The following is a 144,179-nucleotide window of genomic DNA, read 5'->3' as shown; positions in this document are numbered from 1 at the left end:
ATTCACATCCTGGGGTAAATACTTACTTCACCAACATTATTTTATTTCCAAATTCCAGGGTAGACACTAATGCTGCTGCAGAGGCAGTAAGGCTTCTTAGGTTTTTTCTGAGCTATTCTGTCATTGTTAAATAATATCTAGGGTTTGGTTTGTTTTTCTGTTTTTTTTTTTTCTTTTTAAGAGCAGGAATTCTGGATTATTACAGCTAAATTTCTGAATCCTGAACTATTTCAAGAAGTCATTAGTTCAAGAGTCCGGAGATATTTCATCTCTATGTTGTGTTTTGGATCATGAATAAGATGACTTGCAATTTGATGGGAATGCTTGCTCTCTTCAAAGATGGTTTTGAGGATGTTAATACTTGGAGTGGCAGAAAAATCAAATTTGTCACTGAAGTCAAGTTATGATTACACTGAACTTTGGAAAACAACGGGGCTTATTTTCTGCCTGTTGTGTTCAGTGTGGAGCAGCAGCACAGCAAAAAATGTGGGGGCTAACAGCTTGTGCTACTCTCTGTGCATTAAGTCTTCCAGTTTTGAGAAGAAAATCAAGTCTAGCTGTTCTCCAGACAAATAACCTTTCACAGTTTTTACTTTTATAATCAGCAGTTGTGCGTAGGGCGGAATATGAATAAAAAATAAGTTAATTTAGTCACATGTTTGTATTTTGCGCAAAGGCAGAACAGTGTCCATGTAATATAGATCCGTTAAATATCCAAGGGAAGTTGCATCATGTCAGTTTTGAGCCAGAGTTTAGATATTTAGCCTGTAAAATCCCCAGGATAAGGGGTTTTCAAGATTTTCTTTCAAATTCTGTTTAAATAGTTTATTTCAAAATGTTCCCTCTAAGTATTTACAACACAAGAACTGCAATGTAGGTTTGCTGCCTGACAACAGAACTGACTGAAGTACAAATGAAACTGTCACCATTCAAGTTGAGCAAAACATAAAAAGGAAGCAAATGACACAAATGAGGAAAACTAGCTTAGCTTTTAAAGAAGTTCCATTCTCTTTAATCTAAGATGCTGTTAATGCAGGCAGTTTACAGCACTTTGCATTCTTCATCTTTCTGTACGTATTTGGTTTCTTTTCTTTAAAATCCTTGTTTCAAGGATCATCTTTTTGCATTTACATAGCACCCTGTGCAGCTGAGTCCTGGTCCAGGTCTGATGCTATTGCAAATTGTAGTGACGTATCTAACAATAATAATTACTCATACAAGAAATGGTGGGAAACATGTTCTCATATGCCTTTTCTAAAAAAACCCTTTTATCCTCAATCAGCTTATAATAGTACTTGTGAAAACCATTCACAGAGAAGATAGCAATGAGGTAATTTTACTGATGAATCCCTTCAAAGGCAATGGATTTTAAGGTAGGAAATAAAAAGAGAAACACGGCACATATGAGCCCATTACAAAAAGGGGTATAAAACCAGAATGAAAGAGGAAAAAGTCATTGCTAACTAGCAACCAAAGACACATTGAAGAAAGCTGTCTTAGCGACAGGGGTTACAAGATGAAAACAGGGCATGCAGGCAAGCGGGAGCAACACTGCATAGAGCATTTGCTCCTAAACTTACTTTGGTTTGATGCTGTTGGAAGTAGTAATGGTGACAACAGCAACAACTCCGAAGTTTTACTTCGTGGTGTACCAGGGGAGGCATTCTTGCTCTTCAGGCAGTGCTTGCAGCTGAATGAACTCTGGCAACCATCACACATACATGAACTACAGTTTGGTAAAGCTTGATGCTTTAATTTTGGGAATAACATGCCAATCTAAGTGAAGGGGGATGAAGGACTAGAGAAGGGATATGAGAAGTACTTGTTACAGTCCTGGGAGCAGCTGAGGCACACAGAAAAAGTGATCTAGGTAACTACAGAGCTGCTACTCTTACCTTACAGTATACAGGGGCTGTGTATTATGATAGCATATACAGTCTTCGGGGAATTATGATTAAAAGCTTCAACTTCTGAGCTACGAACTAGAGAACACATTACTAGCAAAGACACAGCTTAGTTATTACTGAATAGCAGAGTTATTCACCAATGTGACTTTGATCCGACAAAAGGGAATGCAATTTCTGTGTTTGCTTTCAGTGAGCAGTGAGGACACGACAGAGAAGCTCTTTTTGCTGAACCAACAAGCCTTGATATCAACTGGGGAAAGGAACTCAAAGACTTCAGCATGGAGGAGACTTGGAGTTTCCTTACATCAACAACTGTCTTGAGAAAAACGTTTGAGAGGATCCATGTCATACTTCTGAAGGGTAGAGAGAAAGGGCACAAGGAGTCCTGATGAGCTCCCTGCCCTCAGTGCAGGCAGAAGTGATTTTTCCAGTCACAGTGTGGTAGAGATGGTAGTTGCAGCCATGAAGCTGGTTTGATGAATCTGTCCAGGCAGTTTTTCTACCAAGTCACTGGAAAAGAGCTGAAGCCCTTACTCTTAGGAGAGACTGGAAGTCTCTTTGAAGTGGGGCTGCAAAGGGCCTGCAGCCCTACTCCAGCGGGAGCTCTACTGTTTTTCTTTCCTAAACCTCACCCTTACCCCCACCCTCACCTAGATTACTATGAGTATGCTACTCTGACTTCAGGGTATGCAAGGATTTAAAAGACATTTTGAAGGAAGAATTTAAACCAAGGGATGAAAGCAAATTCTAAAGGGATGAAATTCAGTGTGTGAGACAGGGACAAACTTAGCTTGATAACCTTTGCTAGGTAGGGCAGTACTTAGCCCCTATTGCCTGCACTGATGCCTTTGACACAGGACCACAGGAGAAGTCATTTCAGTTGGAGAAAAGGGCTGAAGGACCAGCTACAGGGAGACAACTGTGGGCTGTGTTGGAAGGGTCCCTGTTAGACTGGGAAGAAGTCATGATTGTAGCTTTGGCTCCGGTCCTGTTTTATGTGTTCATTAATGACCTTGTCACAGAGAGTACTTGTTTGCTAATGGAATTTGCTGACAACATGGTTTTAGGACAGAGAGCATTCCTACAAGAAAAAAGGGGATGACTGTGATAAATAATGGGGTAACAGAAATAGGATTAGATTTAATGCTACGAAGTGCACACTCATGTTTAGGGAAGAATAACAGCAGTTTCTTGCAATATGACAGGAGTTCATCTGTTGAAAATTAAAGAGAAAAAAAAGTCAGAAGCATTTGTAGTAGTAATGGAGAAAAAAATCACTTAAGATACCAAAATATATCAAATGTTTCACTTCCAGCAGAGATTTCCATAGGGAGTAGCTCCACAGGGATAAATTCCACTATACACACCCCTCTGTCAGGCACTGGTGAGACCTCTACTGCAGACTGGGTGTTGTCCTGGTCACGCATAATCAAGTATTATGAACTCACATTATAATACTTGCAGAAAACAATATTACCATGGCATCAATAATGTTTTAGAACATTCTAAAAACATGTTACTTTGCCCAGCAAAATTAATTACTTTCTAGGAATGCCTCAAGGGTACAACGGCCAGGGAGGGAAGGAATTACTTAAACTAAAGAGCAATGCTGACATTGCAATAAATGCATATATAGAGCAGAAAGAAGCTCCTAACAGATAAATGACGATTCAAATCTTCTAGTCAGAGTAGCAGGGCCAAAAATCCTACCCCTTCCTCCTCAATAGCAGTGTTTGACAGAAATGGGCAAAGAGCTGCAATGATTAAAAAGCAGGCTAAGATGCACAGAATAAAAATTTAGTCACAAAATATCAAACACAATTTCATTACAATTCTATTGCAATAGCTGCCCTGCCAGTTCATGGCTGGTTTTGCCACTGAAATACCACCCGGATGGGATGTCTCAGTGAGGTCTAAGAAGGATGCTGTTCTACGATCCACTGGAATATCATGGCGAGAATGGGGACAGGAGTGACGTTCATGTGCCAAAAACTCAAATGCAGTGCCCAATTACATCAACAAGTGATGTAACTGGACACATTTCCATTGAGATGATGGAGCTACAACCACTTAAACCAGCTGGGAACTTCTGTTAGCTGTTAGCAGCGTAAGGCCCAGCACACAGAGCATACCGGATATGATTCTGTGTAGTAAAAGGCAATGGTGAAGATAGATACACAGCACACCTAGCCTCAGAGAAGTGTTATCAGTAGTATCTTGCTGGAAACTGAGGCATGAGTTATTAGCCATCTTCAAGGTTTCAACAGGATACAGTTTTTTAATCTAGCCAGCTTGTCTCCTCTTCACTAAGAAAACAAGCAGAAAGGATCTCTTCATCGTGTCCAAGGCTGGACCCCTCCAGACATCCTGCCTGTCTTAAAATAACTCTTGTTGTACCTTGGTTAAGGAAGTTTATCTTCTCCAGATCCTGTCACACATGGTGCTGGTGTAACTCAAAGCACAAACCTGTATTATCCTTTATTTTTGTGTATGCACCTGAGTGTGAGTGTGTGTGTGCACATACCAGACTTTTTAACAATTTTGATTAATTTAGAAAGTATTTACTAGCAATTAATTATGTAAATGATATAACAGTAGCTGAAATCAGCCAAATAAGCAGGTTTGAGAAAACGATGGAAAGGTAGAAAAGCCATACACTCAGATGTCTTTTGGCTCAATGGATTCACTGAATTCCTCATTTCTGGCCAAAAAATATACTAATCTACCTACTAATGGACATACTGCCTTCACTTCTAACCAGGGTCTTTTAGGGAACAGCAGAAACAAATACCTATTTCAATACTGATCAGTTTTCCTGGGGTCAGACATAGAGTTACCAATGTGACTGAAGGAGTACATGCATGGTGTGTTGTTGTGTGTGGGAAGGGAAAGGGAAGTTATTGTGGTGCAGAAATGTTTCTGTTTTGGATTGTCTTGAGGTTTGGCTGGCACGAGTTATGAACTGAGGTACTTCTTACAAGTGGTGTCCTCAATATATTTTTCTTACATTTTTATTTTGATAGAAAAAGTTTAAGCAACTTTACCTTCATGAAGAATGCCACCTGGGAGAAGTAATGGAAATACTTTTAATTTTGGAAATTATTATGAATTTACATGAACTTACAGGTACATAGTTAATTTAACAGTTTAGGATGAATAATTATTATTCTGATTAATTTAGATATTAAAATGAACTCATACAAGATAGATGGCATTATTAATTACTAGATCAAAAGCTTTGGGAAAGATTAATTTATATAGTCCATTGGCACAGATTTACTGGATGATTCTTGAAGTCTTTTAAGGACTCTGTGTTAGTGTTTCAACTTATAAAGCTGTTATATTTAGGAGCTATGTCTTATGGAAGTACTGCAAGACAATGTTTACAAGGTATTGTGTGCTTTTTTTTTTTTACAGAGAAGTTGATCTGGAAGTGAAAAACAAAATAATAAATCCAATTATAAGCTTTTTGAAATTACAGGTTTTCTTTTAAGGCTTGTTCACTGCCTTTTGTTTTCTTTTCTTTTCCTTGTCTCTTCTTTTATATTTTATAGTAAAAAAAGAATTTTAAAAACTTAAATAGAGTGAAAGAAGATATATAGCAATTTCATTCAATTATTACACTTTTGCCCAGGACCAAAGGGTAAAAAATTGTACTGAGAAATGTCATATTTACTAAAATTATTAGCTCTAAATTCTTTATTTGCCTCAGCTGTTAACTCATGATTACTGAAGGGGTGACTTTGTAAATACAGTTTACTCTATCTACCACCGTGTAATAACACTCAATCTGTTTCACAGTTCCTAGCTAAGAAGTCACTAATAAAAACATGCAGCTGCCTCAAATTTTACTATTTTCAAATAGCAAATTTAGCTCTCAGAGTTTTTCCAAACAAACAGAAGGCGTATCTATTATAAGGGAATCAACAGCCTAATACTAATGCATTTGAAAATGCTTTACATCTGAATAGCTGTGTGTGTTTGCCATTTTCAGTGATTCAGGGAATAAAACTTCTTTCACAGAGCTGCGATGCTGCGTGCTGGTCACTCACTATATGTTACCACTTGTAGCTGTGCTGCCTGAGAACGGGAGAAGAATTCTCCTCGTTTTATACACTATACATCCCTTGCTTATTTAGCCTAAAGTACCCTTCCTTCCCATCTGGGAGGCTGCATATGCCTAAGGTCAGTTAAGGGAATTCTGTTCCTTATTAATGAAAGCTGTTTTAAAATAAACCCACCGTGCGTAAAAAAAGGAGAGTTAAGCAAGGCTATAAAATCTCAAAATTGATATTTGTCCTTTTTTTCTACCCTAGAGGGAAAAAATGTTTTGTAAAAAGGGTTTTTCCTTCCTGGGACTTTGTTGCTCACATCATAAAGCCCAAATTAAGATTGCACTTTGCTGTATAGGTGAAAAGCTGTATCTTCAAATGACGTAGATTATGGAGCAACTCAGCACTCTCCAGATTTAATTCTGACAGGCAGGAGCAGGTGGATGCCATGCAGCGTAACCTTGGAAAGATGACCCCACATGACTATTAATTTACATTTGATAGTTGTAAGATAAAGTAAGGGTTAATTAAGGAACTTCTCGAAGGGGCACAGGATGTTCAGGTGAAAGGCGGAGCAAGGAATGTGCTGACCCAGAAATAGGCCAGCTGGTTTATGTTATTATTTTATTCTTTCCTAAGACCTTCAAGTGATGGTAAAGCTCTACAGTAAAATGTGCTCTGTGATAACCTAAGTATAATGTGTCTTTCAAACCCTTGAGTGGCTGCAGCACTGGTTTGCCATAGCATGCTGTGTATTGGAGTATTGGAGAGTATTGGAGGCTAGGATGGTACCATGTAGATGGAGTGCAAAGCAGGTACACTTTGCTGCATTTTTGTTTTATGAAACTTTGACAAAAATGCTTTTCACTGCAGGCAACCTTGAAAAATGGGCAGGACCAAAAAGCCTTTAATAACACTTTTTTTTGCATTTCTTTTCTGCCATTTTTTTTTTCTGCCAGGGGTTGTCCATGTTTCTCAGTACCAGGGTAAAGAAGAATGAACATTCTTGCTCTTAGTAAGAATCCTGCTGTTGCAATTTGTCTCCTGTACATCATATCTGCTCATCTATTTTGCTGTTAGCAGTAATAATGCGTGCAGATGAGCTATTACTTCACCAGCCAAAGAGCCTATAGTAGGAAAGGAAGAACGAATTTTCTTTGCTTTGACCCCGTCTATTTTTTTTGGCTAATGAATCATTAATTTAGTAAGAATGTAAAAAAGCAGTAAGCTCTGTTGCAGAGGAGACATTTCTGTTTGCAGTGTTTTGTGGCTGTGTGGTGTTATTTTGTTCTGTTAAGAATCCAAAATAACTGCAGCTTCCCAGGATTTGGGGAAGACTGTTCTCATTAGCCAGTGAGTGGGATGGCTCTTTTATTGAGAACAAGCCTTGGATCTGCTAGGCTGTGGTTTCCTCCTTTCTGATAAATATCTCCTTCCCTTTCTCGTTTGTTCTCAGGCATTGCAGCCTTCCACACTGCACCATCTGCACTGCATACGCTGATTCACGTCATTGGAAGTAAGAGACACTGTTGCTGTTACAGGGAGAACTATATTTTATAGCTCTTTTGGTCATCTCTGAGTGCATCTCTCAGGTGACATCTCTGCTCCTCTGTTCCACCTCTCTGGTAGAAGTTCATAATCCATCCAGTAAGACCGACTCACTGGTTGGTTCCGTTGTGATTTTCTACCTGTGGTATGGTAACAGGCACAGCGCAGCTTTGCACTTGAAAATCTTCTTTACCTGGGGATTTTTGAAGGTGCTGGGAGTGGCTCAAACCCACCTGAACCACAAAGGGAAGCTTATAATTGTACTTCCTCTGTTTTAAATCTTCATCTTTCCACACAGGCTTTATTAAGAAAGCCAGACCCGTTACCTCCACCTCTGGGCCAGAAGCAGCACACTTCTCTACTGCATTTCTTCCTTCCCATTTCTTCTCCTGGGGGACCACTGATTGCCACTGTATTTACTCCCAGCCTGGTGACAGTTCACCTACCTTGGTCACTCACACGCCTCTTCAAAGCTCTTTGCAATAATTAATGAAACATGGTAATGCTTATGAGGTAGGGAATGTACTTAACTTTTCCTGTCCCCTTGCTCTCTCTTTGTCAGACTGTTGATTTTGTGTTGTTAAAGTTTGGTGCCAAAACTAAATTCAAGTATTTATGTGCATGTTTTCAGTGTCTCCATGTCTCTGATACTCAGGCAGTTGGGCAGGTACTATGAGTTATTGTCTCCCAGGCACCGAGACCAGATGTTGTCGTGCCCCGTGCTTCCAAGGCATTTGAGGGAGCAGGAACATCAGCACTTCCTCATTTCCCAGGTTATCCGGATTTTCTTCTCTAGGACATGGGGGCCAAAGACATTCACCTCACTTATGCTGAGTACTGAAGGAAAAACATTGCATTGGCATCAGACTGACCCAATGTTTCTCTACGTCATCGTCCTCCACAGCAAATAGTATTTAGTACTGAAGCATTATGGATCTCCAACAACTCATGTATGAAACATTTGATGTATATTGGACTTTTTCAGTCCTTTGGTATCTCCACATTTGCTGTTATAAAGTAACTAACTGGGAAACTACACTGAAGTACAATTTGTCATGTAAGTGACTGAACTTCCCTACCTGCCAATAATGCAGCATTATATAGGACTAAATTTTTCTAGCATTCTTTTGTCATCCTTAACTCATGAGTGACAAACACCTTTGTTACAAAGTGACACAGTTCAGTAAAGTTCCTTAATGGCAGGTCTGTCTTCCTACCCACAAAGAGTTCCCATAGTATCAGACTTAAATATTCAGGCCTGTTTATTAATTCAGGGCCTGGATCTAGTGGATGCCTTTGCATCAGCGACTGGTACAAGGTTACACTCTTATTTTGTGTTTGGTTGTTTTGGAATTATTAAAAGATTTAAAGATAGCTTCCTTAATATTTTTATAAATAATAAATAAAAAAAATCTGTGTACCAAAACTGTAGGCTTGAAACTAGATGACTCCTAAATGTTGGAGAAGTGGTGTTCTGGAATAGTCTTCTAAATAGAGTCTGGGGACAGAAATATGAATTCCCTCATGGGAGTTCCTCAGCTGATGAAAGGGATTATGTGATGTGGTTGCCTGTGACACCCTGGGACTGAAGAGATCCCTTCTAGTCTTGTGCTTAGCAAACAGGAAAAGGAAAAATGCCTTTAGATGCAGTTAACCATCATATCTAGACACCTTCATCAGGAGTTTATTTTATGCAGGAAGATGCAGTGATAGATTTTGAAACATCAATCCATAAAATCCCAGTTTCATATACCACAACCCAAGGCATGGGAGCTCAGTTAGGTCAGGCTAGAATTGCCTCTATAGAAATGAACGAAACACAAGGGCACTTCGTTGGCTTGAGGAACCCCTTGGCATCCAGGTGAGCAAAGCCCAGAGGGTCTCTGTGCCAGGGCTCGTAGATGAAAATAAGCAATTCTGCAGTGACAGATCTTCCCCCTGTGCCCCAGCTGCGAGGTCTTCCTGGGGGCAGAGCGGATGGGTAACACGTCCTACTATGCGGGTGTGTAAGACGCTCCGGCTTCAGCCCTCACCTCCCCAGAAGACCCCCAAGCGCAGGACAGGAGAGCACAGGGGCCTCCATGCCCACCGCCCTCTGCCAAGCTAGGGGGAATTTTCCTGATATGGGTTTTTTGGGACAGAACTCTTTTCCTCATCTGCGTACCACATCTTACCCTTTGGCATGAAATCCAAGGAAGCCTCAGGAATGAAACGTAAGCCTTTGCTAGACCCTGTGGAGGGAGGGGTAGGACCAGGACTGCAATTTCCAACTGTCCTAGCATCAGTATTGTACAAATGAGCATTTGCATGGTGTATTTTTAGCCAGTATTGAAAAATCTCAGAACTTTTGATACCATATGGAGTCAGTGATTGCCTCCAATTCTAGAAAAATAAATCAGCTTTTTCGGTCTTTGAAATAATTTTCTTTTTCTTACTTCTTGGGGCTTTTTTTGGTTTGTTTTTTATGTTTGTTTGTTTGTTTTTAAACACACCTAGGGTCTTTAATCTTTAGATCTTCAATCCTTTGTTAATAGGATTATTAAACCTGATAAACTGTTAAGGCTGGTGATAAGTTTCTAGGTTTTCTTAAGCACAACCAGAGAAATAAATCCAATGGTAAAGCAGAATTTGACCTAAGACTCTGAGAATGTAAATGCACGAAGTAATTGGCCTGCAGACAACTTAAAACAATACTGCCTGGGTGTATGAAATTCACCTTGCAGTGGATGAACTGCAGTAAATCCAAGAAGAGATAGAGGCAATATTAATATTTTGCTAGCAATATGTATATAGATGAACTCTAGCTGTATGAAAAAAGCAATGTATTTTCAGGAAGAAGAAAAGATACCAGCACTATATCTTTTAGCTTTAGAAAGAGTATTTTTAATTACCAGCTGTTAAATTTGAAGTACATTTGAATTTGAGTATACTGGAAGTAATTTAAGTTACCAGTTAGATTATCAATGCTTTTCACTATTTCAGAGTTAGTCTTATAATTCCTAAAATTCCAATAATTGTTAACAATCTTTTAAAAAATAAAAAAAAAATATAATCAGATAACAAAAATCTTTGAAATATCTCAAAATTCCTGGAAAGATGTGGAATAATACAATAATTGAGGAAGAGATTGTTTGTAGTCTTCGTAATCCAGACAAGGCATAGAATGGTCCTCCTTTTTGATCTCAAGTTAACAAAGAATTTAAGCGTGTATGAAAAGGATTAAGCTGAGTATAAAATGAATACACGAATATAAACATAAATATACTTGTATAAATACAAAATTATAAATGTGCAAATATAGACTTTACGCACTGGAAAAAATCCGAAAGTGAAAAAGTTATTTCAATAAGGATAAAAACTATAGTAATCTGAACATGCAGGGAAACATCCAAAGAAATAAAGATTTAATTTAATAAAGGCTAAAAATAGCCTCATAAATTATTGTCGTGATCCTGGAGAAATATAAAAATGTTTAACAATTATATTTATCAAAACGTTACATCATAGAATCAAGGTACTTAGTGCTAGATTTTTGCTTGAAAAATATCTCTAAAGTGTATGGAAGAGCAAGAGCTTAAATTCAGTGACAAGTGAATTAGGAAAGCCTTGGCATGCTATTTGTTTGAGGAATATCAATAGTGTAAGCTAGACGTGGGCAAACAGTGCAACAAGAAAAAGTGACTCAAGGGAGATGAGATGTTTGTCTTTGATGGGAAAAGAAAAAGGAAAAAGAGATTTTGATGCATAATAGAGAAAGGAGAGCTTTTAAAAGCCTGCCTGGGAAGCAAACTCAGTCTTCCATTTTCTCTGTAACTTTGTCAGATATGTGAAAGGCTTGATACCTTGAGAGGCTGAAAGTCCTGCTGTTGAGCCCAGGGAATTTGGTGGCCCCCTGTGCATTCCTTAATATCAGGTCACAGATGAAGGTAATTGAAATAACATGGATTTATGTGATGGGAGAAAGTAATGGAGGCAGCAATATATGCTACTGCATGAGGCATGGATTCCTTCAAAGCATCTTCGGAGAAGCCAGAGAGAGCTGGTGCCAGTGGTTATTGATTCAGGGATAGGATATCTCAAGGACAGGGCTTGTCATGTGGGAACCACAATGGGATAGCAAAATGCACTACCCAGCCCTGACAAAATGGGCTTAGCTAGACAGATCAGCATGCTTAAACAAGCTTTTTGCTGCTTGATATTACTCTCTGTGGTGCTGTCCCCTGCAGTCCTTTAGTTGTCTATAACACTATTTTCCTTTCTAAAGTAAATGATGGTCTTACTGAGATGCCTTCTCCAGCTGAGCAGGCCATCTATTGCCCCAGCACCAGCATCTCCGCCTGTCCACACCTTCCACATGGACACATCCGCAGACTAACCTGGCTCACAGGGAGTCACACAAGATTTATGTGGGAAGCTACACAGAGATGGTCATTGTGTAAGAGACCTGGATTACTTGGGTTTCCTTCTCTTTAAAGTAGATTTAATCTGGCCAGTCTAAGGCAGAATCAGTGGAAAACAGCCTTTGCAATCTTTCATGACTTTGCATGTATATTTTTTTGAAATCCAGTTATTACCATGACTACTACCACCCAGCTAGGACAAGCCAAAATGCAATGAGTGATGTTTTGTGAATGAAACAGAAGCCCAGTGCAGGAGTGACTGCCAGCAGGCTGCCAGAGCCCCTTTCCAACGATGCACAGAGGAGCCAAAACAGAGGATCCCCCATACCCTGGCAGCTCCCTGGGCTTTGTGGGGACCTGCAGGCTGGCCTCGTCATGGGGAGGAGGGTGCCTGGTGTGTGGGCTCTGTTGCAGAGGGTCTCGGAGTCAGGCACCCCCACTGAAGGGAATGTTGATAAAAGTGCTCCAGAGACTCTCCTCCAAATTCCTCTTTGTTGCAGCTCATCCTGCCATTTTGTCCTGCTCAGCTGAGTGAAAATTTGCCATTCTTGGTAAATAAGCTGTTTAGGTACCGGTCGTCATGTGTCCATTTTCAGGAGTTAAGAATGGACCTGATAACCACCTGAAGGACCTGGACCTTAGCTAGAGAAATGGCTTTGCAGGGAAGGCAGGCAATTGTTTCTATACTTACTTATAAGACCAGCAGTTGATAATTTGCAGCATTGCTACTGAGCTACAGATAGAGAAAGTTTTGAGCAGAAGACCTGAGCAATGTGATTTAGTGAGGTCTTAGACTTCCACATTCATAGACTTGAGCAAGGCATGGAAAGAAAGCCCTTTTTTGTTTTTTTTGTCCAGCTTTCTTTGAACAGAGCTGCTGGTAATGACTCTGCAGCTGGAGATGGTGGAAGAGAGCATTCATGAGGAGTGCTGCAAATTCATCCCCTTTAGCTTTACAGAGGGGATAAAGTATCAGTAAGATGAGCTTTCAAATTGCAAGCCCGCAGTTTTTCACGCTGTCAGTATTATGATACTACAACTCCCCGAAGCACATGGAGGTTTGGGTGAGGAGTTTCAAAAGCTAGGCTGGGTATCGCTGAGTGTCCTGAGAGTGCCAGGGCTCCTGCGCACAAGAGAGAGGTGCTGGATGAGCGTGTCAAAGCTTTCTGGCTTGCCCACTGCAGGCAGCTACTTTATTTGCTTACAGATATTCAAAAGATGTTATTTTTATACAAAGTAAATACGACCATATTTCTTGACGTGCTGTGAGGGCAAATGTATTGTTTCTGTTATTGACCAGGAGCTGCAGCTCTGGGGCAGGCCTGGGCTGTGCTGGGCACTGTACACCAGACAGGAGGGGAGTTTCCACCGCGTCCAGATGATGAGGGAATGGGCAGAGAGGTGGAGGAGGATGAGGAAGCTCAGAGTCAGTGATGGGCAGCTATGGTCTGAGTGTATCTGTGATTTTTCCCTACATTATATTCTTACTCTCCCTATCCAGTGAATGAAAAATGGAGGGTTTGGATGACATTTAAGCCAGCATCTTAACCATCCACTCAAATAAAAACTTCCTGTATTTCCATGGGAAGTGTCAGTGTACTGCTCTGATTCATTTAATTTGTCATCATTAAAATGTAAACAAAGGTAATACAGCAAGCATAATGTAACATGACAGAAATAGGAAATAAGGCAAAACAGATCATATTAATCTCAACCCATGTGATCCCTCTGTGCCATGCGTCAGATGGATGGCAACGGTTCATTAATTGTGTGAGGGGATGTGGCCTGGAGAAAGATGACCAACAGGCACATTCTTGTCCTGGCAGTCCCTTTGTTTGGACATGGAGTTTTGGGAATATATATGATTACTGAGTAAAATCATGGTTGTTTAGAAATGTTAGTGCTATAGGAATTGCCTTCTTCTTCCACTAAAATCAGTGCAGGAAATATGCCTAAGAATTTGCACGGTAGTGATGAGTGATCTAGCACCATTATGGGTGAATTAATGTGGTTTCGATACTACTTAATGGATGTCTTGGCTGCTCATCCTACCCTTCTCCATGTTTGGAGACTTACCCTACAGCAGGCAGCCTCAGTCTGTGGTCCATGGCTGGTCTTCCTCCAAGAAGTCAGCCAAAGGCAACTGTCAGAAGTGAGGCTATTGGGGGTAGGCTTAAATTCGTGAGACTGGAAACCATAACCAAACCACTGGGCACATATTACCATCTTGCAAATCAAAACAGCTTGAGCATTGCTGCTGCGAGTCTAAACAACCACTCAGAGAGGTACAAGAACGAGCCTTAAGCACAGATTCCAGCTGTGTTTTGATACAGTCAAGGCTCTGCTTCTCAGATTTTGTCCTCCTGTGCTATCTGTACATTGGTCTCACTTCTTTGAAGCTGCAAATATAAATATATACTTTATCTATCTATATATATAGATATATAAATATGTATTTTATAAATATATATTCCAGGGAGACCTTATAGCAGCCTTCCAGTACTTAAAGGGAGCCTACAGGAAAGATGGGGAGGGACCCTTTCTCAGGGAGTGTAGTGATAGGACAAGGGGCAATGCCTATAAACTGAAAGAGGGTAGATTTAGATGAGATATAAAGAAGAAATTCTTCGCTATGAGGGTGGTGAGGCACTGGAACAGGTTGCCCAGAGAAGCTGTGGATGCCCCCTCCCTGGAAGTGTTCAAGGCCAGGTTGGATGGGGCTTTGAGCAACCTGGTCTAGTGGAAGGTGTCCCTGCCCATGGCAGGGAGGTTGGAACTAGGTGATCTTTAAATGTCCCTGCCAACCTAAACCATACTGTGATTCTGTACAACAGAAATTACTATAAACTTGGGGATTTTTACCCCTCCTTTTTTCCCTCCTCCTTGCCCAGTGCTGTTTGTAGGTTCCCTGCTTCCGTTGCCTGTGTTTTTCTGGCTGTTGTTAACTTAGTTGTCCACGCTTCTTCCAAATCCATGGCAGGATGTAAACCTGTCAAAATTTAAGTGCTTTGAATTAATCTCAGAATACTTTATATACAGGTTTTAAAGTATTTCCTTTGATACATATAGACAAGCACATACACTTTGGCACTGATAAGGTGATCCTCTCACAGAATAGACAAACAGTGCTACTGACTTGGAAGAGGAGACAGACATCCTCTTGCTAGATCTCATTACTCGGTTAAAACCCAAAAAACTCCCACCAGAAAAAAACGCATGTTTTGTCTTTGTTGTCACTCTGTACTTATTCTGAAACCCCTGTTAGTAATCTGTTTTAATTTTACTGTTTAAGATTAGTGCTATAATAAACCCTGATTTATAATACAGCACAATTTTCCTTATCTTAAATTTAAATACAGTTAAGAACAAATGTTAGTGTCTGGTGTAAGTTAGAAGTTACAGTAATGGGTGTTAACTAACACCTGCTAAAGCATGACCAGCCTTCGCAGTGTGACCACATCCACCCCAGTGAAAAAGTTGTGATATTGGAAATAACAGGCTTTGAAATGAAAACTATATGAGAAGCATGGGCCTGAGCAAGGTGGGGAAACCAATGAGCTCAGGAACTGGCTTTAGAAGCTCTGTGCTCTGGGAAGCTCTCAAAATGGTCCAGCTGCGAGCTTTTAAACATAAAAGCTGCAAAATTTACTTTTGGAAAAGGCACTTCTTAGAAAATATGCATGGATCTTGTCCTCACTGCTCTCTCCCCTTCTCTTTTTTGGCAAAAAAAAAAAAGAAAGAAAACCCACAACTTTTTAAAACGTCAATTTTAAAGTATCAGGCAGAAAGTTTTAAGCTGTTCTCCTTATAGTCTTCTAAGAAATAGTTTTCAAAATCATGAAGTGAATAAAAAAAAATCTCCACTTCTCATAATCAAATTTTTATGCTTGCCTTTCAGATTTAGAAACTGGCCCTTGATGTGTCTGTGATTTGCAGGCTAAAGCTTGATGGCTGCAGTTCCAGAGGAAAAAGTCTCTTCTACGAAAAAAAGAAAACCCTACTGACTATGGTCCTGCCTGTCAGTCACCTATAATTTCTTTTGTTGGCAAACTAAAGAGATAAGAGCGGAGCAGCCTCAGCCCAGCAACTGTTCCCCAGCAAAAGCTGGGCTATGGGAAGAGGTTTGTTGTGACTAATGCAAACTGATAGTCCTTGCAAGGGGATGGCAGCGCCTGGGGGCCCTTCGCCACCTCTCGTTTCAAGGGAGCCTGTGGAAAGCAGCCTGGCTCAGGAGGAGCTGTTAATGCTCCCTCTCTGGAAGAGCAAATGTGTGCTGGTGTTGTTAATGAGAATGAAAAAATTCTGTGATCGTGTCCCTGTGTATTTCAAAGGCATAGATCAGGGTTGAAAGTAATCTTTGCTTTTTTTTTTTTTCTTTTGGAATTTAAGGCAGCTAAACAATAAACAAATAAACAGACATGCCAGACATAAGAGCTTTTGTATTAGGAGGTACAGGGGGCTTTCAGTGACACTGCTTGCTAGAAGGAGCTAAAATAGGGAGAACTTCCCTTTTAGTGTATGTATGTGTCATATTTTTTAAGATCTTTTTTTATCATCCCTTATTTCCCTAGGTTTTCCTGTGATGGGCTCTTGATGTCCCTTCTAACGTATTTTTTTTATTCTCTCTTCATATTGTTTCTCAGTAATAAATTATAATGCCACAAATAAACCATTACCAAATGTATTACCTTCTTCTGAATTAAACAACCCCTTCATCAGATGCTGCCCACAGTCTTTGGGCCCTTTGTCCTGCTTCATTTTGAACCCCATCCTGAGATTCCCAGCTGGGAAGAGAAGATGGAGCTTTTCCTTTGCTTTCTCTCCAGCCCACTCCTCCTTCTCCAGTTGTCAAATGTCAGATGTGATTACGCTGTCCTAAGGAGAGAGCTCCTTGCTCTGGCACCATGAGAAACCATGTAATTGGCAGTCGTGTGGGGGTGGTGGAAACCGGATCGGCCAGACTTGGGCATGAGCGATAATCTGGCCTAGTTTTACATGCCCAGAGCCCTGGCCAGGCTCACAGTTTAAACTGCAAATGATGACGGTAAGAGGATGATAATAATAATAATAAGACGTCACCGTGGGTGATGCCATTCCTGCCACCAGGAAATTGGCGGTGCTCCTCGAGGGCCGGGGTGACCTCAGGTGCCCTTCCTCAGCAAGATGCTTTGATGGCAATGCAAAGCTGACTCTTTATTAGCCTGCCAGCACAATTTAGAGAAAAGGCGGATGTGTGATGTTGAGGAGGGAAGGGAGGAAGCTGCAGAGAATGTTTCGGGTTCCTTTTAATGAGGTTTTGCAGGAATAATTATGAATAAGAACGGTTAATAAAAACATGATACACAGTGTGGGTTTTCAGCAGAGTGGGGAAACTATAGAGTACTGAAATATTTCTGCTGTGTTTCTACAACAAATTGGTAATAAACATGCAGTTACCTAGAGAAAACCTTTATGGAGCCATAATAGGAAACTCACCTCCACTTAAAACCTCAGCATGATGGACAGCAAATCCTTGTGCAAAAAGGGGAATCATAGGTTCAAACACTTTTCCCGTCATACATCAAAGCAGCTGGACGAGGAAAGGTAAAAGTGGGTACAGTGGGTTATTGCCAGGTCAGACACCATGGCCAGATGGAAAATGTGGCGTCCTGGCAGCAGCTGGGGTAGCTGGCACTGCCCAGGGCTTGACAACAATTGGGAGCAGCCTGTGAAACGAAGCCTTGGAGAAGTGGGAGACATGGGACCCTGTGTCCTCCCACCACTGTTCTGCAAGGGGACTTGTGTCGCTGCTGCTTTGCACTTGCTACTGCTATTTCTGTTCAAGTACACAAGCATCTGTGGACAAAGCAGTCTGGGAATTCAGGCTGTGTTGAAATGGCCATGCTGAAATGGCTGAAATGGCTGAGAGGGCTCTTAAACGGAGGCTTTGGAATTTAGTCATCCAAATGCTTTTATTTAAATGTAAATAAGAAGAAAATACACATTAAATCTGCAGCCAAAATGGTGGCTGTTTGGAAAATGCTATGTAAAACCAATAAATTAACTCTCTCATAAATCAAACAAGTATCTTTTCATATCCTCGATTCCTTCAATGTATAATCTAGTTTTCACAGAATCAAAGAATCATAGAAGAGTTTGGGTTGGAAGGGACCTTTAAAAGTCATTGAATCTAACCGCCCCTGCAATGAGCAGGGACATCTTCAACTAGATCAGGTTGCCCAGAGCCCCGTCCAACCTGTCCTTGAATGTTTCCAGGATGGGGCATCTACCACCTCTCTGGACAGCCTGTTCCAGTGTATCACCACCCTTATTGTAAAAAATTTCTTCCTTATATCTAGTCTGAATCTACCCTCTTTTAGTTTCAAACCATTACCCCTTGTCCTATCGCTACAGGCCCTACTAAAAAGTCTGTCCTCATCTTTCTTATAAGCCTCTTTGAAGTATTGAAAGGCTGCAATAAGGTCTTCCTGGAGCCTTCTCTTCTCCAGGCTGAACAACCCCAACTCTCTTGGCCTTTCTTCATAGGAGAGGTGCTCCAGCCCTCTGATCATCTTCATGGCCCTCCTCTGGGCTCGTTCCAACAGGTCCATGTCCTTCTTATGTTGGGGGCCCCTGAGCTGGATGCAGTACTCCGGGTAGGGTCTCACCAGAGCAGAGGGGCAGAATCACCTACCTCGGACCTGCTGGCCATGCTGCTTTTGATGCAGCCCAGGATGTGGTTGGCCTTCTGGGCTGCGAGCATGCATTGCTGGCTCATATTCAGTTTTTCATCCACCAATACCCTCAAGTCCTTCTTCACAGGGCTGCTCTCAATCCACTCATTGCCCAGTCTGTATTGATACTGGGGATTGCCCCGACCCAGGTGCAGGACCTTGCACTTGGCCTTGTTGAATCTCATGACATTCACATGGGCCCACTTCTCAAGCTTGTCCAGGTACCTCTGGATGGCATCCTGTCCCTCAGGCGTGTCAACTGCACCAGTCAGCTTGGTGTCGTCTGCAAACTTGCTGAGGGCACACTTGATCCCACTGTCTACGTCATTGATGAAGATACTAAACAATACTGGTCCCAATACAGACCCCTGAGGGACACCACTTGTCAGTGATCTCCATCTGGACATTGAGCTGTTGACCACTACCCTCTGGATACAACCATCCAACCAATTCCTTATCCACCAAACAGTTCATCCATCAAATCCATCTCTCTCTAATTTAGAGAGAAGGATATTGTGGGGGACTGTGTCAAAGGCATTACAGAAGTCCAGGTAGATGACATCTGTAGCTCTTCCCTTGTCCACTGATGCAGTCAGTCCATCATAGAAGGCCACTAGGTTGGTCAGGAAGGACTTGCCCTTGGTGAAGCCATGCTGGCTGTCTCAAATCACCTCCCTGTCCTCCATGTGCCTTAGCATAGCTTCTAGAAGGATCTGTTGCATGATCTTCCCAGGCACAGAGGTGAGGCTGACAGGTCGGTAGTTCCCAGGGTCCTCCTTTCTACCCTTTTTAAAAATGGGTGCAATGTTTTCCTTTTTTCAGTCACCAGGGACTTCACCTGACTGCCGTGACTTTTCAGATATCATGGTGAGTGGCTTGGCAACTACATCAGCCAATTCCCTCAGGACTCTGGGATGCATCTCATCGGGTCCCATAGACTTATGTATGTTCAAGTTCCTCAGGTGGTCATGAACCTGATCTCTTACAGCAGGAGGGACTTTCGTCCTCCAGTCCCTGCCTTGTGGTCCATCCACTCAAGAGGTGTGGGAAGAGAGGTTGCCAGTGAAGACTGAGGCAAAATATTGTTGAGTACCTCAGCCTTCTCCTCATCTGTTGTTACCAGTTTGCCAGTTGTGTTCATCAAGGGGGGGTACACTTTCTTTGGTCTTTCTGGCTGACATACCTATAGAAGCCCTTATTATTCTTTGCATTCCTGGCCAAGTTCAGCTCCAGCCGCACTTTGGCCTTCCTGACCCCATCTCTAAACAACTGGACAGCATCCCTATACTCTTCCCAGGATACCTGTCCCTGCTTCCACTGCCTGTGCATTTCCTTCTTGCCCTTTAGTTGGATCAGCAAGTCTCAACTCATCCATGCTGGTCTCTTGTCTTCCCTTCCTGATTTTTTACATCTGGGGGTCGAGAGCTCTTGCACTCTATGGAAAGCGTCTTTAAAGACCTGCCAGCTCTTTTCTGCTCCCTTGTCCCTGACGGCAGCTTCCCAGGAGGTCCTACTGACTAACTCCTTGAACAGCTGGAAGTTTGCTTTCCTAAAATTCAGGGTCCTGACTTTACTCTTCACCTGACCTGCATCCCTCAGAACTGTGAACTCCACCAGTGCATAATCACTGCAGCCCAGAGTGCCTCCAATCCTAACGTCACCTATTAGCTCACTTGCGTTGGTGACCATCAGGTCCACTATCACATGCCCTCTGATGGGATTGTCTATTACCTGGCTTAAGAAATTCTCCTCAATGCATTCCAGGAGTCTCCTGGATTGCCTACAGCTCACCACGCTACTTTTCCAGCAGATGCTGGGGTGGTTGAAGTCCCCCAGCACGATGAGAGCCTGTGAGCATGATGCCTCCTCTAGCTGGAGTAACAAGGCTTCATCAGCAGGCTCCCCTTGATTGGGTGGCCTGTAGTGGACACCAACCACAAGGTTCCCTTTGTTGCCTTGGTCTCTAATTCTTACCCATAAGCTTTCAGCCTGCTCGTGGCTCTTCTTCAGAGACAGCTCTTCACACTCTATCCATTTCTTGACGTAGAGGGCAACCCCTCTACCCTGCCTTCTTCGCCTGTCCCTTCTGAACAGCCTGTAGCCATCGATAGCCCTGCTCCAGTCATGGGATTCATCCCACCAAGTTGCCACTAATGGCAACTAGGTCGGGGCTTTGTAGCAGCACAGTGACTTCCAACTCCTGTTTGCTGGCCGTGCTGCTCCAAAAAGTTTTCTCATGAGTTTTGGTAAAATCAGTGGAAGAGAGAGGTACTCAGTGCTTTTGGAAATAGATCTGTAGGGCTATAAAAAAAAGTAAGTTCAGTGACTATTGATGATTTACATCCTTTGTCATCTTCCTGAGTACCTTTGCTGTTCAGAAGTCTCTGTTGTTTTGCTTGAAGTGAGCAACCCCAAGTCCCATGGGCCTTCATCTCTGCAAGACAAGTTGAGTTGGTAATATGAAAAGCCTGAAATCATAGAATAATGGCATGATAGTATGTGGTCAGGGGATAACTAATGTAGGAGATAAATGTACAGATGGAATAACCTAAGTTAGAATGATTTGCGTATGTAAAAAGAGGACTTCTATAGAGATCTTAGAAAAAGAATTTATCAATTACAATTACTGGGCAGGGCTAGCTAATCCTTGGCTTTGTTTTAAATTAATTTACTAAATTAGTGACCACATTGTTTGAAAGAAGGACTTTATAAATGACTGGAAAAAAGATTGTAGATTAAAGAATTTGGGCTAGAGAAAGGTATGTAACTGATATTAGTTGAGTGTTTAAAACACGGGAATAGCAATAGCTGTTTTATATGAGTGTCTTTAAAAATCTTTCTTTGGTAAAGGACTGCAGAGAAAAGCAGTGCTTTTCAGAAACATGTATCTGAAATTGTCAGTGGAAAAGTTAGTGTCTTAGGCAAAAAAAAGAAAAAAAGAGAGAGAACCTAAAATTTAGAGCTTCAGATAAAGAGAAGATCTGGCAACACTGCGATGATACTACTATCATGGCAGACCCATCATCTCTGCGATGAATCACTGGCTTCCTGTATTTTCTTTGAAGAAAAGTTTTGCCACTTATTTTTGAATCATGTATACTGATTTTTTATATATATATATAGATAGATAGATATTTCGGTAAAGAAGTACTTACCAGTTATTTATCAAAAGTGTTTTGGTAAGACTGTATATGTTACAAATGCTAAAAATAAAAATAATTCAAGTTGATCAAATTATAGAATTATTGTTGCCATACTGTAAATGTCATTGTGACAGAATAACAAATTTTAAAATACTGAGCCATAGACTTCTGTTAGTTTCTGAACTGTTACCAGTATTTTACTGCAGTGAATATGATTCTTATTTTTCTGTACCATTTTTAGGTTGTTTTTGTGCCATATGGGCATCTTTTGATGTTTGGGAAAAACTTAGAATAGAGTCACTTTGATGTACAAAACCCGAATTTGAATGAATTCTTTGTTCTCCCTTTATTCCTAATTTGCATGGAGTATGGTCCACGCATGCAGAGGGAAGACAGAAACTGAGCAGTGCCTTTGTTTGTGCTATATAAGGCACTGACTTCTGTTGTACCCTTGTGAAATTGTTTAATACCTCCCTCCAAATTTCGTTTGCAAAATGTCAATACTGTTGCCTTTAGATGGAATAGAGACTGTCTTTTAGTACCAGGTCATGGTCCCTCCTGCAGATTGCCTACTGCTCCTTCAACAGAGGACAGCAAAGAAATTCCACAAAATAATCAAGAATCTCTGCCACTGTTGCAGCAGCATGAGCAGGACTTTCTCTGTGCTGTACTGTTTGAGGAGTGCTCTTCACCTCCTCTTATTGACGTCTCCAGCGCCTAGCAGCACACCAGCACTGGTTTAAATAATGTCTCTACTCCTGGTGCCATGAAGTGATGAATACAAAAAGCTCCTTCTTTCCTGACTGATAGAAAATGTTAGACAAGATGCTCTGAGCCAGATCCTGGGCTGGTATTAGTCACCACATACATCAGCTGAGCTCTTCTTGTCCTCAGCAGTTAACTCTTCTTATGGAAATATCCTACCATAAATAAAAATGGTTGATTTATTCTAACCTCTGCCATGAAAGAATCAGCAGAGGTTGTCTGTGGGATGAAGGAGAGAGGGTTCCTGACCCCCGAGGTGTCCCCCGCACACCAGCTCCTCCTGGTGTCAGCCCATTTGAACAAGGGGCATCAAACTTTGGGGACTGGTGTCATGGGGATTCCCACTGGTCGCCGGACTCTTGCGAGGAAGTCCAGCCAACAGCCTGGCAGACACCTGTGCTGGGCATTGGTCCTGCTGGGGTCGGAGGGCAGGGGTAGGACTCGTGCACATGGCGGTGCCCAAAACCAGCTCCGGCCCCTCACTAGCAGGTCTCAGCTTTTCTGCCCTGCTGTACACTTGTTGTGCATGTCGCTCATGTCAGGCTTAAAGTTGGACTGCCGTGATAAGTGGTGCATGAGCCACATCATCTAATAACTGCTAAATTACAGTGTTTTCTTTGGAAAACAGTGGTAATGTTCAGGAGTGACTGAAAGGCCATTTTATCTGTTCTTCTAAATACTCAGTGCAACTCTGGTTAAATCTAGTTTGTTTTTCTCAAATTTATAGTGTTAAATTCTCAGGAAGACATTTTCTCCTATATTTTAAGCCTGAGTAGAGAGGACTGGCTTATTTTTTCACACAGAAATGTGCTTGTTAGAATGCTAATTTAATACACTCAGTTCATCAATGATTTCCAGTTCTCTGATTCATGTGATGGCATCAAATTCTACTGGAGTAAGTGAACTGCAAAGCACAGCCTTCTTCCTACAACATGTATCTCCAGACATTAGAAATGTACTGATACTGAAACAAAAATAAATGTAAGAAAGACCCCGTTGTGAACGGGGAAGAAGCCAAGCATGTTTTTGCTCAACTGACAAGCTTGGGAAGTCAAGAGACAACTTAATTGAACAATTGGTTCATCGACTGGATGAAGTCTTAAGTTACATGAGTGACAAAACTATCAATTATTTTTGAAAAAATACATGGTAATTCTTGCAGCAGAAACAGCATGTAGTAATTAGGGGTTGGGTTTTCTTGCTTTCACAGCTCAAGAGAAGGGCTAGACTCCAATTCCAATTGACACAGCATGAATTAATTGTACTTTCTCATAATGTAGCTTTAGAAATCGTTTGTATCTTACATGTCACTTTATATTTTTCATAGGTGATAAAGAACAATTTCAAAAGAATAGCTGTCTTACACCAGACAGAAAAAATATCTTAGTCTTCCCCTCCATCCCCCCTTTCCTCCTTATAGTTATTTTTCTTCTTTGCTTGGTTTTCTCTGTGGCTGGTAGGCAGGTTGCTGGTGAACAGACCAGGTAAGTCCCCAGCAGAGTTAGCAGGTAGCAGCTGAAGCCCAGCAATGGGTTGTTATAAGAGTGATGTCTCCTGGGTTCCTATGTGCTGCCTTGAAAAACAAGACTCCCAGACTTTGCAGAAAAACCCAGGAACCGAAGAATTAGGAAGGTACTGAGGGGGAGACTGGAAGCATGACCTCTGCTCTCAGCTCTGCCACTGACCCTCTGAGCTTCTGCAAGTTACTGCAAAGCTCTGTCCCTCCCGTGTGTTTACTTGTTCCTAGTACTTCTAATACTTCAAGCAGCGTAACCCCAGAGTTGAGTCTTAAGCAAAATGAGAACTTTTCTTCCAATCCACAGGTTTCTCCTTATCTACTCTCTATCTACCCAGTGCTACCACTAGCTATTTCTAAGGGTGAATAGAAATCCTAGCCCTTTATTCTGCCTGTCTTCTGATTTATGCTGTACAAGGACCTCCCAATAGGTCTATTATATTTAGATTTATATCCCCTTGAAATTTCCCAGTGTTGGGTCAGACTCCATAGAGTAAACTCTACTGAAAATAATCCTTCCAGACCCCTTGGCAGCAGCCTTTGAGCTCCTAGGTGTTGGTGACAGCAAGTTAAAAAAAACAATTATGTGCAGTGAGCTCTTGGGCTTGTAAATGCTATGAGCCCCATGGTAAAGGAAATTCCAACATCTTTCTCTTTAAATCTTGCCATAAATCCAAAGAAAGAGAGCTCGCTCTCGTCTCTCAGCATACTCTCTATTCTGGTGATAATATTTAAACAGAAGCATTTGCAAGTTTGTGAACAGAAATGAGACAGAGCAGAAAAGTATTTTTTTGTGAACAGGAAAAATCTCGACATTTACAGCAGCACCCCCCATCTGCTTCCTGGTCTTATATTCTTCTCAGTTTCAAAACTTCACCTGTTATCATGGATGTGGGGAATAGACAGACAGACCAAAGAGTGCACCACAACTTTATCAGTTCACTAGCAAGTAACTTCTGATCCTTTCTTTGGTAAAACAAAACAAAACAAAACAAGACAAAACAAAACAAAACAAAACAAAACATTTTAAATTTGGGATGCAGAGACTATGTACACAACCAGTTTATACAGTGAAGGCAGCTCACTGGTGGGACATCAGTAGGACCTCAATATATTCTTAAATTTATGAGCAAATGAAGAGAATAGCAGTGCTAATGGTTACAAAAGATACAAAATTATCCAGAACATTGTAAAAAATTGTTTATGAAGAGCCACAGCAAGATCTCACAGTAACAAGTCAAAAAAGGCAGATGAAATTCGGTGCTGACAAGAGCACAACATGCACATGGGGAAAAGGAAGTTCAGCTATACCCATGCATCAGACTTGCGTAACCTACTAGAAAGAGATTTTTGGGGAACTGCTGTGATCTTTCAAAGTGTCAGCTCAGGGCTCAGTAGTGATGCAAAAGATACACAGATTATCAGGGATCTTGGAAGCATTATTGAGAGACAGGCTCATTTTCATTATATTATTCTTATTATTAAGTTGCAGAACTCTCTTCTGTAATGCTGGGGATGAAAATAAAGTGCAGGACATTTGTGTATTCTGAAGCTCAGGAGTTCTAAAATGAGAAGACCAAAGTAAAGCATTATTTTCTTTGCCCTTTGAACTGTTATTAGAAATCTGATTTTGTTAACATATTGACTCTGAAGTCTCCAGATTAAATACAAATTTATTTTAATGCTTTGGGAAATTGTAATATGGGGAAAAAAAGTCTCTTTTTGGAATAAAGAGGTAGGGTCTTTTGGTATTTGAAATGAATCATAATCTTTCTCGAGAAAGATTGCAGTCCTTGCAAAAAAAAAAAAAAAAAGGGAGAGGGGGATTTAAACACTTAAGCCCAGTTGTAAAACCACTGTGGTTTTTTGTTGTTCTTACTGACATCTGTGGGAGTTCTACTTCAGCCTTGAAAACAATAAGCCAGTGGGATTAAGGAATGAATACAGTATTTGGCATTTTAATTAGTGGTAGGAAGTTATGAGACATGAACATAATGCATTAAGAAGTGAAAGCTGAATTCAGGATGTAGTCCTCGCAGTTTATGTCAGAGTTGCACTGGTCTGACAGCAAAATATGAACTGAGACACTGTTTCCACATTTTTTTAAGAAACACATTAAGTGTTCTTTTTAGCTGATTAAATTGCTTTCCTTTCAGACGTACAGTTTGTGAGCTAAAAGTCTGTATTTTTATTATAGAATTGCCATCTCTAGACTTTAAAAACGCATGAATCAGAACATTAAAATCATGACATTTCATAATACACTAAAATCCTGGATTTTTTTTTGCTTCCTGGATTTTAAGCTTGAAAATACCATGTTTTCTGTCTTTTCTTTGTAATCACAAGAGACAAACAACTTTTTTTTTTTTTTTTTAATGCAATTGAGTGGCTTCAGGAGTTGAAGTCTCACTGTCTAGTGTCTAGTCCTAGCAGATATGGATGAAATAGCTGTGAATATGAAATATCGCAGGACTTGCAATAGGAAAATGCGAGCTGACAGCTGGATGGCTGACATATAGGTAGTGTAAAAAGAAGGCTGGAGCCCAAAGCCTTACTCTTAGGTTTGTGCCTGTGAGGTTGACATGGGGTTTGATGGCTGGACTTCTCCAGCTATCTCCAGGCAAGGCGCAGGGTACCAGGCTCCCAAAGACACGGTGCTGATTGCTCCATTAGTGGCCATGACCCCAGCATGCTGCCTAGCCATTTGATAAGCTTCCTAAAAGTTCATATTTAACTCCAGAAAATTGTGCATACAATAGTAATCTAGGATGTGGATTTGTATCCTAAATCATAGAATCATAGAACCTCTGTGGTCAGGAGAAACCCATGGTTTACATTTTGCTGTGGATGGACACTTCCAGAGAGATTAACTGTGTTTAAGCGCAAAGTTATGGGAGAGATGCATCCAGAGAGTGTTTCACCCCATCCTGAGAAAGCTGTTTTGAATTCTTAGAATGAGTTGCCTCATGGAGAGTCCTCTCTCTTCTCCTTCATGTCTACGGAAGGACCACTGACACCTCACTTGGCTGTGACTCCTTGGGCCGTGGTGCTGCAGACAGCTGACTGGACCTGGAGAGGGGAGGAACTGCTTTCCCCCCTTAATTTTCCTACTTTTCCCTGAGCCTAAACTCAAAACCTAAAAAAGCTGGTTCCACTTTTCTCTAGTTCTTGGGATTCAAAGATGAACACATTGTGCTTTCACTGGGAGATCCTGCCTTTTGGAATTAACTTGAGAAAAGCTCCCATTTCTGTTGAACTGTTCCTATTAGTTTCCAGAAAACCAGTAATGTAAAGACTTTCGTAGAAAGCTGGCAGTGTGCACGTAGAAATCAATCAGACATTGATTTACTTTGCCAAACAACATTTACTCTCTATTCTTTTTTGCTTGGTGGGCATTATCTTTGGGTTATTTCAAGAGAGTTATGAAAATCCCATTACATGATCCTGCCAGACCCCACCTATCAGCCAACGATCATGTCCCAGAGCACTGAAGTGACCTGTAAGTCTGATCACAGCGCTATAAAGCCAGAGCATGCTTATAGGCTGTCCCACTCAGATTGTTAATTTGGTTCAGCAATGCGGCTTTCAAAGTGACTATGGAAGGGGCTGTGGTAAAATGGGTTGTTTAATAGTTGTGTTCACACTCACCTGCCCAGGGTGTGTCTGCATTTTCTCTAGGATGTCTGCCTAGTAGATGTGATTTTGGTAGAGGCTTCTATTGTAGACGTAGAGGTAAATTTCTGTTTTAAAACACAGCATTTTCAAAGGAGACTAGGAATATATAGCTCTGAAGAACTGCTTTATTTTGATGCACTGTGTCTTACTAAAAGAACTGTATTGCCAAAGACAGGACTAGAAAAGGGTTCAATATAAATAGTCAGCACAAGTCTCTCAAAGAGCTAGTTTTCTGATGCCAGTTAGCAATGCTGGCATTGAACTAATATCTCTGGTGCTGTTTTGAGCATGAAAGCACGAGCCTGGCAATACTGAGATTTTGATTCCTCTTGGTTCAGTGATCAATTGCTTGTGCCCCCAGGTGTGCTGCTGAACAAGGACAACAAGTTTTCATCTAGGCCAGTTGTAAAGAGCGTAACAACGTGCTGCACCTTGTGGGAAGAGCGTGCCTGTGATTTGGGTGTACAAAAAGATTCACACTGGGCATGCAGCACTGCCCAGTTATGAGACCGATTTATTCAGATTTAAGCCTTTATTTGTCTATACCTTATGCCTATCACTTAAATACACCCACTTCCAGAAAGAAATGCATCAACAGATTGAAAGCTCACAGCATCCTACGTAACAGTCTCTGTCAGAAAGTATCGAATATCATATTAAGTTGAAACTGCTGCAAGAGTGTCACTAATGTTACATACAGAAAAATTCTGGCTAACATGTTTACCCTCCATTTTGGGAGCAGCGTCATGAGATCTATATTGATGACAACTGTCAGACTTCAGCTAGGAGTGATTGAGACTTTGTATCTTCAGCATCTGTTCCCCTTTCTTCCTACACAGTATTTTCATTTAAAATAAGGCATGAAGATCTGAAATATTTTATTAAGTAGCTCGCTTTTTGCATTATATAGAATAACTCAAGAAATATAGAAAGAACATGTTAAGAAGCTAAACTCCTTAGGGGAAAGTAAATTTCTCAAAGCACAAGCCCAGAATAAATCTGGATCAACATTTTGCCAAATTTCTTTATAAGGAGCTCTGTCACAAGGTACAGAAGAGATAATACATGTGACCTTTTGACGAGAACCATCTTTTCACAGTGCCGTGCAACTTGCGGGAAAAGCATCATCCCAAGACAGGTCTTTTTCTACCTGTCTTTAGCACAGGCCTGCTTATGAGAATGTATCTAAACCACCTTTCATCTTGGACTAGTCCTGGATTTTCTGAAACTTTTTCTGCTTGAGTGTTCACTCCAATGAATTTGAAGTAAATCTCATCTGAAATGCGTGAACATTCATGCATTTAGACATTACAAACATTTTTTTCCCATGTAGGACTTTCTCAGCAGGCTGCCTAATGAGGTAAGGGAATATGCATCCCTGGAGAGGTTTAGGACCAGGCTGAGCAGAAGCCCTAAAAGCAGCATAGGTGCTGCTGGTGTAGCTACGAGAAAGGGGCATGAACCCCTTGAGATCCTTTGCAAACTTGTTTTCTGTGAGGCACCCTGATGGCATCACTTTGATTAGCTAAGAGATAGTAGCTTGCAGCTGAACCTGTCCTGGATTTCTGGCAGAAATCTCCATGTTTGTAAGTGGGAGCTGAGGATAAAGGCACCTCTGCTGGCTGGAAGTCTAATTACATTCCATCCTAGACTGATTTGCAGGAGAGTTCAAACTACAAAACTCATAATTCTTTGTGACAATACCATCTGCTATGGTTGAACCATATAATCCAGAAGAGTTTATCTAGGACCCAGTCATTTCTGTAGCTAGAATTAAAATTTGCTATTTTATTCATATAGCAGTACTTTTATTTACTGCAGGCCGATACATATGACTTCTTAAATAATTAATGTATAGAGAAATTGTATTTTTTGAGCTGACACTGAAGAACCTCCTAAATTACGTTCAGATTGATTAGCTGACTGGCATTTAGGAGGGTATCAAATAGATATTAACTTAAATGTAAATACATGTTTGATGAAATGGTCACTGTCAAAATTATAAGGGTTTTTACATTCCTCTGCTCTTAGGATGTAGATTACTGCCAACACAGTCAACAGGAAAGATTTGGTAAGTCTTGAAGGGAATGAAAATTTATGTAGTTGTCACAGAGTGATTCTTTGCAATTTTTGCTTTAATGGCATAACTTGCTAAATATTATTTTTAAAATGGCCCTATCTCCATTCTCTCCTCTGCTAGCAGTGTGAGTTGAGTTACGTGCTTCTTTCCTGCTGAATACATATGTGACATGGTTTATGCATATCTCATTTTAAATTATGCTGATCTGTTGGAAACATGTAACACAGAGACACCAGAAAATAGCCTGTACTTTAAACACTTCTGTAGTCATTGGCAGGACTACTCAAACCTATTCAGGTATATTTAAAAATCCAGAATGTAGAATGTATCATTTGGTCTTACAATGGTAAACTTGGCCCTTTTTTGCATGACAAACTTAGTCCAAGTACTTACAGTATCTTTATGGGCTCAAAAGCTATTATTGTTAGTTTGCAAGTAGGCCTTTTCAGATCTCTTAGGATTCTCTTTTCACAGCTAGATGGAGACTTGCTATGAAAAGAAGCGACCATGTCCAATCAAATCAACCAGATAGCTGATGATCCAATTTCTCATCTCAGTAATGGGGATGCAACTTCTCTGAAGTCCTTAATAGCCTTGAGATGAAAAATTGGCTTAACAGAGCTGCCTGTGGTTTGTTTGTTTTCCTGAACAGTGTTACGCTATGCCACACCCTCAGGATGGCTTGAAGTTAACAAGCAGTATCAAAAAGGTAATGATAATTGTAATAGTGATCTAAATTCACTAATTATTCCCAGTACTAGGTAACTATTTTGCTGAATATGTGTGAACCAGAATGTAATCAGACAGCGTCAATTATTTTTTTCCTTCCTACCATAACTGTGTTGATGCCAATGTAATTCCAAGCAATGATGACCCTGAACAAGCAGAAGCAACAGTCGGAATGTACAGGCAATGAACATACAACTCTGGTATGGATGGCCCTGTCATCCTGCAGGGCCTCGGTGGAAGATATTTTTCATGTTCCCACCATGTCTGCACAAGAATTAAATTAAATTCAAACAGGTCCTCAGATGGGACCAGAGTCTGTTTCTGAGCTGGGTGCTCATTGTCCAGCACCCTCACGGGCGCACCAAGGAAGCAGTGGACAAGGGAGCTGCCAGGGACATGGTGTTTTGGTTATGCCAAGAACATTTTTTTGGACAGATAAATCTTATGGCAAAAATCTCCTACCAGCTCCATTATTTCTAAGGTGGGAAGCTGTGCTTCCAAAGCCCTTGATGGGACCCCTGAGTGCAGAGATTACAGGACACCAAAGAGCTCAGATGCTAATTGCAATCTGCAATCTTTCCGGTAGAAGAGCTTCTTGAGTTTGGAAACAATGGTGCCCGTTTGCTTAGCTCACCAGCTTTACGATCTCCCCTCTCACTGTCTCACGGCTCCATCTGTTTCCCCGATTTCCTGCTTGCGTGCTCTTCTGGGCTGATCATTAGACCTGCCCCAACCATCCGCACCGGGGAGAGCTCCTTCAGACGTGTTTTCTCTAGCTTGGCCTTGCTTTGCAGTAGAGCAGGTTTTGGAGCTGTTTCCTGACAGCTTCCCATCCTTCTTGCTCTTCAGGGGTTTCTAAAAGTAAGGTGGACTGACAGGGTCTGCTAAACAAAAACGAGTCCTTTGTTTCTCAACTGAAAAGGAATAAAGTAAAATTACACCAGGAAAAAAAAAAAAAAAAGTTGTGTCTTCAAATAGACTCCAAATGATGGCAACAAAGAAGTAAATATTATTTACTTGTAAGCTCTACAAGTGAAGTATATGCTGTACAAAATAAAAGTATTAAGTCAGGCCTATCCAATCCCATCCCAGAGAGCTTGCCTCTGCTACTGCTCTGCATGGCTGGCTGCTTAGCAGGGCCTCCAATAATAACAAATTTGTCAGCATGGTCTCCCTATTGTCATATAGAAAAACCCCAGCACTCTGCACCTGAAAATCCGCACTGTGTGTGCACTTTGCCAGCTTAGCAAGCAGCTGGGTGTTGTTGCTGTTTTTTAATTATTTTGTTTATTTGTGGTGCTAGCTGTGAGCATGTAGCCTGTCATATTTCACAGAGACCTGTACCCTTTTGTATTACCAGTTACACGTTTTCTGTGCATTCATTCACATATGTATTAAACTTGTGCAAATAAAATGTAAGTGACTACACTCCAAAAACATCAAAGGGTGTTAAAGTACAAAACAATGTGAATTTCTGTCTATCAGTATTCATCCTTCTCGTTTTAAAATTTATTCTAGGCCACAAGGAGAAAAAAATTTCTGTTGTTTAGCTGGTAGTAACAGCTGGTGACATTTTATTTTAGTTGTCCTAACATTAGTAATACAGCAGATAGTTACCCTAATAATCATCAAAATAAATTCATGAAATGTTCCCATCTTACATGCTTTAACTGGAATTTCATTGTAATTTATCACAACTGACATGTTCATTTGAGCCAAAGTACTGTTAATACCCGAGTTAAACAAAATAATTCTCTTTACGCCTGAGCTCTGGGATATTATTTGCACTGGCTGCTTTAAAGTTGCATGGTCCTGAACTAAATATCCAAAAATGTTGAAGAGCTTCAAAGGATCATAATGCTCAAGTAATCCAACAAGTATTAACAGTCTCTCCTCCCTAAAAAGAGAATCATTTACGTAACTAATTAATTTGCCATAGTAAATAATCCACTGACATTTACAATAAGCATCCCTATTGGAGGTTGAAATAAATATTATGTTGCACGTAAAACTATAAATAGTAAGAATTTTGATGCCAGGCAGTTTCAAAATACTATGGAAAATAGATGAGTGCTGGCTACGTGAAATAAATTTGTAGGTCTCAGAAACATGAGCATGCAAAGAGCGCAGCTGACAGTAACCACCGAGCAGACCTGCCCAGCACCCTCCCGTCATGCTGGTGGGGGGCATTGGTCAGTATATCCTATGTCTGACGAAAGTGAAGTGTCTGAAGTTTGTTTTTAACAGCTTTAGCTTGTCTCAGCTGGAGGGAGGCTCAGCATGAAGTCTCCATTTAAAGGCTGAAGCAGTGTGTGGAGGCCAGAGTATCTTCCCCCAGTGCCGTGGATGATAGGGATAACCCTTGTAGGACAGAGACAGAGATGAGTAGCTGAGGAAGGGTGGGACCATCTAGGCAGGGGCGTTGTGCAATTTTGGTTGCTCTCACGCCTGCTGATCTTAGCTGGCATGTGAGGTTGCTGGCCAAAGCTGCCTGTTGTGCCTACTTCCTCAGTGGAGGTTATGAACCCCTTTGACTGGTTTCATTGCATGGAGGGTCTTGTTCTGTTAATGTGCTCTGGGTGCTGGAAGCAGCAGCCTCTTAGCTCAGCTGCAGGTGAGGTGGCAGGACTTGCAAAGTGATTTTAAGTGCCAAGTATCAAAACTGTGAGCAGAGAGTGCTCCTGAGCATGGGGGAATGACATGCAAACGCCAGTGCTTTGGGGTGTTGTAGTAGTATCATGTCTTGACTGCAAATTACTGCAGGCTCTGCCTAGGTCTGACCAGCCCGTGCAGATGTGTCTCCTGACTTGTGTGGCTCGCACTTCCAAAACACAGGCATGCCAGTTCTGACTTTCTGGAGCTCTGAGGACGAGCACCATTTCCTGTGTCACACAAGAAACCCCCTGGTTGCTCTTTCACCTCATCCTAAAGCATAAAGACACTATGTGCTGCCTTGCTCTCCAGCTGCCACCACAAACCTATTTTTGTTTCTAGCAGAGGATGGGGACTAGGCAGGCCCAAGCTTGACTTCCACAAACCAGTTCCTGAGCAGCACATGGACCTGGCTGAAGGTCTGCAACAGTGGATCCACCTTGGCTGAAGCTCAACTTGTCATCCTTTCCCTCACAAAAAAATGAGCATTTTTTTAAGCTTTGTTGCATATTATTTTCTTACGGGTCGTAATTATTCATGTATGTTAGTGCTACATATGTAACAGATGTAAAGATAAGCGAGAGAGCGAGCATTACTGTACTGGTTTTTTTCACAGACTTTTGATGAACATTCCCTGTGATCCCTGTTCTTGGAAGACCAGCCAAAGACCAAGATCAGGACATATAACTGGACTCTGGTCCTGCGGAGGTTTGAAGATGGAGCCTTGTGGTCCTGCATCTCAGAATGGTTTAATTGACCCAGAATGCTGTCAAGTCACAGCTAAAACGGGGAAAGCCAGGAGTCAGAGGATGCAGTTAACTCAGCGTGATGTAACCAGAGGAGGCTTTGGGGGCACAGGGAGCTAAGCAAGCTGTGTAGTGAGCAGCACGGGTGAAGGGCACGTTTCTGCTCAGAAATGAAAGCTAGTGCGGAGGGTGACATTAGAATAAGTCAGATCCCTGGGAGGACTAACACAGGTCGCAAAGGAGAATGCTGTACCACAACAGGAAAGGGATAGAGAATATTGACCATACTGGTGTTTAATACAACCTGGTCAGCAGTGATAATACTAAGTGAAAAAGGATACTGTAGCAGCAAGGGAGCTGAAGATGGATGAAAAGACTTGGAGGTATGGAACATGATATGAATATCAAACTTAAGCAATAAGACAATTCGGCACAGGAAGCCAAAGAGTAAGACAGAAATGTACACAGCTATTTAAAACGCTATAGAAAGTGAATTATTCCTCTAAGTTACTCTTTCACTTAGTATAAGAGCAAGAAGACACATCTGATGCCTAAAATACTGACAGTTTTAAACAAAATGAGCAGTTAGAGAGCATCTGAATTCGTACAATGGCTTGTAAATTAGACCCAGATCCACCGATGCATTTAAACCTGATAGGCATACCTGTAGGTATATTCTGGTTTGGCACTTGGGTTTGTTATTCTGGTCTCTTTGATTAGTTGCTACTCTTCAGCATTTTCGTCCATTGGTAGTGGTTGTGCAGGTGAAGGGGATGTGGCCATTGCAAGACAGTGATTTGTGGACTGGGATCTATTGACTTTATATCCTGCTCATGAATCAGTGAAATCTCTGATGCATAAAATAAATTATCTGAGATGTTAGGCAACTCCATTCCTTTGGGTAGGTGTGTGAAGCCATTCATTAGATTTGGACTGGCAAATGGCTGGAGTGCTCACCATGGGCTGCAGGGAGAGAGGACTGACTCTCGCTGGCAGCATTAGCCTGAGTTCTCTGGCACGCAAAAAGATAGGTAGGGGAGACATGGGACTTGGCATAGTGTTAGAAAATCAGGATACTGCTTTGAAGTTTCATGTTTGACTACACTGACATTGGCACAGATCCTGTTACTATGAAAAGGTGTAAAATCTGCAGAAGTGCCTACTGAAGAATTGAAATCTCCTCAGTATCACATATTTTTAAATGACACACACACGTAAAAGCTCACGCACCTCTCCTTTCAGTGAAATATAGGTCCTTTTGTAAATGCTATCCCAAATTTGTTAGCAGAAAGGCTTCAGTTTCTCCTTCAAGGATGAGTATCCCAACGTTTACCATGGTGTCTGCCCAGAGTCGCGGATTCTGCAAAGCCCTACTTGAATTCTGCTGAATGTTTAGGAGCAGATTTATTAAGGATTTATTTTCCAAAGGTAGTGAAATGCTAAAATTGGAGAGTTTTCATTTAAATTAACTGTTTAATCTTGATTGAAATCTAATCTTCAAGCAAACAAGCTGAAAATGTCCTGTATATGTCCCTGTATATGCAGAGCGTTCCTGCATTTGGATGAATGTTTGTTTATTCATTCGTTGCAGTAACACTATGATTAAGCAGATGTTAATTACACCCTCAATGCAATTGAATTAATGTAATAAATGATCATCTATCTTTTTATTAGATTTCAAGTAATTATTTACGCCTTCATCATACTCTGATTTTGTTTACATGGTATAAAAGCTTAAATTTCCTGTTCTTTCTGATGAAACCTGTAGATTTGTCAGTGGGAGAAGGTAAGTCACCTAATGTTTTGATCTACGTGAACTTTTCAAGTGGATGGGTATTCATTTTGAAGTCATATGATCCTGACAAGAATAGTCTCTGTGAAGTCAAGGAGAAACAACGTCTAGCATCTCAGTGTCCTTAAACAAGCTGTACATTTCAGTAAATATCAGAGATTTATTGGTGAGCCAGAGGGAGATGAAGGAAAGGCTAAGGTTAAGACTACCATTTGTAACTTTCAAATCACTAATGAGCAGGATGAAAATTTAGCCCTTTGAAGTCTCCCAGGCTGAATGGTGTGAACGTTCACTATCGACCCCTTCTGTTGCTTCTCTTTGGAGCGGTGCCAGTGCAGCACATTTTGTACCCATGTCCCAAGTGAAGTTTGTCCCTCAGTAGTTAAAAGGAAAACCAGTGAAGAGTGGAACCTCTTGCATATTCAGTAATGAAATGTTACATTTTGCATTGCTGATTCACGTTTATTTCAAAGACCAAAAGGCCAAATTGTGTGAATCTCTGAAGAACATGGAAAAATTCAGGAAACTCAGGTGAGACAGGTAGACCTTAACATGTTAGGAGGAAATAGGTAGCTCTTGTTTCTGGTGTGGCTTTTCTACTTGCACCATTCATCCAAAGTTGCTAGTCAACATTCTTTCAAAATCAAGTATTTTTTCCTTGCAGAAAGCAAATCAGCTTGTAAGAGCTCCTATCCAGCTATAGAGTAGTTCTGTTTGACTGCAATTGCTTTTTCTACAGTTTATAAAAGGTATTGGTTAATCACCATTGCCACCAAATTAGAATATTAACTTTTTATCTTACGTGACTTGAGTAATGCAACAAAGGTGGGTAAGAACAGGCTCTCTGATGCGGATGTGCCACGAGAAGCACCTGCGGCTTCCAGGAACAAAGCCTCTTCTTCAGGAAAGACCCAGTGTCTTCTTTAAAAGATGTGGATTGCTAAGGATTTAAAGGTCGTTCTGGAGCAATGTGTGCCAGACTTCTGTATTAGATCTGATCTTATGCTTGATTTCCATTACTTCTACAGTGGTGAGTATTAAGTTTAGAAATATTGGAGTGGCATTTTAAAAAACAAAAGGGAACTGTTAAGGGTGAGGACGGAGAGAGGGACTTATCCCATTCCTAGTTAAAGCAGGTCTCTAAAGAGCAATGGCAGCTCAGGTCTGCAAAATTCATTCATTAGTTTCATAAATTCTGGAAATAACAGAGTTATCTCAAACAGGTTCAAGGATTCCTGTTATAAAAAGTGACTAATGCATTTTATTTGTTAGGCTCTGGGCAGTATGAGAAATGTGGGAGGATGCAACCATACAGCCACTACGGACGACAGAATGCCACATTTCCCGTTTTCTTACCTTAGCTTTTCTCAGCTTTTCCCAGCGCCTCCACAGCGTGTACTCCAGATGCATTTCAGGTCTCCACTGCTGTCATTATTTGGGATAATACCCCGTACGTAATTGTACCCTAGTTAAATATGTTAATAAAATTAATATACTGTAAATACATCTGTAACTATCCCCCTTGGAATATTTGATTGCTCTGAAACAGGCTTGTGTTTAGTCCCCTGATACAATGAGAAGGTCTAGAAGAATAGGAAATAATACCACAGCCTGCAAGCTCATGTCATGCCAGCTATTTCGTGCCAAATGTTGTTCTCAAGCACCTGGCAAGCACAATTCATTCATTTTCCAAATGTCAGTGGCCAGCCAGCTCCTCAGGACATTCCCTCCCAACACAGGGACACTCGATAGGCACAATCGGGCAGCTTTTGGCCGCCAGCCTTGTTCCCAAGTCACGTGTGCAAACTGTAAGGACGGAAACGCCTCTTGCTTCTGTTTTTGTCTTGCAAACGGCAACTTTTTCTGTTCCTCTTCCTGTTTATTTTACTCTGCTGTCACTATTTCACGGTATTTCAACGGGGCTTTGATAGATGCATATTTGGAATACTGAAAATGCTCCACAGGTGCCTAGACGCAACAACTGGTTTCTGCTGTAATATGCTAAATATCCACGTCATGCTGTAAGCACCTAGCTTTCAGGGGCCGGCGCAGCTGCGAGAGGCGGGCACGTGCGCAGAGCCGCTGTACGCGCCATTATTCATCGCCGCCCTCTCCAGGATACCGTGCTCCAGACCCAGCGCTGGTGGGGCGAGCGTAGGTGTCAGAGGCCTCTGCCCGCCCGCGGCGGAGCCCAGGGCACTGCTCCACCACCTCCTGCTTTCCAGCTGTAGGCTGCATCGCAAGTCCCCTACCCTAAAGCTCGTACCTACAGTCAACTGGCAGCTGTAATGTCGCCTGAACAGTGAACTGAAAGAAGCCTTGTCACCACACAGAGGGTGTCCTCAGTGGGGTATTTGTGTACAGCCTGTCTAGCCAGCCTTTCAGATGCAGGCTTGGCCTCAGTGGACATAATACGACTGTGTACAAATGGCCTTTGAGGTTCTCTGACTCATAAATGTAACCTAAAAGCTCTTGTCATTTCCATCCAAGATAAATTCAAATAATGCCTCTTCCTATGCCTGAAAATACATTTTCTTCAATGTTTTCAATATCTCTCTTTTTAGTATGAAGAACGTGAGAGGGGTGAACACAGTGTTTTGAAATGTCAGCCAATTAGCTAGTAGTCACAAGGTGAATTGAAAATGATTTTCCTTTATTTTTTTCTTCCTAAGACAGCATCTCACATATTTGAACACTTAGCAGTCCGTATCTGTGGCACCTGAAGCCATCCTTTTATTTTTTGTGTCAGTCACCACAGACTTGCAATTTAAACAACTATTAAAAACACTCTGATGCTTAAAATAAATACAAAAATGTTTGTAAAAGTGGCCAGAAGCATTAATGATAGACTTTACAGCTGGCTATATGCTCTGTGCATCCAGTATTTTTACCTATCTGGCAGCAATGGCCTCTAGCAGTGCTCAGTCTCCTGGGTAAAGGATGAAGCTCACACATCCATGCTGAGCCTCTGAAATGTCTTTGCTGCCTTCGGGCTGCTTGATTGAGAGAAATGGCCACAGTTACTGGCAGGAAATAGTAAAACTGCTTTTTCCTTCTGTCTGAGAAGAAAGGACACTAGACAACAATGTGTGCGTGCACGTGTGTGTGTGTGTAAAAAAACCCACCACCACCACCTCCACCCCTCCCATGAAGAAGTCGGGCTTGGATGAAGCCCCAGATCCTCAAAGGTGTGCAGGTGCCCACATAACCCTTTGGGGACCTGGCATAAGCTGATTAGCACTCAGGTAAATCAGAGGAGATTGAGCGAAGTCTGGTTTACTGGAAGGAGTCTTTGGCTAAAAGTTGTCCTCGATCCTGGATTTGTTCACCATTAGGGAAAAGCTCGTCTTTCCTCTCAGCGTGGTCAGGCAGGAGACAGGCTGAAAGGTGCATGGTCAGAGAGGGTATGCTGATGCTTTGGAAAACTGACATTTGGAAGGAGGGCTGTATGTATGATCGTGCCTTTTACTGGTCATGTTTTGTAGCCATTCACTCTGTTCATGCTACGTTTGCGCTAGTATGTAGTACAGAGTAGTACTCTGGATGCAATTAAAAACCCATGCACTAGATGATAGCTTTGTCAAGGGTGAGGGGACGGCAGTACCTGATTACCAGCACATATGGCCACTGGTGCCAATGGAGCATTATAGTTTACTCTCTGGCTGAGTCATCTCCCCCTGAGGAAGTTACATGAAAATAACACTTAACAAGGGTGATAAAGACTGTAGAGATAAAAGAGAGTGAAGAATCTGTTAGCAATATTTCTGTAGCAAGCAGATGACTGAATGTATTTTCAAATGTTACAGAATTTCTTGCGTGACTCACAACAACACAGTCTATAGAGCATATGCAACATTTGGTACAGCAGTGAATCAGTGTAAATACCAACAACATTTCTGTAGTCTTACGAGATGCTCACAGAGAAGTAAATCTGCAAATTTGCATTAACTTTCTTTCAAATGGGGAGCTTGTACGATTATACGGTTGTTTAATTTTTTTCTTGTTTTATCACATCTTTATTAATAGCAGGAAAGTCCCATTGTATAAAGTATTTTTCTTAGAGCAGTTTTAAGCAAAGAGTCAATAAAACATACTGCTACCATGTCTGCATTGCTGACTTCTTTCAGTGGAACTCAAGCCAGCCTGCTGTAACAGCAAGCTGTTGTTTTCTGCAGGTTTTGGACATGTGTTTCCTGAACATTTATTAATAGGAGGCCTCCTCATAACTTCAATTATTCCCACAATTTAAAAATTGTATGAAAGTCCATTGAATATCCTCAGCTGAGAAAATGAAGGAGATGGACACCTGTGCTGTCGTTGAAGACCTGACACTTCCTTGGTATTGCTTTTTGGGTCTTCTTTGGGCTCCTAAGCCATCTACGCTCTGCTTCAGTGTGGTGTGCTTGCAGGACTGCCTGTAGCTTCCCAGCCCACTTCTTGCTTGTACTCCTTCCTGCACTACACACCCTCTTCAGCTCAGCATTTGTGGGTTTTGGCCAGTTACCCCCTCTGCTCATGTGTGCCTTCAGTCAAAATCCTCACATTCTTCTTGACTCTCTACTGCTCACGTTTTCTTCTTCCTACCATTTGTCTTGTCCTAACATCCTCCTACCTTATTTTTGCAGTACACCCTCCTTTAAGTTTCTCTTCCCCCTGTGTAATTTCTGTGTTCCTGTAAAGAAGGGCTCATTCCCCCATCCCCCAGCTCCTTCCCATCACACCTCTGCCTAATGCCCAGATTCCATAATAATTAGCACAGAATTCCAGAAAATAGGCCGTAAGGACACTCAGCAATCCTTCAATCTGTAATCTTGCCCAGAGTAAGAATATGAAATCCTACCGTTTCCATAGTAATCTAATTCAAAGATATTATTTTTACAATTAGAGATTTTTTCTTTATGCCTAACTTGGATCTCAATTTTCATGCAATTTAAGTCCATCTGTTTTTGTCTTAATCCCCGTGGGCCCGGAAAGCAGTTTTCTAGAGCAGCTGTTTGCGTACTGAGGACGGTTACTTCTCAGTCTTCTACCCTCTGCATATTCCTATCTGACAAACTTCACCTTCTTCTGTGTCCAATATCGTCCATTTTCTTTTTATTTTTTCTCTCCATACACAGTCCTTTTCCCTCTCTTTAACACATAGAGGTCCCCTATGGCTTCTCCTTTCCCCTCACTTTCTTCCCTTTCCCCATACTTCCTTCAGTTTTTGATTTCAACATGTCTATACCTCCTTTTTCCTAAATATTCGTTTCCAGTCCTTCTGACAATGCCTGTTCTGCTGTATATCATGGGTGCATGTGGAGGCTTGCTGCAATCTATGCCAGGAATGTGTTGCCTTGGTATGGCAGGCATGCATGGAAGCCATCCGCTGCGATGTAAATGTCTTTCAGTTACCTTCTCTTTGCAGAATGTCTTTTTTAGTCCTAGCCCCTGTGAAAAGCTGCTGGTGCTCTTCTGCTTTCACTGTTTCCATGGTAGCCGATCCCATCCTTTCATGACTTTCTCATCAGTGGCCTAAACAAAATCTAGAACTGTCATAATTAAAATGGAAGGCAGTTTACAGTATTTTTGAAGACTGGGTGGTATTACATGACAAAAGTACTTTGCAGCTAAAAATGGGTAAGTAATTAAGCACCATTATCTTAAATTATGATACTTTCAGAGGTATTTTGTGGAACATGTCCTGAATATAGTAAAATTGCAATGTTAAATACAGTTAATGACACTGTTCCAGAAGTACAGAACATAATGATTTAATTAACCCAGAGTTACTGCAGCCTGATTTTAACTAACTTCCCCAGCCCTCTTAAAATCACTCACAGTTCAAGCATGTCAGCTGCGTGCCCTTGGAATCAGACCTGGATCTGAATTCTGACTGAAATTCCACGCTTAGAGCCTGTAGCTCCAATGGCTGATCCAAAATCCAGATCTGAACGCTTTCAACCTTTGGCGTGTTTGTAGGCCAGATTCAACATTTGCACAGGCTGCAGTTTTCAGCATAATACCCGATTTCCTCCCGCTTCCCCCCTTCCCCTCCCCACAAATGTCTTTGAATAGTAACTCTGAGGTGTTCAGGAGCTGGCATATTTTTAAAATTAGGTCAATAAGTGTAGACTAAAAGAACTTTAAATATATGCAGCCATTCTCAAAAATCTTGGTCAAGACCTGTCTTTTGTGGTCTAATACAGTGTCTCTGCCAAGCCGCTCTTCAGTGAATCACAATTTGGAAAAAGGAGAAAGACATGTTTCCTCTCTCAAATTCATGTACTGATCTCAAAGGAATTCAGGTACTGTCATGAATTACCATACAAATTATTATTGTGAAAGATAACACCTGGAATTTTACTCTTTGACTATATTCTTTATTTTCTTTCATTTTGGATAAATCGGCCTTAAAAAAAGGAGAGTTCAAAACCTATAGCTTAAAGCCTATAATTCACCTGTCATTTATTGCTCTTTCCTTAATTAACATTGAAGCCACTTATGAAAGTAAAACCTAGTCCCTGCCTAAATGTATGTGCTTCAATTTCCATAGAGCTGTCTGATTAATCAGTATAAGACATTGAGGAAGACATATGAAAGCTCAGGCAAGTGAGCAAAACCAAATTTCCAACACGGGGTGTATTTTATTCTGTCTAACAATCCACGTGTTTGTATATCAGGTCCAGAAATCATCATACCACACCATCCCAGTAAATCACAACCCTCAACAGGACTCCTTGGTCTTCTGAGTCGAGAACCAGCTTCAGCTGTATGGCCAGTCTTCTTCACAATCTTACTGTGGACATTTGTAGTGGAGTTCACAACCCAGTTGATACCAGATTTTTTCCTAAGCGTGACAGCATTACATTGGTTTCCATGAATTACGAAGAGCCACTAGAAATCTCTGTGTATAGAGTTTTCAGCCATTTTCTTTTCTCTTCAATTCCCCCATACTGTGTTTAAATCACTGTCCTGATATTGGAGATGGTGAGTATAGCTTTGAAACTAGAACACAGTTGCATAAACCAGAATCAACAGTATGCAGAAAACTGGACCAAATGAAAATTGTGACATGACACAGGCAATTCGGTGTAGGACAAACTGCAAGAGAGATGGCTTCCATAGCCATAGGTAGCTAAATCCGCTCCTTAAACAAGTGTGCCCAATAGAAAAAGCGGAGTAAGTGGCTGAAGTGTGGGGGCAAATGGCTGCGTGGGGGAAAAGGAGAGTCAGTTTAATTTGCTGGAGTTGTGGGGTGCGTGGGCAGTGGAGGATAAAAGATGATTAAAAAAATAGTGGGAGCACAGAAAAAATACAACCAAAACTATTTCAAGGGTGATAAGGAAAATCCTGTTCTTTTCCATCACTGAAAAAAATTCAAAATCTTCCTCTTGGAGAAATGGTACTCAATGTACTGCCAGTTTGCACCTAAAATCTCCTAGAAAACCAGGCCCAAGTGATTGTGAAAAACTTTAGCTGAAACAAACACATACTGACATGATGAAATTTAGATTATCAGATTAAAAAAAAAAGCTCTGTTCCCTGTTTTTTTTCCTCTTTCTAGCAAACAAAAGGAAGAAACATGAGAGATTTTAACAAATTCTGTTACCAGCTTCATATTTGCTATTGGTTTTATGTGGGTGAGGGATTTGTTCAGCTGTTACAGCGATGGTCACAACATAAACTGTTTAGATAGATGGAAGTTTTTGCTTTTTCCTCCTAGTCTAAAAGCCATTGACATTATAGACAGCTTTTCTTAAAGATGTTGTATATGGAAATTATATTTACCTCCTACAATGGTAGGAGGTGTAATGTCTCTTATTTTGCAGTTTCTGCATTCAGTAGGGAAAAAAAAAAAAAAAAAGAGATGGATACTGTAGATGGCTCAGCTACAGCACGTTGCCATACACAGCTTCTTGCTCAGACTTAACATAATTTCTATTTTTTCCTGTTTCTGTGAATATCAAATGAGAGAATGAGAAGACTACTTCATTTGACGGGCTTATTTAATTTCCCTTCTCTTGATTTGCTTTGTTTGCTGAATTACATTTCCATAGAACGGTATGTAGAACTGTCTCCCCTGACTAAACGGTTCAAATAAGCTATGAGTAAACCCATTTAGATATAATTCACAACCATGTTTTATAAATAACAACTAAGAATGTTACTGTAGCTCAATATGAAGTGAATTTCTGCAGGTTTTTACCGTTCCATCCACATTATTGTCAGAATCTTTTAATATTGTGTAACTGTATCTTAATAGAGCTTTTAATAGATACGTAATGTGTCATTAAAAGTTAAGTAAATAACTTGCAAGACTTTTAATCAAATGCTCATAAAGAGGCTTTTACTCCTTTTAAAGTCAGCACTCAGTTGTATTAATGAGGTTTTTTAACATACGTCTGTATCTGAAAGGCAAATTGTAGTCATATGTCATGAAATTTCTGCTTTCAAACTGAACCCTTCCTTTTGCAATGCAAATGGAAAAGGTTCCACACTCTGCGTTCCTCACTGCTTTTCTGATGGGAAGACAAAGTAGAGGACTATATATATACTAAGTAAAGAAAAGACTAAATACACTAAAAAGCAATTATAACAGATGATTTTTTTTCTTCAGCCTTTGGCACCTCAACATCATTCTTTTGCTGTTTTTCTGTGTATACCATATATATTGTTTGATCACACAAATAGAGTTGCCCAAAAAAACAGACCTCAAATCAAAGGTGAGAGCTCACTGCCTACTGGCATCTGTGGGCAAACACACAACTGGGCCAGGAGAAACTACTTTGTCTGGGAAAAAATTTCCTTGCACTGAAGTGGGGTTAAATTTTCCATGCTACAGCAAATCTTGGAGCATGAAGTTGCATTGTGTGTCCATGGTTTTTTTTTTTTTCCCCTTAGGCATAGCAGATGCATTCCCACATAAACCCATTTGTAAGTTTACAACCGATATAAACCACTGGTAAAAACATCTCAGAGGAGAAATGTCCATCTGCTTTCAGACACCATAGCAAAAATGTTCTATTTCTATGTACACATTGATTTTTGAGAATTATGAACACTGATGGGCAGGGAAAGCTGTCATATTTCTCAGCTGATTATGAAAACTTTTTTTTCTTCTATTTCTGGGCAAATCCTTTGCTTGTTGCTGTTAAGATTTATATATGTCTGAGTATATTATCGCATTCATAGAACTTAAGAAATACATCATGTCAAATTTATTTTTGTTATTGAACATATTATATACAACGTGGATGAAAAAATGTCAGAGAAGAGCTGTCTCAGTGACCTTGACTTTAGAATTTTCTGGCATTATAGTTATTTCTGTTTATTTTTCTTGAGAATGTATTTTTTTTCTCTCCTTGAAGAGCCAAAAATTTTCTTTCAGGAGTGGGTTATTGCACAGAAACTACAAATTCTTAAATTTAAGCTGCATGCTGGTAGAATTATTTTAAAGAATAAGACAGTAACAATTGCTTCCTAAAAATACGTTTCCATTAAATCGGAACTACTAAGAACACTTGCTCTCCTTTTCAACTGAACATTTGGATTTCAGTACAGTTGGCTAGTAATCTGAACTGGAATCACAGAAAACAAAGTTCTCAGCTGATTTACTTGTTCAGCTAATGTGGTGGCTTTAAGACAGCTGTAATGGTGAATTTTCCCTTCGGCTGGGGCTGCACGGCTAGAAGGCGCGTCCCCTGGGTGGTGGATAGGGGATCCCTCTCTGGAGGGTGCACCGGATAAAATTGAAGAAGGTGCCGCGAACCAACGCAGCCTAAGGGAAGGCCACCCTGACAGAAAAACCACTGGCCCTCCAAGTCATGGGGGTTGGGCAGGAGGCCAACTACCTCCTCCCGGAAAAAAAAAATAAAAAGTTGCAGAAACGACGAGCATCAACTTTCAAAAAAAACCAAAATGGCGGAGATGGAGAAAATCAGTAATGAAGTGAGGAGGAGGAGATGGAACTGGATCGGTCATGTCTTAAGGAAAAAACCATCAGAAGACTGCGCTGTGGCCCTTGGGACTCCAGAGCACGCAGCCGCAGACCGATCGAAGTGGAAGAACGATGTTCGCGCCTTGTGTGCCTCCTGGCACTGAGAGAATTCAGATTCAGAATGGTGAATTTTCTCCGTGTAGAATACTGGCTCACAAACTGCATGTTAATTTTGAACCTATGAAGACCTTGAGAAGGAGGGAAGTCTAGAAAAGTTGTTGATTCACTTACAGGAACAGCTGTTAATGGACCAGTCACTCACTGATTAAAACAAGATTGATTAAACCATCCCTGTGGTGGGAGTATAATTTAAGATACTAAAAAAATCCTATATCAGAAGATAAAAGAAGACACACAAGGAAACTTGCTTTTTTTCTTTTTTTAAACTTTAACTTGTTTCCCAGAAATGTTTTGTTGAAAACAGTAACTCACAATAATTTCAAAGGGGCCAGGACTTCACCCGTTTTCCTACTTCGTTCCTCGTTTATTCAATTTGTTAGAAAAATTGTTTCTAGAGAGTGAACAAAGTAATTCATAAACAGGAAAAACTAGTCTGAAACTCTGTTAATAACCAACTTATTTTTATTAGAGCAAATACAGTTGTGAAAACTGTACATTGTACATTTTGGGTCAAGAATTATAAATAGAGAAACTCATAGATAAAGAGTTCATTCTTTGACAGCAAGAAACTTTAAATAGACAAAATGACATTATTAAGTACATTGGCAGGCTTCATTGTGCTGTCCAAAATGTAGTGTACAGTATAACAACCAATTATAAATAGCCTTTCATGTAAAATACAGCTGTGCACATTTTAGAAAAATACCAACAATTTGTTTGAGCTTTGTTTTAAAAAAGCTTATAAATCATACATATTTATAAATGGTACTAACATGCTTACTTAAATTTATAAACATTTTCATAAGTTTTGTTACCCATTATTTCCAGAGCATAAAGTATTTTAAATAAACATTTAATAGGAATTAAATATGTCAGTTATAAAATTACCTCTCCATGTAAGGAGACAGGGGGTGATTTCACTGTTGGATGGAACATTTTGTCCATAATGTCAAGGCTTACACAGTAACTTTTAAAATTTTGTTCTTATTTAAAAATTACTTTCCTAAATTTAAAACACAATTTATACTTTTTTAAAAAATAAATATACAAGTTTTATTTTCATTTGCTCTCTTTCTGCTTTCTTCTTTATCCACACTGGTCAAAACACAGGATTCTCAACATACTTCTGTAAAAAACACCATGGTGTTACTGCCCTGCTCAGAGCTGCTTCGCTGCACAATATTCAGTCCACACCTATGTTACTTTAATATGCTGCATCAAAAGATAGCTAATGTACTTTGTAAGAATGTTGCCCATTAAACCATGCAAACACTTAGAAAGTTTACAAACAGGTTCAAAAACTATATTGTATGAAAGATTTTCTAATAGAGATAAAATAAACCATAATACAAGCCCTTTGCTTTTTGTAGCTTTAAATTAAAGTATTTACTTGCCAAATGATCACACCACATATTTTCAGTAAATAAGCATGCTTTTGATTAATATAGGGTACAATAATTACAGTATAATGGCACATAAAAAGAAACATGATCACATCATTTGAACAAAGGGCTGTGAAACTACTTAAGACAAACTTTCCAAATGAAAAATTTTGAGGCTTTTTTAATGCTGAGGTAAAATTATAAATGGACTTTAAAGACACTGAAGGCATCAAATTGATAAACAATCACTTAACATTTCTAAACGCTCTACCTGAATGTATTCAACACAAATCTAGTATTTTAAAATTATGATAATTTATTATTAGCATTAGCTAGCTTAACTGTCATTGGCATTAATGTGCACTCAGACAAGACTTTATTTTAACCGCTGGCAAAATACCTCAGTGTTGAAACATAATAATTCAAATCACCAATTACCACAGCACCAGAATAACAAAAAAAAAAAAAAGGAAAAAAAACCCATCAACATGCAAATCCTGTATCTCGTCTTTCTTGGCTTATTCTGATATTCCACCTCCTGTTTAGAATGTGCTGAGATCAGCTTAAGATTCTTATTCTTTTATTATGAAAAGTTTTGCTTGCTATTGGCATAAGCATTTGAGCACTTTTAGGAAGATATCAACATCTTAGAATTTTGCAGTCATGGTATATTACTTACTAAACCTTAAAGCAAAACAGCTCTTCAGGTTTAGGAAAATGAATTTAAGAATTTTATCTTCGGATTAGAAAAAGATATTTCGTTTTCTGCTTCTGCTGCTAGGCAGAACCGGTAGCTTTCTCCAGGTTGGACTAGACACTATGTTATGGCTATACATCAAATTTCATAAACAACGAATGAACAGAATCATGCACAGGCAAATGAAATTCGATCTCCCAGAACACTGCAGGAGATGTTAAAAGCAGCAGGTAATGGAATAAGACTGGTGACTGATGCTGCTAACTATTTCTTCTAATGAGATAGGAGTGAACGCTGGAATCACTTCCACAGCAACAGAATCCTCTGACCACATTCCTCTGGCAGTCGTTTTCCCATCTCCCCACTAAAAACATCAGACGGTAAAATAGTAAGGCAGCTGTTAGCTTCCATCAACAAAAAGTGCAGCTCCGTACATTTCCAGTTTAGTCACACTCTGCTGGAACAGATGGAGAAGCCAACGCACTTCACTGGCGGGGCTGCTTCAGCAGATTATTTTGTTTGTTTTCCAACATGGCTGCTTGCTTCAGCTTTCAGAAGACCCCAAAGCCACGAGCCATCAGCAGAGAAACTGATCTGGGCCCCTGGCTGAATTTTCCAAGTTTCATCTCTCTTGCGTCCCATCCTAATTCCAAGCCTCCTTCCCTGTGTCTGAGTATGACAGGTGCCATTTAAAAGGCTGATGACACAACTGCAGAGAACTGTGGGCTAACACCACTAGTTGTCATGACTTCACTGAAGGGTCAAAACAGTTACATTATTAAATAACTATGTTGAATCACATTCAGGCATAGCTAAAATTAAAGTAGGGAACATTAAAAGTATGCAAAGAAATGAAATCTTTATCGTTTGAGGTGGGGTGGATATGGTGATTTTGTATGAAAACAAGACCTTTCTTACCTTTCCTAATTCCAATCAAGTTAGAAAATGGACAAAAAGAATGGCTAAACCAATATTCAACAGCATTACCAGGGCGATCATGACTGAGTTAGGGCCCTGAAAATAAAATAAAGATATCAGAATTAATGTAACCTTCCACACAGTGCACAGCAATGAATGTGACCTGACTTTATCATTTCTACCCGTTTTGACCTTGCCGTGAAAAATTACCTAAATATTAAAGATACGGACTCTGCTCCTGAAACATAGCCATTACTTGTCGTATCCAGGTGAGCTAAATATCATCTGTGTGAAAATGAGCTGGATAAATACAGGTGAGAGTATATTATTACACTGTTTTTAATCACGCTGATATTAAACCATCTGACAAATATGACTGCATAAACAAATGAAAACAAACCCATCAACACAAAACCAATATCAACTTGAAATAAAGCAAAACAAAGAATTTGAACTACTTTAGGAAAGCAGGAGCGCTGCTCTTCATCCTTACAGTAGGTTCCTTCTCTATTTCCAACCCATTTCAAAACAGACGTGACAATGTGTTTTATGAAAAGAATACCCTTTTTTTGATAACCAAAGGGAAAAAACCCCTTACCATTGCACTAACATACCTAGCAATGTTTCTGTTACAGATTAAAAAACAATTTTACACCTGCAAAATTAAACTTGTTTTGATCTACTCTGATGCTTATCTTACAGACCTATGTACTGAAGAAATGAAAAGTCAAAATACTCCCTCCCTTCCTAGGCAGAGCTAAACTTGGTTAGAAAACTTAATCATTACATAATTTTAGTCTTTCTGTGAAGCTAGAGAACAAAGTTTTTAATTCTTTTCAGCAATTTTGGATATTTTTTTTAAACAAGGATGCTTTCTAATGAGCAACTTGAAATAATGTCCTGCAGAGATGGAAATTCTCAATTCTTCTGTTCTCCTCTTAACATATTTGGTTTACTACAACATATCTTCACAGAGATTTGTATACGCTTATATTTTAAGGCTGCATATCTACTGTAAGTAGAAACAGAAAACCTCTTCACTCAGACAATGCTTTCCTAAATCACAAAAAAGCCCACCAAAAAATCTCTGCAGAAAACTATCTTCTGAGCTACAGAAGGATCACCGGCTTGCATAAGAAGGCATATATTTCATTAGAAATGACATAATTTTTTTCACTTTCCACATAAGGCATGCCTTGCATAAGTTCATTATGCTTCACGACAATGCTAACATTAGCTATGTAATTTCTGGAATGCTAAGGTGTAAGAACTTGCTATTATTAATTTGCTGCAGCAGTGTTACTGGGAAGCTATTGAACAGTACTTGTATCATTATTACATCACGTGTTCTCATCCTGAAACAGTCTCATTAAACACCTTCTACCAGAACATACCTTTACACTGTAGTTAAGATGGCAGGCCAGATGTGGACTGCTAAGTTCTTGAATAAGTCACAAAATATGTTATGTCAAGTACTCCTTAAATCTCTGGGGAGTCTAAACCCAATCAGCACCTCTATCCATAAAGGCGATAAAGTTCCCTTTGCACCTATTCAGAGGTACCTGTGTTCACATGCTGAGGAACTAGGTGTTCAAGTTCAAACAATGACTGAGACTATCAGGATTCTAGTTAAATGTTGCCATAGGGGTAATGGTATTGACAGCAACAGTCACATTTTGCTTAATGGCAAAATGTCTAAAATATTCACTAGGAAATTGAAGACCAGGCTTAAGGTCACCTCAGTCAAAGGGATTTTGAATAACAAGTTCCCACTTACCAGTGGTATGTTTTAACCATCGGGTCACAGCACAGAAGTGGAACCATGTTCCTTCCTTCTTACTGGAAGTGAGCCACTACGTGCCAAAGAATATGAGACACTCGGTGACAGAGAACAGGCATGAAAGGAAAGCATGACTCCAGATATGGTTACGTTTTTGACCACAGCACTGTAAGCAGCCTCACTGTAGTAGTATGTAACTCGAGGTTCATTTCTTCTTTCTCTTCTGGCACAGCCACAATCGTGCTAGCCTGGGTACTTCTATGCTTTTCTACTGTGACGGAAATCCAAGTTCCCATCAGGATTCCCACCAAATGCATTTGGCAATTGTGAGATTTATTCATGAAAACCATATTGAAAGACTTTGAGCAATAAAACATGTTTTACTTGAAACAACAGCTACTTTGAGAATCTCTCAGTTTTGCTGTCTTAGACTGTCAATGTCAACACTCTTAGAGTGAACCTTCCATTTAATGACTTCCTCTTTTGCAAAAAAAAAAAAAAATCCCAGAATCTCATGACAAACAAGAATAGTACATACATGCTAATGTTACATATCTCTCTACAGCAAGTGTGATTACGCTATTAATTTCCACTAAGATTTGGATTCAGCATCTTTCTCTCCGGTGCTGAGACACTGGAACAGGTTGCCCAGGGAAGTGGTGGATGCCCCATCACTGGAAGTATTCAAAGTCAGGTTGGACAGGACTTTGAGCAACCTGATCTAGTGAAAGATGTCCCTGCCCATGGCAGGGGGGATGGACTAGAGGATCTTTAAATGTCCCTTCCAACCCAAACCATTCTGTTGATTCTAATAGGGACTCCCTGTGTGATCAAAATCAGGTCAATAGTTCCTTTAGGGATCCCACCTAAAGATTTTAGAGTTATACTGCACCAGGAATTGCAAGGAACTGGGACGGATATCATTGCCTAATTCCATTAAAATTCATTGGGATTTGGCCGTCTAATGCTTTGCATATCTGAAAATAACATCCATGGAAATCAAGTTGATTGATTTACTACTACTGAAGAAAAATTGGGACCTATGGAGACTTCACAGGAGCCAGAAACTCATTGATTACCTGAAATATATCCTGAAACAGCATCCTGATAGCTGCAAGACAGTTTTTGGCTAAATGGCAAGTTGGGACGGCAGTTCAAAGAGCAACTCGGTATCTTTAGTGCTCAGTCTTACAGAATTAAGCTTGGTGGAGGGCAAGGGGACTTCTCTATTGATGTATCTGTCAGTCAGGTTAGGCATAACAATCACACCACAATAACATCAGATAAATTAGGCTAAAAACCCTGAGGCCTATGGTCTGAATCAAGAATTCTCATCTACAGAGACAGAAGAAAGTGACACCTTAAGAACTGGGTTGTTGATTTTATATGAAGATCAAAGAAAAATATGTTATCTGTTTATGATAATGAGTCTATGCTTTATACAAAGAAGTAAATCTCATCTTCTTTGGCCTGCTATGTGCATTTTGTTTCCTCTTCTGATAACTACATTTTCAGCCCAAAGCAGAATTCCTGATATACTAAAAAATCATCAAACAATATTTGTGAAGCACATGGTTATTATGCAATAAACTACTACCTGTTTTGTAGACACCTATGAAACGAGCATTTAATGCTTTAAGACAAATACCATAAATAAGACTTTAGTGTCCTGCAAGGGCTTAAAATAGCAAAAGCCAAAATTAGTCTGAAGAGTCCAAGAGTGACTAGAACAGGTGCACTACAGAAGCTGTAGTAGAAAAACTCCAGTCCTGCTTAAAAACTGCCCTTTCAGCTGCTAGTACGTCAGACAGTTAGGTAGTTAAAAATATAACCGTACGATTTGTTTTCATTTAGGGAGGGAAGAAAGTTATCTTCCTAAAATGTAGTGCCAGGAAGTATTAAGACTATTCTTGTAATCCCATTGCATTAGGAATGTCCATTAAATTTAGCATAAAGTTCTCACTCAGAGGTTTTTTTAGAATCAGGCTAATACTGATCTATTTTTCTAACATCATGGTAGTTATATCCCTTACTAACTGGATGTTAAGTGAACAAAGAGATGAGAGTAGAAGCACACTGGGTAACATTCAGCAAAACATAATGATGTTAGACACAGGTAAAAACTGGGCTAAACACTCTGTGTGGCTTAAAAATCTTTACCTACAAAATGAAAAAATAACAATATAGTAGAATACTTGTGCCTGGGCTTGTACCTGACCTAGGGCAACACATGGACACATATCAGGCAAATAAGATGTGTATTCCTGAACCTACACTACAATGGTATTTTTTGCAATTCAATCCTACTTTTTATGCAAATCCAAGACAATCTCAGATTAGCTCATATTCAAGCTGGGACAGCAGCATGCAAGCTGATACTGGGGCTAGAGGCTGCTAATGAGCAATTAGAAACATCAGTTAGTACTGGTTTGCGGTCAAGTGTCTCTGTGCACACTTCACACTGTGGTAAACATAAAGTAATTTGAAGGTGCCTAATTCTCAGTGAAAAAAAGGATGATTTGCCTCTCATTTATTAGGGTAAATGCCTGCAAACAGACAGCTATTTTGGAGCAGCTGACGAACTGTGACTTTGTCATTGTGTTTTATGCATGTTTTCACCTTGATAAAACTATGACTCTTTCTTATGAGCTCTGAAATTATTTTAAACTTTTATTTTTGAACTTTAGAAAATAAATACATAAACACATTTATATGTGTGGCATAAGAAGTATGCGCTGATATTTTTCAAGTATAATGCCAGAAATGGGGATATCTAGAGAATCAATACTGTTCCTATAACTAACTTATTGCACAGATGATATTCAATGACATTCTTAAGGATGTAACAGATTCGCAGAAAATATGAAACATGAATTTGATTACTAAAACAGCTGCTGCAGACTTTTCTGTAAATAAAGTTGGTTAAAGTTCCTAATCCAAATTAAAGTTGATGTTTCATTCAGATGTGATACATGGCTTTGATTTAGATACACGGAAGGAAGAACTGAAAATCTTGCATTCTGTATCTATGTTCTTAATGGGTTACCACTGGAAACTTAGAAAAAACACAGCACAATTTTATATAGCACTTTCGGATAATCTAAGGAAAGTGCTCAATAAATGTTATAGATTTATTTTTGCAGTACAAAACCATGTTTTCTCATTCTGTTTTCATGAGAGTGCAAGTTCTTTTCTCTTTATATTCCTTAACAAATATATTTTTAATCTTTTATGGAGGATCTAAGGCAGATATACTTTCAAACTACAACAAAATCATTTGTCAGGATGACTATGAAGCCATTGCAATTACTGACTAAAACAAATTAATTCCCCAATGCAGCCCCAGAATTCTCAAGTCTCTCAACATTCAGAAGTGCTTGGGATAAAGAGAAGTACACTAATCTGGCTTCTCCTCAGTAACTGTGCACCCTTAGGTTAGCCACTGCGTAACTCCAGCACACTACTGAGCTCAGTCCAGGAGCACTGCAGAACAGGCTACTGGTTTTCTGAAGTTGAAAGGTGATACTAAAAATTAAAAAGAAAAGTCTCCAGGCAATGTTAACAGTCATTCTGTACTAAGTCTCTCCCTCAGTTTGCAGGGCCAGTAGGCTACTCCTTTCTGCTTTAATTGTTTTAGCATTTTTACTCATTTCAGCATTTTAAAAAAATAAGTGTGTAGGAAATATATTCTATAAGGGCAAATTTATAGACACATACAGAAGACATCTTTGAAAAAAACACATACATCTACATATATCTTCAAATGCTGTTACATTAAAAATGAGTTCCTAAACTCTACCTTCCTTCCTTACTGAAATGCTGATAAGAAGAATAATGCAATTAGGGTGCTCCAAATGAAGCAGAGGGACAGTTCCCAGATGACCTGTAGTATCAGTAAACAAACAGTAGCTAATGTACAATATCTCATCACTTTTCCACCTTTCCTGATAACAGGCTATAGGTTCACGGTCCTTATCCTGATTATTCCAGAAGGTCAATAAACTGCTGTTTAGGTGCCCTACTTGGTTTCTTAAGGTGAAGACTCCCTCAGCTCCAAACCATTATTTGGTTTGGATGGAATGTAGGAAAAATAAGGACTATTTCTAGCCACTTATTTTCACCAGAGCTGAACAAAAAATTCCAATTCAGGCTAAAATTCTGTGCGTGCTCACTCAACATTTACAAGTCTGACAGCTTTGTGTTACCCTACATAGGAGTCATATCTGTGAGATTTGGAAGGGTAAAGGGCTAGTATCAGCTGTAATACAGATTTGCAGATTACAAAACCACTGTGAACATCTACTTTGATCCGCACAAAACAGAATATAAGCTTCCTGCTGAACTAGAGGATATCATCTTGGCAAAATGCTCATTATTGATCTATTCAGTGATGGCTCCAAAAACTCGGCATCTGAAAACTGATGTTACGTTTAATTAATATCATTAAAAGCAATTTAAAACAAGGCCTTTATCTAAATCTGTTCAGCTGTTGGATCTTCTTACACATTTGCCTCTTAGCTTGGGAAACTATTTTATAAAGTGTACTTACAGAAGGTGATTTAATGTGTCAGATTTTTTTGCCTTGAACCTTTCATTGTAAGATATGTTTTAATCATTCTTGCAGCTCTTTGTGGGACTTACCTTTAAGGGTTTTTTTCATTTTAAATCCCTGATTTATGGACACTGTATTTTATTGCAGAAGTAGTTGCACCAGTGCCAAAACCAGATAAAACAGACTCCCATGTACTCTTGCTTAATCTTTCCTGTTGATAAATCTAAGGATTATATTAACATCTCTGAACAACAGCAGCAGACTGGGAGCTCATGCTCATTTGCCTCTCTTGCTCCTGATCCATCAACCTTTTCCAGTTCCAATCCTGCATGTCCAGGCTCTATTAACTGTCTTTCAATATACAATCCTACATTTTGCTGTGCTGCACTTGGATAATTATATTTGCATCTTTCTTAGCAGGTGATTTGGATCAGCTTGCATTGGTGATCCATTGTCTTCATTATTTATCAGCTTCCTGGTCTCTCTGTCTTCTGTAAACTTCATGGGTAATATCTTTATGTCCTCTTCCATGTCAGTAATAAGAATGTTAATAAAATAGAGCAGCGGAATTAATCCAAGAATGACCTCACCAGAATAATACCAAATTACTGATGTTCTTCTAATCAGTTTTTGAGAACCATCAGTCAGTTATTTTAATGTGACATTTAGCCTTTGCATTACTCTGGCTTCCTTGCCAGAATAAATAACTGTGTAAAAGCAAATCAAGTGACCTTCTTGATTGAGGATATTGATTCCTCCATCACACCTGAAGATGTCAAACTTGTTTGACAAGATCTTTTACAATGCATGTTGGGTGCAAATTCTTACACCTCTTCATTTTTAAATTCTTTATTAATGAAGTATGGTGTCAACTATTCAACTGTTTTGCCTGAGATCTGTGCTAGGCTATCTGGATCTCATTAAATGGGTCATTCTGTTTATCCCATCAATAATGACACACTGGTTTTTTTCTACTGGAGTACCAAAAATGATTTGAAGAAACAATGCTTATAAAAAAGAAACATTATAAAAATTATCTAGACCTCTTCATTCACTAAAGATTAACTTCAGGATCTACAGCTAACATTTTCCTGAGTTTCTCTTGGCCCAGAAATAATTTTATCATCATCAGAGATTCTGAATTCGATAACCTGGCTTTTTCTTCTAACATGGAATAGAAATGCTATTAGTCATCTCTCCTTTTCTGCATAAGTATTGATATTTCTACTATTTCTAAATAATAATGAGATTCAGATTCACACTGATCTGAATGTATAGTTGTAAAACACCTTCTCCATTTCCTCGCAAAAAAGAAAGTAAAATTTTCCAAGTCACTGTAAAACACAAGCATTGTTAGAAGTATGCATTTTAAAACAGTTTATATTTTGACGCAAATTGCTCATTCTTAGAGCCTACAATCGACACAAAGAAGAAAATGAAAATGGGAGATTGTCTGAACTGGGTCAGCCCACAGGCCAGCATCCTGTCTCCAACAGTGGTCAAAAGCAGACCTTTGGGGAAGAGCGTGAGTGTAACTCCCAGTACTGCCCAATGATCCACTGAAGTACAATGAACATTAGTTGGGGGGGGAAACAAATATGTATATCCGCAAATATGTATCTACGCACACACAAAATGCACATATATATATACGTACACGCACTAATACACAAACTAACACACTTTTGTGTTTATCAATGCAATAGGGATTCATGTTTCAAAAGTCTGCCAGTATCTGGCTATCAACTGTCCCTTCCCTTCCTGAATGGAGTCAAATCCAGTTGGCGGCTGGTCATGAGTGTTGTGCTCCAGGGCTCAGTATTGGGGCTGGTCCTGTTCAACATCTTCACTGATGATCTGGCTCAGTATTGGGGCCCGTTCTGTTTCATATCTTTATCAATGATCTGGATGAGGGGATCGAGTGCACCCTCAGTTAAGTTTGCAGATGACACCAAGTTGGGTGGAAGTGTCGATCTGCTGGCGGGTAGGAAGGCCCTACAGAGGGACCTGGACAGGCTGGATCGATGGGCCAGGGCCAACTGCATGAGATTCAACAAGGCTCAGTGCCGGGTCCTGCACTTGGGTCACAACAACCCCATGCAACGCTACAGACTTGGGGAGGAGTGGCTACAGAGCTGCCTGGCGGAAAAGGACCTGGGGGTGTTGGTCGACAGCCGCCTGAACATGAGCCAGCAGTGTGCTCAGGTGGCCAAGAGGGCCAATGGCATCCTGGCTTGTATCAGGAATAGTGTGGCCAGCAGGACCAGGGAGGTGATAGTGCCCCTGTACTCGGCTCTGGTGAGGCGGCACCTCGAGTACTGTGTTCAGTTTTGGGCCCCTCACTACAAGAAGCCCATCGAGGTGCTGGAGCGTGTCCAGAGAAGGGCAACGAAGTTGGTGAAGGGTCTAGAGTACAAGTCTTCTGAGGAGTGGCTGAGGGAACTGGGGTTGTTCAGCCTGGAGAAGAGGAGGCTGAGGGGAGACCTTATTGCTCTCTACAACTACCTGAAAGGAGGCTGTAGCAAGGCGGGGGTCAGTCTCATCTCCCAAGTAACAAGTGATAGGAAGAGAGGAAACGGCCTCAAGCTGCACCAGGGGAAGTTTAGGTTGGATATTGGGAAAAACTTCTTCACTGGAAGGGTAGTCAGGCACTAGAACAGGCTGCCCAGGGAAGTGGTTGAGTATCTGTCCCTGGAGGTATTTAAAAGACGGGCAGATGTGGTGCTTGAGGACATGGTTTAGTGGTGGACTTGGCAGTGCTAGGTTAATGGTCGGACTTGATGATCTTAAGGGTCTTTTCCAACCTTAACGATTCTATCATTCTATGATTCCCAGTTTTCAAAAAGGGTAATATGAAGTACTGGAATATTTGTTCCTCACTCTAATCTAGTGTAGTGGGTTCTAGCTAGCAGACAGTACCCAGATGAAGATTTGAGAGAAGTGGCCTTTGCCTGTCTTTAGGTTGCAAAGCTCAGTGCTAGGAGGCAAAAGGGCAGTGAAAGTGAAAAGGTTTCTTGTAGTACTCACCGAATTGTTTTCTACTTCTTTTTCCACTGCTGAATGTGACTCATTATTAGCTGGGTTCTTTGGTGCAGCAAGTTCTGGTTTCTTAATTTTTGTGTCAGGTTTGTTTTCTTTGGCATCTGGCTTACCCCCAGATCTAGCAGGACTTGGCTTCTGTGAGGGTGGTATCCGTGCAAGTGTTGATGGTGATGGGTTGACATATTCATCATCTTCTTCCCTGAGCTCCTGCGGAAGCACTGTTGGATTCATTTTTACATAATAGCCATGGTAGTGATCATGCAGCTCCCCATTCTCTGTGCTGATGGGATTGTGATGGGCTGAAAACTTTGCTTGGTGTTTCACAGCTACTTCCTCCTTCATTGGTGCTTTTGAATATAAAGGCTTGTTAACTGTGGGTGTTATATTCTCAGTGGCTAAAAGCTTTTTTTCTTGACTGAGTCTTGCCCCAGAAGTGGAGCTTTGCCTTTTCAGTTGTTTTGAAGGAGAAGGCTCAGAAGAAAGAGGAGGACTATGCCTTGGACTTGCTTCTGGGGTTCGAGGGGGTGTAGTACCTTTTCGATAAAAGTGAGGTGACTCTTTGGGGGTAGGTGGTTTTTCCTGAACTTTTTCTTCAGCTTTTTCTTTCACCTCCATTCCTTCTTGAAATTTTTGTTTGATATAATCAGGGCCTGAAAAATAGTGTAATAGAAATATTACGATTAAAACAAAAGTAAGACTTCACATTGCATTGGGATGTCAGACTGGACTGCCTTGCTAAAATGCTGGCAGGGGTGGGTGTTACCAAAAATTCACTGACATCTGTAATGATTTACTCTAAATCACTCAGCACGTTGAAATTACTGTACTTTTTGGTAATTGTTGGGACTACTTACTGATTTGGTTCAGTCACTTTATGTCTTCAGCTTTGTAATGGGTCATAGGACATAAATTGTCTGAGGACATAAATGAAGTCTGAGGGACTGAAGACTGACTTATCTTACATATCTATCATTCTTTCTTTTTCTGAAAGGCATGTTTTGAGGCATGTTTTCCTTAATTACCCTAATCTATTTAACTTCTTCACGATCATAGTATCTGTTTGACATGGAAGTAGTTAACCATCAGAATGAGACGTCTCTTCTGCCCTTATAACCTACAGGAAATAGGGCTTGAATCACTTTTTTTCCCGTTGTGTGCATGTTAGCTTGTCTTATATATACATATATGTGCCTTGAACTCTCACACACTGGCTTTGTCTTCCTAATCCAATCACTTACCATATGAAGACCCAGGCTAACCACTCTAGTTGGTAACACAATTCTGCTTAGAAGCTAGGAAGACAAATTCTCTCACATTCACTAGGGAAATACTTACAGAGCAGCCAGTATGAAGAATATCCTCCCCCCACATCCTAGTTAAACGCCCATGAGCACATTCACCACTAGGACTCACTTATCAAGGTGCATTTCTATGCAGCTGTTTACATAAAGACAAGCTGGCTGAGATGCTTTGCTCCAGGTTTTGGTTGTCTGATTTAACAGTTCCATGCTAAGACTTGAGCAAACACTCTGTTGAACAGACAAAATTGCTGTAAATCTGTCTGTATTGCAGGCAGCTTTTTCTATTTTTCTTTCTAGAGGCCACATCCCAGCTTCCAGGATCAGGTCTCGTAAGAAGTCAGAGCCCTGTGAACGAAGAACTCCAACGATCTTTCTGTATGTTCAATAATGGCTTCTGCCAAATACATAGCAACTGTTTCTCCACTTCTATCTTTGCTAGCACCACTACTTTCCTTTGATTTTTTAATCTTCTATAAGTGAGGCTTATCTGTGTTTTATGTCATAAAGAAATTCTATGCCCAGAGAAGAATGTCTGCACACATTTTTCTGCTTTTGAATTTAAAGGAGGCTCTAGCTGTGTTAGGCAGATGAAGTGTTTTTACAGATGCCAGAAGCATATGCATCACTACACAGTGCTAAGATGAGAGGAAGGAAGAGCAGCATGAAGTTTTTGGAAGTTACTGAGTCATCTGGTAAGTAAGGATTGCTGAGAAGAAGAATTACTCGGCATGCAATGTCTTTTGAGCAGAAAAATCACAACGTTTTTGGCATCTCTGAAAACCAGGGGTGGAAATAAGGAGCTGTTGAGAAAGAAGGCTGGACATAGACAAGCCAGGATTTGTTCTCAAATGACATTTGAGGAGGAAGCTTTGAGGAGTAAAGCCTGCACAGAGGGAGAGGACTAGAGGCTTGGTTCTTATGGCTTTTTATAATCTTCTTGGTAAAAGGGAAAGGCAGCACAACACAAATTAAAAGGTGCCATATATAAAGTTACAGTTATGATCACCATTCACAAAATTCTTCGTCATGTAGGGGACTTCCTTCCGTCTTTGCTGAGATGCGTAAGGTAATGCTGAGGGTTTTAACATGCATAAACTTTGGTTTTCTTCTCTTTTCACATGGGATATAATTAGGGGTATAAAGAGAAAAGGATAGCTAAAAGAGCTCTGCCTAACCTTTAAGCCCAAGCCATGGAGCTGTCAAATTGCAATGCGTATTTATTATGGACATATCCACATTCACATTAGCTTGCTCCTTATGACTGCTGTGGTGAAAGCATCCCAACTGGAATATCATCTCTTCAGCCTTACAATGCTGCTCAAATGGTACCTGATCTGTTCCTCACCTATCTAGAAAAATCACATCCTGTGACAGCTCTCCACTGCCCAATATATGTAAAGATATGACTTTTACTAATATCTGACGGCACTTGATGGACTGAAGGCACTTTCATAAGGAACATATCTGGGCCTTAGAAATGTCACCCCTCTCCACTGTTTCCTACGATCAACTAAAAGGCTCCCAAGGCTGGCCAGAGGGTCTCTCTCTCCTCCCAAGTCCTCCAAACTGTGTTGGAATTTCTGAAACAAGAAGGGAGCCAGGTCTCGGCTGCCCATGTCTCCACGAGAAACTGGTAGAGTGAAAACCCCAAAACTTAAACCAAACCAAAAATATCATCTTTAACTGGAGCTTCCCAAATAAGTTAAGTGTCAACAGGCTAACAATGCCATATTTTTACTGGGTATTTGGCAATATTTGATGCTAAGTGACACTGAGCTCCACCAGAGAAAGCTGTAGCCATCTGCATCCAAGTAACATCTGAGGGTGTCTGACCAGACATTCAGCAATTGCCTTAGCATAACACAGCAGCCCTCCCTCCCACCCCCAGTACATCACATATGGCTATTAGAGACACATCCCTTGCCTCCAATCTCGCCAGGCAGGTCTTTCCAACACTCAAATTCTTGGCTGTATGCTGAAGTTAGCTTTGGAGATTGTCCAAGGACTTTTTTTACGTCTGTTCACTGTATTTAGTACAATCAGATTATGCACCTGTCTGAACCACTGCCTCCAAGCAGCAAGAACACAGTTCCCGCTCCCTTCTGAGGACTAAGAATACTTGTCAGGACTTACCTTGTCCCCTTCACTACAGGCATTATCTAACACTACAGACATGGGCAACAGTCCTTTTTCTTCAGCATAAGAGCACTCTACAGCACGAGTTTAAGGGATCCAGGGCCAAGGGAATCTGGAAAGGGAGTCACTAACATCTGATCCTATAAGATTTCTCAGCTGCTTGATCTTAATGAGGAAGAGAATAGGATTTGAGGGTGGGAAGAAGGTAAGGTGGGATTATCTGTCTAGGAAATAAACATGGAGTTCTGTTCCTCAGTTTGCAATGCAAGAAACCAGTATATATGTTCCTAGACATGATATGTCTGTCTCTTATGTGCCTAAGGAGAACCAGGTCTGGAAAGCAGAACCAAGAAATGTTTTCTAACCAAGTAAAGATAAGCTTTCTTTGTGGATGAATCCATGTGTTTTCTTATGGTGACATGCTGGCCCTGCTACTGTTGGTTCAAAATTGATGCACCTTTGCTAGCTGAAGGTCAGCCATGGGGCAGTTTTGGCTCACACAACTGTTGTGATGCCAGCAGCTGGATGGCACCATTAGAAGTGTGAGTTAATCACTATTTGGGGGGAATAGCCTCTGAAAGCCAAAGGCCTGTGTGGATGCGTGCGATGTATGCACATAGAGCCTCATACTGTCTGCTGGTCTGCTTGAACAGCATTTCACTGATGGCTGTGGGGTGAGGGAAACTTTGGTTTGGTTGCAGACACACTCACAGTTGTTCTAAAACTAGAATTTCTTGTGGAGTTCTTGTGTAACATGTCCTTCCTCCTGGAAGGGCTCCAAAAAGTGATGTGACAGCATGGCCAGCCCTGTAAATGAGAAGAGAAGGGTGCCCTGGTTCTGCCACAGCATTTTTAGAGAGGTGACAGCCACATGGTTTCCCCCATGGCCTAGTGAGGCATACATATTGGCAGGATGGGGCTGTTTCAGGATTGTGGCTCAAGCAGTGTCTGAAAATGTCCTCTTGCAAGACACTGTAAATGCAGCCACTGTTTCCCAAGAAGGCTAAGAAGAGACCTTGTGCCTTACCAGCTCAGGATGAAATCTGAAGCTCAAGAGGGATTGCAGAATCACTAGGATAGCAAGGAAAAAGGCATAGATACATATTTATATATACGAGCTTCAGGTCATACTCAATCCAGCCAGTTTAATGTATTTTGGCCTCTTTGCAAAAGAGAAAAGACGAAGATATGGGAAAAGGGTGGGACTGAATGAGGAGGAGCTCAGGAAGTGCCGAAGGCACTAGGATTCCTTACAGTAGGAATGGTGATCCTTTAAGGAGAAATTCTGAATACCATAGTCAATATGTATAACTGAGTAACCTGCCATAAATCTCATTTCCATAATTTAATGAGCTTTTGCCTCATTTTAGTATAATGATTTCTATATTCTCAAAATTATTAAGTTAATACTTCTTTTAACTGGCAAAAAGGACTTCTGCAGTAACACATCAACCAAATAAAAAATTCTGATGTTTGGCAGGACTGCAGGACAATGCATTTTCAAGTAATACAAGAACACTTCTGTAGTTTACTAGTATTATAAAGTAACAGATAGCTAGTAATTTACAGAATTAAAATACACTAGAATATTGAATTAAAAATAGTACTATGTAAACTAAAATATACTATATTCTAGTACATTTTAGTTCTGTATAGCATTATTTTCTTTAAGAGTTATCCACTGCATCCTTCGGCTGGGGCTGCATGGCTAGAAGGCGCGTCCCCTGGGTGGTGGATAGGGGATCCCTCTCTGGAGGGTGCACCGGATAAAATTGAAGAAGGTGCCGCGAACCAACGCAGCCTAAGGGAAGGCCACCCTGACAGAAAAACCACTGGCCCTCCAAGTCATGGGGGCTGGGCAGGAGGCCAACTACCTCCTCCCGGAAAAAAAAAAAAAAAAGTTACAGAAACGACGAGCATCAACTTTCAAAAAAAACCGAAATGGCGGGGATGGAGAAAATCAGTAATGAAGTGAGGAGGAGGAGATGGAACTGGATCGATCATGTCCTGAGGAAAAAAACAACAGAAGACTGCACGCAGCTGCAGACCGATCGAAGTGGAAGAACGATGTTCGCGCCTTGTGTGCCTCCTGGCACTGAGAGAATTCAGATTCAGATATCCACTGCATCGTACTCTTTTGCAACTTTCCATGTACTCCTGTATGACCTTGGACACATTACAACATCTTACTTGGTCCACATGTAAAAAGAAAGTATGCAGTGGACACTCAGGTTTAAAAGCTTTTCCCTGAACCAAAATTAAGACAGGAAATTCTGTTGATATCAACAAAAAATTTCCACACAAAACATTTTCACAGTGCAAGATGAATTCCTTCTTAGAGGGAATGTTGTGAGAAACTCCACTAGGACTCCACTAGAAACTCTGCTCTTTGGGAACAGCAAAAAAAGTTTTGGGAGTGTAGGTTTCTCTGAGTTAAGCTTGAGACACCATGCAATACAGATGAGAGCCTCTCACCATACTGTGACAGAAGATGCCTACTCCTGCAGCCCTGGACTTGTACGTGACTGAAATAGGTTCCTGTAAGACCCTATAGGTAAGCACAGGCTATAGGACTCTACCAGCCTTGTTACCTGGGTGTCTCTGGTCCCCAGGGTGGTTGGCTGCCGCACAAGAAGTGAGGATCCTCCTTCCCCTTCTCCCCCTCCAATTTGTGAAGGCCCGGCCACAACCTTTAGATCAGTTAAAAGTCATTTGGATGGAAGGTGCTGTAATTATATACCCTGTGCAAAAATGCTAATTTGGGAATTACCTGGCATTACCAATGAGACTAGGCTTAATTAGGTCATCATAACTTGCAAAACTATATTTAAAAACTAGAGGTTGATGTGTTCTTTATTGTAGAGACAGATTTTGTTCTTCAGACATGTCCTCTCTATCTGTTTTTCAGAGGAAAATGAAAAACATGGCAAAACCACCTTCTTAACATATGGAAATAGCATTTAGGCACTTACTCTGTGCAATTTACAGTAAAAAAGGGAAAAAAAAAGAGACAGCTTGTGCTTAAGAAAAAAACCCCAACTTTATCAATAATTTTAAAAACATCTTATAATTTCTTCATGATACTTCTTCCACTCTTTTGTCCCCACAGCCTTACTATTCTTACAATTCAGGAAAAACAAGCATTTCATATTACAATTTTATTAGTCTTTTGAAAGCAAAAAAAGATTGCAATGCCACTAATGCAGGCTCTAGAATATAATATTTACAGATTATAATATTTTATAGAATCATAGAATCATTTGGTTGGAAAAGACCAAGGTCATCAAGTCCAACCGTTAACCTAGCACTGCCAAGTCTAGCACTAAACCATGCCTCTAAGCACCATATCTACACATCTTTTAAATACCTCGGGCCTGACTACCCTTTCAGTGAAGAAAGTAAATTTAAAGTTTAAAAAAACAGATTTAAAGTACTGTTGATGCTGAGATGATGTGATTCAATTTCAAGCTATATTAGAAGTAATTATTAGGTAAATATGCGCATATTTCTGCTTTTTAAACTAGAGTACACATTATGTAATGTAACCTAACTATCTCTAGTGCTACATAAGGAGTTGACAAATATATAGTGCTATATAAAGAGTAACCCAGGTAACAAATGACATTATAATTTCATGATTACAAGAAAATTTATGTTGCACTTACAGATAAATTCCACCCATGAAGCAGATACTTCACTCCCTAATTTTGTTTACACATATGCATTGTTAGCTGAAAGACTCTCAATCTGCACTGCAAGGTTTACCAATTGTCTGTGGGGTAATGGTGACACGATCAAAGCTATTTGCTCAATCAGGACACTGCAGTCTATATGCAAACTTCCCAAGATTAGAGGCCCCTTTTTACTAAACTACGGAACACTTCTATGAAAAAGAGAGAATTCCTGCTCTGAAGAGTTCACAATCTATAAGTAAAATACAAAAGATAGCAAAAAGGTTACACCAATAGCCCATTTTACAAATGGGGGAGCTAAACCAAAGGGAAATCATGACCCAAAGCGCATGCTTCATCTGAATAATCTCTCTGAATTCAGTGGTCAGTCGTCTATAAAGCATTGTCATGCTCAAAGGTTTGCTAAATCTTTGGTAAAGTGATAGCCTGAAGTTGCACGCGAAGCCTTTGTCAAAACTAGGAATGGAGTGCAAGTCTTCTGAGTAATCAAAAGCCAACACAGCACTTTGGCCGTAAGTTTGTCACATATCTTCATAAATGTCATCTTCCTGGAGAAGCTGAGAACTGCCTACTGAATCGGAATTCAAAGATTGGGAGAAGGAAATGGTAAACGATGAGTAAGTTTCTTACTGCACATTATATTCTAGTACAAATCCAGGGCGTGATATTGTTGAAGCAAAAGATGAAGTTTTCTGTGTTTAAATGCACTGTACTAAACAAGGAAAATATATAGTTTGGTGTTGGTACTACAGGTTCCTATATACTGTTCGAGAAATAAGCCAGTGAAAACCATCTGGTTTGTTATCTTCTGATATGATCAATGGTTTTCTAAAGTATCACTGTTGGCAACAATGTCTATGCTCTCACAATAAGATTTATTTGCTACTCTGATGAACATTAATAAAACTTGGAAAGCCTGGTGACCCATTAAAGGATCAATTAATATAGGACCTTTTTTCCTGCAAGCATCCAAAATGCTCTTACGTTGGGATTTTTCAGGGTAGGACATCTATTTTATAATAATTCCTCAGCGTTCAGGATGGCAACTATAGGTAAAGGAAATAAAAATCACTGTTAATCAGTCTGCTAAAAGAAGTGATTTGATGAGTCATTACGAAACTGCAAATAACTATATTCAGTAAATTTTAGAAAGACAGGGTTTTTTATTATTGCTTCATTGTGGAGATGTGTGTGGGGGGGAGAACTATAATTAATGTCATTAGTACTTCCTCTGTTTTATTCTTATTTTTCTGAAGGCTATACTCATAACAGGGAAAAAAAAAGCTTTTAACTGCTAGGCTGCTGGCTGGAATTCAGCCCAAATGAACGGAGGGCTGTGCAATGTCATGTGTAAAATGTGTTGATGAACTCAGTGGAGCAGAGATATGGTTATGGTTTTAGTAATGGTTGGCAGCCCTGTCTGCCATCTTGGCAGACTGAACGGGCACTGAATGGGGCTGGAAATTAAGAGGTGAGGATTATAGCCATAGAAAAATTGATGGATATAACACAAGGGGCTTAAAGAGGCATAGGGCTCTGAGAAATCATTTCTGCCTGACTTAGATATGGTAGTTTAAGAGGTTATCACGCCAGATGTCTGCAGTATCCTTCTGATGGATGTACTGCCCCAGCAATAGGACATGGAATGGTGCAGCTGCTTCATGGTTGGGTCAATATGCAGCAAGGTATGTAAGATTTCTGGTCCTCAGACAGTAAGTGGGCACCTGACTTCATTGCCAAGTTGGAGGCGGGATTTCCCTAGAAAGAAATGCCCTACTCCTAGTGATGCATATATTTAATAATTCCTTAATTCAAAATGACATACGTAGGCCCTGTTGCCCTGTTTTGGCTGCATCTAAAGTTCGTTATGCCAGCTGGAATAATGGCTCTCCTTAACTGTACTTGAGAACGCTTTATGGAAAAAAAATCACACACTTGCTGAAGTTTAAAAATAAAACATGTCACAAAAGAGAAAGAAGAATTGAAATGGAAGGGATTGTTGACACTATCTGGTGAGATTTAGAAGAAATCCAAGTCTGGATGCCTGCTTTAACTTTTAGCCTCTGATGGCAACTGCATTTTGGTGAGGTACGATCGACATTTTAAATGCTAGTAAACAGCTTCCCTAGCAAGAGGCAAATCAAAGTTCTTGCCTGGATTAATTTTTAAATTCCATTTGGCTGCCTTATAATACTTGCTTTTTTCTTCTGGACTTACTACCACCAGCACGGAAGTACCATGGCTCTACGAAAGTGAACTACAAGGTAAACAAGAGGGAGAAGACTGCATGTTTTGCATAATCCAAAAATACTCTAAATATATTTACCCTTTGGGATGCTTTGTGATCTTTCTTAGTTCACTCTCACTCCCAACTCCTCATTTCCTCCTCACGCTCCCTTGAAAATACCTTCCCTTCACTGAAATTTTCTCCAGCTTAGACTTCTAGGGCTTCTCAATCTGTTGTTAGCTTTGCCGCTTCCTTAAGCACTACTCCTGGTAGCCTTTCTTCTCCTGTTGCACTGGAGGCAACAGAAACTAGCATGTGTCAACAGTTACTCACTCACTAGATCCATGAATGTCACGGAGAATGATGCCTACGTGTATTTATTTTATGGAACTGTTGTGATTTGATCTGGCAGCCTGCTGTCCTTCAAACCATGTACTACTGACATGACCTAAAAATATAACACAAAGATTGCACATAATGTGATATTATACTATCTCCACAACCTGACAAAGCCACATCATCATTCAGCGATGTAAAAAGTTAGAATACACAAATATTCCACATAGGACTAACTTTAAAAGGTAGCATCACTGAATATAAGCAGGTTTTAATGCAGCCTTAAATGCAACCTTCCCTTCTTGCTAAGTAAAGATAAGCACCTACAACAGGTAATCACCAGTACAAATTGCTTATTAAGTGCAGAAGAACCCCAAACATACGAATTCTTGTGTATGAAGGTTGCCCTCTCAACTACTTTATCTATCTCTGCTCAGGAAGCAGTTTTGTGCAGCATCATAAACAACTTCCAGGTAGTTTTGCTAGAATACCTATCTACCATCTTTAAAATATCTGCCAGTACTTTATTTTCCTGGTTTTGACACCAATGAAAATGATGAGGCCTACTGAAAACCCACATCAAACACTTCCTGTAATGGAGTAGACAAAGATCAAGAGTGCTGAGTTAGTTATTTACTAGCCACACATACAGTGGCAAGCATACACTTTGGCCAAAACCAAGGCTAGTTTTTATGCCTCGATGTTTACTCTGCTCTGATGCTTACACAGCACAAGAGAGCTATTGGTGTGGCCTGTGAACTGCCTACTTTACTGCTAGTCTCTCTGCATTTCACATAGGTATTTGTTGAAAAGTATATGGCATTATGTTATCTCACAGCACTGCAAGAAACCTCTTGAAAATATTAAAATGTCTACTCAAGCACATGAATTTGAGATGCTAATAACAGCAATGACAACAAAAAAGGAAATGGACTTCCACCGAACGATCCAAATCATATGCAACATCACAAACGTGTGAGTCTAGCAGCAGGATGACAAAACAGGGATGTTAGTGCAATTCCTATCTGTACGAAAACAGACTGCCTCTTCTCTCCCTTCCTATCAGTTCCTCCAGATCTGAAATTAATTTGAGTCATCCTACCATTAACACACCTGAATATAATACATAAACAGTATTTTTGTATTTTTCATTTTTTGTATTCTCCAATAAATAATTAAAAAATAATTAAGGATAAAAGAATCCCTAAAAGTAAGATTTTTTTTCCTCAAAAGGTTTCTACATGCATTGTTATAGAGTAGACATATACACACTGAAAGATCTGAAGGCAGGAAAGAACAGACTAATGAATCTCAAAAACTGCCTGCAGTCAGCACTAAGTAAGAAGAATGTATTTATTCTGACTGTAAATCCAACCTCTGCTCCATTTCTGTGCCTGCTTTAGTAGGTGACTAAAGTAGCCATGACATTTGCAAAACAGGGTACAAAATTCATAATTGTATCTGCATAGTAGATTACAGAGTGTAGGCCCTTATACTTTTGGATTCATTACCATCAGAAAAATGTAAAAGATTTACCCTACCTGATAGATGGCACTATGAGTGCTGTGCAGCTCTCTCTAACACCTCACTGAGACATCAGCTTATGGACACAGAAATTGCTCATTACCAGCAACCTTAATTATCGCTTGCTTTACTTACCCTAACTCTCTGTTGATGAATACTGACAGAACTTCAAAAAATATTTGCAAGATTATATGGTGTTGCATATGGCTCCTGTATATAGGACAGGCTTCATTTTTCCAGGCTAGATAATATACACACATTGTATTTAATGTGAATGCTCCCAGCTAAATAACACACGTACTATAATCTACTTGAACGCTTCTGAGCCTGCAGGCTGTTTAATATGAGATAACTGAGAAGGTAAGCTTTTAGCTTTTTCACAGAAAATCTAAAGCCTACTTTACTTCAGCTGAGCTGCACTGGGGCATGAGGGAGACTGAAGCCTAGCGTCAGTGGATGTTTTACTGCTATTATTAAGAACAGTACATGCACCTCTGATCATGGGAACATTTTTCTGAAAACTAGAAAAAAATCCACTGGAAAATTTAGTAAATCATAACTGCAGCAGTAATGTTCATTAGGCTCCTTTCTATCTAGCGTAAAGGATGGGCAGAAGTTGAAGGCTATAATTCTGTTCTCATCACAACTGCATATTCTCTGAAAAGATGAATTGTATATATATATATAAAGAGACTATTAATGTGGCATAATAGCTGCCAGTAGAATCCCAGTAGAGTCCATGCTTCTTTACATTTCTCCCAGCACGTCCACATCTTTCTGATATGACAATGTCTAAAGTTATACATAATATTTCAGATTCAGTGTCACTGGGATCATGCAGAGAAGGGACCATTACCCTTCTTCTCCATGACGTGCTTCTTCTGCATATACAGCCTGGAAGAGTATTAGCTGCCTCTCCTGCCGTATCACATTTCAAGTGCATGGCTATCATCCTGCTCCGTGGGAGTTTGGCAGCTGACCTCACCAGGAGCAGGGTCACATCTCATCTCCAACTGGCTAAGTCTGTCAGCCCTTAAGGACTTCTCGTAGCACTTCTGAGGAGCAAGTCCCTGTCTTCAGTTTAAATACTAGGTCTGATAATTCTGCGAACTAGCTTGCATTTGGTGAGTGATCACTGCCATAAATGGCAGCACTCACTTTCAGCTACATGTGGAATGTCACTAACAACTTTGTTTTTCTCTGTTGCAGCTTGTAACATACCACTTCACTATTACCTGCTGATTTAAAGATGCTGTTCACCATATCATACAAATATGCAACATAGCACCCATATTTGGCTAGTCATTAGTGAAGACTCAGATGAGATGACTGACAAATTGCTCGTCATTTTATTAGGCTTCTCTCTCCCTGCCATTTTTCACTTCCATTTGCCTTTTTTTCTGCTCATCAACAACCTCCAGTATTCCTATTGGAATCAGACAGAAAAACACGCATTTGATTCTCCTTTTGAAAACATTATAGATTAGTAAGTGTCATGTCTTGTGTTTTGGCTAAACAGGAAAATACACTATATTTGATGAAGTTCAGGATCAAAACTTAAACTAGTTTGGCAGTCACGCTTTACATTAAAACCAGGATACTTTTGGCTCTTAATATTTATTGTTCATTGTTCTCTTAGTATATTCTCTCCTCTTGCATTGCGGTCATGGGTTTGCCTTTCTATTCCACATCAAAACTCTTAACATAAGCACCCCAGTTCCCAGTGGGAGACTGGTAATAGACTGTCAAAGTTGTATCAGATACATTGGCTCTTGAGTCACATACAAGTATGGAGGAAGCAGCAGTTTTTTCTTCCTTGCATTTGATTGTCTTTTCAGAATTTGATTATCATATACTGAGAACAATTTTAAACAAAATTTCTTACACAAACCAACCTTCAAGTTCCTGGTGCATCTGTCCACATATGCAGGTTTACATAGATATTAGAAATTACTGAAATTGTAGTAGTTGCTCTGCTAATACAGACCAAACAGCTTCAGAATAAAACTGCAACCACTTCCACAAGCAACTTGAAACAACCACAAAATGACATGATTTAGAGATTTTAGGAGGAGGAGAAAAATATCATTCATAGCTGTCAGATGCTTTTCAATACAATGGCATTGCTCTTCAGTAAATTTAATAACTGAGTGAAATTTTTGCCAAAGCCCTCTAACTTTTGGCTCTTTTAAAACCCTTATTTATCAAAGAAACAGTGCATGCACTGTTTTTCTCTGAACACCTTTCCACTCCTCCACTAAAAAAATAAAGCAGACCCTAGGATATGCACCCAGGGCTTGAGCTCTAGATGTCAGCACTTCTTATGCCTGTGGAATATGTGCCAATAAGGCTCAGTACTGGGAAGACATGAAATATATGTATGTCACCAGACAATCAAAATTACATTTGAATGATTTAGATGGGCAAAGTAACATGGAAATAACTAGACAGTTTCAGAGTCTACCAATTCTAGTCACAGATTTAGATATGCATTACTGCCTTTACTTAAACTTTAGAAATTTCAAAGGGGTTCATCATTATATGATAACATTAGAGTTAATTTTTTAGAAGTTTCCTTTATCCCCTTGTGTTTATAGAAAAACCACTTGAAATTATGAACTTGAAAAATGCAAAAGCAGGAGTAAAATAAAGGGACTCAAAATTTACTGCTTTTAAAATATATGGGTTTATGGGTTTTCTTGGAGGGTAGAGGGTTAATCCAGTATTTTTCAATATTCAGAGACAGTATTCATTAAGCTGCATCGCACATCCGGCAAAATTAATTTCTTGTATCTAGCAATGGAATCAATTAAGAAGCTTAAGAGTCTGAAGTGGGCTAACAGAACTGACTGCTGCACTGCAAATGCCAGAACTACAGAAATACAACAATCAATTTAATTCTGGTAAAACTAGGGCATGTGATCTGCTTAGTCTTCCATCCTATTCTGGCTTCTTTCCCAACATATTCTTGATCTTTTGTATTTTAAGAGAAACCTCTCATCATGCCACTTACCATTCTGACCTCACAGGGTCACTTCTTCCCCTTCACCTCTGCACTCTAAGTTTCACTTCTAAATTCTAAGTTTGCAATATCCATTTACTGCTTCTCCAAATCTATCCCCTACTCTTCACAGTTTGGCAATTGCCCCTCACAAAATACCTTCTGCTCTTCATCTGATACTTTTTGAGGAGCCTCTGCTGATTTCTTAGTCACTTCTCAGTATCAGTACTCTGTTCTCATCCTCCTTTGACACAGCTGGCCATTCTCCTCTTCTCAAACAATTCTCTGTTAACTTTTGTAATTCATCCTTTTATTTCCCCCTCATTTTTCTTTCACTTTTTAACTATGCTTCCAAGGAAGATAATCTCAGATTACTCTGTTCTTGGTCCCTCTACCTTCTCTTTTTACAATCTTCATCCTGTTTAATCTCACTACCAATTCCATGCTGGCTGTGTTTCAGTTCCAGGTTTGACTCCTGTTCTGATTATGATCTGAGTGAATAACTGTTACAAGACTAATAGGTAGAAATCTTCATCTCCTCCAAATTCTCAGCATGATCTTCTACATCATACTGAACAATACTACATTACCCTACATTATTCAGGTCTATAATCTGAACAACATCTTTCTTTTTCAGATTTCTCTCTATGCTATCTCTACTTCTATGTAAGTCTTAAGTCTTGCAGACTTTCTTGGAATAAAATGCCGTGTATATTAGACATCTATTTCTCTGGCCTTGATGAACACAGAATGCAGCTGCGAAGATTATTTTTCTCTAATGTTCTACCCTTTCCTCTGGAATACATCTCTCGTTCCTCATTTCCTATAAAAACAACAGCAAAAAAGCCCACAGCAAGCATTAACTGCTTATGGTCAAGTAGCACAAGGCACTGTAACCAGCACAGCTGTAGAGATGTGCTAATGTAACCCTTATCACATGTTTAAAAAATAACATGAGAAACCTTTTCCAACATAATTTAAGCCTTCACTAGTATAATAAAATCCTTTCAAAATAAATCACCATACTCTAGTGAAAATTAGCACTGTGAGGAAACTTCTCACAGTACAGACCTTGTTAGCTGAATTTCAACATGGAACAAATATTTATGACGCAGTTATAAATAGGATTTATAATGGAAATGTTGACACTGTGATAATACTCCCATGTGACAGACCCTACTTCATCTTGTCCTTGGCTGATGGACACTGCGACAGTCCAATATAGAAATTTACTGGAGCAGGCCAACAGTGGGCAGGTTCTGTGTCCTGGAAGGAATGGTTCTTTTTGGGAGCAAATGAATAATTTTCAACAGGAGAAAGGAGGCAATTAAAACTCTAAGGTAGCACTGATCTCTTTCTCTCAGATTATATCTGTAATTAACACTCCTATGGTGGCAGCTTAGATGATAGGTATACCTAGGCTAGAATTCAAGCAGCTACTTCAAGATACCAACATAGCCGAGACAGCACTGAAGCTAGTCCAGGCTAGTTGCCTATCTAGCTTCGTAGTCAGATCCTGCAGCTTTTACTAGGCAAGCACAAGTTGTATCTAGATGCAAATTAACTAGCTCAGTACTTACTGGAAGCCTGTGAAAATTACAGTGATTGTAACAGCCTTCTCTCTCTACAGGAAACTGATTCTCTGTTATTAGTTTTAAAAGTTAATTTGCTCAAAACTAATAATGAACATTTTTTCCTAAGCAAATCATTTGATTATGTGACTGAAAAGTATCTTGGAGAGATTGAGAAAGCATCCTGAAGAATTAAGGCTACTCCTTTGCAACCTGTCATTGCTTTGCCTTCTCCCAAGCACGCTCTTTTGTCCCAGATAGATACATTCAGGAATGCTGGGGAGCGGGTTGAGCCGGCGTGCGTGTATGGCAGTGGGGCAGGATGGGTGCAGATTGCCAGCAAGCTAGATGGGCCTCACATGGGGCAAAAGGAAAGATGTGGAAGGGTGGAGGCATCTGTACCTAGGACTTGGCGAGACTGGTGATAAATCTGGAAGTCAAGTTGTGAAGACTGGTATGACAAGAGTTATAAAAAGAAAGGGGAGAACAAGAATAAAGCTTGAAACTGATACCTTTTCTTTTAACACACCTTCTTTCTTTGATTACTAAATACAACAGAAGTACCTTAGGATACTTCTTATAGGCTCTGGCTTCTTCAGAGTTGTGTAGGAAGAGGACGGTGGCAATAAACTGTACAGAAAAGATGCCATAGCAAGAATCCTGACAACAGTTGTGTGAGGATGATGAAGCTGTACGTCGAATAATTTCAGAAAATTAACAGGCTCTTGTATGACTAAGAATAACTAGCGAGCTTCCATATGCTTTAAGGCACAAACTGATGGCATGGCTGGTAACTCTGATCAGGCAAAATGCTCATTGTAATTGGCTTTTAAAATAAAAATATCCAGCCTGGTCCACATGCATTTAGCCAGTACGTTCCAGTTAATTAGCATCAGGCAGAAATCTCTCTTTCCTGTCCATATGGAGTTTGCATTTTGTGAACTGGAGGAGGTGGAGATGGCAGAGAGGAGGAAGATGGGAAGGATGTGTTTTCTTCCGAGGCTATAGACATCCACCACTGGTCAAAAGAGAACGGAAAACACAGTTGCTCTTTAAGGCATTAGAGGACATTAGAAATTGCCTTATCATAAGCTTAAAATGCTTATTTCTGAAACAAGTGATGTTCAGCATGTTAATACTGTTGCTGTAACAGTAACTGAACATTACAGGAAAAAAATGCTGGTAAAAAATTACAAATTCTTATTCTTTTTATTAGGAAATCTTTGTTCTCTGCTCATATATTTCAGCTAAAGAAATTCTGTCCATCTGTTTAGAGAGCGTTAATTGATAAACTGCTCCTTGATTTCTCTCTTGCCTTGTTTAGGAGTTCAAAGGCTGGATAAATTGTTCTGGTGAGCCATGTATGCTTGCCTGGCAGCTGGCTGGCCTGACAAATAATCTGCCATAAACGAATTCAGATCTGGATTTCCAGACCATAACTGCTCCATGGTAAAGTGCCCAGACTGCTCTTACCCTGCAGCAAAGTAGTTTTACCCCTCTTTCATTTAATCAAATGTTATTCATTCAAACTGAATGAAAGAGCAGTATCCATTTGCTGCAGGATATATATGCACACAGACAATTATGGCTTAGCTGTCCAGTCTGTGCAAGTTCATGCTTTAGCTTACCTCCTGGTAGTTTGCAAGACTATATCCTAGAGATGGCCTGTAGAATTTAGAATGAATGGGTAAGTCAAAGCATCCATTAACCTTGTGCAAGCATAGAACAATATTCCCCCATTTTACTGGGTGTCAAAAGCCTTTCTTTTCTCTTACACCTTTGATACAGCACTCTCATTAGTTATTTGCCTTTCTCTAGGTTTTAACAAGAGACACAAAACAGCATTTATTGTTTTTCTCTAAGCAAAGACAATCTTAAATTGTCCCTGGATGACTCCCTTGCATGAGGACATGACTCAGGTTTCATTTGTTTCCTGTCCTGGTACGCTCTCTTCTGACACATCTACAAGTTTAGTGATGCAAAACCAAACAGGTCAGAGCTCAGATTTCTCAAAATTCATTTTATTTGGTGATAAAAAGGCCTGTAAGGTATGGCCTCTATACAGACTGCAACATTTGTTAAATCTACGAAACATATTTCCCAGGGAAGTGGTTGAGTCTCCATCCCTGGAGGTATTTAAAAGAAGGGTAGACATGGTGCTCGAGGACATGGTTTAGTGGTGGACTTGGCAGTGACAGGTTAACGGTTGGACTTGATGATCTTAAGGGTCTTTTCCAACCTTAACGATTCTATGATTCTATGATATAGCATTGTGGGTAGGGCTCTGCAAAGATATACCGTCCTCATCACTATTAGTCAGTAGCCAAATCTGTGCTACAGCAAAAGTAGAAGCAGGGTCTTGCCTGAGACTAGCTTGAACAAGCTTAGGGAAAACAGCTCCCTTTTTACCTTATAAGACCTTACACCATGGCACTGACCTTTTCAATCATACTTGCTTTCCTTATATGCAAATATTAGGGTAATCAATTACTGGGAAAACGAAATCTCAAGATTACTACGGTACTTCAATATTCATGATTCAGACTGACATTATGATTCTCACCCGCTGAATGCTACTTTGCTTCCTACTGCTTTGTTCTCCTTTCAGTCTCCTTTTAAACTACATTACGAAGCTAGAACCTCTTGGCAGCTTCTGATGAATGTCTTAATGAACACAAAATTGAAATGTGAGAGAAAGTAATTGGGAAGTAAGAACTGTCATGGTACAATGAGTGATGAATATTCACTGTAATTATAAATTGTGTGTAATACTAGGCTATATGGCCCAGAAGGTTGCTTTTTAAGAATCTGAAATTTAAGAGCTTTATCAAAAGATTCTCAAATATTTAAATGGACTTAGGCTGTAGGTAATGCAGAGATCACTCATTAAGACAGAAAAAAATGCTTAACTATTGTTTACAGAGAGGTATTTGTATTTCACTTTTTTTCCTCTCTTACTTTCAAGAGACTTCTTGATAGACTACGTACATTTATTCATTGCTGACAGCATGCTTGCCTACTGTACTAAACAGTTTAAGCAATCAGAGAAAAATTACACTTTCCCACAATAACTTATTTTCAAGACAATTTAGCACAATGGAAAGCTTTCTCTTAACTATAGTTTCAGAGACTAAGATACAATACTTATCATTACCTTTTAGTAGCACTAACAGAAACTTATAACGGTACTGTAAAAATAAAAAGCTCAAGCAACTGAGAAGGTGCTATTAGGAAGCAATAATGGTTACCTTGTTTTCATTCAAACATACGAACGATGCTATTTGAAAAGCAGATATTTACTTCTGTTTGTGTGAGTGAATGTAAATGCTTAAAAATATTTATCTAGTTTATTACCATAAATGACAAAAGCCAATGATAATATTGTCCAGTAACTCATAGCATGACACTTGGGAAATACTTAAATAAGCAAATATGTGTACAGCTGAGTCTCAGGGTTAACTGGTACCAGTCAGAAAGAATGTATCTGAAAAAGGCATTGCGAACACTGAGGATGGAAAGTATCTCTGACATGATAGTATTTGAAAGGATCACAACGATGTATGAATCTGGTGTTTTGCTGCAGCTTATTTGGGATAATTGAAATTTCATTAACATTTTGGCATCTTAAAGTTACTTAAGCAATGGGAATAGCAATTTTTTTTCAAATGTCTACAAATATGATGTATTTGACCATCTTGAAAAAAATGAGGAAATTTAAAATTTAGACTCCAAAAGAGGTATTTATCTTTTGATAGGTAGCTAGCTAATTGATAGACATTTCCACACAAAGAATAAAGTAAGTAAACTTTGAGAAATGTTTTGTTACATCACTGTACACATATACAACCACACTTGGGGAAGGGATACAAACTCTTTCCTTCTATAATTGGAATAAAAGTTTTAAATGAGAGGAAATTAAGAATCCCGCACCTTCTCTCCCCACATCTCAGCCAATTTGTCAGCAATGCTACTTCATATCCTGTGGCAGGAAGTAAAAAAAGACACCTAAAAATTCTTGATCTGGGGGATTTCTTGGTGTCAAATTTCACACCATCAGATGTTTGCATTTTCTCTCAAGTACTCTAGCCATTTCTTCATTTCAATGGTTTGGCAGCTTTGAAATACTTTCATTCCAAATGCTTTAATTCCCTCTTACTTCTATCTTCTATCAAGCTTTCCTTTGACAGGGTCCTGTTATTAGTTCTTTGCATGGCTAAGGTTATGACTTCTTAACTTATGACTGATAAGATGAACTGCTGCTATAAATTGGGAGTTCATCAGTTGATGGAAGAATGAAATAATGAAGAACAAAAAAGACTTGGATATCACAGGAGTAAGTATGGGCCACTAATATAAGTCCATAGGAGAGATTGTATTGAGGCCATTTCCAACAGTGAAAGGTACATATTGATACCAGCTTAAAGCTAGTAAAGTCTTACTACTGGAAATAGTTCTGTTGAGCTTTACCTACAGTTCTAGACAGTGATGTTCAAGAAAGATGAATTTATGTCGGGATGGGTACAAAGAAACGTTGCAAGACTGGTAAGGGGAATGGAGATTCTAACCTGCATGAAGTGAACAGCCCTTGACATGCACTAAACAAAGAAAAGAGTGCCCCAACCCTCCCAACCCCAAAATAAACTGATTGCTCTCTACAACTAAATACTGAGGAATAAAGAAGAAAACAAGTATTCTTTAAGCTAACTGACAGTAACAATTTAGTAACAAGTTATATATAGTGGTCATTTATACTAAAAGTTGAAGGAAATAGGTGGATTGTCAGAAAATGATTCTATAAAATGTTGAAGAATGGTGTTTGATTTTACGGGTCACGATATTAGCCTGCATCCACCATATGGGTACATTTAAGTATCAAGGGGTTTGTGTCTAAAACAAGGATGTGCAGAAGATGAAGGCAAGTGAAAATGAATTTCAGAGCTATAATCTATATTAGCATACAAGTGCAGGCAAGTCCTTGAAAAGTAATAACAAGATATGACTCAACTCATTTGACAGGTGAAAGAAAGGACAGACTTAGGAAAATAAATTAAATTGGCAAGTGGAGCTCCAGTTTATCTATTAAATCTTAAGCTAAAGAGCAGTACACAAAAATATCAACCTCATGGAAAGACACCGGAAAAAACAAAGCAAAAACCATTTGCTTCTTTTTATAGCAACTTTCCAAACCATGTGACAGGTAAAAATGGGTTGCAATGTTGATATAGGTGACACAGATTTAATTCTATGATACTTTGAGTATGGGACTAATATTCCACAGAGCACCACAGGCATAACAAAGAAAGATTCCCTCACAGGTTATGCATGTGTAATGGTAAAGCATTTTCCAGAACTCAGTCCTTAGCTAACCAAGACTTTCAATAATTTCCTTGGATAGTAAAAAAGCTAAGGATCTTTCCCCTCATAAACACACTCTAGAAATAACCCAAATTTCTGTTGATTTATGTTCTCTGAAGTCCGTCTTTGACATCATCCTGAAGAAGCTATTAATTTGAGGCAAAGTTGTATGCTTGATGCTGACTTTTCGACACTCAACTGTTTTTATACAAAGCAACAGTCACCAAATGATTGCAAAATGAAAACAAAATCTCCTTGAGCAATGTAGACTCTTCATTAACTACACATGACTATTGTTTCCGTATAAATGACATTAAAAATGAAATCAACTTTTTAACAATACAAAAACCTTTCACTGCAAGAAAAAAAAACTAGCCACAAAAAACCCAATCTATAATTACCTGGTTGGTAGAAATTTGGTGAAAGTTCTCTGGCAACTGCTCTTGCAATATCACATTCCTGGCGAGCAGCCTGAGCAGCCTGATCCGCAGCATCAGCTTTAGCTCTTGCATGTGCAGTTCTGTACAGAGTAGAAAACAGTTTATATGCAGAGGAGTCTTTCATGAGTTGCATCAATAATGTGAGAGCAAAGGACTACTGTCCTCAGCTACCATACACCATACTGTATAGTGCACTTATGCCCACTTGCTGTGAGTAACTGCAAATCAGTCAAAGTATTTCAGAATTCCTCTCAGTTTTTCAGTCCTGCTCACCCTTCTATCACAATTATTTGTAGGTACACAATTTACAGCCCAAGTTTGTAATTAAAATTTCTAAGTAGAAAAAAATGGTATCTGACCAAAACCTGGGATTATGATTTTAATACACGTTACCAGAATGTGTACAGAAAGGTACAGAAGGTCAGACTGGGCCACCACACCGACTCCTAAACAGGCGTCTGTGAGATCAGGATACACGGTGTTCAAGGGGCCTGTGGAATGCTATTACCTTTACATTTCAAAGTTAACATTCAACGCTGGGTGCCATTTTGACAAATGTCAAGTTTTTTGAAGGGCACAATTGAGGTATGTTGGCCCAAAAATCTGAGAAATGTCTTCCACAGTCAGACCATGTTGGAAAGGAATGGGATGGAAAATGTGTTTGATGCTTCAATAGGTATTTCTATAAATGGGGACTTAACAGTTTTAAATTCTTGTAGCTCACTGAATTTCAAATCCAAAACAATCTGAAAAGGCAACTTTTCTGAAGTTAAGACAACAGTTTGGAATACTTTCATAAAGTAATCTGCCCTCTGCTTCCACTTTTTTCCTTCTGCTGTTTCTTAAAAAGCCTCAAGAACAGCTTGTGCAAGTACCTCTGATTCCAGACTGTGCAAATTGATAGTTGTGTTACTGCAGGATTGCATCACTGTTTGTCCCATCTTCCCTCCCCACTTCATTTTTGAAACAGTCATCTGTTTAAAAATTCCTGATGGCAGTGATCTCTCTCTGCCTCTACAGCATTAGCACATAGCCTAGAGCTATGAAATGGTTCATTAGAACGGAGGGGAAGCTAAACATGGCAAATCAGCAGAGGTTTTTGAGCATCTACAGATATTAATAACATTTCTAAATCAGATACATTAAAGTTCATGATCCCAGGAATTTTCTCATAACATTCTACTAGAAAACTGACACTTAAGTAAGAAAAAAATTAGTTAAAAGGACAACAGCAGCAGCAATTTTTATCCCATGTGCCTGGTGATACTAATCAACAGCAATCAAATAAATGAAAACTTGTCAACCAGTTCGCTGTAAAAATTCAGTTTTATTTTCAAGGAATAAAGAAGAGTTCTATGTGTTTTAGATGAAGCAAGAATTGAATGTTAGCATTAACCAGAATGAGCACCAAGAGATTAACAGTATGGCAGACTTTGCATTTCTAAAAGGATGTTTAATCCCGTAGGGTACTAGTATAAACACAGACATAAAAAAACCACATAGACAGTTTCATCAGTGGTGCCTGGAGAAGATTTATTTAAGTTACATCCTCCCTAAAATGTGTGAGGGGATAAATGTTGAATGTTATTTTAAAGCTTAGCTTGTCATAATTTACTGGATAAATATCAGCTTGTGCTGTCTTCTCGCAGGTCCCTCTAGGTCTCTGAGAAAAAAGATAATGAGCAAATAAGCAGTAACACCTTCGACTTGTACTCAGGATGGGGGAAAGAAACTGTTAATCAAAACAAATACACCGTATAATCCCATATGTGTTCCGTGCAGTTCATGAATGGTTGTACGGTATGTGCTTGCTTAGTAACAGTAATCAAACCCGTTCTTTCTCTATAATCATTATTTTCAATTAGATGAGCTATTCTTAGCTCCTGCATAATTATGTCTATGTAGCATAAACTTAATGAAGCAATCCTAGCACTGGGACATTGTTTTGTGAGACAATAATGTAGTCTGCACATAGATAAACTAGACACTGATCATCCTTTTGTGATGATAGAACAACCATAGAACAACCATAGAACAACTATAAAAATAGTCTAATACTATTGCCACCGCTGCAATAGACATTTTAAAAGCTAATATACAAAATGACCAGCACCAGGAAAACACACTGCCAGGATAGTACAGTTATTTATTGATGCCTGTGAATTTTCTGTATTATTATATCCAAGAAGCAAATCACACATCCTGCCCAAACATACAGCATCAATTAGTTAAGGAATTAAATGGTGACATGAGTAATAAGCTAGTGAAACTCTGTCACATGAAGCTGGGCAGAAGCAAGTCACAGCAGGAACAAGCCAACAGAACAGAAGGTAAATGAGCACTGCTTTCCTTGGCTGCCTTATCTCACACCTTTTTTTTCCATCTCGCACTTCCTGCTATTCTGCCCCTTTTGTACTCGCAGTCAGGAGTTCCAGCAGACCAGAACAGGAGCGACTGTTCAGACGTGAACGCTGCCAAGGCATGTCTCAGCGACACACTTGAGCAGAGCCTCAGTGCTGTGCTGTTGCTGAGAGACGACACAGCAAGAGGAACTAAATAGGCACCGGAGGGTAAGGCACAAGAACAGCGTTTATGCTCCTGAGCAGGCCTTCGACCAGCCAAACAGAAGTGTGCGCACGTGGCTGTGCCGAGACACTTCCCTGACGGCCTCTTCAGCAAGCATCGTCGATGACATATGGCAAATGTGAAAAGAACAGGAGAAACCGGCACGGCCGGTGCTTCTGTACAGAAGAGAAGCAGTGTGCTTCGCCTGTGAACACAGGCTCTTCATTATTTGCGTTATTTGCTATTCATCACCTTGGCATTTGGATGCTTTACTGGCTAACTTCAGCAATGTGTACTTTGTTATCTCAATTTGCAACTGCATATTCAGACATTTCTTTTACTTTCTGCACACTTACTTGTAAGTGTCAGACTCAAATAATTTTTCTGTGGCTATTTAATTTCCTGTTTTTTTTTTTTTTTATAGTGACTTCCACACTTGATTTGTCTATATGTTTTCCAAATTACCTGCTTACAGTTACTGCCGCTTGGCACTACATTTTGTTTGTACCTGGTTTATTCTGCCTTGCACTGACCCCCACACTATCAGAGTGTTATTGTCAGAGACCATGGAGAAATATGCTAGTTTTGAACGACAACGTTTATAAGGGAGAGCTATCAGAGCAGGGTAGCCCCACTGAAATAGAATCCATTTGCTCCATTTACGCCTTACACCGTTTGGGAAAGCCTTCTCTACCTTTTGTTCCTGGAGTAATTTTGTCACTGTAAAGTCTTGAAGTTTTGTTAATTATCAGTAACTATTCATGCAAATTTAAGTGTCAAAATGACCCACATTTAAATGACCACCGTCTACTTGGGAATTGCTTTTTTCCTCAGAGAGCTCTATATCTTTTGCCGTGACAAGAAATCTTTATGAGAACTTTTGAAAGAGAAAACTCAAAAAAATGTCTCCTTTCCTCTCCCCCAGCCAAGAAAAAGACTGTGATAGGCTTTGCATGCTGTTCCACACATTCTCCAAGAAGGGTCAATCTGAAGTTTCAGCAGCAAAATAGAAACTGTGCAGGGAAGTAGGCAGCAATCCACAGACTGCAGAACACTCGGGTAAATAATGAGTGACCTGCTTTGCAACGCTGCATTCAGGTTCTAGCCCACAGCAAAGGACCTTTAATGATATTTCCTTTAGTCCTTTGGAAAAATTCATTCTCAGCAACTGTAGCACATAATACATATTATTAACTTTTGAACTGCAATCTGTTTTTACATGCGTATCGACTTGAAAGTATCATCCTACCATTAATATTCCATGTGATGTCTCAAACGTGCTTGAAAGCTTTCAAACCAATATAAGATTAAAGTATTTAAAACAAAACCAATTCATATTTAGAGGGACAATCTACCACTCAGCTAACGAGTCCACAGTGGTGGTAAATGCAATCAATACAGGGACAAAATTAAGTTGTATCTGTGGCAGGAATCAAACTGTAGTTATGATTAAAAGGAACCCACAGCTATAGCTCATGCAGAGCGTTGATGCCAGGTGACTGCATGTGGAGTCCCTGTATCTACCAGTTTCTGTCATCAGCGAGTGAGGGCTGGAAGACCAATGGTTAACTGAATAACTTTGCTATAGCTAGAAATTTTATTTGGACTCATATCATGGTCTGATTTTGACCATGAAGCCTAAGCCTTCTAGACTGTGGGACAACTGATGCCATTACCGATACCTTTCTTTTCTGTGTTTGGTTGGGTAAGTAAACATATACATCATTTTAGCTATACTCAAAGAGATTATAAGCACAGTGTCAGGGGCTTCTTACAAGCAATCTCCCAGCAATACTACAATCAGATTTCTATCTACTTATGTCTGAAAAGTGACTTTAAGGAGGAGTATTGAGGGCTGAAGAGCTTAGACAACATTATCTAGCATTCTGCAGCAACAATGCTTATATATATTGCCATGTGTCTGGAATGCATTATGTAATGTTTATCTGAATTTAAACCCCATTTAGAACTGTCCATCACCCTCCAGATTATTTTGTATTTCCATGGTATCCTTCAACGCACTTGCAATGCTGCCTCATTCAGAGTCAACTAAAAATGTAAGCAACATATGTTTATTTTGTTTCGTTTTTCAGCTTTTGTTAAACACACTGATTTCAGCATAAAGCTTTCCAGGAGCTTGCTTTCTGTTTCTTAAAATGATACAAATAATTTTCTCTGTTTTCTATGTGCCGAACGTATGAAACACAATTATGTTCCTATCAAATTATCCTAAATTAATAATCTTAACAATGCTACTTATTAACAGATTTCCATATTATCAAAAAAATCAGTAAAGGCTAAACCTACATGAGGTTCTCAGAGATGTACTTAATTAATGACAGCTATCAGGTTTGTCTGAGTAACATTACATATTGTGGGTTACTATCCACATCATCCTTTTTGACACTGGAATTCTCAAAAAAAACAATCCCATCTTCCTAAATTCTAAAATTCAGTTATTTTTCTAGAAAGCAAAGAATATTCTGCTGTTTTTTTCCAGGTATGAAACTTTCCAACATTTTTACATTTCTTTCTATCTGTTGGAGGCTCAATTCTGAAAAACCAAGCTCTGATAAAATTGCTACAGAGATCAATAGCATTTCCAGGAAAAGAGGGGTTGGAGAGGAAGAGGGAAACTTTAAGGAATGATTCTTTGGTAGTTTAATTTTCTCCTTGTCCACATTTTATTTCCATATTCTTCTGACACTACATATCAGTAATGAATGCTAGATAATTATCTAGCATCTATGCATTTTTTAACACCACAGGTGAGAGACTGGCATTTATCAAATGTGCTAGTTATCCTTGTCAGCTAGGTAAACAACAATGTTCTGCTATGGTAGGATTAAAAATACAGCCGTGCACACATATTTAGAGCCACCTAAGAACTCTTGGCTTCATCACTCTCAGCAGCTCATTGCTGTAGTATACCTTGTAAGTGAGGGTAGGTCACTGAACACCGGCAAAAAATGGCAGTCTCAGAGAGAAACAGAGAGAGGAAAAAGACTGACTTACAGATACTGCAATAAGAGAGCTTCATCTCAGTGAGACACTTAAAATGCTCCTAAACTACAGATTGAATTGACCAAATGAGATATATGTCCTCAATCACAAAGTCTGAACTTAAAAACTCTTCAAAGTGCTTTACTTGATCGATCTCCTTTGTGCTTTGCTAGATTTTAGTTTGAACGAGCCGCTCTGTCTTCATGAACTACCTTCACTCAGGAACTGGACTACCTTGGTACTACCAGTAAAGTCTCATGTCATGAAGCATAAGCAGATCTATTGTGTACACACTGCTGGCACATTGATCCATATCATCTTACCTAATGCATTTTGCTTCTGAAAACTCCTCCTTCCCAGCCTATATCCATTTCTCAGTTTTTTTCAGTCCTAACTCATATTAGACCTTCGGCTGGAGCTGCACGGCTAGAAGGCGCGTCCCCTGGGTGGTGGATAGGGGATCCCTCTCTGGAGGGTGCACCGGATAAAATTGAAGAAGGTGCCGCAAACCAACACAGCCTAAGGGAAGGCCACCCTGACAGAAAAACCACTGGCCCTCCAAGTCATGGGGGTTGGGCAGGAGGCCAACTACCTCCTCCCGGAAAAAAAAAAAAAAAAAGTTGCAGAAACGACGAGCATCAGAAATGGCAGGGATGGAGAAAGTCGGTAACGAAGTGAGGAGGAGGAGGAGATGGAGCTGGATCGGTCGTGTCCTGAGGGGGAAAACCGATGGAAGACTGCGCTGTGGCCCTTGACTCCAGAGCACGCAGCCGCGGACCGATCGAAGTGGAAGAACGATGTTCGCGCCTTGTGTGCCTCCTGGCACTGAGAGAATTCAGATTCAGATTCAGAACTCGTATTAGAAGAACTGAAAAAATACTAACCTTGAGTTAACAACAACTGAAAAACTGAGGAAATTCCTTACAACTGGCAAACAACCAACCTGATTTCAGTACTTGAAAAAATAGCCTGGGGGTGATGACTGGTTAGCCAGATGTCAGTGTTGGGCATAAATAACAGCATAAATAAACTGGGTTTACATCCATAAAGATTTACAGGCTAATAGTATATAGTGCCAGACATCATGCTTTAACAAAGAGTAGATTTTGCCAAATACTTCATACACATGTAAAGATTATGGGTCCTATACCTTATCTAGATTGCCTTGATTTAACATATTTGGATTGTTTTCAAGGTTTCTGATTTTGTGCCCTATGGCAGCATAATTAAACAGCAGCATAAATTACATGGAATTAATAAGGCACATCAAAATGGATTAAAAGCTAACTCTGACACATCTCAAACCTTAATGCAGAAGACATCAAAGAAAAGGGTTGATATGCGCACTTTACCTTAGGAATTGTTTTTTGCTCCAGAGTTGTTTAATATTTTACTTTTATAATGTCTCAGTACAAACTATAACATACTATGGTGGAGTTGGCAGATTACACAACTTCTGGACTCCAAAAACCCCAAGAGGACACTTTACTGTTACCTAAAATTCAATGCTAACAACTTCAAAAACCATTGCATTTAACTGTACTGAAACAGAACACTAGGAAACAAAAAATCTAGCCAGTATGGGAGACTGCCATGGAAAGTAGCACAGAAGAAGTATCAGGTCATGTTGGCTAGCCCCACACACTGCAGCAAAAGGAAGGGTTAATGTGGTTTTTATACACGTAGAGATGAAAATCAAGTATAAACAGGAATTTCTTCTTGCTGTACTACGTAATCCAGAATCCACAAAACCACTATTGGAATGATGTCCAGCTCATCTACGTCTCAAGAAGGAAAAAGAAATGTCAGGACCACAGAATAACTGAGGTTCTAAAAAGAAAAGCTTTTTAACTTAAACTTCTTGAGCCTCATTATCTACTTATTATTGCAGAAACACTGAGAAGCTACTTATCATGGTGTACACACAGTCATCTGACAGTGGAAAACGGGGAAGACAAGTGTTTCAGATAAAGACATAACCAGTCCAATGATTAGAAGCTGAATTTGGGCATAGTCAACCTTGAAATGTTTTGGGTATAGTTTACAGAGAAAAATATGGATCCTTCTAAGCCTTTGAAACGATACTAGGCAGTGTACTAAAAGTCCTCTTTAATCCATTTTCTGAGAAAAAAATGACATGGCCTTTTGTTTACAGGAAGTGAGATTAGATGATTTAGGGACTGTTTACATTAGGTATTTCAGACATCTGACGTAAGTTCTTCGATCGTCTCATTGGAGGCACCCCTCTCACTCTGTTAAAAATAAGAAACTTGAAGTATTTACAACTTGGTCCTCTGAACTGCGTGGAGGTTAGACTCCTGCAGTGGTCAGCATGAACATGCTCTGCTGTGCCTACAAATATATGAATAGTCTTATGGCAAACACCAATCTATCTGTTTGTTGAGAAATCGGCCACCTTCTTAAGCCAAGATTCAGAACCTGTTTGTATTCTCCTTTAGACTTCTATGGTCCACATCAATAAAACCAGAACTGCTCAGCAACTCAGGGGTGCCAAGGTACACATTTCTGTAACTTACGCTAGTCACATGTGTACTCAGCTGTTCAGAAAAAAATTAGGTGAATGAAGAATAGCCTCCCAAAAAAGAAGGCATTTCTGAAAATTCACTTTTAACAATTGAGATAAATTAGTTCAATTTCCCTAACCTGTCTTTCAGGCCCTCACTCTTGCTCACCTGTTTGGAAAAAGACTGACATGCAGATGTCTGAATTTAAAAAGTGGGTTTAGATTGATGTTAAGCACCACTAGAGATGTTGTATTTACATGGTACTCTCCCTAACCTTAGGTGTCCCGCTAGCCTGTCAGTTTATGTGCATGCCAGATAATCTGCCTCGGATAATGGAGTTGGCTCTTCATGTGATGTATTCAATTTTATCCATCATTCTGTCAGGAGCTTGAATGAATGAAGTCTTGCTTTCATATTGATTGTACTTCACCCTAGCACTGGCACAGAAATCTTGAAGATGGCACAGTCTTCAATTTCAGCAAGATGAGCAGCATCATTTCAAGCAGAAAGCAAGTTTGCCTGTGGGGCAACTTACACTTTTGGCAAAATACACTTCTGTATAGCATGCTCATAGGGTTTTTTCCCCATCTTTGCCAATGGTTATTCACTGCCAGTACCTTTTCATGTTACTAAGTGTCAAGTACACCTAGAGAAAAGTATAAATCTTGATGTGCATTTGTCTGTCCTACTTCATAGGACAGACTATATCGTATCCTACTTTATAGGATAGACTATATCCTATCCTATTTTATTACCAAGTCTCCTTAGTGAGCAATATTTTCTTCCAGTTCCCTGGCCACATAATGTTAATTCCTAAAGACAGGAGGTTTTTTGGAAAGGGGTAAAGGAATATCTGCAAATAATTTGTTGTTTCCGATCACCAAAGCAAATTATATTGGTTGACTGAAGAGAGCTTCTGAATCTAGCTGGAAGCATAAAAAAATAGATGCATATTTGAGCTTCAGCTGCTCTTGATATAGTTAAGTGAAGAAAAAAAGGAGATAAATATGTTTCTCTTTCCTTCATCATAAAATATGAGCTTAAAGGAAAAAGAACCCCATGTAATAAGGATTTGGCACAGAGAACGTGAGCCTGCTCAAGGAAATGGGAACACATGGACCTTTATGATCATTTGCTTAGAGAATTTTCAACGTATTACACTTTTCCCCGACACACTTTTTTTTTTTAAACTGTTCTCTACCTGGGACAAATGAAATAAAACAGTAGGTATGACAACTCCTATCATTAACACCAATACCTGGCAGCTCTTCTAGACTCTGCTTGTAAGAAAGCAGCAACATATCATCATCCCAGGGATACAGCTAGACGAAAAATAAGAACAGTTTACAGGAAGGGACCAGGAATTATTTTTGTATCAAAATGGACTGGTTTTTTTTCAATTTAAAAACATTATCTTAGTATTTACAGGCTGGATCATTGGGCTGGGGCCAACTGCATGAGATTCAACAAGGCTCAGTGCCGGGTCCTGCACTTGGGTCACAACAACCCCATGCAACGCTACAGGCTTGGGGAGGAGTGGCTGCAGAGCTGCCTGGCTGAAAAGGACCTGGGGGTGTTGGTCGACAGCCGCCTGAACACGAGCCAGCAGTGTGCTCAGGTGGCCAAGAGGGCCAATGGCATCCTGGCCTGTGTCAGGAATAGTGTGGCCAGCAGGACCAGGGAGGTGATAGTGCCCCTGTACTCGGCACTGGTGAGGCCGCACCTCGAGTACTGTGTTCAGTTTTGGGCCCCTCACTACAAGAAGGACATCGAGGTGCTGGAGCGTGTCCAGAGAAGGGCAATGAAGTTGGTGAAGGGTCTAGAGCACAAGTCTTCTGAGGAGCAGCTGAGGGAGCTGGGGTTGTTTAGTCTGGAGAAGAGGAGGCTGAGGGGAGACCTTATTGCTCTCTACAACTACCTGAAAGGAGGTTGTCACGAGGTGGGGGTCGGTCTCTTCTCCCTAGTAACGAGTGATAGGATGAGAGGAAACGGCCTCAAGCTGCGCCAGGGGAGGTTTAGGTTAGATATTAGGAAAAACTTCTTCACCGAAAGGGTGGTCAAGCATTGGAACAGCCTGCCCAGGGAAGTGGTTGAGTGTCTGTCCCTGGAGGTATTTAAAGGACAGATAGATGTGGTGCTCGAAGACATGGTATAGATGGACTTGGCAGTGTTAGGTTAACGGTTGGACTCGATGATCTTAAGGGTCTTTTCCAACCTTGACGATTCTATGATTCTATGATTCTATTTTTCAGCCTTCTACTGATTTTTACCACTTTCAATCACTTGTAAAAATAAGAAAAAAATCAGAAAATATGAAATCAAATTTCAACTTTTACAAAACAAAACATTTTAAATTATTTTTATTAGAATAATTCTAGTTAGAAAACTTTTAGAAGCTCTATTAATCAGTAAACTTATTCAGGAAAACTGTGTGAAATATCATCCTTGGCGATGTATTTCGTAATCTCTCCTCTATAGATGGTTGATGTGCTTTTTAAGCATAAGATTTTTTAAAATTTTAGGGAAAAAAAAAAGTCCACAGTATTACAGATATTTTAGCAAAGAATACCAAAATATATGTAGAGCAAAATACGTAATATAAAAACAGTATCTATTCTCTCTTCACATCATAATATAGATAACTTGCAACACACTGGTTGCACAAAAATTACATTACAGGAAACTACAGGAAAATGTGAAAATTTTTTTAAAATTCTGTGTTTTTTGCTGGCTTCAAAAATATAAGATAAACTCCACAATCATAAATATTTCTAAGAGTATGCTTCATGCTTTTCCTAAGTGACTTTGGCAGCCTGTAACTTATTATAGTTCTAGTATCCAAATCCAAAGACTTCATTACTGTGCTTCATGGAGGAAAATATGCTAAAAAAAAGTCATAACTAGAGGCTCATTTGTTTTTCTCTCTTCCAAAAGCTGTAGCACACACATTTATTTCTGCCATTTAATAATAATAATAATAATAATAATAATAATAATAATAATAATAATAATAATAATAATAATAATGAATTGAAATCTTCATAACAAATAAAACCAGAAAGGATACATTGACCATGGAATATAGTTTTAATCTAAAATAGTTCTGGGGAGGCTTGAAAAAATATTGAGAACATAATGGTAAACAAAATAATTCTTTACAAGATATAACAGTGCAACTTATGCATGTGTATATTTATAACTAAAAAAAGTATGTTAATTAAGGTCTTTAAATAACAAACATATTGACATGAATTCAAACAATCTGTGGCAATGCTAGTTTTTTTGAACAGTCCTTTTAGTATCTTTAGGCATTAAAATCTAGTGGGGAAACAAAACTGCAGTATTTTCACCTTTTAAAGGCATTAACTGCATGTGTTTAAATTTAATGTTTGTGTCCTTAGCAGTCTGACAGCCAAAACTGAATTGGGCTTATTTTTCTTTGCATGGTTCATTTCTGTTCCCCAAACAGGTGCCAGATGTCTAGAAAAACAGCATTGATAGAAAAATGTCTAGCAAACTATTCAGGGATTAGTTCTTCCATTTTCAGTTGTTACAAATTCTCTGACATGTTTAAAGATAACTGTTAAAAAAATTCACAGAAATACTTGAATAACAGAAAACACTGATATGTTATATCTGAACAGCTTAACTAAGCTCTCCAGGAAAGACAAGTGCTCAAGTGTAGGGATGGTTGTATGTGATTTGACTTTTCTCCAGGCTGGCAGATCTGAATCAAGCTGCTCATATTATACATTAAACATCAAGAGACTGAACAGCATAAACGAGCAAAGGAAAGACTTTGATGATCCTTCCATCTGTAAACATGCAATTCCTCTTAACTGAAGAGCACTGCAGATTGAAAATAACGTCAGATCATTTCAGACACAGAGCAGGTGACAGCTATTTCACAGGTTTTGTTGTCTCCAGCATGAAGGAAATGCAAAACCTGGGTTTATGACAAACGCAGTTAACAGCTTTAAAATAATCTTCTCTCATATACATAACCCCCCCAAAATAAACATACATGTATATATTTACCTTCTGTAGCTACCTACAACGCTGCCAATAACACGATTTGAATAAACAACCAGCATGTCCTGTCAGCTACCAGAAAATCTGAAAAAACAGGAACGTTGCTCTCTGCTGGTTCTCATAGAGCTAATGATCTTGCCTAGATGCCCAAAAGGCTTTTGTGAAGTCCAGAGACTGTTGAAAAAGAGTTCACAGCAGCCTATTTATTCCTGCTTAGACCGGTCCTTGACTGCTTTGTTCAGCTGAAGTCCTGTAGGTCTGCATGGTAAGGTTGAGGATTCATTGTTGTATTCTTACATATTTAGCAGTAACCACTTGTGAAAGTAACTTATTGCAGACTCATGAAGTCTGTTTTGAGACCCTCTGAACAGATAGTCATTGTCTATTTGCTCATTTTTTTTCCTTACTACAGTCCTTATATGGAGCCCTGACATGCTCCCCCAGCCTCTTCTAGAAAGTAAGTATTCTCTTTTCTGAGTCACTAACAGCAGAATTTTAGTGCAAATACTACTGCATGCCACAAAGGAGGAAGTAAGTCCCAAAATAATCAATCCCAATGTCCTGTTGTCCTCTCTTCACACGGAGATTTATCAGACTTTCTAGATCTATCTAAAGGTTGATGGGTTTTACTGACCCTCGTGACTATGACACTGGGGCAGCTGGTAAGACAAGAATCTCCTAATAGGCAATGCCATGCCCTCCCACTCCCACCAAAAAGCTGTTCCTACTAAGGCCCAATCTTGAGACCTGGTACCCTCATAGGCAATTCCTGAGCCTGAAAAATCACTCTCCTAGTAAAGTATCTTAAAGAAATTACCTTCCTAAGTTGCAGATCTCTGAGCTTTTATGAGTGTCAGAAAAGGGCCACATGCTGCATCCTCTTCCATTTGCATAGCAGGACTACCATAGCTTGCCAGAAGCACGAGATCTGCCCTGCCTGCACTGAATGATGGCGCTGCACACACATGCAAGTGCTTTCCAGAAGTGCTGAGCATTCCTACAGACACAGAATCATAGAATCGTTTAGGTTGGAAAAGACCTCTAAGGTGATGAACGGTAATGATGATGATAGGTTAACGGTTGGACTGGATGATCTTAAAGGTTTTTTCCAACCTAAGCGATTCTATGATTCTATGATCAAGTCCAATCATTAACCTAGCACTGCCAAGTCCACCACTAAACCAGGTCCCTAAGCGCCACATCTGCATGTCTTTTAAATACCTCCAGGGATGGAGACCCAACCACTTCCCTGGGCAGCCTGTTCTAGTGCCTGACTACCCTTTCAGTGAACAAGTTTTTCCTAATATCCAACCTAAACCTCCCCTGGCGCAGCTTGAGGCCGTTTCCTCTCATCCTATCACTTGTTACTTGGGAGAAGAGAATGACCCCCACCTCACTACAGCCTCCTTTCAGGTAGCTGTAGAGAGCAATAAGGTCTCCCCTCAGCCTCCTCTTCTCCAGGCTAAACAACCCCAGTTCCCTCAGCCGCTCCTCAGAAGAGTTGTGCTCCAGACCCTTCACCAACTTCCTTGCCCTTCTTTCGACACGCTCCAGTGCCTCGATGTCCTTCTTGTAGTGAGGGGCCCAAAACTGAACACAGTACTCGAGGTGCCGCCTCACCAGAGCCGAGTACAGGGGCACTATCACCTCCCTGGTCCTGCTGGCCACACTATTCCTGATACAAGCCAGGATGCCATTGGCCTTCTTGGCCACCTGAGCACACTGCTGGCTCGTGTTCAGGCGGCTGTCGACCAACACCCCCAGGTCCTTTTCAGCCAGGCAGCTCTGCAGCCACTCCTCCCCAAGCCTGTAGCGTTGCATGGGGTTGTTGTGACCGAAGTGCAGGACCTGGCACTGAGCGTTGTTGAATCTCATACAGTTGGCCTCAGCCCATTAATGACCCAGCCTGTCCAGGTCCCTCTGTAGGGCCTTCCTACCCTCCAGCAGATCAACACTCCCACCCAACTTGGTGTTGTCTACAAACTTACTGAGGGTGCACTTGATCCTCTCATCCAGATCATTGATAAAGATATGAAACAGAACTGGCCCCAATACTGAGCCCTGGGGAACACCACTTGTGACTGGCCGCCAACTGGAGTTAACTCCATTCATCACAGCTCTTTGGGCCCGGCCATGCAGCCGGATGAATTATCTTAGAATCACAGAATGGTTTGGGTTGGAAGGAACCTTGAAGATCATCTAGTTCTAAACCCCCTGCCATAGACAGGGACATCTTTCACTCAGTCACGTTGCTCAAAACCCCATCCAACCTGGCCTTGAACACTTCCAGGGAGGGGGCATTCGTAACTTCTCTGAGCAACCTGTTCCAATGTCTCACCACCCTCACAGTAAACAATTTCTTCCTAATATCTAACGTAAATCTACCCTGTTTCAGTTTAAAACTGTTACCCCTCATCCTATCACTACACTCCTGGATAAAGAGCCCCATCCCATCTTTCCTGTAGGCCCCCTTTAAGTACTGTAAGGCCACTATAAGGTCTCTCTGGAGCCTTCTCTTCTCTGGGCTAAACAACTCCAACAATAACTTATCTTGTCAGGTTGTGTACCAAGATAAGATGATCCTTCTTGAGTCCGTACAGATCCACTTTCCCCTAAATATGTACCTTATTTTATGAATCCCATAGGGAAACATGGAGGTCAGCAACAGGGAAGGCCTCAGTCTTGCCTCAGTTCTTCTCCTGAAGCCTACATTGCTGGGGGCTTAAAGGAGGAAGAGAGGACATTCTTGAAGAGTCACTGGAAGAGCAGAGAAAGTAAACACATGGTTCCTTGAAGAATTTGACAATTCAAGATGATCAGTGCAAGGTAATTCAGAGATGATCCCATTTTACATAATTAGCAAAATAATAACAAAATCTATTCCCCAACAAACTATAGTCAGAATTTCAGCTATACCTATTTCAGCTGAACATGGAATTTGACCTCAAGTTATGCTTAGCTGACAATATTAAATAAAATGCGAAGGTCTCTTCCACATAGCGGTCTTGCCACTCCAGCATGAGCATGCTCTGGCAGCAAGTGGATATATATGGAATATGATTTCTCATTTGAAAGGAGAAGTCACTTGATAACAAGTAGAGACTTACTCTGCAATCCTATTAAATAAATAACATTTTCACTCTCTGTGAGACAGATGTGCAGTGAAAGGCCTGCTGAGATAAAGAAAACTTTTGCTACAAAGTACGGTGTTGAAAAGACGACTTGCTAAAGTACTGTAATGGGTTAGATTGCAAGGAAATCTGTGGAGCTTCTTCAACATAACTTGAAATGTGTTTTGGAAACTAGATTTCTACCAGACAATCAAGGTGGAATTCCACAGAATGGGCAGAAATACAAAGAAAGCTTTTAGGAATTCTTAGGGCCAGGATTTTCATGTACTTTTAAGCAGAGTTCATATGTGCAGAAATTCAGCTTCTCTGTAAGTTTGTTAAAAAAGCCATCACTGGGGAGAAGAATTATACCCTTTTCTTACGTTTAATGGGTTTGAATAGCAATTGAAACTGCAGGGCTGTTCAATTCCATAATATCTGGACAGAAAGCATACAGGTCACAAGATGAATCACTGCGCTATAGTCCTCTCTCATCACCTAGCTGTCTAGGTAAAAACAGAAGTGGAGTTCCGTATCTTAAACACATCATACATTTTATAAAGAGTGACAGCAGCATGGAAAAGTTCAAGATGGAACACTCTTCACTGATAATTTCAGGTACATCATGCGTTATCTCCATAGAAATGCCAGAAACAATGAATCAGTCTTATACTTTAAACGTTATATGATAAATCAAGTATTACCAGCCTACAAGTGAGATAGCATGGGGACAACTGAATTTTTTTAGGACAGGAAAGAAACAGCCTTTCTTATCTACCCTGAGAAAATACACAGTTTCCAGTGCTGTTGTGATTTAACCCGGCAGGCAGCTGAACACCACAGAGTCGTTTGCTTGCTCTCCCCCCTCCCCAGTGGGATGGGGAAGAGAATCAGAAAAAATATGGGGAAAAAATGAGAATTAGTGGGTTGAGATAAAGACAGTTTAATAGGCCAGAAAAGGAAGGAAAATAATAATAATGATGATGATAAAAGAATATACAAAATAAGTTATGCACAATGCAATTGCTCACCACCCGCCAACCGATGTCCAGTCAGTCCCCAAGCAGCAGTCACTGCTCCCCGGCCAACTCCCCCCGTTTATATACTGAGCATGACATATGGTATGGCATAGCCCTTTGGCCAGTCTGGGTCAGCTGTCCTGGCTGTGCCCCCTCGCAGCTTCTTGTGCACCGGGCAGAGCATGGGAAGCTGAAAAGTCCTTGACTAGTGTTAAGCGCTACTTAGCAACAACTGAAACATCAGTGTGTTATCATCATCATTCTCATACTAAATCCAAAACACAGCACTATACCAGCTACTAGGAAGAAAATTAACTCTACTCCAGCCAAAACCAGGAACCTCATCTATAGATCTTACATGAAGCAAGAAGGTCAATTTTGTTTGAAAAAGGCTCCACCTAGAAAAAAATCTTTGGAGAAGGAAAGGAAATAAAAGCTGTCTCTGGCATGAAAGATTGAAACTGAATGGGCTGGTCTAGGACAAATGATATTTAAGGACCCAGCCATCTGAGGTCCTAACAATTAGTCTTGAGGGAACAGGGCAAGATAGAGTCTGAAGGGTCACATTTTCTAGTGTGGGTTAAAAAGAGATCTCTGCTTTCTTGTTAAATCTATTAGGTTGTATCAGAAGCAAGAGCGTTGTCAAAGAAAAGGGAAGGCTGACTCCCACGGCAGCATCTCAAAAGCATTTGGCATAAGACTCTGCGATGCTGGGACAATTGTTTCAGCAATTGTACAGTCTGTGTTAGAGAGCAGATGTGTCAGTCCCCCACTGCCCAGGGTAAGAGGTCCCAGTTCTTTTGGTGAGTATACGGCACCAAATGTACACGCTGAAGAACCATGAGCTCTAAAAAGGTCCCACTTCTTCCAGAGCCCCTGAAGCTCCACAGCTACACACTCCAGGCCATAAATGGTCAGGATATCCAATGTGTCCATTTCCTCCTGCAAAGCTACTTGGCTAACAGTGTACTCTTCTGTTTCACTAAAATTGAGCTCTTTGTTGGCATGAGGACAAGGTGTCACCCCACCCTATATGAAAAGATGATTCCTTGCCAGCAAGACCTGGCAGTCAGCCAAACAGCTGTAGCAAAGCTGAAGTATAGTTTCCCCACAGTAAGGTCAAGTTGTTTGGGGTCTTTGTCCTTAGGTGTGCTTTTGCTTGACAGAATCCCTCTGTACAACTAATACCACTTACGAGGCTCAACTGGAGTCACTGTAAAAATATTCAAGCTCTTTTTCTTGCCTCTCTCTATAAATTACTCACATCTTTCATTGGCTGGTGCCCACTACAGTGTTTTAGTTGAATTTAGCAGTCACTCATTAATGTGGAAGATGACCCTGCATAAATAAGAAGCTGACATGACATGACTTCCCAGATGTTTACCATCCTCAGTCTTCTGAGTCTCCAGACACATTAATGATGTGCCACGCTACGCAATTCTTCCACGTACACACTCCTAAATGGTAAAGCCTCAGATTGTGACAGGAAGAAGACTCTCATCTCTCCTAGGTGCAGACCAGTATCTAAAAGACAGTGCCTGAAAAAAATGTGGTAGCAGTTGACTGGAGGACAGCTGAATTGCCAGCTGTCAGTCAATCCTGAGTATCACTCACAAGATACTCCCATAAGATGCCAAACAGGCTGGCGTTGGGCAGAATGCTGAGTACAGGGGAACAGCCCCCTGTTCAGTGAGGAAGGCAGAGACCAGAGAACCAAATCTCTCCCAGGAAGACAACGTTGTATAGATATAAAGTGCACGTGGTACTACAATTTGTATTTGTGCTAACTGCTATCTCAAAACCAGCGATGGACCAGATTAAGCAGCTCTATCTCATTATCTGTAACTGGGATCAATATTGAGACCCATACTGGCATAACTATGGCTACTGATGTCCATGTTGGGAGCATCAGTGGTGCTGTCATTCTGAAATTTGTATCTCAGCAGGGTGTAAGAGCGTCAGTATGTTGCTAACTCTTTATTATTCTGTGACATTTTGCTATGGGAGTTGGGCATTAGTCTGCTCAGTGGTGTACTTAATGGACACTAATTGCTTACAATAGAAATGCTGGAGCTTACTTCAAGGTTTGATGAGGCCATGAGCTGCTGCAGAAGATAGAGTTTCAGTCATGAATCTCAGATATTGTGCATTCCAGCAGATAAGGGCAGGCATATGAAATATCTGAACATGCAGTTTCCCTAGAAAAAGGATCACTGACTTCTTAATCTTGTACAGGGAAGAGTATGTTAGTTGCAAGGTGGACTAAATTTAAAGCATGCAGATTCTTATACGCTCAGTATAGGAATCTCTAGGCAGGGGCATCTGAACCAGAAAATACGAGATCAGGACAGAGACAGTATTCTGGATATTCTGGAAGGTTCTGGAAATGTTTGAGCTGAGAACAAGTATTTTCAATACCCACCACATTCTCTCACTGACAGTGAGAGGGAAAAAAGGAAGCCCCTTCTATGCTATCCTTATGACACTACATGGAAGAGTGAAAAGGCTAAGCTAGGTGTAGGTCTGGAGAGTACACTGCTATTAAAAACAAACAAAACAGCCCCCTAGTCTAACCTGCCTGAAGCATATATGCACCTAGAATGACAGACACCTGAAGAAGAAAATGTGAGACTGAAGCACAATGTACTGCAGTGCTGCAATTGAATGTTGCTTCTGTGTGAATGAGATTTTTGCCAGTGTATGTCAGAGCTCAATTTAGCCCTGCTGGAGATGGGATAATTAAGCAAAGAAGAGTCCACCTCCAGCTAATTACTTTTCCTCCTACAATATCTCTGCATCAAAGTGTATGAATTACATCTAACATAAGCCTTAAAAACTTTGACAGCATGAAGTTTGGAAGTCAGAAATTTAAATACCCTTAATTTTTTTTTTTCCTAAGAGAGATGTTTAGTAGCCATCTGTCCTTGAAGTAAACTAAACAAAAAAGGTCTGTTATTTGGGTCAATTAATATGGCATAATGTTTAATAAACAATGAAAACTTACTACTTTTCTCTTCATACTGGCAATGTCACAACTAAAATTACTCAAAAGAATAGGTTACACTTACTTTCTCTTAATGTCCTTCCAAGTAAATCAACTTCTTATCTCTAAACCCTTCTACAGTTCAATGCTCTTCATAGTAACTACAGTACTAATGTTTTCCATCTATTCTCTTCAGTAGGCTCTTTTGCTACACATGAACATGATTCCAGAATAAGATTTTTGTTTTACATGTAAAATATAACAGTTAGTTTGGAGTAAATCCATGAAGCCACCTGCGTTCTCCATCAAGTACCTTTCCCAATTTTGCAAAATTCAATCCACTTTCAAACCACACTAGGAAAAGGCACTGTTACCCTGAAAGTGCATTTTGAATAGTTAATCCAGAATATTTTATGTATAGAAAATTTTACACAGCTAAAATGTAATTTAGCTAAGGAGAACAATTTCTACATTGGTGTTGTCTGTTGATTTACTTACTACAAATCAGAGTTTTTTTTTTTTAATTAAAACACTTATTTTTCTTTCCCTTATTATAATGCTTTTTGGATTGAGCAATATTTCTCTCATAATTTGCTGGGATGAAAGGCTGTGGGACACAGAAGCAGTGTCACTAACCTCAAATGAAAATATTTATGAAAGGTCTGACAGTTTTGCTCTCTGTTATCCTTCAGATGACATTTTTTCAGAGTGCTTAAGAGGAACAAAGCACATGTTGTTTAAGCAAGTTCTCTGAACAATGGTATTGCCTCTTAACAGCGTAGGCTTATGTCAGAGAACAGAAATGTTAAAAGGCAAGAAGCCAAACAGGTTAGTAAGGAAATAAAATATGCTCAGCAGCAATTAAGCTGTGAAAGCAGCTAGATGCTACACAATGGAAAGACAGAAGAAATGAAAGTACTTGAGAGTATCTGTAGAGAACTGAGCCAAGGCGAAGAAAATAAAAATTACAAATAGGAAAAACGTATCTTCAGATAAATTTTACCAATAAATCTAAAAAATAAACAATACAGCTTAGAAAATTCCTTGGTACCCATATGATCTTTGATGTAGGCCATTTTTGTCTTTTCCTTGTGAATTATGAAGGCAAGAAAAGCATTAAGGATAGTCCCTGAATTCAGGGGTAGAACTACATTCACTCAGACAAAATGCTGCATCCTTGACACTTAGGGTGTAAGACAGACTTGCAATTCCTGACCAGGTCCAGAGGAATGCAGAGGGAAAGAGTTTTTTGTTTTTTGGTTTTTTTTTTTTTGGGGGGGAGGTTGTTTGGTTTTGGTTGGTTTGTTTGTTTTTAAAAGCACTATTTATCATTTCTAGCTTAAACTGTTTTTGATGCTATACTTTTCAATCTATAGCAACAGATATTGTCTGGGAGGTACCAACAGCTTCTTTTTCTGTCTTTCCTTATACGATTAGCAATGAGAGAACACTGTCTCCTTGCCAGCACTTTCATACTTAAGATAATCAAAACGGCATTTTTTTTTTTTTAAATTTATACTTTTTTCTAAGTAATAAATTCCAATATGGGACTTGTTTATCATTGTAGCTGTATTTTCTAATCTGTTTCAACATCACTAAGAAATAGGTTAGAATTATTATTTTTTACATATCATAGCCACAAAGTCTATTTACCACTACATGCAGGAGAATTTAGAACTAGCTATTTGAATTAATGGCTGGTAAAATAAACAGAATACTGGCTACAGAAAACAAGTGGAATTTAGCAAGATTAAACAGGGCAACCTGTGCACACTTACACACATTAAAGTGGAATGAAGAACAGTTGTCTTATGGCCTTTTATGTGGCAAATGTGGTTTTGTTTTGATTTTATGTTTGTCTTTTATGGAACGATTTTTGTACTATATAAACGTGTTCATGGCTTCAGAAACAATAGCAATTGAAGCATTAAAAAAACCCCAATTATTATAAAGGGAAATAATACAGAAAGAAATACTAGATCCCATGTGCATGGTCCTACTGTTCAGAGGATTCTCTTCTCTGGCTGGCATTTTGCCTGAATACATTTTTTCCAGGTCATCAAATTCCCGATTATACTCATACAACAAAGGAACACACTAGATCCCTTTAAGGGACTGTGTAGGACAAAAAATCCAGGCAAAGCAAGGCTATAGTTTCATGTACGTTTAAATCTGAGGAAGAGCACAGCTGAAAGGAACCATCTTCTCTTCCCCCACTCTCAGCCAGTCATTCCTGCACTCAGATCAGTCCTTGTCTCATGTTCGCAGCCAGTCCCTCGTACTGGTTCACTGGTACTGCAGGCTAAAACGTACTTGAAACTACAGACTTCTGGAAAGACGTAAGAAAGTGAGACGGTTGAGTAAGTAGAGAGCTTGGTATAAAGACTATTCAACTATTTTTTTGGCAGTGGGGGCTACCGAGCCTGGGGTCACTCTGCTCCTGTTTGGTGAGGAATTATTTCTGGTTATGTAGGAAACGCTAGACTTGGGAAAATACGACAACAAAGCATGGAGCAACTGCTTCTCTTTCACAAACAGTTTTTGCTCCAAATGCTGGAACTGTTTGTATCCCTGCCCCAACAAAAAAGGATCATGACAACAAAGTCCTTCTGTGGTCTATTTGCGTGACTGAAATACGTGCAAGGACTTCATGCCTCATATGGTTTGGTATATTGTTTTGCAGGTGCTCGGTTGTACTATCGTACAGATTTCATGACGGGAAATTAAGCAACAAGATAGATCAAGAAACTAAGATGAGCAGATTCACAAACTAAAATACCATACCTGATAAAGTTAGGCAAAGCAAACAGATACTACAAGAACACTGTAATGGATGTTTTGGCTTGGGTAACTTTACAATATGTTTTCTCAGTAACTTCTCATCCTCTGCAGCTGGAAGGACATATGGCATTCCTCACTTTCATGGAGTACTTTCTGTCAGGCTACTTAGTGACCTGTGTTTTGGCCAAAAGGATTAATCCTGTGGTAGTCATGCAGTAAGTACTTCCAGAAGACCTAAGCAATTCAGTAATTCAAGATACCTTCCTCTAGACTTAAATTGTGCAATGATATCCTTCTTACTTGAAATATCAATCCAATTCCTAGTTTGCCTCCATAGGTAATGCACTTATGTTTGTACTATAACTCTCACCGTATCCTTTAAGACACTGCTCTACTGAGAGATGATCTCCGACATTATTTAGCAAAGCATCCCTCACTGCAAATTACAGGTCAGGAACATCTAATGGGAAGTCTGCCTATGGCAGCACAATATTTTGAGACATGAAAAATAGTGTTTCATATACAGAATCAAGAAGACTACTAACAAAGAACCTACGATTCTTATTTACATTTTCATATATGATAATTAGGATGCTTTTACATGAAATGATAGACTCGAGTACAGTCTTTGAGAACACTTCTCTACTGTTCAGGTCCTCATGTGGACCATAAAACACTTAATAAACAAGAAACTTCATTTGAGACAGGTATGATCTTGCTCCTTTATTGATCATGACACACAATTTAAAACAGGCACGAGTAATGCAGATGAAACGTAGGGGGAAAAGGTTCCCCTCAAAAAAAAAAAAACCAAACCTGGAACATGGGTAAAATCAGAAACACGGAGCTGCTCATATGCTGTCTAGCAATGCAGGACACAATATGGTTACATTTTAAAATGTTTCAAATCCTGCATGAAAAAGAATGATTGTAATGAACAATACATAAGTGAGTTTAGACAAATACTGTCTTTTAAAGTTCAAAGAGATTATTTAAAAATTCATCTATCGTGCTATATCATAGCGTCCCACCTATGGTTCCAAGGCTTGCCATAACATCTGGCCCGTTTCCTGAAAAACCTCATGGTGGTGCTGAGAGAGGCTATCTCTGGCTTCAGGGCAATATTTTGTTGGCCCACATGCTCATTCTGCCCTTTCTCTTGACACATATCTGTGGTGTATATGCATAGGACCACATCCAGACCACGTTCATCTGTTTTGCCCTTTGGTGACTCTACAACAGGTCACCCAGCTTACTCTCACCACAGTGCAGGCATCTCTCTGCATTTGAACCATGTGTACCAATTTACACCACAAGAAAATAAAGCTGTCCTGTGAAATTTTACTACAACTATCCTGTTTTCATCACCCTAGCTAAGAAAGAAAAAATTGCTTAACTCAGACCTTATTCAAAGATTTACTAAGTTTTTCACATATTTACTACAAGAGCTTATAGTCTTTCAAATAATGAAAAAAAAATTAACTGTACACACCAAAAATAAGCTTCCTTTAAGAAATCCACTTAAAGTTCTTGGCAGCTACACGAAAATTGTTTTAATGAGTGCACAGATTTATGTACTACAAAATTAGAACTATCTTGCTTACATTCACCGCATCTTCATGCTGACATTAAGTCCCAAGACAATAACTATGTAGGAAAACAATATTAACTGATATAAAAAAATTAATAAAGATCATGCTTTGCTTGCAGCTACTCAGTTGATGTGGAAAACCAGGTTATAGCTGATGAGATGGAAAGAACGATCACCATAGCAACAATTTACCACTTAACAATGAAGGGGGAAGGGTGCATCATCTTTTCCTACTTGCACATGTAAACAGTATTAGTTCAAAATTCTCAAGTTCAGCTACATATTTTGTTCTTTCAGCAAGATATGCAGTGAAAAAATGGTATTAGTTAGTACTACAGCATTACATTCAGCATCATATGTTAGTCCTATTGGCAATAACAAGAAATTCAGGAACAATAAAAGAAAATAATGATGATTTTAATTAAAAATCCCCCTTAGTAGCATAAGCTATCATGGAAAAGCTTGCCTTGCTAAGGAATAAAATATTCCGGTGAACTGCTAATGAATCAAAAATATAAATTGCTTGTTTTCAGCAACGTGATTAATGTATTAAAAGAAAACCTAAATGATATTATCAACTTACTTTAAAATAAATCTTTTGGTTAAAAGACATAAAGATTACCTTTGTACCAACAACATTACCTATTACTGCTCTGGCTAATTTAAAAATATGATTTAAGTGTGCTTTCCTAACCTTCTTTGTAGTTATTTGTCGTCTCATAGAAAGGATGTGTATAATTAAAATACACTTTAACTGTTTTTCCTGTGTCTGCTCCCCCACCCCATGCACACAAGAACACCTCAACATCTGTAACTCGGCATCACCTTGAAGTTTACTTCAATCATCTTCAGTATTGTCCATACTGTTCAGATACATTAAGATGAAAAGAGCACAGCGAGGACTTAAGTGTTCAGCAGCCACTGAAGTAAATTGAATGACACTGGAGTCTTCATTAGCTGTTCTGGCTACTCAGCCTTTGAGGCAGGCACTAAGCTCATCCATCCACTCATTATTTTACCTGGGTGCTTTTACCTCATTTCTGCAGCATGTACACTTTATCCTCAAATTGCCTTGGTAAAATAGGGAAATTTAAACTGCTCACGTTTTACACTACATGGGGAGCAGGAGCAAAGCATTATGAAGCTCAGCAATGCTGTGCTTCGATATGAGGAGTAAAAATCCTAATGCTGAGAAATAATGCTTAGATCCTCTCACGGTGAATAGGAGAGAATCTGATGTACAGATTAGGTACTGGGCAGCACATTAAACACCAGGAAGCTTAAACCTGCCTAAAGAAAATCTCAGAGACATCTTCAAAATACATTCTCTCATCTGGACTTAAGTGACTCTGTGATAATGAGTTTCAGGTCATAAAAATTTTCAAGAATTTAAGCTCTAAATTCATGCATTTAAATACAGATGAGTGGCTTATGGTTAGTATTCAGAAAACGTTGCCAAAGGCAGAATTTGCAATGCCGCACATCCTTTGTGTCTCTGTTGGTAATAAGGACAGTGAACCGGGAAGTGTGAAACCTGAATTGTGGGTGCCTGCTCCCAGTTTGAATCTGTACTACCTGCATACCAGGGGAACGACTTCAGCTGCCAAACTGAAGAGTTCTTTTGTGGAGATCAGATACCGTCTTTTTGGTGGAAGGCAGGCCACTCTGCTGCCGGGATTATAAAAATAGTTGGTCCAAAAAGAAAGGAAGAAAGAGAGGAATATGACTTGAGTTTATATTAATGCAAATAATTTTGGGGAAAACAAACAAACAAAACAAGTGAAAAAAAAAACAACAAACCAATGCTGCAACAGAAATATGCAGGATCTACACAAAGCAACATTGCAGGGCACTAACAACTATATGAGATCACTTAAGCTTTTTTTTTCCCCGGCAAATTTTTACTGTACCACACACTGTATCTAGGACATGTGACTAAACTAAGAGCAGTGAAAGAAACATTCCCAACACTGTGCTTAAAATATGGTGCCACAATAGAATGATGGCTTTAGGTAAATCACCAGCATAAGAGGGATTTCAAAGGAAGCATGCACAACAGCAGAGCTTTGGACGGAAGGTTACCCATGACAGTTATACGAAAAATGATCCAAAACCAGCAAAGATGTCTTTTAACACTACCTATGATACAAAGGGAGTACAACTCGAAATTCAATTACAAGAGAATGGAAATCTGCACAGAGCTGGTTAATTACTCTGGAGACAGCTCAAAAGAGTTGGGAATGATGCACCCAAGTACAGCAAAAATGGTAAAGGAGTTCTTAAAGCAATCTGCCTACAAGAAGGAGGTGCCAGACTAGTCCTGCTGATCAAAGTGCCTTAAGAAGGGAAAAAAAAAGCTAGCTAGCAGTACTATGACAGAAATATAAAGAGGGTTTTAATGTACAAAGGGTTTAATCACCTTCAAAAGCTAAACAAAAAACTACAAAAAACACTACAGAAAGGAGACAACATAAAGCAGTCAAAGAGTGTCAGTAGCATGGCTGCATGAAAGCGCCCCAGGGGGAAAGGGATCAACAGTGCTCACGCTGTCCCATGAAAACTGCATGCAAATAAGTCATTATCTGTCACTGCACTCAGACACCCAGAACACTATAGATATAGCCACAGCGTAACAGTTGAGATCTTCCAGAATAAGCACAGCCCCATTAGCCATGCTTGAAGCCCATTTTCCTTTTCAGGCAGATGAGCACAGGCACAGGAGAGGCACGGCTCTGCACCTGGCCAAAGAACACGGCAGGGCCTCATCTACATATGCAGACACTGTTCCTTCCCGCCTGGCAACAACATGCTGCCCATCACTCGATATTCGGGAAGACGGAGAATGGAAAGGCAGAGAAAAAATGCTTTTCCTGCTCTCCTACTGCTGCTAAGTGACAGTCTGCCACAGAGCAATGGTGTCTAAATGCCCGGCCGTGGCAGGGCAGGGACCATGTCACCAAGGCGCTTGGCAGTGGTGGCCCCTCACTCCACTACTCCGCTGGGTACACAGAGGTAGCCGGTGCGCGACGCACATGCTCGTCCAGTCTGATGTTTCCCGTCTGCATTATTTCCATCCAGTAAATCCCTACCCACTCTCAGCTGTGTTGGAGAACCCTTGGGAGTCAGGAGTGGGCTGCTGTCAGCAAGACAATCCACCCAGCCTACTCCCAAGCCCTCTTGTTCAAGGACACCGAGGAGCCAGCTGCAGAAGGGCTGAATGGTCACCCCCACTCCCGAGTATATTCTTAACAACTTCTAGCTTTTGCATCGCCAAGACTTTGGCACATGATCTTACAGTGACAAAGGTAAAAACTTGAAAGTGAAATACAACCCCGAAAGAGAAATTCCTGTGGCAGATCTTCTTTCCCTCACCCCTTCTCACCCTGCACTTTCATGAAAGGACAAGATGCAAAAGAGGAGAAAGATTTAGAAGAACAGGTGCACATGGCAGTACCAAACTTACCAGGGTCTACAAATAAGCTAACAGAAATAGTGGTAGAAACATAGAATGACAATGCAACGAATCTTTCAAAATGAGTAAGTTTAGGACAGCATAAGCAAGCATCTCCCCAATTCCCTTGGTTATTTAAAACCTCTACAACTGGGAAAACTTGCAAAATAGCCAGCCACCACCCACCAAGGCTGGAAGGGGCTACAATAGACGGGTGAGGAAGTAAGATTCCATAAAGGAAATGTCACCCTCAGAGATGTTATCATATAGAAAAAGCACTGGATTAAACATGGAAGAAAAAAAAAAATTAGAAACTGTTGCATTTGTCTGAAATGCCAGGACAGAGCAGCAAAAAACCCTACAACAATTTGTCATACACTTAGTAAAGCCCAGCAGCAACTAACACAGGCGCAAGGATAGTTACTAGATGGTGTGGCAGCTGTTTGTTTTAAGTGCTAAAAAAATTGCTCAGAGACCTAGGGAAAGAATCAGAGCCAAGGAGCAGATTACGAATCTAATGCTCCTAGTCAGCAGAAACATCCGTATTTTTAATTGTGGCTCAGTTGTTGGGGATGGAAGCAAGGAGGGAACGTACTGTGTTCGTATACAACGAGGCAACAGCTCGAGTGGTATTTGCGAGAGGAGCAGGAAGCGCCCAGGCTTCCTCGTTACCCAGGACGTGTCGAGTGCAGTTGCTGACATTGCCTCTGAAAGGTCTGTTAATAAATATTTGCTTAGCATATTGTAACTTGAGCACAGGAGAGAAAAAGTATCCCTCCGTATTAGCACATTATAGACAACCCTGACAAACTTCACATACTTCTCATAGCACAGGAGAGAAGAATATTGCTCTTTCTCTTAGGAGGAATAGGTTCTTCACAGAGAATACCTCTCCCGTATACATTTAAAAGAACTACCCAAGTTTCTTAACAGTCTTCCCTCACAGCCCTTATGGAAAATACCAGGAGGTTCACCTCACAACATAAACTACTGCAAGGAAGCCTATTATTTATGCAAGTTTATGCTTTTTATCACAAAAGCAATAGGATTTCTTCTGGTAAATTGAGCATTACCAGGAACAGAGGAAATATTTCAAATTAAGCCAGTTTATATGAGAAAATGAGGACAAGTGACCATAAATCTGGAGTAATTTCACCTTCAGAAAAGTACAGATTTACAAAGAGAAAACAGAGCATGGCCTTTTTGTTACACAGCCTATGCACTCATGACCTGTCCCTCCATTTACTACGAGATGTAGTTTGCAACATATGCAGCAGCATATTCCACTTCCAGGTCTTAGGCCTAGTTACACAAAGTAGCAGTTGGGCACCTCGGAGAAATGCTTTGGTGCCTCAAAGCAGAATTTCTGTTTACAATCTGAAAACTGCATCTGCCAAAAGCTTAAAAGTTTCATCAGAGACAATAATGTACCTGAGCAGGTGGTAAAATGTATTGACAGAGATTTTTTTCCATCACATTTCTTTTATTTGTTCTATGCAGTTTTGGAAGTAAAAATCTATTTTTAAAATAGATTTGAGCGTGCAAGCTTTCAAATTGGTTAATTTTAAAAAGATTAAATCACATCTGCACATCACAGACTCTCTCCTTGTGGAGTTGCAGGATGAGCAGTAAACATTGGAACCTGATGAAGCAAATTCTGAAGGGATGAACTACCTACCGCACATGCGGAACCTCACTTTGTTAACATATAATATGATCCAAAAGATAAATCATAGTTAATGAACAGTAATGTTAAAACCACCTAAGAAAAGTTTGAATTTAGAAGTCATTAGAAGCATGAACTGTATAAAAGCATAGAATAAACTTTAATGAAATGCTGAAAATACAGCCTCATCATAGCAAAGGTGTTTCATCTCAGCATAAAAATGTCTTCCCATGATTAACAACTGCCATTTTGTATTATTATTATTATTATTATTATTATTATTATTATTATTGGCATCATACTCTGCCAATAGCTTTCAAATTCTAATCTTCCCAGCAGAGAGACTGAAAGTTGGGGTTTTTTTGGAAGATAAAATCATTCTTGGATATTTTCAAATATACTTGTTTGGCTTTTCAGTCAAAACATTTATATTTAATTCTGAAGTGATTATTAAAAAGAAAATATGATGGCGTGGGTGGGGTCAGGTCGATCATCTCAGATGACTAAACTTCCTTCTCAGAAGCATTTATTTTTCAGTTACTGTTCAATATAAAACTAGAGTGAATACATCTCTAAAACACACTAAAGTTAAGCTCTTTATCAGTCCTTGATGTATGCCAAACACATCTGCCACGAAATGTGTTGAAAGTTGACACAGGATAAAAATTTGTGACTAAGTACAGCCCCTAACCCAAGATAATGCTTTTCTTAAACTTCAGTGTAGACACGATTAACCAAACTTCTACAAAAGCTAATCATGTTGTCTCATTTAGCAGTTAAAAAGACAGCTATTGAATGGGTTATTCTTTAAAGTTCAAGTACTACTGATTAAGGTTTAGTTGCCATTATAATTTATAATTAATAATATGTAATATAATAATAATGCTTGCCAGATTCTTGCTATTATATATGAACAGATATTCAGGTGCTGCAAGGCATGTTTTGCAGAGCCCTGAACTGCTTCAAGCTTTTGTCTTTTTTTTAAAAGTGAGACAGCCTTCATTACAGAGCCAGTAGATTTGTGCAGTGTGAAAACAACATGATAAAATATTTATAAAGACTACAATATCTTTAAAATAACCAGTAAATGTGAAATTATAAGTCTGTGTAATTAATATGGTTACAACAATTAAAATATTTAAAAATGTATTTTCAGAAATTAAAAAGATAAAATTCATTAATAAAATTCCTCAAAATAAAGCATCCCTGAATGACTAAAGAATTTTAATGGCTTTACCGTGCTTTCCTGCATAGTCACTGCACTTCAATTCAGGGATATACAGTTTCTGTATCTCTATGGACACATCATATTGCCTTCCATGTAGATCACGCGAGTGTATGATATTGCATCCAGCTCAATACCGAGGGTCTGCAGACACGTTCTAGAAAACCAGCAGAGTATTTTGGGCACAGCAGAAAAGCATCAAGAAGGCAGCCTGAAAGTGTCTTTATTTTCTCTGTAAAAGTGCTCTTATTTTGAGGGGAGTTACATACAAAGCCATGCGCGAGAGCTACTACACACATGGCAAACAGTCCGTTACACTGTGCATCTACTGTGAACCCCTCACACGTGCTCTAACGGCAAGCATCCCTATCAACTGCTTATTCTTTCAATACTATTATCGGAGATGGATTCAGAGGACAGAAAGACAGCTCTGTTAAATATATTGCGTACAACAACGCTACTGAATTGTGAATTCACATTAGGACATTTAAGCCAGGCTACTGAATTGGAGAAGATGGTGTCTCTTCACTAAAATTGCAGGGTTTGTTTTTTTAAGCACTGCACTGGATATGATGAAAAGCCACTTTGAAAACAACCAACTTTGGAAAAAGCAAATAGCACTTGCAGGGCCGCTAGGATTACATGCATCACTCCCGATCATGAATTGGTGTATTTTATTCTTTTGTGACACTAAGCGGTGCACAAGAAGCTAACACTTCCAGCAAATATCCAGTTAGAGTGTACACAGGTAAGCATTCTTCCCACGACAGAGATGCCAAGTCCCTTCTTTGTCCTCACAGGAAAGTCATTTTTGGAGGAAAGAAACCTGACTCTTCCTTCCAAGCTTAGGAAAGAGATAACAGGAAGAAAAAGCAAAAAACAGTCCAAACCAAAAAGCCTCGCTGTAGGTTTTTTTCAGATTTATCTGTTTGGCTTTCCTAGGACTGTGACTGATCCAAAGTTACCAGAAGACTCTTCCCTAAGCTGCTATAGGAGTTTCAGTCTTTCTCTGTATCATTTTGCATACAGTATAATGAACAACTTGTACAAAATGTGAGGTTCCCATATAACAATCTTTGAACTTTCTGAATGCTCTCAGAAAGATGCCAAGCACTCTCCATTCCTCAGCTAGCTTCCTGTACAGAAGAGGACAAGCAGGGGGTGAACACGGACGACGCTGTTCTGAGAACAGGAAAACAGTAATGATGCAATATGGAAGAATAAATAAGCAAGACGCTAACTCGCCAAAGTATTGTGTGGCAGAAAGTACGTACAATGTATGGTGAAAAGGTAGCAGAACACTGGATCTGATTTTATACGGAGAAGTTTATAACATCTGCTTTGCATTTATAGTAAAATGAGAATACCTATATATTTATCAAGACTACTTTTAGCTGCATGTGTAAAAAACATTTAGGGGTACACATCTGAGCTCAAGATAGATGTAAAAGGATTAATATGAAAAGACTAAAGTCAGTGCAACAAATAAAAAAAAGATACATCATCCGTCTCTCTGTCCATCCCTTCCTTCCTCCTGACTTGAGAAAGACAGCCAGGAGGAACAAGAAATTAAAAGTATGCTATAGAGAAGGGCATTTTTCGCTATTGTCTTAAATTCCCACTTGGTGTAAAAGGTATTTATCACTTTGGGTAACAGAAACTTTTGCCAGTAATTCAACATCCTTGGCCTTGCAGTTTAATGACTTGAACTTGCAAGAAAAGGAGGGCTTCCCAAATCATTGATTTGTCTTCGTAAGAAGGAATGATAAGAATTTAATGTCTGATATTATTCAGAAATCCCTTAAAAAAGGCCATACATGCACAGACATGTACATTCATTGCCAGTATAAAAAAAAATATTTGCAGGTCACCGGTTTGACTGTTTTGGAACATTCTGTAGCAGGCCAGGTGCCACCAGATCTTAAAGATTATTTATTGGCCTAACAACTTTATTAATAAAATCTTCAAATCCCAAACTCTTGCACAACACAGGGACAAAATCTGACAACCAAACTCAGTTTAACAGGAAAACTGATACTGAAACAATGTTAAGGGTATTTTACTCTGGATTTTTTAAAAAGCACCTACAAACATGCAAGGTGTAATACTATTCCCAGAAAGGTCACTGGGAGCTTAGCCACTCATTTGAGCAGTATCAGTCCCTCAGAGCAAGGGAGGCAAAATCAGTCAGGACTTGTTTTCATGATGTTATGGATACTTTTTACAAGCATTTTTTAGTGCACAGCAGTACCATAAAAGGCACCCATATGCATGAAGTCTCCTATTTTTTTATTTATATTATCAAACAATATTCACTCACTCTAGGCTATTTGGCAGAAGAAGAAACAGAAGGGACAATACACTTCTACCCTAAACTTTGAAAGCTGACCACTCCACATACATTTTTACATAAATCGAAATATAAATACATTTGGCTTTCTAAGGGTTTCAGCTCACTTGTATGACTTCTGGCATAAACTAACTGAAAAGGTGGAAGGCTAAGTTTTGAGCACAATCAGCAACTGAGCAGACAATAAACATACATCTCTGTGCAGCGTAGAGAGCCGATGATAGCACAGAAAAGATGGGCTACTGTATCAGCTGTTAGTGGACTATATTCCTGTCAAATGCTGATAAGCTCTACTCATGCATTGCCTTATTTAGTCAGACTTCTCTGCTGACACACCAATCCACAGTAACAAGTGCGTATGATGTCTCCAATACAGCGAGGCTTCAGCTTCTTCTTTTACTAAAAGCATAACAAATACTAAATGGCTCAGAGTAATTTTTTAAGGCATACTGAAAAAGTCTTATTTGCTCATTTAAGAACACACTGCCAGTAATGAAACTGCATTCTTAGCAGTACTTTAGTGCAGAAACACAATGTAGACTGAAAAAAACTGGTCATAAAAAAATTGCAGACTTTTTCATAATGGAGATATTTATTCTCTGTTTTGAAGACTAAGGAATTTACTGGAACATAGGAAAAGATGTTCAATGAGCTTGTAGTTTGGGAAGTACTATTTTAAGAATGAGCATAAGTTAGCAGTTTAGCTCTCTAGAAGTAATTCAACCTGAAGATAAAACTTTTCATGCACTTTTTACCTACATACACACCTGCATACTACTACCATGCTAGTCAGGAAAACTCTTTTCCAAACTACCTTTAGCTACATTTATTCTATGCTATGACACATATGAGAAGAGAACATTTTTACTAATGCTAAAAATCAACATCTGTTACCTTCACAACCACTTCACTGGTCTCACACTCTCATAACTAGTAGATTTGTCCTGTTTCTTTGAAGATATTTAATAATAGGCTGCTGTACTGAAGTGTCATTTCAGGAAATCATTGTTGCTTTCATTGACAATACTACTGTCCATTAACTCGTATATTACAAATATATTTACAACTAAATTGCTACTATCAAGACAAATTAGCAGAGAACATACCGTTAAAGTGTGCATCTCTGAAGTTTTGTCATCACGTTTCACTTACTTGCTAAGTTGTAAAATCAAGTAATTCGTGAAGGGTCTCATAAGTCATTAGCATGAATTAACAAGATTCTGCTGTATATTATTTCACAACTACTGCCAAAAGGTCAGCTCTTGAATACAGGAGATCGACTGAATGTCACATATTTAGCCTCCTTTGGAACTATGATAATATATTCGATTAAAACTCACTCTGTATTGCACAATGCCATTAATCATGTTAGCTAAAGCACTCGGTTCATATCCTGCTTTTTTTAGTAGAGGCTATATGGCCTTCACTGCTGCAGATGTACACCCGTATTCATCAGATTTTATCCTTAGAGCAGACCACCTGGATTAGGCAGTACTTTCCTTTGTACACGTGGAGAGTCTGCACACAAGCTTGGCTGAAGAATATACACAACATACAATGAAACACTGAACAAGTCTGCTCCAGAGCTGGAAGCTGTGTAGTTGTATCAGCACAGTCCTGGGCCTGAGCTAGTTAGCTCGGCTGGTAAGAGCCATGAGAAGTAAAGCTGTTTTTTCACAACAGAGTGAAAGTGCAAGAGGGTCACAGCCTCGGACAGAACCTGCGCTTGTACACTCACTGCATACCCCTGCTCTCTATCATACAAACCTAACGGAGTACTCGTAGCCAGGTCACATATCTCTAACATGGTGCCTCGCCACAACTAGTTTGCTGAAAGGTCACACTGAAGTTTGGGGCATGCTTGGAAAGTAAACTCACATAACCAAGTTTTGCTGTGCACCAGATCCATTGGACTGATGTCCAGCCCGTGGCCTGAAAGCCTACACGGCTCACTAGGCCAGTTCACCAAACCCAGGGCTGGCTCTTGGCTGGACGAATACCCGGGGAAGAGCAGCACACAGGCAGATTGTTGACTGAATTATTCTGGAAGTAATAGCAGCCCACTCCTGATCATCATCTTTCCCAGAGCTGCTGCCTCTATCACAAGGCTGTCTGGCTGCCACTACCCGAATTTCACAGCACATGCCATGCCTGCTCCTAAAGACCCTTCGGGAAAAAGCACAGCCGGGAGCCAGCTGTGTGAATGGCTCCAGCACCCTCTTTTCCTTGGAAGCCTCTGTCGTATTGCACACACATGAAGCCACCTAGCATTCTCTGCCACTAGGTAAGTGGCACATGCACCTAGCCAGGGAAGTTTATCACCACAATCTAGATGACCTTCCAGAAACACGTGCCGAACAAGCAAAGCTGAGGAAAACAGATCATGCTTGATAAGATGCTTTTATCTGGTTAACTACTACACTGAGGATCTTTGCAATACACAAGCAGCTGCACTGCAAAAGGAAGTAAGCGGCAACCTGTATAATCAGCTATTTCCATTGCAAACCCATGTAACCTGTTAATATTTTTTCTCACATATATGTAACTCCAGAAACCAGATTCTCTAGTGGAGCAATAAAACACAAAACCATATCCTCAGATAAGCTCCTGAAAGCAAACCCCTCGCCCTGATTTCCAGAAATATGGATAACCTCAGCAACTGAGCTGAGAATCTGTCTTTCTAGAATAAATTCTGCCTGTCACCATTACTCATTGAGCTGTACCACACTCAAATATCAGAGTTTTTTGGGACAGTGTGTAGAATGGCATAGCATTCAGCATGAGTAACAGCAGACAGAATGTGACATACGGATTCGTTACAGAGGCTTCATTGTTTGCAAAGGGAAAGGACTAAATCTCAGAAAGTTCTATTAGTTCCTTTGCAATGCATAAAATAAGCCCAGAATTTTACTTTTTCTGGGAATTATGTAGAGTGGACGCTTAAGACAGCATACCGAGAACCTAAAGGTTTCCTTCAGTCGTAACTAGACTGTCTCTGTACTTGATTATCCCTTATGATCCAGCTGGGAACTTCCAGTATCTTGGCTTTGGCCTTTTAACTGCCTGTGACTCCCACAAAACATGCAACCCACAAAGAACACTGTTCCACCAGTGGTATCCTGCGATCACTGGAACCAGGGGGAGTTTTGCTGTTGATGTCAGCATGGCCAACATTTAATATTTCACCCATGGATTATGTGAAGAATGAATTAAAAACCTGCCAGGTTTAGCTCACACTTTTATCCTCCAAAGCTACAGGGTAAATGGACTAGAAGCCATTTATCTGTTCTTTGATTAAAACTTTAGAAAGTGATGTTTTGCCTGCTCCTAAAGAGAGTAACATCACAAGAAGTATTTTAATAGTAAGGTGAGGACCAATTTTTTCCCCTTCATCTGCTGAGCAGCAAGCTGTATGTTCATTTCCAGCTTCTCTTCACCTCAGAATCAGCCGAGTAACAGCAATGATGAGTTGCTGATCAGAGCATGTAAAGTCAGCTCATTCCTTCGAATAAAAGGTGCAATAAAAAGCAGCAAAACAAACACCTTACATTAATACCATAGTCTCATAATAATTTTTTGCATAACTAACCTCTAGGATTAATAAAGTACACTTTAACGTGTCCTTCAGGGTCATGAAAGGGCAGGTTATTTCAAGTTATAATATGGAAGCATTTGAGTCTTTTCATATTAAAATGCCACAAAATTCTCTCAATTCTCATTGTAATTTTTAGATCAATTTAACAAGAAAAGAATTTTCTCATATTAATAATAATACACTCCCATGCATGACAAAGACCCCCCCCTACTGAAACGCTCCTGCTTTCACTTAGAAATACTGGAATCTGAATCATGTCAATATTTCCTTGTTCTTGCTATTGAAGAACGTAGGTCTTCCACGTAAAACGTTCGTGCTTGAACTCACTGCTTTATTCACTAGTTTCAACATAATCTTCTTATATAAGCTTGGGTTTTTTTAAATTATAAAAATCTGTGCCTATTTTCTTTGGCATAAATATTAAGCCATATTCCAGCAGTAGAAAGGCAAAAGAGACAGCCGTAATGCCTTGATACCATTCTCTCCAGTAGCTAGCAGCAATTGCATACACCCCAACATCCACGGGCAGAGACTAATTATTTCCTTTTGAGAAGAAACCAGAGATTTGAAGACTCTAGACACACAGACTACAAGTCTGTGATTTCTTTCTTGGTAAGTCACAGGGAAGAGAGAGAGAGGAAAAAAACCTTGTTTATGCTTACTAGCACAGTGCTTTTGAAGATAATATTCTTGGATTTAAACAAAACAACAAAGTTCTAAAAAAACCCCCACAGGAAATCATCTTCTCATTGTTCCTGTTATTATTAGTGCATATATTTTGCTAACACTCACACGATGACAAGTAGACTAGGTTCCACCATTTCAGTCATTTAAAACATATATGGTGAACAGGCCCGAGAGTCCATACAACTTAAAAGATGAGATGGAACATGTGGAGACAAATACTCCAGACAGGACGGAGTGAGAGCAAATAGAAAAGCAATAGTAGGTTGTTCAATCAGAAACAAATAGTGGCAACTTCAGCTCTCTACTCGTATTCTACAAGACACATGACTGCAGAGATGAACTCTGAGACGGGTCTGAGAAAGGCATAGGCTTCTCCCACTCACTTGTAAAGAACATCATGGGTGAGAGCACAAAAAAGCTTGCCGAGGAAAGTTTGAACCCTTTGTGTACCTACTGCTCTAGAAGCAGCGCATAAACAATACTAGCTTTAAGATGACGCTGTATACTACGATAACTGCATTTTTTGGCACTGAATAAAGGGAGAAAGACCTAGCATTGTGCCTCTGTCTACAGGCATTGTTTCTGAGCAACACTGAACAAGTTAATGGGCTATATCAGAGTATTGCAACAAAAGGTGCCCAATTACCTTTCAGGATGTTCTCATGCCCTTTAGCCAGCTGATTATATGTAGTCTCTTCCCTTACATGCAAAGGGATTGCTCTGATGGCATCATTTCCTTTTTTCATGCATTCATTTTTTTTCTTTTTCATTACAGCTACACAATAGAAAAACAAACAGCAGGAAAGAATGTAACTGCAGACCAAGGTGACACTTGGTTGACCTTGGGATACAAGCGGACTTGTCTTGTCACATTCACAAGAACAAAATCTTGCAGCCTTATCGCAGGGAACCCGACCACAGGCAACAGTTCCATTGCAATACATGATCTTTCTGCCATAAAGAAATTTTTAAAAAACAGCAGTCTACAATGTTATCTCATCACAAATATTTTTGGTGAGCATTTCAGTCAATTATCTGCACGGTTAAATTGGGCCTCTTTTTTCTTCATTCACCAATCCAAAGAGAATTTGAGTTATAGCATCAACTTACTACTAGTCCTATTGATACAGTCAAGCAGTGGAATAGCGTACTAAGAGAGAAATCACTTTAGATCTTTAAGATAAATTTAGAGAAAAATCTTGAAATGACAAAGATTTAATTAATCTAAGGGAAGATTAACAATTTTCCTTTTGTTCTCTCCTTACAGAGGTCTCTGGAATAGATTAACTCTAGAAAATCCCTTATTTCATATGATACAGAAAGTGCAGAAAAAAGACAACACTTAGCTCTACAGCTGCTCATTGTGACCAAATCTTCTCTTGCTTATGTAAAAGAGCTTTCCAGAAAAATGACTCATCTTATTTCAGAGTACCATGGCCCTCAGCAGTGGATCTGATCTAAATTACTGTTCATTAAAAAATACTCTACTGCCAAAACAAATCACAAACTCAAAGAAAACATCAGACATACTGCCCCAGAGTGACCAAAAAAAAAGGAATATATTGTATAAAAGCAGCAGCATTTTCAAATTTTGAAGTGACAATAGTGATCAGAAGCTTTCAGTAAATCCTACTTTAAACCTTTTGAATGAAAAATGATTTTAAAAAATATATATATTTGAAACTGTGAAAGAAGATCTGATGTAAATCAAAAATTTTTTTCACTTGATATGCTGTAAAATGCAGATTTCTAAAACGCACCACAGCATGCGACCAGCAGCCAACAGAAATCCAATGGTTATATAATTTGGTGGTTAAGCAAAGATATTTTTAGTGCTTTGCTAATCCATCTAATGCATTTCTTTCCAACAGAAGAAAATGCATTATGCTGATAGCCATAACAGGGTCAAAACATGGGGATACTGGCAAGGAATTTACATTTTCTAGAAAATAAAAAAGTAGCTGAAATTATTCTTAATGGTATCCATTCCTAAGCAAGGCTTATCAATGATTGGGAATGGATGAAACTTATACATAAAGAATTGAAAAGAGCCAAAACAAAGAGGAAAAACTCTCACAAAAACGCTTCAAACAGCAATCTCATAATGCAAAACAAGCTGATGACACTTCAAGATCATCAAGCAAATAGAAAATTAAGTGTGTAGGCAATTTCTGAGTGGCATATGAAGTTTATGCTACATGGGAATCCTGAAGCAACTTCTACTTTTTCTGAAAAAAACCCAGTACTTTTTGCAGAACAGACAGTAAAGCAACCATAAAGAGATACTAATATAATTTTATAATAGCTCTAAAATTCAAGACTTCCATTTTCTTCTCTCAGCTCCTTTTTACTACACTGTTGCTGCATTAATGTTAAATGCTTATTATATTAAGCAATAAATTCTTGAGAGCATATTTAAAACCTTTTACAGAAAAATATGACTAAGAAAACAAAGAAAAGGTGGGTTTACAATGCTTACTATTGGGGGTATTAACAGAATCTTTCTGGTCATTTCCCATTATATTCTACTTCATATTCATCTTGGAAGGAACAAAACATATTTAAACCAAAAGCATGGGAATAGGAAGGGCAAAGCACACCAAAAAGATTTTTCTAAATAGTAAATATTCTTGAAAAAAAATAACCTGAGTTAAAACACTCCTTACTGTATACAGTGGACTTAACTGTTAAAAGGTTTTCTTTGATCTACTCCAAAGCTTCATTTATTAATAGATGGAAATGTCAGAGTTGCATACAAAATGACTTGCACCTAAGCAACCTTAATTTCCGTCTCCCTTGAAACTTTTACTTGCAAAATGAGACAATTCAGTGTCAAAGAACAGAGGAAAAGATCAGAACATCTCAAACATGCAGGTTAGTTTTACTAAGGAAAACACAATAAACAGTTTCAGGATCAGACAGATGATATCAAATAGTTTTAAGTTTAACAGCGAATGTATAAAAGCAGATAATCCAAGAGGAAACTGTCACCATAATTCTGCAAAGTGAATTTCTATGCAAAACTAGAACTGTTTTCTGGAATGGATTAAGCAGTGCTACGTTATACATCCACTCAAATATGCATTTGCATGTACCAGCAAATTCAAGGCAAATTCATTCTCTTTTTTGGAGATAAGTATCTTTCTAAGTATCAGATTAGATGTAGTGAAAGCAGAACATAATTCCTTAAACTGTCAGGGCCCTTGAACAAGCAAGCAAGGTTTCTGGAGATAGTTTAAGCTGACTTTTCTCAGACTGGCCTATGAAGACTCAGTCAGGATGTTCTTTAAGCTGTCAACCAAAACCACCTGCATTATTACAAACAGCTTATTAAATATATTGTGAAATAGCAAACAAATGGAAGGACTTTTGCTGTGTGGAAGCCAGCTCTTAGGTTTCACCAGACCAATGCTTGTAGGACCCCTACTCAAACACCAGGGCACAATTCAACATTTCTGAGGACTTTTTTTGAAACTGGTCCAAAGTTTAATAGTGTTGTATATTGAAAGATTCCAGTCTGGCTTTATCCTTGCTGGAAACAGCAAAAATCTAGGTGTACAACAAAGTGTCAAGAGATTTCTGATAGCTTACCTATCTGTACTGTATTCTGAGCTTCCCAAAAGAGACATCAGCTTTTTCGTACTGTCCACTCACCACTAAGGTCCATGGCCAAAGTTCATCATGTTATGCATGACTATATCTGTCAGCAGTTAACTCACAACTTAAACTATTATACAGACCTCAAGACCACTTTTATAGCTTTTTAATCATCGCAAGTGCAAGGAGCAGATGAATTCAAATCAAATATCCATTACATCTCAAAGTTGGAACTTATGAGTGAACTGTTAAAAGCCATTTAGAGCATATTCTGAAGAACTAAAATTTGAAGAAAACATAAATCAAATTTAGAACAAAGCTCCTTGGTGAACTTATTCAGAACCATCATTTTGACTAATTGCTCCCTGCATTCATTGTCCAGAGACCCAGCAAAGCTGAAAGCTAAATGCTATCCACTTTTCTAATCCTTCTGCTAGCAAAGGTTCATCCCAGGAGCTCCACTAAGCAGTTTTTCCATCCAAAATGCATCACATCTGTGCGTATCACAGATACAGACTTTGACATGAAAGTGCTCAGTGTCTTTTCTTCATAACAAGTAGTAATATAGAAAATTATGTTTTTTATATAGTTCAATTATGAACAAGTAATACGACTACATTTTTTGCAGATGATCTAAATTTTGAGCATACAAAATATAGACTGATTTTTACTTGTCCCATTTCAGTCTTTAAACAAAACCTGTTTCTGAAACAGGTATAAACTCTGCATTAGAAAAAACCCCAGACTATTCACTGATGTGGCATACCCTAACAAACATCGCCCAGGGTTGTAGAACATCTAGTATGAGTTTTTTCTGATAATTCATTATCAATTGAGAATATGAAACAACCAATATTCCTACTTGTACATTGCACCATTAAGAAACTCTGAATGCCTGGCAACATTAGACTTCCCAACATGAATTATTTTTGCACAAGGAATCTAGCGACCAAGAGAAGAAAGGGAAAGCCTCTTCACCAGAAACTATCAACTATTACTTCAACAGATCTGTACAAATCAAACATTTCTGAATATCAGAAAAGGCCACCAGCTTATATATTCTGTTGATATTTATAGAACTGATAAATGCCATTCCCACCTTTGTAGCCAATCTGTAATTTCCAGAAACATAATGTTCTCTGAAGCACAACACAATGCTATGAATGGTAATACATTTACAAACATTCCAGAATGTGCATAATTACTGGATTTTTAGTAAAACTGAAATTAAACCCTTGGTCAAGATATGTTAAGGTAAAAGCAGCAGGCATAAGAAAAAGACGCCTAAATGCATAAGGTGGTTCACCACTGCATCTGCACAAAGCATTCTGACAACTGGCATCTGTTGACTCACACTCTTCACTTTTGGTTCCTTTATTATTCCTGAAATACATTTTGTATCTTACTGCTTGGCAATATGTTCTTTGTCTTCAAGATATTCCTAAGATGCTTATACAGTTGACATCATAAATTCCTGTAAGTGACGGAGCTTAAAAAGTGAACTTGGGCTGAATACACACACAGAGCCAGTTCCTATGAAGTCACTTCAGCTTAGTCATAACTAAGATTTATTGGTGTTATTTCTTTTCCCTATGGAAGTCAAGTTTCACCTCAACAGTGAAAATCTTTGAGTCTTGCTTGTTTTCATGTTTGGATTTTGAGGCTTTTTGCGTAGCTGCAAGACTGACATAATCCAACACATTTATTTCTGAAGTGGTCTAAAAATTCAGAGGAAGAAAGATCTTGTATAAGCAGCAGCAGAATGACCTCTCCTCGTCTTATATATGCCAGTAAACTGAGGCGAACACAAAGTGGAGGTGCTGCAATATAGCAGTAAGGTAACTAAACAAGCCTTAACAGCAGCCTGCCAGATTCAGAGTGGTAAGAGAAAACAGAAATATATGCCGTTCTTCTTAAACTCCTAGAACAAAAGAGCTGAGAACTTGTATTTGACTGATTTCATACTAGCCAGACGCTACTAAGGAAATTTCTGGCTTTCAAGTACAAAATAGTAATATCATCTTTTCTCATCAATCCCTGCTTTTAATGTAGTAGGACCAAACTGTAGCATTCCTCACTGGAAGCTCTTTGGAAACTAAGTGGAGGACATTAAGATTAAAAAAAGAGAAGAAATGCTTAAGTGAATAAAAAATTAGTTCAGAAACAGAATATAATGGGATAGGTTAATTGATTGTTTCTCCCAACTGAGAAGGTTCACCACTGGACATCCACAGGGCTCGGGGCTGAGAACCCATGACATTCATAAATGTTGGGGAAGAGGTGTGAATGGCTAAGTGGCAGAACTTGTGAATGTCAGTGTTACAGAAGAGAAGTTTGAGGGACGACTGCAAAGAAGGGCTGCACAAAACTCACTGATCACTCTTAAATGGCAAATGAAATTCAATTTAAGTGTAAGAGTGATGTACAAGGCAGAACAACCCTAACTTCGTACATAAAGTAAGTGGCTTTGAGGTGACCTCAGGAATGAGCTCTTGGGAGACTACATCTATATAGCAGAACTGGGAAAACATCTAAAGAGGACAACAATAATAATCAACAGGTCATTGCAGATGTTAAACATTTACATGGGTTTGAGGGGAGACAAGCTCATAAAGAGAAATCTACTCCTGGACACTAGGCACCAAGAGACTGCACCTCTGCCTCTCCCGACAATGAGAGCAGAGAACTGTAGAGGAAGAAAGAAACAGAAAACATAAAAATGTACAAATAGAGCAGTAATAAAAGAGGAAAATAATAGTAAGGTAGGCAAAAGAAAGCAAGTCAGTGTATGAAAATATGTACCAATGTCTATTAGATATATACACTATATTGTATTAATAAATTAAATATTAAATTGTATTAATAAATTAAATTGTAAACTATGTTAATTATTTAATTTACATTTTAATATTTTTAAATTACCAATTAAACAAAATATTAATAAATTAATAAAAAAGTTGTATTAATCACCAGAAAAAAAGAACAGATGTCATAATATGTATCACTGATCAATTAGTATTCAAACAAACAGCATTACTCATTGAACTACACCAGTTTTCAGAAAATTAATCAATTATTATTTGGGAAATACGCAAGTAGATCAACATGGGGGTATTAACTAAATCATTTAAATGACTACTTTTCTGCTGTAGTTGTTCACTGAAAAACATCCTACTCTGTAGAATACTGATCAACAATGTTATCGTTAGATGACAGCATGTTTTCTTATTTCTTTGAAGAAAGAAGCTGGGAAGATTCTGTATTAATTGGCTTATTCTTTGAGCAAAACATCAAGTAAATTACTCAAGCTCTGACTAGTATTACTAGCCATATGTATGTAGTTGTACTAAATACAGGAGAAATATAAAATATCTTTCTGTTTTTGAGAATATTTTTATAGCAATCAATAACGTACGTCTAATGGCTTTACACTACGGTTCATGTGTGACTAACCAGTACAAACGATACAGATTTTGTTTTTTTAAATGGAGATTTATTTCCATCACAGAAACTCTCCTTAAAGTCACTAGAGACAGATGCTGTTTGCGGCTTAGCTTTTGAACAATTGTTGTAATACAGATCAAAACTGAGATGCTGTGTAAAAACTAAGGCAAGAATTTGCATAACAGCTCATCTTCTTTGGCTACAAAAAAAAATATTAATCTTTTGCTAGTGTATCTTGGTATCGTCAAAAAAAAAAGAAAAGCATTAGTGTTTTCACATACATCTGCTGGGCTGCCACTGTAAAGATTCTTTCAGCTCCTAAATTAAGTATTCTAGAAACTGGGAAAAAAAATCCTTACCCATCTGAACAAAGAAACATTTCAAAAAGGTTTGTGTATTTAATAAAGGCTTTTTTAGATAGTTATTTTAAAAGCAGTGGTGCAGTGTTGGTTCATTTGTGTTTTGAAAGCAGAGAATGTTTTCAATCTTAGATTAGCAATCTCCTGATTTTAAAAAAGTTGGAAAAGCAACTCTGGGATAACAATTCTATGTCTAATACAAATACGAAGTAAGATTGACTGTACTCCAGAACTGCCCCTTTTTGTTTTTAAATATATCCTAATTCAGAGTTATGGCTGTAGGTAGGTGTATTTGGATATAGGTAATTTGATCAAAAAGTTAAATACTTGAGGCTTTCTTAAATTTCCAGCTGAGGGATAGTACAGGAGTAATTTTGCATATTTTCAGCCGTGCAATCTTACTGCATTAAATGCTAAGAAAAGAAATCAAATCTGTGTAGTGATGTTTATACAATTTGTATATTTCAAACAGATGTATTATTCATTCCCCAGCAAATAACAGAGAAACAATCCAAGACTATATTCTTTTACCAATGAGTTGTTTGTGAAATCTGAGTGAAAATGTGCCCCACTGAAGTTAGTGGTATAACTCCCACAGGATTCAAGGAACATATGGTTTTCTTTAAAGAATGCAGAATTAACATTAAAATTACTATCCATAGTAGCTCGAGACTTATTTTAAGTTTTATCACAGCATTTTATTTCTTATCTTCAAATAGACTATGTAGTAAAATGATTAAATCTGATTTTGTTTTGAACTTAAGGCAGCTCTTTGTACTAAAGCAAGTAGTCTTATATAAATACCTTTGGTATTTGTTGGATCCTATTCCTAAACACAACGTTCATATTTCAGCTATAATAAGTAACGCATCTCAAAGATGTGTGAGGCACTAGTCTTGCAAGTGTCCAGTTTAGTTTCTTGAGTAAAGTGAGATTGGTAGAGTCAGCTAAATCCATCACAGAAAGCTGCGTGCGGCACACGTAATTCAGTGCCGTTTGGAATGATTGGCAGCTGCCATCTAGTGTGGACACAAACTATACTCCCACATGCATATAATTCCAGCTCTCCCTAGAAATCAGTTTGTTCAGGTCAAGCTGAGCGCGCTGGTCACACAAGGCAACGAACGCAACACAGGAACCGGCTACTAAACCATTTAGTACTCCTTCCTGACAGTTCCACGCACTTCACATAAAGCCACCACAGGCAGCGCAGCATATGGAAACTTACTCTGAACTAAGGTTGTGAAAAATATAGGCACTGGTTTCTTATATAACCGCTGCACGGCGGACGCTAGCCCTCTGGGGGGGACAAGCGAGCCGCGCCATTCAGAAGCAGGTGCTGCCCGGTCACTTGAAGCCAAGGCTCAGCGCCCAGGCCCAGGCCCAGGCCCAGGCCCAGGCCCAGGCCGGGGCAGCGCCAGGCCAGGCCTCCGGGTAAATCGGAGCTCTCTGAATCATCCGCAGCGTGGAACATTACACAAGCCAGCTCCTGGCTCCAGGAGGCCGCTGTCACAGCGAGGGAGAGCAGGGACCCAAGAAAGTCCAGGCTGTGGCAGCGGGCTCGCTCCCAAACGAAATGAAAATTGTTACGCTGGGTCTCCGTTACTAAGTCAACCCTCCTGCACCTTCCTCCTGCGGCCCCTCCACCAGCTCAAGGCTCCTTCGCAGCCGCGCAGAACAAAGCAGGCTGCTCATGACACAGGATCACAACCGGAGTTTTGGTAGCTTCTATTAAAAAATAAAGGCTGAAACTAAGCCATAGCATCTGTGGACTTGGACACAAACATGTTAAAAATAAAATTGAGCTGTCTAAAAAAGCTACTCTGAAAAAGAAATCGCTGCAGAAAAGACACCACTTAATCCCCCTTCAGCACTCCCCTTAAAAGGTCTTCCTGACTAGAGGCTTGCTAGTCACTCCTATCTGAGCACAGAGAGCTAATTAACAAGGAGGAACTGCTCTACGTTATTCATTACCAGATATTAATTTTACTGTTATCTTGATCTCGGGTCCTTTCACAGTCTTTTGCCAGTTTCTTTCTGTTTGTTGGGCACTGTCATTCTCCCAGACGGCAAGGTCTCTAGACGAGGTAATTTGTTTGTGCAGTGCCTAACACAAAGGCACCATTATCCTTCACCAAAGGTGCTCATGTAATGAAAGCCCATTACAATATTGCTTTTAAGGTGGTCAAACGTTCTCACGGCATGTTATGACTGTACACCTTACTTAAAACTCACAACTTCGGAGTAATTAAAAGTATACAGCTTTGGTGGAAAAGAGAATAAAAAAGAAGATACAATTCTTTAACCTCCTTGTTTTATGACCTGAGAGATCAATGGAGTATAAGGAAAATATCAACAAGGAAACAGTTTTTCTTTCTTTCTCCCTTTCCCTCCACACACTATCTTCTGATTCATATTTCTTACTCTTACTGTACTTTTATCTTGCCCCTCTGTGTCCCTGGAAAGTTTTTTTCCTCAGGGAGTCAACACTTAAAGGAGAATTTCTAGTTGAGCATTAGCTAGAAAAAAAAAACTAAGGGAGAAAAAAAAAGGCCTGGCTCTGAGAGCTCAATTCTGAACCCCTAATATTGACTTTTCTAGAAAGAATCTGGTATATATGAAGGGTTGTATGTAAACAAACATCATTCTTTCTGTTTCTGGTACTACAGGACTGATACATTTAAAAACACCCAGTGATACTGAGAATGAGAAGGTAAGTTTGAACATGAACTCTAAAAATAAATTCCAAAAATGTTACAGTTTATAGCATCATAAGTATTGATGAAGGCAAAGTTAATATAATACACTAGATAGCTCCTCTAATGAGAACTTAAGTGATTTTCATACTAGGAAAGAAGTGCTCTAATGTAATTCTGGTTCATATTGAACTGCAGAGGGATATCTCCTTTGAGTAAGACACATGACAGCGATGACAAGGATGTTCAAAATCCCTACAGTGAGAATTATCTGATATCCTCAAAACAAGTTTCTATTTGGCTCTTGGTTGAGTGGACATTTGGGGCTTTTTAACATCTTCCAAAGAGCTCTTCCAAATGTACGCCTTCCAGCATCTGAAGCATTTCACATGTGCTTGAAATAACATAGAAAATAATTTATTAAAAAATTCTGGAAGGCAGCTTTGCCTTTTAGACACCAAGCCACCCAAAAGGCATATAGAGTAAACCTGATGGCTTTTAGCACAAATGGGTTAAAGATGAATTTGACCTAATTACTGCCTATAATAACAATTTAAAAGAAAAAAAGCCTTTTAATATTTTTAAAGGGAAAAATATTGAACATACTTCTGAAATTCTTCAAATTTACACCCGCATATTTTGTCTTAATTATAGCTAGTAAAACTATAATACACAATCAAGACTGTTAAGCTGTGCTATCATTTTAAAAGCATTTTTATTCATTGTTAATTTATAATGTGGTTTGGATACAGATCTGTGTAGCAGAGGCTGGTAACTATTTCCCTGATACAGCAGCTTTCTATACATCACACGATTTTGTGATCTGATACCTTTTGAGAAATGCTGCTATTACATCTAAAACACCTCAATACAAATGCCTCAAAAACCCAAAGGCTGAGTCAGGAGAGCCAATGTAAATTCAGGCTCAGAGAAGCAACATTATCCCAACTTTCAGATTTGTCTTTGTACACCAAACTGCCATGATAGATTAAAAGAAGACTAAACAGAATATTAAGGAGGACTTTTAGACATAAAAAGACATCAGGAATATAAAGCAAAACAGTGGTTGGTCTCATTGATGACTGCGTGGACATCTGTCACAGGTCAAACTACCAGCCAAACCTGTCATATCAAGCTATGAAGAGGAGTATGGTCTGGTTTCACTTGGCTGAGCAAACATTTTGGGAATAAACAATACAGGAAGAAGAGCATACAATTCAAAGTTGCATTGAAAAGAAAGGTATCTGGCTGAGAGTCAGGGTTTCTAGCTCTTTGGAATGGAAACCTGGACATCCGATGGTTTTTGGGGTGAGAAAAGGTCTATCCGGAGAGCTTTTCCACTAATGGAATGGAAACCTACGGTAAGCACCCATTGCTGGTGACATCTGCCAGGTCTGAAACACAGAAGGTTTTACAGACCAGCGCGTGGTGAAGTTATGCCACATGGGCAGAACCACCTTTGTATTACACGAGAGAAATGAAAAAAGGCACTTCTGGATTTTTTTGTGTAGTAGTGATTGTTAGGAACCAGAAAAGACCACCATCCTCACATTCACGGAAGACACTGCAGGCATGCTACTGTCTGAAGGATTAATAAATTATTAATGTATCAGTTTGGTAAAAAAGCAGACACAAACCCATACTGGTCCTCAAGTTTCAGTGGGACAGAAGCAAGTTCTCTCATCCTGAAACCCTATCAATCCGGTCAGCCTAGAATTTAGCAACTGTCCCAAGTGGAAGTTTCTTCCTTCATGCTCTTCTACGATCTTTTCCAGATGATCTGGCTCTTAGATAGCCAGCGCTGCTGACTCTGCCAGAATGACAGTCCCTTAGTTCACATAATGCCATAGCCTTGCTCCCACTGGTTAATACTAAAGGCAGTTCTGAAAACTTGAAAGATGGGAAGGGTTGTGCCATCCTTGCTAGGTGAATCCAACAGTCACTCACAAGTGAAGTTAATGTAATCTTTATGCCTGGTGCTGCCTGACTAGGTGTCAGGTCTCTTTGCCTTTGACTCCATGCCAGTAATACAGTTAGTGGAAAGGCTACTAAAAGAGAGGAAACCTGAATCTGCAATCTTGCTAGCCATACTGGTAGTCACGGGACTGTTTCAGAGAGATTCTCAGCTGAAAAACCAAAGGAATAGCCCATGGTCACAGCTGCACTACAACTGATGCCTTCTGTTGTTGCACTTTCAACATCTTTTCAAGAAATAAACAGTTTTCAGGGACTGTTCTAAAAGAAGCAATTTGAACTCTGTTCTTCACCTAAAATTGAAGGGAAGGAACAACAAGCAAAACACTTCAGAGACATATCCCTTCTTAATGAGGAAGTGCATACACTCTGCCTTGTAACCTAATGATCTCAGACTACAGCTTTTTAATAGCTTTATATGGACTCAAAGTGGTGACTCCCCCTACCCACACATCCCATCACCTCAATTTTTTCAGAACTAGGGCTTATGTACTGACAGAACATGAATGGGCTCCAGCAATTTCTTAAAGTTAGCTATTACTGCTCTGCTTTGCTAATGTGGTATGCTGTTATATAATGCCTTACATATATTTATAGAAGTAATCGAGTATATGCTACCCTCTAGTTACTTAGGTGACCAGTGCTCAGAAAGGTTCTTTAACAGTGTGCTAACTTCTTCATGTTTGTGTCTCAACTAGTTTTCGCTATGAGCCATGCATGTATTCAAGCTTTCCCACTGAGGCAGCGTTTGGTCTTTTCTGTACTCTTTATGACTGTCAGAAAAAGGATAGTCACTGAGCACACACTACTGACCACACTAAATCAGGAATCAGTTGTTCAGCTCTAAGTGTAATATGACATCCTCTTTCTAAAATAGCATGAAGATTTTCCTTCATGCACATTTCTGGGTTCTTTTTTTGGTCCACAGCATATTTCGAGAAAAGACTGCTTGAAGAAACAAACTAAAACCAACAACAGAGAAACTGCCACAGAAACTTATTGGAAGGCATTAAAAATTAAATAGCTTTTTAAAGAGCTCTCAGACTTAATAGTAAAACCTATTAAAATTGTCTATACTGATGTAATTTGTAACAATTCCATTTCAGACAACTTTGCTTGGTCGTTGTTTAGGAATTCAAAGTGAAAATGACATTTTTTCCCCCACTACTAATGCCCATACACTTCTCCCATCTCAGACACTTGGCAGCGGGGTGGGGACAAAACGACCACCGCTATATGGAGTGGTTGTCATAAGATCCGGACGAATTCAGACTGCAGGAGAAGCATGCTCCAACACGAAAGAGTTCTCATACAGAACTCTTTTGGCAGATCCTGTCCTGGCAATCAAATCAACAACCTCTAAGCACAAGGGCCTCGACCATTATTCTTACACTGTTCATACCACAGTCTCTCAGATAATCAGATGCATCTTAAGATGCTCAGTGTCAAATGGGCAACTTCAGTGAGGCTCAGATGCTACCCAAAAAATCGTCAACACAGTAAGCATAACTGCAGCATGCTTATGGGAAGATATCCAATCTTCACCTCACATCCCCCAAATCATTCTCTACATTTCCTCACTAGTTTTATTTTTGAAACAGGTTTAAAGGCATAATGCTGCAGCTCTTGAGTGAAAGCAGAAATGTATCAGCAGTAGAAATTTACTTTCACAGTATATTATGGAACACATACAAATACCTTTACTCAAATGAGTTGAAATTCTAAGTTTCATATGTGTAACATCATTAAAGTCAATGGAGTTACACATGTGAAACTGAAAGGTGAGCGTACTCACTAAAGACATTTACACCCTTGCACTTTTGAGTCTTTTGTCAACAATAAGAGCTCACATACTGTCACACATTTTTGTTTCCGAAAATTCAGTGATGAACAAATATATTTTGTGGTAACATACCTTGAAGTTGCAATTTCCACTTTGGTTCTTGCCATGGCAGCTGCTCTCTGCGCACCCTCTATTGCTCTATCCACCTTTTCTCTAGTTTTTGTGTTTCGTATTGGTATAAGTTGCTTTCTTATTCCACGGACCAAAACGTTATTTTTATATTTTCCCTCTTCTTTGGTGCCATCTGGAAACATGGTACATCCATATCCATGCCTCCTGTTATTTAGCCATTCTCCTTCATATTTCATACCATTTGAACGCTCACTAATACCAAAACCACTGCGCTTGTCATTCTTCCATTCACCCATATAGGTTTCTGTAGTGGTGGCATCAACATGGTCTTCCACAGGGCAATAATCACAGTCACCATCTCCAAAACTAATTGTAGAGTTGGCATCGCTAGAACTAATTCTGCTCATAGCAGCATCACTCCTGACAGAGCTCCGTTTGCTAGATATCGATGACCTAGATTCAGATTTTCTAAGTTTTATACTACCAAGAAGGGATCCTCTTCTGAATAAGCCTCCTTTTTTCTTAATGCCCATGGCTTCTGTATCACTGTGAAAATTGAGCACAAAACCGCCTCTTGTTCCAGCTGGGCTGTCTGAAGTGACATCATGTAGAACAGTGCCATTGCTCTGCTCACTTCGAAGTGAAGCTAGAGATGTTCGGAGGGGTGAACGGATCACAGTTGCCATGCCATAGGGTACACTCTGACGTACACCATATCCATGTCGCATCCCTCCTGTCCATTGCCCCTGGTATGTACCTTTTAAAGCAATAAGGAGAAATTAAATTCAGGAAGCTGTAGAAGACCTAGTACTCTACGTCCAGTATGCTACAGGCAACACTACGTTGTCAGCTCTGTTTTCGGTAAGAAGAAATGCAGAAAAATCACAGCACATGACACAGCAGATAAACTACTTTTGTTGCTTGTTTTTCTTATAAATTTTTTTTCCGCTTAACAAAACTGTCACTTTCCCAGCTGAAGTAATTTATTTTGGCAGCTAAGACACAGTAGCTATTATCATAAGCATTTTTTGACTGGATCTGTCCATGGAAAAATTTTCAAGAGAAATTTCTAAAGCAGGACTTCCTCAAAATTTTTTAAGGTGGTCAGATGGGGGGGTGGTCAGCAGAAGCAGAGCCACGTCATATGCGGTCAGCTGGGGAGGGAGACAGGGATGGAGGGAAGGGAGGGAGCAGGACACTCATGGCTCCTGCCTCCAGCTGCTCACAGAAAGAGCAAGTAGGAGTAGTAAACATCCTGTTATCCTGGGTTTAAGGTGACTACAGACCTCTCCTTGTCAGGATGTATTTGACAATCCACTAAATTGTTTTGTCTTCAAATGGGCCTTTGGATCCACTGTTATAAACCTCTATTGTAAAATTAAACATTTTAAAGTTTTTGCATGTACTTGAATGGAAGAACAAAACCTCGGTATACCTTACTCTTTATGAATTCTTGATATCGATACTTTTTGGTATTCCTAGTATCATAAACATGGCACTGCATTCTGCATTATGTTGTGACAGAAAGATCAGAAACATGAATCCTTTAGCACTTTTTTTGCCTTTCATTTGTTCTGCAGTACGTAAGAAAGACAAGGCAGCAATAAACAGCATATTGCACACCATTCTATCATAAACACATTTCATTGTTGCAATCATAACTATTTTTGTATTTTTTTTTTTAAACAGCAATACAAAAAAGAGCAACATAGTATTTGATATGAGAAGTCATGGATATTCATGTAACAGAGTACATGCAAAGCTGCATCTGAGCCAAAACCCAGCATTATCAGATTACTACTGCAGACAATTTTTTTCTTGTATTCTCAAAAGGCGTTTTCATTTTGACGACGTACACACTCCAGTCTCTGGTCTCTGAAAGCCATTTGTACCAGATGTCCCAAAGGAAGGTGCCAGGAACCCCACAACTGGCAAATACAAGATAATTTGCTTTCTAAGATCATTTCACTCTAATTCCCATTAAACTGCTTCAGGATCCTCAAAATTAAGTCTCTCGCCCACCTAGCGCTGCTTCTTTTTTTTTTTTTTTTAAAGCTATTTTGAGTCTGAATATTCTTACAGAAGGATGAATAAGCAATCTTTAAAATACCTTTCTCTGATTTTGATCTGCTTTAATTGGAGCACCTATTAAAAACTATTCTTCAGAGAACTAAATATCAAATGTCAAGTTTAGTGACTGACTAAACTTTTGTGAAAATATTTGTGAAATACCTGCAGTTTTAGATGTAACTCAAAGCTTCATTTGCTTTGAGATTCTATCTCCTTTGTATAAGCATACTATTTTGGTCATGTACATGTCAATTATCTATCAATTGCTGCTTCACTGTATTACCTCTTCTGCTAAGTTATATTTCAATGTTAACATGCAATTAAATTTGCCAAGTGTGCTTTCTTTATTGTATAATACTAGATAGGTTCCACAACATAACTATTTTGTGTTGGTAGAAAATTCTACCAAGTGGAAGGTTTTTGTTTTAACAGATGGCTGCTGACACAAACAAACAACTTTCTTAGTTTCTTTCTCATTCTCTGTATCCTGGATACCTACTGCTGCACTGGTGGTAAGGGTGCTGAATCTAGAAACATGATTATTTTAAAAAACCCAGCATATGGAGAAGAACAAATAGAAACATGACCACAAAGCACTGGTATGACGTATTCTGTAAATACTGCAAAAATACAGCCACTTTGTAATTTCTTTCTTTATTAAACAGACTTTTCCCAGAAATATATTAATGTTTTATGAACATAAATGACTAAATTTTGTCCATAATTATATCTGGGATCCCCCTAGTATCGTAATGATACGCTGGAGCTAAGAATCTGGCTACGTATACTTGCTGCTACATAGAACAATCTGTCTAACATTCTGCACCAGTTAATTTAATTTAAAAATAATAAATCTAATTCTAATTTTGATTATACCACAATATTACATTAGAGCGGCAACTCAATTATGGCTTTCCATGTTGCTATTTGAGTGTCAGACTTGAAGTAGAATCAACTTATTTCAGGATGGAATTTTATAAAAGTACAAAAGGTCAGCCTTTTTTCTTACTAATATTTGGTTTTAATTAATAAACATGCAAAGCTCAAAAATACTTAATTAATTTAGGACTTGTATTTTTCACTACTCTGTAGAAAGAAGTGGAAGTGGTCGCTGTTGCCCGTAAGGGCATTAAAACAAGGACAACTGATGTGCTATTTACTTGTCCAATTTTTCTTTCTACTGGGGAAATAAAATCAATGCCAGCTTCTTCTAAAGAGAAAACAGTCAATGAGAAAATGGAAGATTCATACTGAATTGGTCCTTAGAAAGTACCAAAGATATTTAGTTGGAATTTTGTGCAGTCCTGCAGGTAACAACTATCTCTTCTGTCATTACAAATCATGAATGAAAGGCTTCTGACACTAGTGCTAGAAAGCTGACCATTTTCCTTGATTTTTTCAACTTACATTTTAGAGGAAAAATATTTCAATGGCATATGGTGGACAGCATCCAGAATGCAGATACAAGAGACTTGTACAGTAATTTGACTGATGATATCAGAGTCTAACTGTATCATCTTCTTCAACAGAAGAAATTTTAGAAAACTTTGAGTAAGATAAGGTAGGTTAATATTGCAATATAGTTAAATACTACAGCATAGAAGACATGATAAAAAAAGCTTTTCCCATATATGAAGATACAAATATATGCAATATTTAGCTCTCTCTATAAATGTGAATGATATATCAACAAACACACCTTTTCCCGTTTCAACTTGTACTATAATTGACTGTTCAAAGCAGTTCCAGTAAGTGTCAACTGTTAAAATGTTAATTAACAATGTAATTACCGAGCTAATTTAAAACTGTATTTGACCATAAAACAATAACTTTGTTCAGCATTAATCTTCCAAAAGCTAGGCTTGGTATCCTTTGTAACTGAAGAAACATTCAGCCCTAACTTCTACTGACCATGCATCTGGTGTTTAATTGGTTCCCCTGAGAAGGTGTTCGTATTTTGAGCCTGAGAACTCTTAGAAAGTATTTTTTTTTCTTCTGTTTTTGTTGGTTAAGTTGCTATAAGGTATAACTTCCTAACCTGTCTCCTTAGAGTTACATTGTGCCATCCCTCTGAAAACACCCTCTGTATATCTTACAGCTGTAAATGTCATTGCCTACTTGCGGTTAAAATTTAAAACTACTCCGTGTGAAAAAGCTGAGAGGCCAAGGACCTATCAACTGCTCCACTTGCTCTTATCCTTTACTTACATCTTCTCTAGTTTAACAAATTTGTTGTTACATCGAGATTTCTGCATGCTTTTCAGACTCAAATGTTAGATAAGCAGACATTTAGAAAGAAGACTGCTTAGAAATCAACGAACGTATGTACTGCTGACAACCTCTGCTTAAGGATTCATTTGCCACTGACTGACCTCTGTGGAACGACAGTGCACAACCTTACAGCAAGATGCCTGTTACTGCTATTGTTGGCAGGACCATAAACTTCTAACTAATTTACACATACTGAAGTTTCAAATTAGGCCTTAGTCCCTCCATCAAAAATGCTCTGGTAGGCTTGCAGATTCACACAGATTCAACAAAAATCTAGGGAGTTTAAAAGAGGCACAAAAGTCCAGATCGCTATAGGAAACAACCTGACGGGCCACTTGAAGGCCCAGCATAAGCACATGCAATGAATGGAGGATCATGGTTTGTAATTCACAGTGTTTTGCTCAGATGTTTGACTGAGTGACAATTTTAAGCATTTAAACACAGCATGACACATATTACTCACGTCGTGCAAAGTGCTGTGTGCAGAAACACTGAGGAACACTGTCAATGCTTACGTTCCTTTACCCTCCCTCAACCATATCTCCTAATACCACCAATGCATTTTAAAACAACATATTGGGATAAAGAAAAAAAAGAAAAAGGAAAAAAATAGCAGCAAAAAGGCCTGGATTTTAGTGAGTTTGAAAACAAATTGGCAATTGGCATAGTCTAAACGGTTATATGCCTATGCTGGTATTCTTGGGTCATAATAAAGTAAGAGCTTTCCTGCAAATATTTCACAGTATGTTAAAGACACATATGTAAATCTGGTTTCCTTGTAAAAACATTTCAGACATTCTTCTGGTGTACAAATACGGCTATTGTTCCCAGAGCACGAAAACAAAAACACATCTGCAAACATCTATGACGTACTGCTTTGCTTCATTCATGAGTACTTTCATTAAAATCAATGGGACTTCACAGCCTCTGTTCATATGAACTGCAACGCGTAAAAGACTGGGGCCATAGTAACAGATTTCAGTTCACAGGACTAAAAATCTTACAGTGTAAACTGCATGCTTCATATGCTGTTTCAGACAAATGATTTCCTGTGGGGTCTAAGTCTGAACTTTTAGAGAATTTACCTCCAATTATCAATATTATAGACACTTTAAAAATACCACAAGAAGTGTAAAGAAAAAGATAAAAGGAACTTTAGTTTGAGAAAATCACTCCTAGAAGATTTACTGGAATGGCAATTTACTTTTCTGGAAAGGAAAAAAAAAAAAGAAAGATGGCCCCTGCAAAATCAGCTGTTCTTCAGCTTCTAATTTACTAGCCAAAACAAATATAATAAAAATTGGAAAGTCTATTGTGTGGTGGAAGTGAAACTAAAATTCTGATCTCTTTGATGCTTTTTTTTTTTTTTTTTTAAATCCCCAAACACATCTCTCGGCTGACTTTGAGCATCAGAAATTTCCACACCAGGAAACAATTTTCAGACAGCTACAAATATGTATAAACAAGGGGATTAAAAGAGTTCAAGGTACAAAAACCACAGTACACTTTTCATTTTCTGAAGGAAATGAATCTCACCCAACTCGCTACATTTTGTATTTCGGAAAGGAAAAAAAAGGACCCCAACTGTAAACATCTCTTCTTCTGCTTAATACAAAAGTACCTATTCTCTGACACGATCCCCAAAGTTTGACCACAAATCTCTTCCAAAATTCCTGGAAGAAACCAGCAACAGCATCAATCAAGAGATGTGATACATGGGTTTGCTCTTTAGTTGCATCATGTGAATACTACCTCTGATTTTGGTGAATGCTATTCCTTGCATGTTACCTAAGCAAGTTGCTGTAAGCTGAAGCGAGCAGCGTTTCTGTAAAAAAAAAATCCAACAGCTCTCTAGTCCTAAAACTGAGACCGGTTTTTCCTGTTACACTGGAACAAACAGAGTTGAAGAACAGTTCCACAGAAGTTGCAGGTGGCACTTCCACCGATGCCAATGCCATTACAGCAGCAAAGGATGAATTCAAAAGTATCAGGTGCATTTTTTGGTGCAGTGCATGAAACGACAGAGGTACAATAAGTGTTAACTGACCTCTCACATGAGCTGCAGTCCTAAGCGACCTTATTGAACCTTGACTTCTTGACCGCTCCTAACTTCGACGCGAGGGCAGACCGCCCCATCCTCTCCGCACATTTACCGGGAGCTCAGCCCCAGAAACATCTGCTTTTTCGCGGTGAAGGGTGCGAGAGGTGGGCCTGTGTAATCTCGCAACACAGCTTGTACTTAGAGCAGCGTGCCTAAAACTATACTATATTTTAATAAAATCGGAGCTATTGCATGAGAGTGGACCCAGGTTTCATTGATTTTACGCGAGTTGCGTACCCACTTCGTTACCTTTAGCGTCCCGTCTACAAGCCGAACGTATTGAGCGTATAAAGCTATCCCCGCCAGCAAAGTAACAAGGCACAAGGGCTCGCTTATTAAGTTCTTGCTGTTTTACCAGGAAACCGGTGCAACGGGAGCGAGCCAGCGAGCTCGCCTGCCCGCTTTCTCTCCGAGACAGGCGCTGCCGGCCCCGGTTATCGTTATCACGGGCGGGGAGCCGGCAGCCGCCCCAGCGGAGGAAAAGGAAAGCTGTCCGCAGGCAGCCGTAATGCGGCTTGTTACCAGCTGGCCGGGAGAAAGCCGCCGGGGGAAAGCCGCCGGCCCGGCAGCACCGCCCGCCCCGCAGCCCAGCCCGTTCGCGCTCGGCCGGGGCCGGGAGGCTCCTCACGGCGCGGGGAGGGCGCCGGGCACCTGTGGCGCTCCCCGTCCGCCAGCGGGGCCTCCGCGACGGCGAGGCCGACCGCCGGCAGCGGCGCACGGAGCCGGGCCGGGGCAGGCGGCCCGACCCCTCCGCGCCGAGGGGCGACGGGCGCCGCCGGCCGAGGGCCGCCGCGCCGGGGCCGGTGTGAGGGCCGCGGGGAGGGGGGGAGGGGCCCCGCCCGCGGCGCGCGCGCCCACGCAGGCGCGCCCCCCCCCCCCCCGCCCCCCGGCGCCGCCGCGCGCGGGGCGCCCCCCGCCGGCGCCCACCTCCGTCCCCGTAGGTCTCGACGCCGTATCCGTCCTGCAGCCCGTTGCTCCAGGTGCCCTCGTAGCGGGCCGGCGTGCTGAGGCTCTGCCGCACCCCGTAGCGCCCCTTGAAGCCGTGGGACCACTCGCCGCGGTACATCCACCTGCCCTTCGTCTCCACGCCCAGCCCGTGGCGCTTGCCCTGCGCCCAGTAGCCCAGGTAGGTGTTGCCGCTGGGCCAGGTGTAGCCGCCCGCCACCTCGAAGCCGTGGGACCAGGAGCCGGCGTACTCGCCCTGCCCCTTGGGCCCGGTGCAGATGCCGTGCCCGTGGGCTTTCCCGTCCTCCCAGCCGCCGCAGTAGGTGCCGCCATCGTCGAAGTCGAACCGGCCGCCCGTCATCCAGGGCAGCGGGGCGAGCGCGGCGCCGCCGCCGCCTCCCGCCCGCCTTCCCTTCCTTCCCTGCCTGCCTTCCCTTGCCTTCCCGCCCGCCGGCCGACCGCCCCGGCGCTCCCCGCGACTGCGAGCGCTCCTCCGGCCGCCCGCCCGCGCCCAGCCCAGCGCAGCCCCGCGGCGGCAAGCGGCGCCCGCCCCCCGCTCCTCCCTGCCCGCCCCTCCGCCCCCCGCCCGGCACCGGCACCGCCCCCGGCCGCCGCCGCCGCCGCCGCCGCCGCCGCCGGGCAGGTGCGCGCCCCGCGGGCGGGCGGGGGGCCGCGGCCGCCGCCGCCGCGCTTGGGTGGGCTTGCCCCCCGGCAGCGGCGGGGAGCAGGCGGTGACCCCGGGGGGAGGTCTCCGTCTGCCCTCCCCGCCCGGGGAAAGGTGCCCCCCCGCGCTCGGGGACGCGGGTGTCTGAGGGCGGGGGAAGGCCGGGGAGCGGGGCCGGGGGGCGGCGGGGCCGGCGGCTCCGTGCTCCCCGCCCTAGCGCTGCCCGTCCCCTGGGCTCCCGGACAGGTTGCTGCTGCCTCTGCGCACCTGCCGGCGCCTGCAACAAGTAGGCAAAAGGAGAGCGTTTTCAAGTCACGCCTGTGATCTTTTATTTTATTTTTTATCTTTACTTTCTCTGAGCTTTAAGACTAGTTTTAAGCCGAAGTTGTTGCTGCAGAGCACAGCCGAGTTGTGCTTTGTCCCTTTTTCCAAACCACATGTGGAACCCACCTTCCCGGAGGGGCAAACCAGCAGTACCACGGGTCTAGAAACACCAGGCACCAGGAACACGAGTGGGATCAAGGCCTTTCAAGGACAGCGCTGCTGGGAATTTAGTGAGGAATCTCTCATTATGCCTTCAGCCCCATGGCTGTTGGGTGACTGAATAGCTCTAAACCCTGCCAAGTACTCCTTTGCCAGGTATTTGATAATCAGATAAAAATAATAAGGCCAAATAATAGGAGAAACACGGAAGTTTAGGAATAGCAGAGAAAATAGCGGAGAAGGGGTTGAAAGCTGTTGTCGCAGGGCATCTTAGCTTTTCTTCTTTCACAGTTACAGACCAGGACTGGAAGAAAAATCTGAAAGAAAATGTTCCTCTTCAATGGGGATTTTGTTAAAAGCATGAATCATGCTTATAAATCGTGAGGCGTGGTACTATCTGGACACAGATGGTTTGCAAAAGTGGGGAAATAGCAATGGTTATGTTAGTAGCAGCAAGCAAAAGCAGAAACTTAACTGCAAATGAAAGATTTGAACACAAACCATCAGAAGTTGACACAGTTAAGCTTCAGGAATTTATGCCAAATTCAGCCCAGTTGTAAGCAGTTTTGAATTAAACCTAAATGAAATTAAAATATTGCACATACCAAACATAACATACCCATTTAACTTAGGTAAATTTTCAAGCTTTGTGCTTCACAGGATGCTGTTCTGTGTATATTTTCATGCCACACTCGCACAGTTCAGTGTTGAAGTATCTCTGCTCTTTCTGGGAATGAGTTGAGCACTATAACCGGTACGTGCCCCTGTTGTCTCCTCTCTCATCAGAGGAAGTGTGTGCTATGAAGTCTTATTTTCTGTCCCAACAAGGGGCTTTGGGATTTCTTGTTCTGCTTGAAAACGCATAGGTAAAAGACTGTGCACACGTTCAGAGACACACGTGCAAAGAGAAAAAGACAAGTTCAAGATGTGTGCCTTGTCCATGAGAAGATGGGTGTGCTGGTTTTGGCTGCGGTAGAGTTAATTTTCTTTGTAGTAGCTAGTATGGGGCTATGTTTTGGATTTGTGCTGGAAACAGTGTTGGTAATACAGGGATGTTTTAGTTATTGCTGAGCAGTGCTTACACAGAGTCCAGGCCTTTTCTGCTTCTCACCCCACCCCACCAGCGAGGAGGCTGGGGGTGCACAAGAAGCTGGGAGGGGACGCAGCTGGGACAGCCGACCCCAACTGACCAAAGTGATATCCCACACCATATGACGTCATGCTCAGCAATAAAAGCCAGGGAAAGAAGAAGGAAGAGGGAGACGTTCGGAGTGATGGTGTTTGTCTTCCCAAGGAACTGTTACGCGTGATGGATCCCTGCTTTGCTGGAGATGGCTGAACACCTGCCTGCCGATGGGAAGCAGTGAATGAATTCCTTGTTTTGCTCTGCTTGCATGTGCAGCTTTTGCTTTACCTATTAAACTGCCTTTATCTCAACCCACGAGTTTTCTCACTTTTGCTCTTCGGATTCTCTTCCCCCATCCCACCAGGGCGGGGAGTGAGCGAGCGGCTGTGTGGTGCTTAGCTGCTGGCTGGGCTTAAACGACAACAGTCCTTTTTGGCACCTAGCGTGGGGCTCAAAGGGTTCGAGATAGCAACAGATTTGATTGGAATGTGCTAGATCAAATTTATAGCTGCTCTTGGTGTTTAGCTATTAATTGGCAGGCTCCTGTGCTTGCCATGGGGCTTGCTTGCCTTACTGTCTATTAGAGTCTAGTGCTCGTTAGTGCCTGCTTTTTGCTCTCGCTACTTGCTGTGCTGCTTATCATCTTACTCTGCTGTGCCTGGGAACATTTTGATAACAGCAACAACGATGTGCCTGGGCTGGCAGATGGCCAGGGCATTGCTGCTGTTTCTGTGCTGCTCTACTGGACAGGCTGGAACGCCAGTGTGAACTCAAGTCGAAAGGATTGTGCCCTGTGGATGAGTCCACGTGGGAGCAGGACACCCTGAAGCATCTGTGGCTGTGGGTAAGCCCATGCCAGAGCAGGTACATCTTGAAGTATCTGTGGCCGTGGTTATGTCTGTGCTGCAGCAGGTATACCTCTGAAGGGATTGTGGCCCAAGGACGAGTCCATGCTGGAGAAGGTACACCTCGAAGCATCTGTGGCTGTGCGTGAGGTCATGCTGGGACACCTCAAAGCAGTAGCCATGGATAAGCCCATGACAGAGGAGGTACACACCTGGAGGGACTGCAGTCATGGATAAGGCCATGTTGGAGCAGGTTTACTTCTGAAGGGACTGTGGCTGTGGGTAGGGCCATGCTGGAGCAGGTGTATCTCTGAAGGCATTGTGGCCCATGGAGAAGACCATGCTGGAACAGGTGCACCTCAAAGTGACTGTTGCTGTGGATTGGTCTATGCCACAGCAGGTATACCCCTGAAGAGACTGTGGCTCATGGATAAAGCTCCACTTGGAGCAGGTACACCCCTAAGGGACTGCAGTCTGTGGATAAGTCCAAGCCAGAGCAGGGGCAAGGCGAGGAGTTCATTGCAATGGTAAAACATATGGTCTGGTCCAAAGGGACCAGAGGTGGAGATTGTAATGGAAATACCTTTAAATTGTTGTAACCCGCCATTTGAGTTGCGTGTTACGGGAATTACTACAGCAGGAACCACCTGAACCAATGGAGGACAAGCCATGCAAGTGCAGCAGTGACCTGACCTGAGCTGGCTTTGATGCCCAATAACTCCACGCAACACATCACCTCTCCTGTCCTGAGTGACCACCATAACAGATGGAGCCCAAGTCATCGACTAAATGAACTCAGTGGACATTTTGGCAACATCTGCGGGCATTTATGGACATTTTATGGGCATTTCACAGGGGTGGTCCATAGACTAAGGGAATGATATCTGTGTATTGTATCAAAGGATGGGAAGGGGGTGGGGTGGGTAATGAGAATGTATTGGATAGTGCGAGACCTGAGCATGACATAAATGGTATGGAATACGGGGTGGAGAATGCGCTGGTTTTGGCTGCGGTAGAGTTAATTTTCTTTGTAGTAGCTAGTATGGGGCTATGTTTTGATTTGTGCTGGAAACAGTGTTGGTAATACAGGGATGTTTTAGTTACTGCTGAGCAGTGCTTACACAGAGTCCAGGCCTTTTCTGCTTCTCACCCCACCCCACCAGCGAGGAGGCTGGGGGTGCACAAGAAGCTTGGAGGGGACGCAGCTGGGACAGCTGACCCCAGCTGTCCAAAGGGATATCCCACACCATATGACGCCATGCTCAGCAATAAAAGCTGGGGGAAGAAGAGGGAAGTGGGGGATGTTCGAAGTGATGGTGTTTGTCTTCCCAAGGAACTGTTACGCGTGATGGATCCCTGCTTTGCTGGAGATGGCTGAACACCTGCCTGCCAATGGGAAGCAGTGAATGAATTCCTTGCTTTGCTTTGCTTGCACGCGTGGCTTTTGCTTTACCTATTAAACTGTCTTTATCTCAACCCAGAAGTTTTCTCACTTTTGGTCTTCGGATTCTCTTCCCCCATCCCACCGGGGCAGGGAGTGAGCGAGCGGCTGTGTGGTGCTTAGCTGCTGGCTGGGCTTAAACCATGACAACAGGGAAGCTTTCAATGCCCCTTTGTGTCCTGGAAATTTTGTTCCATAGTTTAGGAGTGTGGAAAAACAGACCAGAATGTCATTTCTGTAGTACAGACGTTATACAGTCTTTCATGTATCTTTGGACAAGGCTATATATTGTGCTGAAGTTAAGGAACAAGACCTTCATTGCAATGTGAGCTTTTGTAGAAAGCCATTACCAAGACTGGAGGAGACGTCTGAAAATGTTGCAGTTGGTGGGACTGCTGAAGAAGATGCAGTTCACTATCCTCTGAGTATTTCTTGAGCTCATTAGGTTTTACACCCTCCATATCTTGCATTTCTTAGTCAAGAAAAAGTTTGGAAAAAATAGTGGTGATGGCACGTGTGCTTTGAGAAGCTTACTATTTTGGTCTATTTTGGTCTCTCTGTATTAATTTCTTTTCTATTTTCTTTCTTCTGACACAAGATAAAGCCCTGTCGTGTTTTAGCATCAAATCTCAGAAGAGTGAAATGGTTTATATGGGTGTGGGGAACTACCTGTAGGAAGTCAGCATGCCTATAGCTGATATCGGTATACAATTAAACTAGTAATTGAGGTCCCCCGTATATAATTGCATGTTATTCTACAGGCAGATTCTTATGTAGCTTTTGTGTTGTCATGGTTGAACTGGAGCTGCTGAGCATTGGTTTTATCTGTTGTGGGGCTAGCATTGCCTTACACGGTGTTTCCGGGTCCTGTGCGCACAACGGAGGTGTAAGGCCAGTATTGCCTTACACGATACTTCTGCGCCCTGTGCACACCAGGGACAGGACCAGAGGAGCAGAGGTGGGGTGGGATGACTGGTTAGCAAGTCTAGACAGTGCTTCCATGACTCAGGTAGTGGAAGGGATGGGTCTGATGAGCAAGTGTGGGACTCCCCCAGCCCCTCTGTGGGTCCAAGCCACTCCTCTGAAGAAGCAGCTGTTCCCAGCTTCTTGCTAACCTGGCTGGTAACCACGGTTGTGCAAGTCCTTGCGTGCCCGGGTATTACGTTTGGCTCAGTATTGGCGAATTACTGGTTTTGCTGCTGTTTCCACCTGAAGAATTGTACTACTAAATAACAGGATTTGCCGTTGTCATGACCTGGGTAATTGCACTACTGATCTATATATGTTACTGTACTGTTACTTAGAGATAAATTGTTTACCCCTAACGCTGTTGGTCTGATGTCTGTTATCACATTCCAAACCTATAACTAATTGGGGCCACCATAAGTTTCTACATCTATACACTAGAAGATGTTGTACTATTGCATTAATGAAGTAAGTATCTGCCTGTTAGTACTTTGTTTCACCCCCTTGATTTAAATTTTATAGGTTTAATATTTGATCAGATGAACCAACAAGATTGGATGGGCCAGAGGTGAACAATGAAAATTTTAAGAAGGAAACATATAAATTGTCTTCTGTTATCACAAGTGTGTCAGTGGGTCTTTTTTTAGTGACCTGCAAATGACACTAAAATGAATGGTAATTTTGCATGTGGTTTATATTTCCAGGTGTATTCATTTAAATGAAGTAATCAATTTAAATGAAGTTGACGCTTGATGACAAGATGAATTCATCACTGCCAGCCTTCTCTTATTATATTTTCAACAGGGGATAAATTTTGATAGACGTGAGGATGGAAGTGCTTTGCAGAGAACTCTTAGCATCACTCCGCCAGGTCTTGATGATGTACGAAGTCACGAGTGTCTGCTGATAAGGTTGTAGATTTTTTTTT

At 40.1% G+C, this 144,179-nt stretch overlaps 1 protein-coding gene across 5 annotated transcripts; it reads right to left on the bottom strand.

The window, feature by feature from the left end:
* Positions 1–46,274: 46,274 nt before the first annotated feature.
* Positions 46,275–138,212, bottom strand: JPH1 (junctophilin 1). Of its 5 annotated transcripts, none has more exons than XM_082316805.1 (6): positions 137,709–138,212; positions 130,340–131,096; positions 79,733–79,851; positions 58,174–58,838; positions 48,815–48,910; positions 46,275–48,708 (listed from the first exon to the last, which is right to left on the bottom strand). In XM_082316805.1, exons 1-5 carry the CDS (start codon positions 138,085–138,087, stop codon positions 48,830–48,832), a joined length of 2,001 nt encoding a protein of 666 aa, XP_082172931.1. In that variant the 5' UTR covers positions 138,088–138,212; the 3' UTR covers positions 46,275–48,708; positions 48,815–48,829. The 5 variants fall into 5 exon arrangements, with proteins under 5 accessions (XP_082172931.1, XP_082172932.1, XP_082172933.1 ...); XM_082316806.1 differs by having other exon boundaries at positions 46,275–48,649; XM_082316807.1 differs by having other exon boundaries at positions 46,275–46,943.
* Positions 138,213–144,179: the final 5,967 nt, after the last annotated feature.

Source organism: Platalea leucorodia, assembly GCF_965183815.1.
Source record: "Platalea leucorodia genome assembly, chromosome: 1".
Taxonomy (NCBI): Eukaryota; Metazoa; Chordata; class Aves; order Pelecaniformes; family Threskiornithidae; genus Platalea; species Platalea leucorodia.
The sequence above is the reverse complement of the archived record's forward strand: the minus strand, read 5'-3'. Positions and strand labels throughout refer to the sequence as shown.

Bases quoted from the DNA above. Each gene is read 5' to 3' on its own strand.
- JPH1 (XM_082316803.1), bottom strand. From the start codon at position 138,087: ATGACGGGCGGCCGGTTCGACTTCGACGATGGCGGCACCTACTGCGGC. The intron at 131,097-137,708 runs GTGGGCGCCGGC...TTGCTTTAAAAG, and splicing joins CGAGACCTACGGGGACGGAG to GTACATACCAGGGGCAATGG. The intron at 79,852-130,339 runs GTATGTTACCAC...TACTCTGTACAG, and splicing joins GTGGAAATTGCAACTTCAAG to AACTGCACATGCAAGAGCTA.